The 121,896-nt window shown below is 48.6% G+C and overlaps 4 protein-coding genes and 4 long non-coding RNA genes across 12 annotated transcripts; 3 read left to right on the top strand and 5 right to left on the bottom strand.

Moving 5' to 3' along the window:
* The first annotated feature begins 8,210 nt into the window (after positions 1 to 8,210).
* On the top strand, positions 8,211 to 16,341 carry LOC148648417 (uncharacterized). 2 transcript variants are annotated; one of them, XR_015926767.1, is made up of 3 exons: positions 8,211 to 8,710; positions 8,957 to 14,840; positions 15,518 to 16,341. It is a non-coding gene; the product is annotated as an uncharacterized LOC148648417 (long non-coding RNA). The 2 variants fall into 2 exon arrangements; XR_015926766.1 differs by having other exon boundaries at positions 8,211 to 14,840.
* A 6,801-nt stretch (positions 16,342 to 23,142) lies between these two features.
* mych (myelocytomatosis oncogene homolog) lies at positions 23,143 to 27,367 on the bottom strand. 2 transcript variants are annotated; one of them, XM_088607864.1, is made up of 3 exons: positions 27,263 to 27,367; positions 24,989 to 25,563; positions 23,143 to 24,796 (listed from the first exon to the last, which is right to left on the bottom strand). In XM_088607864.1, exons 2-3 carry the CDS (start codon positions 25,539 to 25,541, stop codon positions 24,270 to 24,272), a joined length of 1,080 nt encoding a protein of 359 aa, XP_088463990.1. In that variant the 5' UTR covers positions 25,542 to 25,563; positions 27,263 to 27,367; the 3' UTR covers positions 23,143 to 24,269. The 2 variants fall into 2 exon arrangements, with proteins under 2 accessions (XP_088463990.1, XP_088463988.1); XM_088607862.1 differs by lacking the exon at positions 27,263 to 27,367 and adding an exon at positions 26,471 to 27,173.
* Positions 25,793 to 32,401, top strand: LOC148648415 (uncharacterized). 2 transcript variants are annotated; one of them, XR_015926724.1, is made up of 4 exons: positions 25,793 to 26,153; positions 28,861 to 29,307; positions 31,186 to 31,408; positions 31,812 to 32,401. It is a non-coding gene; the product is annotated as an uncharacterized LOC148648415 (long non-coding RNA). The 2 variants fall into 2 exon arrangements; XR_015926723.1 differs by having other exon boundaries at positions 28,861 to 31,408.
* LOC148648414 (uncharacterized) lies at positions 29,109 to 38,601 on the bottom strand. Its single transcript, XR_015926725.1, has 2 exons — positions 37,733 to 38,601; positions 29,109 to 32,132 (listed from the first exon to the last, which is right to left on the bottom strand). It is a non-coding gene; the product is annotated as an uncharacterized LOC148648414 (long non-coding RNA).
* Positions 38,602 to 39,678: 1,077 nt separating this feature from the next.
* On the bottom strand, positions 39,679 to 51,943 carry ergic3 (ERGIC and golgi 3). Of its 2 annotated transcripts, XM_088607860.1 has the most exons (14): positions 51,785 to 51,943; positions 51,432 to 51,502; positions 50,592 to 50,679; positions 50,167 to 50,286; positions 49,721 to 49,814; positions 48,880 to 49,045; positions 48,395 to 48,452; positions 46,507 to 46,521; positions 45,879 to 45,910; positions 45,677 to 45,773; positions 43,064 to 43,128; positions 41,984 to 42,120; positions 41,516 to 41,571; positions 39,679 to 41,111 (listed from the first exon to the last, which is right to left on the bottom strand). In XM_088607860.1, exons 1-14 carry the CDS (start codon positions 51,873 to 51,875, stop codon positions 41,032 to 41,034), a joined length of 1,170 nt encoding a protein of 389 aa, XP_088463986.1. In that variant the 5' UTR covers positions 51,876 to 51,943; the 3' UTR covers positions 39,679 to 41,031. The 2 variants fall into 2 exon arrangements, with proteins under 2 accessions (XP_088463986.1, XP_088463987.1); XM_088607861.1 differs by lacking the exon at positions 46,507 to 46,521.
* Positions 44,011 to 45,358, top strand: romo1 (reactive oxygen species modulator 1). The gene is made up of 3 exons (XM_088607865.1): positions 44,011 to 44,179; positions 44,791 to 44,921; positions 45,142 to 45,358. Exons 2-3 carry the CDS (start codon positions 44,791 to 44,793, stop codon positions 45,248 to 45,250), a joined length of 240 nt encoding a protein of 79 aa, XP_088463991.1. The 5' UTR covers positions 44,011 to 44,179; the 3' UTR covers positions 45,251 to 45,358.
* A 1,170-nt stretch (positions 51,944 to 53,113) lies between the features above and the next one.
* cyc1 (cytochrome c-1) lies at positions 53,114 to 61,393 on the bottom strand. Its single transcript, XM_088607859.1, has 7 exons — positions 61,242 to 61,393; positions 59,789 to 59,979; positions 58,680 to 58,806; positions 56,433 to 56,590; positions 55,645 to 55,805; positions 54,465 to 54,565; positions 53,114 to 53,668 (listed from the first exon to the last, which is right to left on the bottom strand). The coding sequence occupies exons 1-7, from the start codon at positions 61,320 to 61,322 to the stop codon at positions 53,561 to 53,563; spliced, it is 927 nt and encodes a 308-aa protein (XP_088463985.1). The 5' UTR covers positions 61,323 to 61,393; the 3' UTR covers positions 53,114 to 53,560.
* Positions 61,394 to 75,397: 14,004 nt separating this feature from the next.
* On the bottom strand, positions 75,398 to 84,490 carry LOC148648410 (uncharacterized). The gene is made up of 4 exons (XR_015926722.1): positions 84,351 to 84,490; positions 82,960 to 83,634; positions 80,097 to 80,280; positions 75,398 to 77,282 (listed from the first exon to the last, which is right to left on the bottom strand). It is a non-coding gene; the product is annotated as an uncharacterized LOC148648410 (long non-coding RNA).
* Between the last annotated feature and the right edge of the window lie 37,406 nt (positions 84,491 to 121,896).

Genomic DNA, 121,896 nt, shown 5'->3' with positions numbered 1-121,896 from the left:
TCACAGAGCACCTCCTGGGACAAAGGGAAGGAAGGGATTGGCCAGACTCCAGATAGCTCATTGACAAACACCCTGGCTGTGCACAGAAGCTGTGGGAGACAGCAGAGCATTCCAGTTAACAAAACAAACACACCACTGAGGAAGGCCGGCACACATCATTCGCCTTGAACAAAGCAAGTCAGTAGTGAGCACTGTCCTCTCGCACTGACTGAGCTGTCTGCCTTCCTCAAACCACAGAATCACATTAGTCACTTGCATCTGGGAAATGGCAAAGTTTGCATGTCAGTTAGTGGATCTTCGACTGTTACACTACTGGCAGCATTTATGTAAATTATGTGTTAGGGAAACATTTCATCAAGTTTGACAGCACTTATTCAAAAGTCTATCTGTGGATCGTTTTATAAACATCGGTCAGGGCACTGGAGTTATAAAGAGGGAGATGAGGATTCATCCCAGATGTGGCACAGCTGCTGTGCCCTTGAGCAAGGCCTTGACTCAGATTGCCTCGGTCAATGCCCAGCTGCAGAAATGGGCACAAATGTAGGCCATCTTCCATAAAAGCATCAGACAAATCCATGGAATTTTTTCCTCTTCAAAGCAGACCAGGTGTGTCACAGAATGGTGGCAGGACCGCCGAACTTCAGCTGGCTCAGGGCCATGACTCTGTCCACGCTGAGCACTCCTGAACTGTGGGCACTGAACCCAGCACACTTCTTTCAAGAGAGAGCACAACATAAGGAAACGCAACCTGGGAAATTCAGAGTGCTCTTCTCGGTACATCTTCATCCGGGGCGATACTTGTTCTGTGGGTCTCAAAGGTAAGTGTCTGAAAGCTTAAAGGTGCAAAAGGCAAAGTATAGCTTCATACCTGGACTGCAACCCCGAATGCACTGGGCGTTAGAGGAGAGTGGGGTGAATGCAGCTCTGAAGTGAAAGATCCGATGTCCCGCTGCACTGTGAGCTGAGCCGAGGCAGACGAACAGCCCTGCGGACCGGTGCTGTCAGTGCAGAGCCGGGAGAGTCAGATGTGCAGAACCACACACTCACAGTCGCTGGTGAGCCGCTGGCTGTGGCCATTTGTCCTGATTACACGCTTGTTTTTTTTAGCACAGCTGCTGTGCCATTCTTCAGCTCACTTCATGATGTGTTGCTTTAGTAACGCTTCCCGCACCATCTGACCTCTGACCTCTGACCTCCGCTACACAGGCCCCGCTGCTTGCTGCTCCAGCTGTTGGTGCTGTGTCACAGGATGCCAGACCCCCGAGGGCGGGGCTTCCAGCACCCTCTCACAGAGCAACACACCTACAGCGTCGCGGAGAGCATGTCAGGATAGGGAGTGTGTTAAGAGCATGCAGTCACAATGAATCTCAATTTTAAGTAGTCCAATCACAATGCCACAGCAAAAACATGTTTATAAAGTTAATCCCAAGTGTAAAAAAAGATGGACAACACAAGACATTGACAAAGGTCTTGAGCCCATAGGTTGATTTTGCAGCAGGACAATGCAAGATCATGCAGTGGTAAGATTGAAAGGACACAACTTCACTTGTTGTGGGCTTTCTCCTAGGCAGAGTTACTCAAAATAGGAGACAAGCGTCCGGCCTTCATCAGCTGTCTGCAGCTGCACAGGAAGAATGTCAGAACATCCCACAGCAGTCTGTCCAGAGGCTGACCAGGTGTGTGTGTCAACACTGCCAGAGGTGCTCAGGGAGACCAGACCCAGTACTAACACTCAGATTGTTTACTGAGAAACAGTCATGGTTCTTCAATCTATGTTATTTTGTCTGATGTTGCTTTTTAAAATATTTAGTCAAAGCAATTGAATCTGTGTCTAATAATAAAAATAAAACCCTCGTGAGTATCAATGGGCAACAGACTGCTAGGATTAACTGTTCCTCTTGACCATAACATTTAAATATCTATTACAGATATGCAAATTTTGCCACCTGCTTTGCCTGTGCTATTCTACTGCTGTGTTCTTCTTTCTCTTTGTTTATGATTGCCTCAGGATCAGAGAAGGACTGTGCTCTCCAGTTCTACTCAAGTCTTTTCTGGTTTTTAAACTATGACTTATTATTTAGTCCTTCCCTTTCAGAGCGGCTTCCTCTGTCACCCTGAGAATGTCTGATCTGATCACTTGTTCTGGGAGAAACCGAGCCGTTCAGATGCTTTCTGTTAGTCATCACAGTGCTCTTCTAGTCACAGGCAGTTGAATTCTTCACCCAGTCAACTGAGGAAAAGAAACTCACCAGCTCTGGTCACAAGGTAGACCCTCCTGTGACACCTCCTCCCCCAGAAAAAAACGGCCTTACAGGAATTGTATTTTTAAACAAAGAGTTTTTTATGGCTTAAACAAGACCACAAAAAGACCAAGAGTGACCCTTTTGTTCTGCCACCCCACTCCCCCACTTTGGAAAGTGCCTTTAGATCTTGCGTTCATAAGAACAGTAACAAACGAGAGCTCGTTACAGTTCCCTGCAGCGTGTTTGGCAGTTAGCAAGCAGCTCCTCTGGCAGTGTCGGGAGAGAAGCCAGGGTACAGAGGACTGGAGAGCGGAGCGTGCAGACTCAGGTCTCGTGTGCCTGCCTGTTGATGGTGCCGTCAGTCACGTTGACCAGTGTCCCAAGTAAAGTGCACGATCTTCTCGTGGTTTTCACAGGACGTTGTGGTTCTGAATGCTGGGGCGTGTGCGCATGGTGGCCCTGCACACAAGCCCCCAGGGTTCGCCCCGTGGAATCACCCCAGTCGAGGCTGTTCGCTCCCCTGTCACCCCCACTGCGGGCCCAGCTGAGCGCAGGGCTGCAGTTCGCTGAGCCGTGACGACCATGAGCCCCAGGGCAGCCTCTACCTCCCAGCACAGTCAGCTCGCTGCAGGTTCGAGTTCCCCCACAGAAACAACCTCTCTTTCGCCGGTGCAACCTGCGGAGTGAGGTCACCAGCTGGAGGGACGGTATTTCCAGCCCCTTTCATGCGAACGAGAAAAACAAAAGTGCAGTGAGTCACCGCTGTCCTGGGGAAACCCTGGCAGACCCACAGTGGAAAGATGGTGACAGGTCTGTGTGCAGAGCAGCCAGCAGGACGAGCCCCGTCTCAGCAGGGCGCACACGCTGACTCAAGGTGGGGGCGTCGCACAGTGTGCCGCGTTTGTGAGCTGCATGAAGCCCCACACTCTTTATTTTACCACGGGCTTGTTTCCATTAAGCAGAAAGTAGAGATGGCATCTAGGTCAGAGAAGCATGTTACGCGAATCAGTTTCTCCCTGTTTTTCTTGTAAGACTTCAGCGCACCACTGCAGTTCTGTGAAATAGTGTTGAACGCTGCCTAAAACACTCTGACATCAATAATCTCACATCTTCGCCCATCAGCTCATTGATAAAGTTCTCACCAATTTTAGAACTTTAATAAGAGCCTTGTTTTTAACTCTTAAAAGCTTTTTTTTCCAAAGAGCGGACAGAAACAGTATAAAGAAAGAGGAGGGAAGGTAAAGAAACAGCACCAATCATGGCACGCTGACAACTTGCACTGCTGCACATTTTTTGTTTATTCCGTCCTGCATGTCTTAGATAATAAGTGAGTGTCATCTGCAGACCTGACTTCATTGAGTCAGCAGCTGGCAGTGTTTTAGCAGCAGCCAGAGCCCAGTTATTACGAACAACTGGAAAACCTGATGGTAGGCTGGTAGACCACTCAACCCCCCCTCACTTTAGCAGAAATCTAGATTTGTTTATTGGAAATATTAGAATTTGTATCTAAAACTTTGCCATAGCGTTCTTCAGATTTCAGACCTGGACAAATCAGGTCCTGTGAGACAGAGAGAGGCCGCTTTGTGACAGCCTGTCCATTGGAATGAGGCACAATTGGAACTCTGTGCAGAATGAGGCACAGCAGGTGTAATTGAATAATTACCACTCAGAGGGAGTGAAATTCCTCATGAGGGACAGGAGCTGTCAGGATAGGCTATGCATGGGAAGAGCCACGCCTCTGGGCTAATTAAGAGGCTTATAAGAACACCCAGGCAGGAAAGGGCCTCTGTCTGTGTTTAGAGGCCAGTCAGGAAGGAGAGTGTGTGTTAGAGTACCAAAGAGAAGTGCCTATTAGTAGTGGGTTGGACTGGCTGATGTATTTGTGGGGTTCAGGGAACTATAGGTTCTCGAGAAAGCAATTTAAACTGTCCTGAGGGAGTAGTCTCTGGGAAGTGAGTGAGACCTGTGAACTGACTACTATTGAGCCAGGGATGTAAGTGTTGATCATGCGGAGGTATCCCTGGCCAAACAGGATCGGTGGGGGAAGTTAATGATGGGAGACAAGTTACTGGTTGTTAGTGGAGAGTAAGAGTGATCTGTGTTTAAGTGATTGCCTTTGTGTGACATGGGGTAAGTGTAATTGAACACCTTAAAGGCTAGTTGTGATAAAGTGACTCTTGAAGATTAAGAACTGGGTGACCCAGAGTTAATGGGAGTGGGAAAACTTGAGTGCCTGGTGAGCAAAACATTTGTCAGAAGATCAAGTGATGTGAGTAGAACCGGGGAAGAGGACCGTGCAGTCCTCTCCTGAGAGAGGAGTGCAGGAAGAGCTAGGGTCCCAGAAGGGGTCAGAAAGAAGACTGGCGGTGAGGGCTCATGGGAATGTGCGCCAGCTGTCGTCACAAGGCAGCTGTGTGGTGTTCTATTGCAGGGTTCCAGTTGCAAGGGTGGGGGGTTCTGGGTTCAAATCCCTGATGGGGCTCTGCTTGCTGTTGTCTGAGAGACCTTGTTCTCAAAGGACTAGCTTTGTAAAACAAAGGATTAAGAAACATAGGCAGAGCTTGAGACTTCCTTTGCACTTTTTTTTTTTTACATTAAGTTCAGAACTGATTAAACCATTTCCCTGAAAAGAGTTGGCTTTCTGCCTTTCTTTTTTTTTTTTTAAAGGCATTGTTGATGGAATTAATGATTTCTCTATTTTAAGGACCAATGTAATTGTACAACAAAACCACAATACAAGTGGTTGTGATGTGGGTAAATGGAAATTAAAACAAGGGAATGTCTGTGAAGGTTTCTGAGGGTTGGAGAAAGTGGTTGCTTTCCTGACAGTTTGACACCTGCTGTGTGTACAGATTCTACTTGTGCATCCTGTCACATGACCCTTTCCATCTCTCCTGTCTGTGCACATCTTCCTGTCACATGGGTGTGTGCTTCTGAATGATGTCATTGTTCTTACAATCTGGCAACGCTAAGCTCTCCACAACAGCTCTGGTTGCTAAGCCCTGGTGCAGAGCACGGCTGCCACACAGACTGACCGAAGGACTGGCTCGGCCCTGCTGAAAGAGGAAAGCTGGGGCTGATTCAGCAAGCTCCTGTTAGGAGAACAACAGTTTGAGGAGTGCTGAGAGAGATTAGGTTGGTGTGGGTTTAAGTCCTAGGTGGGGACGCTTCTGTTGTACCTTTGCACAAAGCACTTGACACAGATTGATATAGAAAAACACAGCTGTGGAAATGAAGGCCATGGGCAAATACACTTGGAATCAATCATTACGAACATGCACCAGCGTCCCAAGCCTTACAAAGAGTAAAAGAGCAAAATAGTTTGTGTTATAAATCTTAAAGCACTTGGCTTAGTGGAAGCAGCACAAGAAAAGCCTGCAGACTAGCACTGAGCTATTTTGTTTTGTTTTCTCGGTGCCAGTATGTGGACTTGCATGTGTGAAACCCGCATACGTTTCTGAAGGCACGACAAGTCTGTTTTGTGTCACCCGCGGGTGGGAGAGTCATATCTGTGAAGATGAGTGGGGGGAGACGGGCGCGGAAGAGGAGAGAGCTGTGCTGGGGCTGACCGAGCTCGGGTGGGGCACACTCTGGCCAGGTCACGCCGGGCTAGGGCAGGGGCAGGAAGAGGTGGGGGTGTGGCTGAGCTGGTGGCAGCTGGAGCAGGCTGGAAGTCAGACAGAGAACCGTGATGAGTCTGGCTGGGCCAGGGGCTCCCAGTCTGAGTGTGCGCGGTGAGAGGCAGGCGAAGATGTATTCAAACTGATTCATTCCTCACCGCTGAAGAAACACCGCTGCCCGTCCAATCATCCAAAAACAGAAAGCAAGAGAAAATTCAGTTCTTAAAAAATCCCCTGCATTTCACAGTTATCGATTTATCCAGCTGTGGTGTACCAAAAGCGAAGCAGAGTGGTCTATGTGTGTTTTCTGTGGCAAGTTTAAGTACGTGCTAAGATCTTAACAAACTGTAGTTTTAATGCAATTTGTTCTCTCTGGTTTTTAGCACTTTAAACAGTTATTACTCAAGCAACATAAAGTTTTCCAGCTGAAACTGCACTATGATGACACTATTAAATATGAATTGTAATAATAGCACATTTGATGCAACAGAAAAGGAATTGCATTTTGACAGTAAAGTCCAGGTATAAAAGAATTCTCTGTAAGCATCCTGACTCAACAGGTATCCATATAAACGAGCAGTAATAGTCCTGTGCACAGCGCTATGTGGGTCGGAGTGGGCTGAGACTTGGGTACCTGCTCAGGAGAGAGTGTGACACATGCCCACCTGGAACGGCCCCCCCGAGCCTGCAGGACCTGCCTGCACAGGGGAGTCTCACCTGGCTCTCAGAGGAATACTGCCACCCTGGAATCGAGCACATTGAGAGGTTTATTGAGTGGCTTAGTCACAGTGAATTTGGCTTAAGCTGCCTGGATGAGGGCCAGCCTCTTGGCAGCAGGGCGAGGGGGCCGGGACCCCCCCTGCGGGGAGAGGAGTGACCCGGGGGCAGCTGCACAGGAGGAGATGGGGAGGAGGAGGAATAAGAGACATATGCAAGGTGGAGAAGGGGATTACGTACAGAATTGATCATTTCTGAGGAAAAGATGTCAGGAATGATTGCAAATTACCGGCAGTAGAGGCTGTCATCATCCCTCCCCAGCTTTCGTTGAAATCCTCAAAACAGCGGACAGCTGTGGCTTGGCAGAGTGTCTCGCTTGTTCTCCCCTGAATTGTGTTGTGTGAGCATGGCTGGAAAAGGCGATGTGGAAAATGGTCGATGTGTGACGTCCGCACTTCTGTTGAGTAACATCGGCACATGAAGAATCCACTCTCTTCCCACTGCTGAGTGAGATCTCCCCGTTCCGGATCGGAACATGCAGGGCTCTTTCCGGGATGCAGGCCTGCTCCCGGACGGACACAGGCAGCAGTGCTGTGGCCGGTGGGCTTGCACGGCCAGGGGGAGAGGGGTGGAAAGAGTGGACACCCTGCTCAAGGGCACGAATGCAATGTTGGCACTGGGGACTTGCGCCCGAAGACTACACCAGTAACCCACTCTGCCACCCAAGCAGAATACAGCAGTGAGCTGGTATGTTTCCAGGTGTGACACAGGCTCTGAGGATGGTGCATTCAGTTTGGGGATTTTCGCCACACACCTGCCCTCCTTTCCAGCACCGAGAAATAGGAGACCGTGACAGGAATGGGTGGGCGCAAAGTGGAAACCACATTTGTTCTCTGCTGCTTTTTCTGTGCTTCACTCACTCTGAGCACAGTGAATCATCACAGCTGCCCTGATCAAATACAGAGACTCCCACGCAACGCGTAACACCTTTTCCAGGTTGCAGGTAGTAGCGTTCACTCTCTGAGCTGTGGTTTGTGCAGCACATCAGCCTTCTAAAATTAAAGTCACTCAGCCATTTCTATGAGCTGAACACAGGAAACTAGAAATAGGTTTATAAAAAGATTGAGGTTAGGTTATAATGTTCAGCTACTCTTTGTTCTTTTAAAAATTGCTTCTCTCTCTCTCACACTTTCTTTCTCAGTTGAAAAACTTAAAAGATACTCTGTCTAGTAATTTGTAACATCAGGTAGGGTTGTGCATGGAGAAATTAAGCAAGTTTCTGTGAATGCAAAGAGAATTAAAGCACGCAGACCCTGCGACACTGAGTTTAGGAAGAAGTGATATTTAAAAAAATACTCTGGCAATGACTGGGTTGAAAGGGTTGAGGGGCTGGTGGGGTGTTGTCTATGCCACAGTTTCTGTATCAGTGTTTAAGAAGGACTGCATGAAAGTTTTATATTAATACATTTACAGAAACCAGTTGTAAGTTTTACTGGTAAAATGTAACTGACGGTTGACACTATTTGTACCAGAGGTCACACAGGGTCCCTCTAAGTGCTAGAGGCCCCTGTATAGACTACTTGAAGGATATCCTGTTGTGTTCACACTGTTTTTCACAAGAACACAACTACAGAAAGAGAACTGCTTTCATGCGCATAGTAAGTCTTATCTCGGAGTTTATGATAAACTGAAAAAGGTTTTCCTTTCTAATTTTAGGTGTTGTAATTTTGGCTCCCTGTGTTGCTTGTGGTCCAAACTGCGTTGTTAAGCAGTAAAGACATGTTTAACACCGGGGCGCTGGCTAACGGCCCCAGGACAGCGGCGCATTGCGATGGTCCGGGGGGGTTCTGGTTCCGGACGGTTGCTGTCCTGCTCGACACCTCTGGCACCGGTGCCAACATGACGCCATTGGGCTGGCCTGGGCGCATGGGCAGGCTGAACAGGAAGTGCGAGAAAACGCGGACGGACTGTAGTGCCTCACCTCCGCCCCCTGCAGGGTGGGGAGTGCGGTGCTCCGTCTACGAAGATGCGGAGAGTCTAATTCTAATAGCTGCTACGCTGCACTGACCCCCGTCTGTGTCACCTCGGCACCCTGCTTCACAGCCTGAGACTCTCGGCTTCTTCTCTTTTGTGAGTTTCGCCGAATCTGCGGGTAAATTCCAGCCTCTTGAGTGTTAAAGAGAGGTCAAAATAACTTCTGTTATTTCTCGGCTCGGGGAGCTCTAGGGTTAGTAAAGTAAACTGTAGGGTAGTAAGAGATGACTGTCTTTGATGGGACAGCCCCTGCCCTTCATAAAAATCTCTTTTAAAACAGGAATAATCTACCACAATCTAATCACCGACTCAATCGCTCTCTCTTCCTCTCCATTTCTTCAGATGCGTGGTCCAAAGTTACTGCGGAAATTCTGCAAAGCAACTAGTGTAATTTTAATACATCGTGCTCATCAGCAGTTTTTTTTTTCAGCGTAAAGGACAAAAGGATCTTGATTTCCTTATCCACCTGTGGACCTTTGTTTTTGACATTTGGGTTATTTGAATCCAGCCCCTGTCCGGAGCTCAGCGCTCCTGCGCCTGCCCTCAGCCAGGCTGAGAAACTGGCCACTGCCAGCCCCCTTGCGGTCCAACACCTGCAGGCAGCCTGGATTACAAGCCTCCCTTATATTCTAATTCACTCACTTGAGATCGCCCTGGAGGCTGCTGTCTTTCAAGCTCTGTGTTTTGGGGGGATTCGTTTGACTAATATTTCGCTGTCAAGGACTTACTTGGAAAAGAGATGAACGAGGCGTTCCAAGGATTCTTTCCCTGTTGGAGAAATAAAATCGGGTTTTCCGTTCTGGAGCTCGACCGAGCCCTGTGGACACAAAGCCGCTGTAGTCAGACGACAGAAGTCCGGCTGATGGGAGTGTAGAATGATTGAATGGCAGGGGCCGTCTTCACCTTGCTCACACAAACAGGGCTCCCTGCTGCCCCACCCTGATCATGTCCTTCCCCCCAGCTCCTCCTGAGCTCCTCCTGAGCCCCCTCCGCTCCGTGGAGGGCGTGTGGTCCCCAGACCTGCCCCTGGCTCTCGTGCCCCACCTGGGACAGCGGACTCAGGTGTCTCAGTGCGGGGGCAGCTCAGGCACAGACCCCAGGCAGCAGAGTAAGGAAGAGATGCACGTTATCGACCCTGGATGTACAGGACCCGCTCAGCAGAGCCGCAGGGAAGCGCTTGTCTCTGGGCAGAGGGGCTTTAGGGACGGTACGTAGGACAGGTAGAGGACTGGCAGCCCAGAAACAAACATTTTCACCTCAAAACTAGCTGTAAGAACAAGTCAGTCCTTTTGGTCCTTTCATCACGCATCATGACAGAGCTTAAGATGTGTCCGTCGTCTTTGCAATGCTTATTAATATTTTTGTCATCATTTTAAATATGAATTAATCCTGTATTTACAGATACTGTATATCCTGTATAACTTACTCTCCGGTTTCCAATAGGATTCATTTCGTAAGAGGCTTTCAGAAAGTTACATGATGCGTCATTTCCCTCACGGGATCAATAAAGTGTCTAGGCTGGAGAATTTTAATGTGGCTAATTGCTTATAAATGGACAAATTCCATCCTGCTGGAGAATCTGCAGCCCTCGCACTCCTCTGAAGCCAGATTTCAGGAGTGTTGGTGACAGAGCCGGGGGTAAAACTGTGGAGAATTGGGGAATTTAAGACGCCCGAGCGGCCAGCAGCCCAGGGTGTCTCCGGAGAGAGACACGCGGGCAGGAGGGTTCAGGGGTCGGCCCCGAGTGGCCAGAGGAATTCCCCACAGGCCCGTGAGAGAAGTGGAGAGGGGCAGCAGGGAAATCACTCCCGGCGGAGCTTGCCTCAGTTCCTGCAGGTAAAGTGACAGCACGCAGGCTCGCACCGTCGAAGCGCCTTACACAGGTGATCGCCCCACAGATCCCACAAGCACAGGCTGTTTTTTTAACAATTCTTAGTTCCTCTTTCATGTTCAACCACATTAACCCCTCCATTCTCATTTCATTTAAATGCAAATATTAATTCATGTTTTTGTTTTCTTTTTCAAGGCAGCATTAGAATACAATGGCTAGACAGCCTAAAACGTACACGTTTCATGTTCAGTGTGTGTTTATTGTTTCCTATCTTTATTTTTGTTGTTGTAACAAGTCTTCAGGAAGCATGATTGTAAGAACACCGTACAGTATCCGAAGAGGTTAAGCAGAAGCTGATCTGCACATATTTCTAGTGGGGGAAACGAGTGTGAGAGTGTTTATGCAAGTTGGGTGAAAACCCCTTGAATTGCCTGGAAAGGAAATACACTGTGTTCTGGGGTATTTTTAACCAGCTATTTTTGTTTACAGACCTGATAGTAAGCCACCTTAGCAGAGTGCTTGCGCTCTGTACAGTCGGGCTCATCTCCAGCAGGCCATCATCTCAGACGACCTTGAGATGATTTATGATCTGAATGAGCAGAAGAAGGACAGAAAGGGTGGTGTTCAGTAAGAGCAATAGATGGGTCTACTGTCATTGGGCTAGACATGCATGAGAATTGTTTTCAAAACAGATTTAAATGGAATGTTATGAACAGTAGTGTTTCTTCACTATTTATGAAAGGAGATTTAGGCTGCATTTCTGATAACTGTGTGAAAGCAAGGACTCCATTCAGTGTCTTTAGTTGGTATTGGTAACAGGTGGAGTGAGAGTCCCAGATAAATCCCTCTTCATTTCGTAACGCAAATGGGCCTCATGTTTCCAGGGATGTGCTCCTCTGAAAAAGGAAGTTCTCGGATTCTCTGAAGACTCCTTGACTTCCCAGGAATGCTCCCAAGCAGAGGGCCCTCTGAAGGTGTATTAAATGTGCTCTGAACTGAGAGGGGCCCGGACAGGCCTCCTCCACCAACAGGAGTGTGTGTCTGTGTGTCTCTTTTCTATGACTTAATAATAGCCCAGTGAGTTATGAACAATACTAGTAGCATACCTATCGGCAGGAGTGCAGACAACTAGTCTGATCTGGTCAGGTCTCAGAACCTACGCAAAGTTTAATGTGTACAAATTTACTGTAGGAGATGTTTGAAATTTCCAGCCGCATAAACTTGACTGCCGCTGTACTTCCTTCATGGCATGTCATCACAGGAGCTAAGTCAGGGCAGGTCGGGTCAGTACCGGGCCAGGAGACTTTGTGGGGGAGACCGTGTTGCTGCTGTCAGTGCTGTTGGTGGACCAGCGGTGCTCTTCCTGCTGGACTACGAATGTCTAAATCAATGATCTGGTGTTAAGTGAACAATATCAGACAACAGATGTTTCAAAAAAGGGCTTACAAAAATACAGAAAAAAGCAGAGTGGGTTAATCCATAATGAAAATAAATAATCATATCTCCCAAATTGTAAAGACATGCCATCACTCACCCTGTGGGCCAGCAGAGCCACTGCCTGCGCGAGACAGCGAACCAGTTTGCAAGATCCCGGGAAAGCGACCTGCCCATCTGCTGCACCTTCACGCGTGTGTACTTCATGTTTTAAGAGCTTTCTTTTTTCCAGTGAATGGAGGAGGAACGTAACTTTTGTCTAGACAAGACCTTATTGTGTTATTGTGCAGGTGAGAACTTTTCGGCCGTTATGTAAAGAAGACCAAGAAGTGCCAAGCAACTTCCCGCCCTGCCAGCTCCAGCGAGCCAGCCCAGATCAGAAGGGTCTTTTATGTGCTGAGCTCCTGACCAGGAAGGGGTTTAATGTTCACCCAAGAAAGAAGTTTTTTTGTGTTGAGAAAGGGGATACAGATGACCTCTGACCTCTGGAGGATCTGGGTTCACAGTGGGTCAGCCCGCACCCCTCCCGGCTGATCTGTCCTGGATAATTGGTCTCTGACCTGTCGTGCTCAGGACCTGACCTTGCTTCTCATCAAAGGCGGGGGGTTTGCAGAGAAGGCATTTTTCTCAGACCCACAGGTCAGATCAGTCAACCAGCATTCAAAACAAAGCCAGTTCAAAAAGGCCCTAAGTAGCTCTTTATTGGGTGTTTTTAAAAGAAAACACTGTGATGCGTTTGTGTGAGTGGAATCCTGGGAATGATCTGTGTGGAAGAACTCGCTGCCCAGATCTCCTCCCCTCTGCGCTCTGTATCTGGAGCTGACGGCACCCCGTTTGCATTCCTTCAGAGCTGCATCTAACAACAATTAGTAAGAATCTTCAGCAATTAGTCAGGCAGCAGGCACTTCTCCCCACAGCCTCTTGCAGGGACTCGCGGCAGAGCTGCAGCGACACTTTCAGTGCAGAAGAGCTGGCAGCTGAGAGAAGCTCGGATTAAGATCTCCACACCATCTCTCTGGGCAGAACCACTGCGCAGGCTCAGACATTGCAAGAAACGGAATTTCCATCTATTCTTAATTTATTAGGCAGACCCTTTAATTCAAAACAGCTTCCTTTCTAACCTGGGGGTCGCTTTTCCACATCACTGCTGGGAGCCAGAACAGCACAGCTCCCCCAGGCTGCTCTGTCCCTGGATTCGAACCCACAGCCTTCCCCCCAGAAAGCCCAGAGTCTTGCCATTTTCGTTATTCTTTATTCTTGCCTTTTTTCCCCTGGCTGTCACAAAAGAAAAATTAAAAGTAAATTGATCTTAGACAACAAATGTTGACCCATAAATCTTCATAGGATGCCCCCTGTGGTGCTCGAGAGCCACAGGGAATGTTTTGTTCCTTCTGTGTGATGAAGGGGAGCTCTAAGCATGTTTTTCAGGACTTTAAAGCAGATCTAATCTACTAGTGCCCTGGAACTGGAGAACCTCTCTTTCTTCAGAACCACATTGGATATCCATTCATCGGCTTTTAAATGATAATGCAATATTAAACAGCCTCTTCCGTGGCTCATCGGTTTGTGTTAACAGCCTGAAAATCAAAAGATCACGACTTGCCCCCCCGCGCCTGCCCCCCACCATCTCAGCTACTGTGCTGTTTGGCTCTGCGCAATTTATTTCAGCCCATTGTGTGACTGTCTCAGCGCATCTTGCTATTAAATGAGCTCTGATTAGGATCCAGCTGTGCGACTGATGTGTTCTGCAGGCACCAAGCTGAGTCATTGTCTCCCAGACTTCACTAGCACTGTTCTGAGCCCCCTTCTTCCAGAAAACACCCCCCAAACAGCCTGGGGCTCGGGGGAAGGAGAAGCAGAAATACCCTGCCACCGCATTGCACAGCACAAAGGTCAAGAATGAAGGGGTCGGATACCCAAAATAAATTCTTTAAAAGGCTCATTCTGTGACACACAGAAACGGCCTGCAGGAGAGAAGGCATTTCTCTAAATCTCTAAGCTTTCACAGGGAATCCCAGCTCCTCAGTGGCTAAAGTCCTGGGAGAAGCTGGAAAGAGGAGTCACTAAAAGCCATGTATTCACATAAAAATACGGGCCAGATGTTTATGTTAACAGTACCGTAAGAGAACCAGCCAACTGCAAACACACACGCGTTCGAAATGCATTGTTACCCCACTCTGACTTTTTCCGATTGAACTATTTTCTACAAGACCCTGCAGAACTCACAGGGGGTGTGTGTGTGTGTGTGTGTGTGTGTGTGTTTACTGTAATTTCCTCTTAAAAGAAAGGGGGGGGGTTCATTTTTCCACTGGGGGTAAAACGCTTTGAAAAGTTACAGAGCAGTGTTTTCTCGGGGCCTGGGCAGCTGTTTGAAATGCGCCAAACCTTCTTTCATGATTTAACGAGGCGAGGAGGCTGTAAAGAGCACATTCACACTCAGTCGTGGCCGCCGCGCACACAGAGTGGCCAAAGACACGGAGGGAACTCGGGCTGGTGTTTTTTAGCATCTCTTTCTGAGTTTCCAGGTGGGTAATCCACTTTAGTGTCGTATATGGCGACAGTTCCCTTGCAAGTGCACTTCGCATTGGTCTTCAAAATGATGCAAACTAAGACGTTTCCCCCACTATCCTTTCTGGAAAGGGAGGTGGACAGTCCAGCCTGTGTTGTTGGAATTCCAGCCGGCGGTGCCTGAAAGCCGGGCGGCTCGTGCCGGCGCTGGTCACCACTGTTCCGGTGGGGATGGCTGTGCCCGGGGGGGTGCAGCGTCCCAGTCCTGTGGGGAAAATGACCCCCAAGGACCCCCACGGCAAGACCCAAGAGCCCGGGACTGCGGGAGGCCTGACCATGGCTCGGGAATCTGGAGATCCAGCTCCTGACTCTTTCCCGGCTCTACTCCTCTCTGCACCTCTGTCCCTCTTCCCCTGTACCTCAGGACAGCAGAAGGAGACTGTTTTTAAGGAGGTAGATATATATCCATGCTTGCTCTTTCTTGAAAGGAACAGCTCCTCCTTGTTGGTGTTTGTTAGTCTATGCGTGGAGGAAGTCTCCTCAGCTGCAGCCTGTGAGAGGTTCGCAGTGCTGCTGAAAGGCCTAAGGATTTTAAAGTTGCTGTTCTTTCCTCGCTACCTCATCTTCTTAATCTCCTCGTACACATTTGAGTGAGTGAGTGCACTGCTCTCACGGCTGTCCTGCGCACCGTCTGCCTCCAGGACTGCTCGGTCCCTGATCGCCTGCCGGCACCTGCTCTCGTCTCGCCTGTCTGGTTCTCTGGAGACGGGGAGTGCTTCCACACTGCCTGTCCACATTACTGCCTTCTGCCTGCGCTGCTGGAACTGTGCTTGAATTTGTTAAGACACATCCTTCTGCATTTATGTGTTTATTATAACCGTGTTTTGGTCTGATTCGCATGTCCTACATTCTAAAAATTCTGTTCTCTTTTTAAGAATATATATTGTATATAGCTATATATTGTTCCTTCTCTACTGGCATTATTGCCCTAATCTTTATTGCAATTTTACTGTAATAGTAGCTTGTCTGTTGCTTCGTTTTTGTGATGGTATAGAGACACAGAAAAAGAAATGCACCAAGATAATAATAATGATATGTGAGATAGTAAAATGTGTTGGTTTCACTCACAGCCAGGTGTCATGGCTCGGTCGTGATTCCGGGCAGGGCAGCAGAGCTCGCGTGAGCTGGGTCTCTCTCTCCTCGCTGCCTGGGGAGCCCAGCTCTGAGTGTCCCCGCCAGCGGGACAGCCGTGTCCGACGCCCCAGCAGCACATGCGCAGGAGGGACCGGCTGCTGTTTCGGACCTCGCGTCCAGTTGAATTTCTTTGCAGAAGAAAGGGAATTCCTCGGCCGACAGCCGCAACAGACGAGGAAGAGAAGGGCTCCTGGAAGAGTGGATCCCTGCTCCTCGTCCACTCTCTATAGCCCAGATGCACTGGCCTGTGCTCTGCCTGGCAGTGTGCATTGCAGAAGGATCCCTCACCGTCACCAGGGACAGCGAGCCGTCTGGGACAGGTGTTGGGGGGCAGCTCTCCCAGTGCCCAGATGGGATCTCTGTCTCTCTGCAGGGGCAGCTCTCCCAGTGCCCAGATGGGATCTCTGTCTCTCTGCACGACAACACCCTGCCCACCCACTGCTCCCTGTCTGTGGAGATCTCTGCTCTAGTCTGGGGACACTTCCAGCACAGAGATACCGGCCTTTGTCTTTTATATAACCCCACAGCCAGAGGCAAATGGACACAATGGGGGGTAAACACGTCCCTCAACCAATGAACTGCTGAAATGAAATTTAAATAGTATATGCAAATGGAAAAGAACTTGGGAGGCCAGACAGGAGTGTTTTTACACTTCTTATGGCCAAAAGAAACTAATGTCTAGAGATTTGGAATTGATTGCATAAAGTAACATGTATTGCCTGCATGTATTTTAGAGCTATAAAAAGATTTATTGCAGCCAGATCAGATGTCTCTCATCATTATTATTATAATGAATATCAGTAGGACAGGGGTGGTGAACATTGGCATTTAAGTAATCCTTATTTATCACATTGATCTCCAGCCCCCCAGCTGATTAAGCAATTAAGGATCAATTCAGTAATTCAGTTATTGGAAGGTCCAAAGCTCCTGTGATGGTACCGCATGCCAAGTCTGACCTCCCCTGGGTTAAAGGAGTCGGCAGTGACATCCTGAAAAGCACAGCACAGATTCCTACGGGAGAGAACACAGGCATCTCCCTCTCCGTTTCAGGCTTCTCTGTGATGCCTGCTCTCTTTCCAGCTGTGCTTTCGCCACTCATTCACTTCCTCTTGAACACGGTGCTGCGTGCTGTCTGTCAGAGCACGGGCCTGTCGACTGCACCACTGGGGCAAAGCAAGTCCTGAGACACCCCCCTCTCTCTTAGCAGCTGGAGAGCCTGGACTGTTTCCTCCAGGACTGGCCCATCCTGATCTCAGTTTAGTTTAGTGCAGAACACTCACATGTTGCATGAACACAAAGCCAAGTCTTCATGCAGTACGGTAAGGCCTGCCATCCAAGAGCCATGCGTTCAGGGGAACTGCACTTTAGCCTCCCTCATCAGTAGGACCGTCTGTTGACTCTTCCCTTCTCTTCCCTGCGGCGGCACTCTTCCACGCTCAGCACACAAACCACAGAGTCTCCTCAGGACAGGAACCCCTCCTCTGACAGAGCCTCCAGAAGAGAGAGCAGACCCCACCTGTGTCCTGCCCCTGAACCGGACTCCCAGATCTGCCCGGTGGAGAACCTGCTGGACGGCACGGTTCCCTGGATCTCAGCTGGAGCCGGCTGGCCTGCACGAGGAGCACGTATTCCCACCGGGTGAAAGATTCCTTTTCAATCTGTGAGTTAACGAAGCCCCTAATCTTCCTTCACAGGCTACCCGTCTGTCCTCTGGAAGGGAGATGTCCTCCTGGGATGTGGAAGCACACACACTGCACACAGGTTCTCTGTCCCCTTGGCTGTCATTCTTTGTTCCTTTATAAATTAGGCATTCCAGTTGCCAATTATGGTTTACAGCTACTACAGCTCTCTAATTACAGACGTTTAACGAGCTTGCAATTGACTCTAACGAGCTTCCTAATTATCATTCAGCTTATGTTGACGGTAAAAGCCATTACAGAAACTGGAAAAGTGAAGGGTTTGGAAGTTAGAGTCAGTCCTAAATGTTTCCATAACAGAGGAGAGGGGCTTCACTCTAATTGAGGTAATTGCCCCAGATGAGACACAAAACTTCCCTTTGGACACCCACAGTGTGCGGTGCTGCACTCCCCCAGCACTGCAAACATGGTAAAAACTGTAAAGCCGGGCAAACCCAACTCTGACACGTTTAGAACATGAGACAGGTTAAGCTGGGAGGTCATTCATCCCATTTAACATATTTGGTTTTCCAGTAACTAGAATCCTATCCAGCTGTTTTTTTTCAAGATAGCAGCTTCAACAATATGGCCAGGCAACTTGTTCCAGACTCCCAGATCCCTTTGTTGAAAGAAATACCTCTTGGTCTCAGTTTTAAATACACTTCATTGTAGTTTCCACTTCTGTTAGTTCGGATTTCAAATCAGAGCTCAACAGAACCTGCTAAACATGCAAAGTAAAGGCTTGTGCTGCCCGAACCCTCACAGACCTGTTTCCTGACAAAAGATCCCAGAGACCATGAATCATCCAGTGCAGGGGACATTGAGATTCAACAATGAGACACGGATCCAGGAGCTCAGGGAGAAATGCAGAGAAAGTGTATTTGGAAATGAAAACAGGAGGCAGCTCTCTGCAGGAGTACAGGTGTCTAGAATCCTTGTGTTTGTCCAAGGCAGATCTCCTAGGACCCTTCGGGAAACGACTGTCCAGCATCCTTGGATCAATTAACTACCAGCAAAACCAAGAGCGCATGATGAAGTAACACGACCTCTTCTCATTTCTAAACTTATTGTCTGATATTATTCATTGATTTAAGAATAACTTAATATAAATAATTGTAATGATATTCTATCAGAAAAAGTATATTTATTTATAGAACTACTCATAATTTGTATACAGCAGATTTACATTTCTAGTCCAGTATTTTTTCTGCCAATAAATTTTTCATGGTTTTCCCCACCCATCTCTTTTCTAACTGCTTCATCTTCCTCATCCGATTCATGGTCGCAGTTTTTGGAATAATGTTCCAGAACATGTAAGCTGTTGGTTCAATCCCTTTCGCTCATCCCTCCCAAATCTTCCCTCACAATAAGTGTAAAACCTTTAGTCCAGTATTTGAAAACAGGCTGTTATGTAACATTCAGTCAGAGGTTCTTGGCAGAATGCATGGCCTGTTTTTTGGGAAATTCCCTAGCTGTTGCAGAAGCTATATAAAGAGCCTAATCAGAGCAAATTCTGTTCTCAGTGTTGTCAAAGGGGTTCTTTCCATTACTCAGACGAGTTTCAGGGCTGCTCTTAGTGATTTCTGTAGCTCAGGCCTGCGTCTGTAGGAAGGAGCCGCTCTGCAGTGTGAATACTGAGAAAGAGCTGTGCGCTGCAGCTCACTGGAAGCAGAGAGAGAAAGCTTGCCGGGGACTGGAGCTAGCGGGTGGCAGGGAGTGATCAGGCTGTTGAAGGCTGCACCACACTTCAAAAAACAGAAGGGCTCATTCCAAAACCTTTTGTTTGGGGGTCTGTTACAGCTTTGCTCGAGAGAAAGCTGCAAATGTTAGTACTGACACCCTGTGTCTTAAATTAAAAAAAACAATGACTAGGATATTTGTAACTATTGCTTAGTGGACAATAACCATTCAAGACATTAGTGAATGACCTTATTTTAGATACATGGTACCAATACCCTTGTATAGCCAGTGAAGCAATCTGCCTGGTATTGAAATTGGCTGTCAGGACACAAAGGCCAGGATGCTGACTCCACATCTTTGCACACACATGGTGCTCTGTCCTCCAGAGGTCATGACCTGGGGGTCCCTGGAGGGCCGGCCTCACAGGCAGAAATGAACTAGAGCTGCCCTTGAAATTAACTCTTCCTGTACAGTGCAGACACCAGCAGCAGGACACACAGAATTGCGATCAATGCTGGCGTTGAGGTGTGAGGGTGATTATTGCTGGCTGATACCCCGGCTTCTAGAAACGGCTGGATAAGCTCCTCGATTCAGCTGGCTGCTACAAACCCAAGGGGTCAGACGGGCTGAAGGCCCTCCTCTCCTCTGTAGCCTTGCCTGCGGTGTTTGTTTTAGGAATAAACTGTCAGAACCATGTGGTAGTCAGCCATGTGGCTGCCATCTGAAAGCTCTGTGAGATTACAGAAACTACCACGGCTGAACTCCCAACACGGAAAAACTTGTGGGAGGTAATAGTTCACAGATGAATGCCTTAAGTAGCACTGATCTCCTTCCATAGGGCAGAGCTTTTTTGTGCTCAAATCAGCATGGACTAATACATAATGCAAAGTGCAGAGCGAGGGGAGAGGAGAGAGCCGTTTCTTGCCATTTCCAGACAGAGGACCTTCAGGGTCGGAAGACTGGACACCAATGGGCAGGATGCATGTACATGTGCATGGTTTTATTTGTGCAACCTCACCAGCCAGTTCAGCTGTGTTCTTGCGCTAACAGAGTATGCCCATGCCCATGCCCCCTAAAGCAATCCAGAATAACTTCTTACAAGCCAAAGGGCAACAGGGTCATCTCAGAGAGCCCGGAGTATCCCTCCACTGACAGGCAGGAAGGCTCTGTGCCCGCAGTGCCAGTCCTGCCCCCGCGCCTAAGTGGCGATCGTAATCCACTGCTCTCTAATCTAACCCCATGGCGCTACGGCCGTTGTAGAGCCCAGGCCTCCTCCGCGCGTCTCGCCCCTGAGCCAGTCTTTGCCATCCTCTCACTCTCAGCTTTCGGAGTCTCTGCTCACTCCCAACCACTGCTCTGCTACTGGTAACTTTCATTCCATTTCACGACTGAATCAGTGGAAGTGTTAATACTAAAAGCCTTGGGTACTTGATGCGTTTCCTTAAGGAGGTCTGCACTACTGTTGTTTGCGAAACTGCTCCTGCAGGCGCACACCAGCAGTTGAACTCTCTACTGAAGTTTCGAGAGTGAGAGAACAGATGTAATGCCAGTTACACAGATTTCCCAGATTATTTTCTCTGTTTTTGAATGCAGACATGTTTAAATCAGACACCAGCATCTGTGACCTGCATTCCCAGTTACCTGGCCTTAATTGTTGACATGAAACTATTGTCTTTCTCCGGAGAGCTGAAGCAGAGCTTTAGAAAGCCACTTTTTTAGCTCTGTATTGCACTTGCAAACATGGCTCTTGGAAAGTCAAATATTTGGCAGACTCAAACACTTAATGTTGAGGAGCCTCTTACTGACAAGGAGGTCACAGATTGTGACCCACAAGTACAGTGAGTAATGCCGTCCTGAACCCTCAGGGTGTAGTTGAATTGTCAGTAGTCAAATCCATGCAAATGTTCAGAGATGCACAGAGAGTACCCTGGCTGTGTTTTGCATGCGCTGTTTTCTCTCCGCATTCCTTTCAAGACCATTCCTGCAGGCGGCTAACGTTCCCATTGAGATGTCAAGCGAGAGGAATGCCTAACGTCTTGAGTAACGAGCAATTAACAACAAAGCAACAGTCTTTTAACAGCCTACAGCACAGAAGCGCTTGACACCTTTTGAAATGGTTGCCTTTAAAACAACTCCTACAGAAGAATTTAGTGTATGCCCACCTTGCATGGGCAATTGAACAATATAGAAAGGAAACAAAGAGATCCTCATTAAGCTTGATATTCAACCTGAAAAGGTAGAAATATCTTCTGTGCAATTGGCTGTGCTGCGTGCAATAACATGCCAGCCAGCTCTTAGAAACGATGTATCAATTGCAGGCTGAAATACTGTACTTAACTGTAATACGTGGGAAACTCCAGACAAGCTACACAATACTGTTCAAGTTTTTTTTTAAAAGGGTATCTTGACCTATCACAGGCTGTCTCACGCCACTGAGCCAGTGCAGGCTGGGAAATCAAGGACCTGACAGCCTGTGCTCCTTTGATCAGGCGCCGCAGTCCCGTACGTAGAAGAAAGCTGATAAGCAGTGCACACACGCACCCACCTGAGAGAGGCTGCAGGTGCTTGAAGAGAGACAGACGTGGGCTCACATGGACACCAAACAAGCTGGCACACGGGTACGAACCCCAGCCGCCTCCCCGCCCACTCTCCTTGACCTCCCCTCCGCTGGGCCCCGTTTATCAGCAGGTTATCTCTGGAGCTTGTGCAATATCCACGCCCCGGCTTTGAGAGGCCGCTACCGCCAACGCTCGAAATGCACCTTGGACCACCGTAAAGTAAAAAATGGGTTTAACATTTCCTCCCGCTGAGGAATTATCCTGAGGATCTGTTAGGTTGTTCTCCGCTCAAGACGGAGTTCAGAGAAAGGGCGCACACATTAGAAACAGAAGGCATGCTCGCCAAACAACCCTCTGCTGTAGAAACACTTTGAAATGGGCACTAGATGAATTCCTTGGGCTCGTCCAGCGCTTCTCATCCCAGAGCAGGCCCGAGGCGCAGCCCAGCCGAGGGAGGAGTGAGAAAGTTCTGCACCAGCTGCTTGAAGGGGCAACCTCCAGGAGGCCAGGCTGTACAAGCCCAGAGCGAGGACACGGGGTTTAACAGCCCTAGTCCTGTAAACATGATCTTGAATGACTGAGAGATCAGTACCTCAGTTTAACATCATTCCTGTAGCCAAAGAAGGCGGTAGGGAGCAGGTGGAACAATGGAGGTAATAGAGCATAACTTTAAAAACAAACAGTTCTTCCAACATCTCGTTTCAGAATGACCCCACACATCCTGGATTGGAACCAGTCATGCACCAGCTTTCAAAGTGCCATGATTCTCGCCCCCTGGTTACCTGCCCATCACTGGGGTGAAGGTGACGGGCCCCTACCTTCAGTAACGTCACCGTCCATCTGTCCATCTTCTAACAGTTTCTTCCAATCCAGGGTTGCGGAGGAGCTGAAGCCTACGCAGCAAGCAACAGGCACGAGGCAGGCTAAGCCCTGGTCAGGACACCAGTCCATTGCAGGGCACAAAATCACACAGACATGTACATTCCCAAACCAGAGCCAGCTGTCCCAGATGCCAGTTAACCTACCTGTATGTCTTTGGAGCGTGAAACCCACACAAACACTGGCACAGCACGCAAACTCCACACAGATAGTGCCCCAGGTCCAGCACTGAATCCAGCGACACTGACCACTGCGCCACCTGTTGCGTTACAAACTTAATTTCATTCTTGCTATAGGCCAACAATCTGTCCACGAAGAGCACGGGGGCCCCTGGCACAAACTCCATAAAACTCCAAATTAGAACGTCGCCGAACCAGCCTCCCGCCCTGTCAGCTCAGCAAGAGCTCATCCATTCTACACCACAGCAGTCTGGGGCTCTTGAAAATCACCTGCCTTTAGGAAAGTCAAGGTGGTAGTTGTGGTTCAGGCTGTACTGGGGACAGAGTGCTGCTCCTTCTGGAAGCCTAGTGTTGATCACGGTCTGGACTGCTGCTCCTTCATCCCACTTGCTTCTGCACAAGCTAAAGGAATCACACAGATACACGATGGCTGCACATCACATCTGGGAGCTCTTGTCAATTAAGGACTGCAGCAACAGCTGAGCAGTGTGTGTGTGTGTGTGTGTGTGTGTGGGGGAGGGGGGTTCATACCTACAGACAGATTTCAAACTGGTCAATTATTCATCAGAAAGAAAATGTGCAAAACCAGTTTTCAATCCCTGCTCACTTTTATTAGAAATTTCCATAACAAAGTGCCACTACTAAATAACTTTATATTAGAAAAAACAAACTAAGAGAAAATAATTTAATACAATACATATGAAGTTATTGAATATGAGCCACAAATGGTCTGGAAACTGATTTAATAAGAAAATAATTCTATATATTTTAAATTGTTTACAAAATGCAGGTTGACAAACAAAACAGCCCAGATAGGGCAACAAGATGATGGCAATTTCCTTATCAAAACTGAGGTAGACTAACAGAAACTTAAACTACTGCACCATCTCGAGCAGAATGACAAGCCCCACTCCAGAACTACAGACCTCTCCCATCCACTGTCTCACAGAGTGTCTGCTTAGCAAGCACTGAGGCTCTGTACTGGAGGAAGGAGGTTAACAGTAATTAAAGAAAACAGCTCATTACAAAACACTGCCCACAGAGGGGCTCCACCTTTAAATTCTGACAGGAAAAGAACAGTCATCCTTGGACTTGGAAATTGCATCGTTAAAAAAAAAACCTTTAACTGCAAACGCACAAAACACGAGACCTCGTTGTGAAGTTAAGATAATTTACAAAATAAAATTTATAAAAGAACTGTGCAATGACTGGCAGAGATGGGGGGGGGAAAACCCTTAATTAGAATATAAACTGGGTTCCAGCCCAAACTAGCAGAAACAAAGTATAACCTTAATACAAAACATGCTGTACAAAGTTTCATAGAACTTGTGAACAGTGTGGAAGCAGTCAGGTTAAATTTCTTAAACCGGGAGTGTGGAGTCCTGCAACTTCCAGAACAGCTGAGAAGCCACACCTCTCACGTAACTGGCACCCCACCGAGTACAGGAGCCACTATGTACAAGAGTCTGAGGGGGAGAGCTGGGGGTCACAGAGGCTCCTCTCCCTCTCCACGAACAAGGCCACCTTCGGCAACGGCGTCTGGCCACGCACACCCCCCCGCGCCGAGCCGCGTCTCCGCGGAAGAGTCCTCCGGCCCGCGCCGGGGGCAGGACGTCCCGGGACCGTCCGGTCGACACACGCGCGTCCCTGGCAGAGCCCGCGGGGAGCAGGACAGGGAGGGACCCCCGGCCGGCCCCCCGCGCCCTCGCGCCCCCCTCAGGGGGCGGCCTTCCTGCGCCTCAGGCGCCCCAGGCTGTGCTGGAGCTGCTCCTGGCGCCGCCGGGCCGCGTCGCGGGCCGCCTCCAGCGCCCGGCCCTGCGCCTCCAGGCCGCGGATGTGCTCGCGGGCCTTCTTCAGGATGAGCACCTTGGAGGCCTTGTCGTTGCGCGACAGCTCGGGCACGTGGTCGCGCAGGCGCAGGAAGCAGCCCTTCAGCTCGCTGCGCCGCTGCCGCTCCATCACGTTGTGCGTGCGCCGCCGCTCCTCCTCCTCGGGGTCGCTGGCGGGGCCGGCGGCGGGGGGCCGGGGCCGGCCGGCGGCGCTGGGCGGCCGGGCGGGCTCGGCCCGGGCCCGCTTGGGCTCGGGGCGCCGGGGGGAGGGGCAGGGCGCCGCGTAGTTGTGCTGCTGCTGGATGTCCAGGTGGCGGCGCTTGGCGGCCCGCTGGCCCTCCGCGTGCCGCGCCCGCCGCCCCGCGCTCCACGCCCGCCGCCTCCTCCTCACCGTCACCACGTCGATCTCCTCCTCTGCAGGGCGACCAGAGAGGCGGGTTAGACCCCCGGGACAGCGAGCAGGAGAGACGGTCCCGACACCCCCCCCTCACACTGCCCCGGACCCCAGACCTGCCCCCCACCCCCCGGAGACGAGCCCCCAGACCTGACCGCGACTCCCCCGGTACAGTACAGCCAGCTGCCCTATCCCACGCTCATGCCACTCACCGGAGTCGCTGGAGGAGGAGGAAGAGGAGGAGGAGGAGCCGGCGGACAGCGAGCCGTCCTCGGAGGAGCAGGCGCTGCGCTCCAGGCTGTCCTGCGGCGGGCCCGCCAGCGCCGCCCCGTGGCAGTCCAGCGTGGTCGCGGCGATCTCCTCGAAGATGCGGGTGTCGATATCCGAGAGCAGCGGGCTGGCGGACAGCTTCTCCTCGGCGCACTTCTCCGACGCGCCGCGCCACAGGCAGTCCTCCGACACGGCCGGCCGCTGGTCCTTGCCGCCGGCCGGCGGGGCGGCCCCGCGGGGCGGCGAGAGCTCGCCGGGCCAGCCGAGGCTGTGCTGGATCAAGTCCGGGTCCTCCATCAGCAGCTCCGACATCAGCTCCAGCCGATCCAGCGTGGACAGCGGCTCCTCGAACCCGGGCTTGATCGGGGGCGACTGGGGCGGCGTGGGGAACATCTGGAAGTCCTTGAGCAGCACCCGGCAGAACTCCTCGTCGAACAGCAGCGGTTCCGAGCTGCCGTCCCAGTCCCGACACGGGGATAAGCAGCTTTGAGGCATGGTGCAGTCACCGCGTCGCGAACTGGCAAACAACGCAAAAAATAGTGTTTTTGTTTTAGTGAGACACGACTAGCAGCCGGATGTTGCTTGTGTTGTAGTTGTTGGTCCAGCAGCACAGCCTGTATTGTTAAAGAGCCTGCCCCGTCCGCGGTCGCCGAGCGCCCTGGCTGCGCTCACACCGGCGCGAGAAGCCGGTTTTACACATGTTTACATCGTGGCCCCGCCCCCCGGGAGGGCGGTGGGAGGGGCTGTAGTAGTAGGGGAGTGGTTATGCTAATTTAGTCTCTATGATATCATCCGAACAGCTGGAAAGTTCCAGGGTCGGTTCGGAATGTTTCGAGTTTCACCCCCAAAACACTCCAACCCGTCCAGCCCCCCCCCACCGACTGGCGACAACCGCACGCGAGTTTCCAGGGGGGCCGCGCTCCTCCTGCAGTTTGTAAGTTCACGTAACCCGAACCCCCCGGCACCGCTGCCCACGAACCCTGCGGATCTGGGGAGGGATCCGGGGAGCCTCGACCGCAGAGAGAGAAGAGAAACAGCACAGCTCTGGACCGCAGCGCAGGACCGGCCCCGCTGCGCCAGCTGACGAACAGCCCGGGTCCAGGCAGCGTGAGTCACCGCGGACACTCACGCCCGAGTCACCGGCCCCCGGGGGCTCTGCGGAGGAAGAGCACCGGACGGGCAGCGGCTGTCACCTCCCTGCGCGGCCTGACCGGCTGGCCCCCAGCCCCCAGCCCCGTCCCCTGCGTGCCCGTGTCGTGCCCGTGTCCAGCCGGCTGAAAGAAAGTTCAGGCGTGCAGAGGCGGGGGCGGGGGGGGGAACGCGCCGCGCACGCTGCACCCACGCCGAACCGCGATCCTGCCCACGAGCCGAGACAAAGCACGCGCGCTGCTGACCGGCGGCGGACACCCTCGCGCACGCCTTACCTTCTCAAAGAGGGGGGGGGCAGCGCCGGGGAGACCCAGACAGGACGTCAGAAACAGACCGAAAACACAAAGAGCGGCAGGAACGCAAGCAGTCCGTGTAGCTCAGTCTAGCCGTGCATGCAGGGAGCACGACGCCAGAGCCCCACTCGCAGAAAGGGCAGGTCTGACAGCTGTCTCCTCTCCGCTATATAGACCGCGGCACACCCCGTCTTCCTCCTCGCAGCAAAACCCGCCAAAACTGGGGGGGGCAGAAGCGGGCGCTCGGCCGCGTGCCCCGCACCCCCAAATTAACCCGGGCGGCTTGCAGTGCCGGGGCGGCCCGCCCGCGAGCCGGGCGGTCCGGGCGGTCCGGGCCTGGGGCCGGCGAGACCGCGCGCCTAGGTCCGCGGAGGAGTCCACTACGCGAGCCTGCTCCGGCATTCCTGAGAACTGCAGGCGCGTTCGTGGAATCTGCGCCCCGCGAGCCGCGCTGCGCAGGCCGGCAGGGATCTGCGCAGACGGGCGTTCCGGACCGAGACGCACACGACTGGCAGCCTAAAATGGCTGTTCTTTAAGCTCCGCGGTTCAAGCAGCGGCGCGATTTCACAGTGCATGCTGTCATTCGTGAGGAACTGTCGGCGCTGTTAGAACTGTTAGAAACTTCCTAGTGTGAAGCGCAAATGCAAACGCTGATATTTTAGGACATTACTGTTCCTCAGTCCAAATCATTCACATATACGAGCACAGTGGTGTGCTTGTTCCACCCATCTTATTTTTAATGGCTACCTGCCAGGGGTGGTTTTCTGAACTTACCGGTCCCGCGTACCTGTAAACACACAACACTCGCCAAGAGCTCAGTTCTGCCCTGCTATTCAAAGAATCCGGGGCGCTTTGTGTGCTGATGGGTGGGGGTGGGGGAATCGCTTTGCTCAAAGAAAGTAGTGCTCTCAAAGACAGGTATCCCGCACAATTCACGTGACCGAGCACTTCACGGACACGCCGCGAACGCGTGACCCGGGCAGCTGAACTCCCAGGACACGTGAACACGGGACTGATACACTGTTGCCGCCCCACTCGGGGTCTAAAGGTCTCTCTCCCGGCGAGTGCTTTTCTCCGATCGGCTCCGTTTTGTGTTTTTAACGACCCCGAGCCCTGGTCTGCTGTCCCTGCGGGGGGTGAATGCACCGAGAGGAGTGTGGAACTGGGGGGGCTCAGACCTCGTGAGGACAGGCGGTACCCCGAGGTTCCCAGCCCTGCTTTGGGGGATCCCCAACCCTGCTGGTGTTGCTTCCAGCCCAGCGCTTTACTCCCTCGGGTTAGCCGACCTCTGGATTGGACCCCTCTGCCAGTCGGGGGGAGATCTTCAGTTTCCTATGCAACACCAGGCCAGCCCCAACCTGCCCAGGAGCTGGGATAACAATCAGAGAGGACGATTAAATTTTATTAGTAGGTCAATTAAGGGCTATATTACGCAACTGGCAGCTGAGCTGGAATGACAGCAGGCAGGTGGGGGTCCCCAAGAGCTGTCTGGGAACCCCTGAGCTCACGTGTGTGATTATCATACAGGTCTGTTCTGGTGAATCTCAAAGCACAGCCACACCAGATCGCCCCTTGCGCTAATACTGCGGCACCATGGGCCGCTTGTTCCACACTCCTGCCACTCTTCGTGTAAAGGAAGTCTCTCCCACCCCCCACCCCTCCTTCTCGGTTTGAATGCACTCCCACCCGTTTCCACTGCAGCCCTCACGGTCTCGCTGTTCACCGTGAAGACGTCTGCAGGGTCCCCTCACAGTCTCCGTTCGAGGCTGGAGGGGTACAGCTACCTCGGGCTGTCAGGGTAGGACCCCGCTGCACGCCCCGGGGGTGTAGGATGACTCGAGGACCACAGCGATCCGAAGCAGCTGCTGAAACTGTAAACCATTGTGGGTGGAGGTGGTGGGGGGGGGGTGAGGTGACTTGTTTTGGGTGGCTCTTGCGGCAGCTGGGTTCTGGAGAATTTCGCTGAATCCCTGAACGAACGAATGAATGAATGAATGAACGGACGGACGAGCGAAAGGGTTTTGCTTCTGAATCGTTTTCCGCGCCGGAGTTGTCAGAGCTTTAAATTGACCCCTGTGGTATTTCCGAGCGCCGTGAGCCCTGCCCGCAGGTAGGGGAGCCCAGCCTGTCTCTCGGGGTCTGCGCTTCATGGGAGAGCGCTTGCGATCCCACAGCACGCCGGAGAGGGGGGGCAGCTTTCGACACCCGCCTGCCTCAACCTGCCAACGTGCCTTATCTCCCTACCTGTATCCTCCAGAACGGCTCACAAAGTTACAAAATGTTCTTTCTTCCGTGGGAACAGTCTGGACTGCGTGGGAACAAAGGGCGTGGTGTTTTTCTTCTTCATTTTCGGTTTGGACTCTGTTTTCCAGGCGCTGCCAGACTCTGAGCTCCCCGACTTGACGAGCTCGCTTGCTGCGCGCTCACCCTTGTCGTGACGGAGCAGCTGGGAGAGACTTTGATAGTGACCGTGTCGGGACGCTGTTCCGTGACCCAGCTCCATTACTGTAAGGGAGCTGCGTTTTAATTCCCATAAATTCCCAATGTATTACCCCATTATCAGCCGCATGAAGACTTTTGCCCAAGAAACACCGCAAAAAAAAACGGTATTAATTGCAACTTTGGAACAGGATTTTTTATTTTCTTTTTTTACATCACACAGAGTGCAAATCTTACAAAGTGAGAAAGGGCACGGCCCACAGCTAGAAGAATGCACAAACTATTTTGGATCCGAAAGGAAGGAAATGTCATATTAGTATTACTGTACTACCGTCCACCAGATGCGTTTATGATGACACACGGCGCTTGGCTTGCAGGAGGTGAGTTAATGGTCCCGTTTCATTCATAAAGTTTAGCGAAACTCCAAAGGTCATGCAAAGGTTTCCCAACTTCCGCCCGAGTTTCGCGCCACGGGCTTATCTGCAGCGAGCAGAGAGAGCCCAGGACCGCAGCTCGTTTCCACACCAGCGCGGCCCCACAGGAAACCCGTCTCGGCCACCCCTCTCTCCTGCGCCGGGTCCCCCATATTACCACAGCGCGCTGGACGAGAATAAAACCGCACCAGTGAGGTAATAATTCAGAGCTCGGGTTGCAACAGGCCGGGCGCGAAATAACACAACCCGATACTAGGTTATGAACTTGACACTTCCCTGTTCTTAAGGCACGGCTGCATTTCTGCAGGACAGGCGTGTGTTTCCCTGACTGGACTGGATGTACCATTCAAAGCATGTATGTGAACCTTAGCAAGCGGCAAAAACTTTAAATAACTTTACAAAGTTAAGCAACATATTACCCCAACAGCACAGTAAATATAATGCATTATTAAGGTCTCTTACAATAAGAAAATGCAATGTACTACAGTACATTCTGTGCATATACGTACATTGCTAGCTAAATTGAGCAGGGTAGAGGTCTTAAACTGGAAGAGCTGTATAAGTCCACTCAGAGTGGCGAGAGGCACACGGTATAAACAGCCAGGGGCGAAATGCACGGAAGGCTGTAAAAGCCTTTTGTCTGCAGAAAGGAATGCCCGCGCGGGGGGCGGGTAGCATTACAGGACACCCGCGCGGAAATGGCTTCCATATATGGGCTGCGGGGGCGCGCCTGCCTGCAGCCGCCTGCGCGCAGCTCCTGAATGGGCCTTTGTGGAGGTGAGCAGGCAGGCAGGCAGGCAGGCAGCTGGGCTGCGGGAGCTGTCTCGGCTGCGCCGGGCTCCGCGTGTCGGAAATCTGCACAAAGACCTCGGCTGCGCCAGAGTTTAGGAAAGGAGAGGGACTTCCTGCTCGGTGATCTTTGGGAATCTTAAGACTGCGGGAAGCAGATCTGAACTGATGTAACACGACATTTTTTTTTACAAAAGCCTACCGAACCGCAAATAAGGAAGCTCGAGATTCTGAATCAATATTCATGTGCTTGCTGTGTGTGAAAGTCCTGTTCTTCCTCTTGTACTTCCTCTTCGGCAAGATTCCCAGTTTGAGAATTACTAGCTCCCGCAGGCGGTCCCCGCCCCCTCCCTCCTGCACTACAGTCACAAAATAAGTTACATTTAGAACTGCGGTAAGTGTAAAACGACAAATGCCATCGAGCCTCCGTGCACGTCCTCCTGATCTCTGGGGTCAGACAGCAGTACAGTTCGAGCGCGGGGAAAGTGTCTGCCCCTCGTGCAGGTGGGTGGCGAGCTGCGCTCTGGTCACTGCGACCCCCTGGGACCACGCCACTGCACTGCAGGGAGAGCCCTGAACCTCACAACAGCCACTTCAGTGACTCACTGACTCATTGCACTGCTTTGTGTCACAGTCAATCACAATTACTTGCAGCAAAGCCTACTAAACAGTTCACAATGTTGTGTAAGTCAGTCGAGAATTTGATCACCCTTGTGGCGCCTGAGCCAGCACAAGCACTGCAGGTACCAGCGGGCTCCTGGACTTTCTGCAGGGACCCTGCTGCCTAACGGACTGCATGCCCTGAGCAGGACCGCTGCAGGCCGGCACAGGAAGTGGCAGTGACCGGCGCGGCGTTGAAATAAAATGCAATAACGTGAGGAGAGGGCTGGGAGGATGCTGGGCCCGACACGTGCTGCTGGAGAGGGCAGTGAGTCCACTCTGGGTACGAATACAAGGCAGTGCGATGGGTAGGAGCGCTCGGAACACTTACTGCTGTTCTTCTCCAGCCAAGTGTGTTTTATCCTCTATTTTTAGGCACCATTTTGCTGCTGTGCTCTGTAATAATCTGTAGCTTCCTGTCCACGCTGGGAGCACAGACCTCTGACCGCCTTCTCCTGTCCAGGGAACTGCGCACGTGGGGCAGTGGGCTTGCATTCCTTCATGCCTGCGCATCTGTGGGTCTTTGCAGCCAGTTTGAATGGGCCAGGTGAGCTCTCCCGCAGCTGGGCTCGATGGAGGAAGCAGCCAGCATTGACAGGTTTGTGCCTCCAAGTGCAAAAGACAAGCCCTGAAGTTCAGACTGAAGCCTCCAGTCCCATCAGGACGAGCCTCTCTGGGCGTCTGCAGCGGCACGTGAACTGAGAGCACGTGGCCCACCTTGGGCGGGAGAGTTACCCCTCAGGAATGCCAGTGCCCAGTTTTACAACTGGGTGGACTGGAACAAGTGGGGTGCAGTACCAGCTCAAGGTCGTGTCCCTGGCACGATACCTCAAACTCCTAGTGGGGAGTCTTGGCATGAATTCATTCTTTCATCCCCCGCTTAAGAGCAGCCCCCTGCCCAGACGAGCAGGGGAGAGTTTTAGGATTTTCGCTAGAACTTTTTTTTTTACATGGACACAAAATAAAGCGCTTGATGGGAATGTTTGATTTTGTTTTCACAGGAGAAAGAAAGGGCCCAGATTGCTGTGAGGCATCACTGCTGGAAATACAGCTTCACCAGTTACACAACTACAGGTACACAGGGAGCACAGGTGGCCCAGGGCAGCCGGACAAAGCTCACCTCCATGTGCCGAACGCGCTCCTGGCGGAGAGTGTGGGTGTTCAGGGCGGGGGCACACGGGGGCTGGCGCTCTGGGTGATAACGGCCGGCTGTAAGGGCTGGATGAGAGGATTCAATCTGGGCTGGAGACACTCAGCTTCACCGTAAGGCAAAGGCCAGACGACTCCTGGCTGAGGCATGATGTCAAGGAGCTCATCTCCAGCTTGGGAGGGGAATATCAAAGGAAAAGGCTTTTCAGGGGGTGCGGAGAAACTCTTATTATACATATGTGCTTTATATTTTAAGTGTCCTGCGAATACAATTGTATTTGAAAAATACGGCGCACTTTAACAAGGACACTTTTCCCAGTGCGTGCAGTTCATGACTGAGCTGCCTGTGAGCGGTGTTAACAGAACGGGCTGGATGGGCCACAGCGCTGAAGGCTCAGACAGCTCAGGGACCTGATTTCGATTAAAAAAATGAAATTGAAAACCAGAAATCCTGTTTTTTTTTCGAATTGCTCTGAAAAAGAGGCCGTCTCTTCCTGCTGAGGAGAAACGTGGGGAAGGGAGAGGCTGTGATGTAAGAGGCTCAGCGAGACCCCGGGGGGCTGGCGCCGCTAACCGTTGCTCTGCGGTCTGCGCTGGCCGACGGCACAGCAGCTTCCAGGAACGCGGCCCACTGGGCCAGCCTGCAGGCTTCCTGAGCAGAAGGAGCGTTGTGCTTCGTCATGGGGGTCTGCGGAGCGATTACCCCTGGGAGGGAGGGGTCTGCACAGCCCAGGCGACCCAACGGCCCTGTGATAACGTTCCGGAGCGAAAGAGGAAGGGGCAGGATCCGCCGCCGCCGCGCCCGGAGCAGGAGCAGGAGCACGCTCTGTTCCTCTCTCCGCGGCTGTGCTGCACGCGGCCCCCGGGCCAGGGCCCTCCTGATAGCGGCCCGGCTCTCAGCACAGATGCCCGTGTCCGATCCCGGCTTTTGTTGTGGAGATTACCAGACCGGTGGGCTTATCTCTGCTTCCAGTCTGTGTGGGCCTGGGCTGTTCCAGTTCTTCCTCGATTGGGAAGGGTTCTGCGAAGCAGCAGAGAGGTGGTTTTCCCTGGAAAGAGGTGTGAAGCTCTCAGTTTGATTCCTGAGTAAAGTCACACGGAGTGCCCCCTCCCCACCGTGACCCTGACCCCCCCCGGCCTCAGCGCAGGGGATCCTGTAACCGACACTCGATCCTTTAGGGTGGTGCAGCTGTGAGCTGCAGTTGGGCTCTGGCCTGTGTTCATGTGTTTTATAGCGCTGTAGAAAAATCCCACCCACTCCTCAGAACAGAAAAGATGCAGGCAGGCTTGATTTGCAGAAGCCCATTATATTCTCCTAATGAGTGTCTTCTGGTAAAACTGAGGCGTCAGCTGACTCCTAAGTCATTCTGGGGAAGCAGCAGTCCCGTGCCGAAAAACACGTCTCACAGAATCTTAACGCCCCTGGGGGCCACTGGCTCTTAACTGATGTCACTGCTGCCAGGGGGTCAGAGGTCACGGTAACCGCTCCTGTTTATCACTCAGACATGAAGAGCTATTGTCACAGATAGCCAAACTGTCTTCAGGTTGTGTCATTTAAAAAAAAAAAAGTTTAGAATTATCTGGAAGAGCAAAGAAAGCAGCTTCAGCACTTTCCACTTGCTCTCAGAAGAGCAGCTGAGCTGATAAAGTAGCTTTAGGTTCCGTGTTGCAAAAAGACACACTAACTAGAAGTGAACTGTGCCCCACCACACACTGCTGCTGCAAAAGTTTGTACAGTTCAGGCTCCTTTCTGGGTGGTCTGAAGCTCAGGATGCACCTCTTCTTCATGTGATGAAGAGTCACTCGCGCTGCACATACAGAGATTTGCAGCATGAAGGTACTGGTACTGCAGGGCACTTCCCAGCTCTTCTGGCTCTGCCCCAGTGCCACCCAGCTAACTGGGCAACCGCAGGCACCATCCCTTGCCTCCAGACAGACATCTACAGCGCTGGCCACGCAGCCCGGCACAGAGCGCCTCGCTGGAAAGTGCTTGGTTTTCGAAAGTGGTGAGTGAAGAGCTGGGCAGGTCTGAGTGGAGACTTTCACTTCCCCGTTCTCGCTGTCCATTCATGCTGTTCGCTCGTGGGAGCAATGGAGTCTGGGACCTGGAAGGTGTTTCAAAACAAACTCCCACAGATACATGAGAGATCCCCCGTTTTAAGAGAAACTGGAGTTTAATTTAGTTCTGAATCACCGAAGCAGCGGCTCTGCTGTCTTCCTCAGGGCTGAGGCTCTGATGCTGCTCCAGAGAGGCCCGGTGCCGTGTGGAGGAAGAGGGGAGAGAGTTTCTTGAATGAGTCTCATTAGCGAGAGTGCTGCCTCATCATGCTGCACAGCGCGAGTGTGTGGACACAGGCGATGCTGCACTTTAATTGCAGAGGGCTGGATGGGCTGCTGACAGGATAATTGCGCCCTGCTGCTGTCAGCGCTGAGAGATTTTCAGGCGTGGCACCTCGTAAAACAAGAGGAGGTTAACTGGGGAGCCTTCAAACCAGCTGCACCTGCTGGGACGCCAGGGCTTTTGCTGGACCCTTGTTTGCACTTGTGATTCCCTTCCTTAGACTCCTATGGGACACGCGGAAGCTTTGAAGGATTTGTTATAGCAAATCGCTGGAATGCACTGCACACACAGAAAAACACGTGCATTTGAAGGGACAGTAAATGAGATAAAAATACAGTGTGCAGTAAAACTCCAAGGCAGTCAGAGACACGAGGAGACGCCCAGCATGCAGGGTAGCTGCAGTAGTAGTAGTAACTGCAGTGAGGGGAGGCTGGAGACACAGCTGTCCTCCTGAGGCTGTGCTGTACTGAGCTACTGGGAGGGTGCAGGCTGTCTGCAAGGAGGAGGGGCAGCAGGGGCAGGGCTGACAGTGCATTGAGAGGGCAATTAATTACCCCTTCAAAGCCTCCCTGTCAAGAGTGTCGGTGTGGAACAGTGTGAGCTCAGCGCCGAAATGAGAAACAGACCCTTCTGTGATGGGGCCTCGGGCTGCTGCACAGTGCCTCCTCACCCTGCGAGCAACATCTGTTTCTGTGCACAGGGTGAATGTGGAGCCCCTTCCTCCAGCTGACTGGGAGCTATTGTAAACCGCCCCCCCCCCCACCTCTGCTGGCCCTGGCCTGGGGAGGAAACCTCCAGACTCTCGGAAGACGTGTTCTCTTTTCCAGGGCAGCATGTGCAGGCGGCACCAGTCGCATCCGCCGCTCTAGCAATACTGTATGAATCCAAACCCTGCGAACCCGCAGACACCCGAGACGCCGTATCCAGCTGGCAGGTGGAGGGACCTGTGCTAAGCCAGCCTGTCTGGCAGCGATGGGTCAGCACGCATGGCAGGTGGGAAGGAAGCTTCACGAACGGACACATCCTGACCATCCCGAGCCTGCTAGTGTTGGGGAGAATCTGCATGGAAAAGTCCGGGGCAGGCAGGCGCAGAGAACCTCACGCCGGGACTGTCCGGAGCTCCAGACAGGAGGGAGGCAGGAAGACGGAGTCACATGGAGCACGTGTTCCCCGAAGTCAGCCAGCGCTGTTTCTAGGAACTCGGAGCGGCGCGCTGAGAGCAGCGTCCCCCAGACCCTCGCGCCCGGGCGAGAGTTATTTCCAGCCGCTCGGGCCCCGTGCGCGGTGAGGCCTGTCCATATAGGGCAGGTTTCTGGCCGAGCCGACGTGCAGCTGATGTGCTCAGTTAGCAGCAGCCTGACGCCTCCCCCAGCGTCAGCACTCTGCCCGGCCGGCCGCAGCTGGACAGGGGTCAGCGCGTCCCGCCGCAGAAGACTCGGCCAGCAGCGGCTCCGGGGACAGCGCAGGACAATAACTAGTGCGTACACCACACGTCCAGATTTCTCATGGATTTCATTTGTGCGCATACAACACAACCTCATTAAGGATCAGAGAAACGTGTCTCCTTATTATGTTCTATCACAACAGAGAACTGGAGGCACTGCTCTACACAGAGTCTGGAAAAAGCCACTCAGTCACGTTGTGGAAGCTGATTACCAACACTTGTCACTCTGATCAATTGGTTGCTAAAAACCAAACAAGCCAGAGCCCCTCCTCTTCTTTTCACACATTCTTCTGATTTTGTATCAGTGGATGATCTGGAGCAGAGACTGAATGCACTCTAATGGCCTTGGCTTGTGTGGAAATCTGCTGACTCACCCCACAGGTCAATGATCTCAAGTAAAAGCGCATGACTCGGCACTTTAAACTGACTGCAAATGCTTCATCCCAAGAGCTGCTGGACACTTGAATAGTTGGGCTTAGGGCACTATTGTGCACTCTGTGACAACACTGCCTGGTGTGAGGGGATTCAGTATAAACACTTCAACCTCAGGCTGCAGCTGAAGGAGACACACTTACTGAATCCTAGGTTAAACACTTTGGAAACATAAAGATGTCCCCAAATTGACAGTAATTAATGTGTCTCTTAAGTGTCTTAAATGCTTATACTTTTGATCTGCAATACACTAGACTATATTCTGAGAAGTTCCAAACAGCATTTTTTTTCTTTTTCTTAGTTCTTTTGATGGCAATTTCCTATCTTTAACGTTTGCTGTTTGTCTTCCATTCCTCTTCCTGATCCAAGCATGACTGAGCCATAACTGGGAGTTTGGAAGGAGAGGACTCATTCAATCAGGGGGTGTTTCTGGAAACTGGGTCACCGACAATATCTGAAATAACCAGGGAAGTGATGATTCATTTTAAAATCATCCTGGTGCCCGTTGTCTACTGGGTGAGAGACAGCTCCAGCTCATCCTGTGAGGGTTATTGAAAGTTGCTGGAGGGATGTAAGTGAACATTCCTTTAGCCCAGTAGAAGGTCCCGTCTCGGAGGAAAGTGCGCTCTGGGATCCTGGGCTGACCTGACCTGATCCGGACCTCTCTGGCTCAGCGTGGTAAGAGCAGGGTACAGTGCTCTGAGGCTGCGGTGAAGCAGAAGACGTGGCAGACACTAGCGCTCCACAGCGCTGGCCTGGGGACACCAAGGGGACGCTCATGGGACTGACCGCCGCGCGGATTCCACCCGGGGAGCCTCACAGGGCGCGAGGCCATGTGACTCTTTCATGAGTGATTTCTGATTGTGCCGTACGGGCAAGAGGAACAGGGGGGCGTCTGTCTGGTGTGACTCCGAGCCCCGTGACCCCCGCATGGGCGTGACGACTGTGGCCGCCCCACCCTGCAGCCCGCCCTCGTCTCACGCGCGATACACAGCTCAATAAGCCATTTGTCCTGCTCTGGTGTCCAGTCGAAGAGCTGAATGTCATCTTTTAATGACACAGCATTCCTTCGATACCTCCCCAGGCCTCGGGCGCAGTCGCAGTGCCCTTCCTCTCTTCAGGAGAGCCCCCTCCGCCACGCTGCCCTGCCCACCTGGGGCTCCATCAGCTGCGCTTGCTGACGTTTTCCTTCGGCACGGGGGGGGGGGCACTTGGCTGGCGGGAGGCAAGCTGAGAGTAGGCCCAATCGTTTCGAGCCCTTTGGTCAAGAGCAACACTCACCACAGCCCTAAACAGAGCTGGCCTCCGGACAGAGGGAAAAAAGACCCCCGGGGTCACCGCCCAGTTCAACCAAATGAAGACAATCAGGCAGCCCAGCAAAAAGTGTGATGCTTCAGACCGACACTAGAGTCTCTGGAGGCTCCATCCGAAGAGCTTGTACAGCTTAGCAGGACGTGCTTTTAAACACACCAGATTTTAAACGTTCTTCAATTAGAGTATGTATTCTACAGTATGCAGAGTGGATCGAGTGGATCGACGTCATTTACTGGACTCACTGTCTTGAACAGTCTCCTTTGACACTCAGCCGGGTCAGTGAGGCTCACTGCAGCCCACCAGCCCAGCGCTTGCGGTTCTGTCTGCTCCGGCAGCGCAGTCGCCCTTCCCTCCTCTGGAGCTGGGGGGGCACATACCCCCGTCTTCACACGCACTGCCTGACATCTTCTTCTCCCCGAGCAGCGCGGAGACCACAGCCCGGCAGAGATCCCACCGGTCCTGCCTCCTGAGGGAGAAAAGGGCAAAATGAGAAGCAGTCACGTGAGAACCCGACCACCCACTCCCAGTCATCGGAATGAAGTCTCGTGGCCAGGACAGTGTTTCCTTCTCAGCCTGTGCACTTCCACGCTTCAGCTCAGGGGGAGAATCCTCTACTCTGACCACTAAAAATACTTTTCCCATTTCCTACGTGTACAAATTCCTCCACAGCTACTGTACCGCAGTCACTCTGCTGTCTCACTGTGCTGGTATTTTAACGAGTGCCAGTTCAACAAAGAACCAAAATCATGCCAGAATTTCTTGTTTTTTCCCCAGGATAATTGTGAGCACCTTTGAACCTCGTCTCTTTGTTTCCAGCCTGCTCTCTTGCAGTGATTCAGCGGATTACACCACGTCCTGTCGGGAGAATTCATGATTTGGCAGATTAAGGAGATGGCCTTCGTTTTGCCCACAATTGAAAACATCCGAGAATTATTATTTTTGTGTGTGTGTGTGTGTGTGTGTGGTTGCATCATGTCTGAAACAGGATGCAGGAGTCAGGGGTGCTTTTTCCAGCCAGAGTACAAGAAAGCAGGAAGAGAAACTGCAACTATGTGCTCCTGTTGCCTCCCAGAGGACAGAACAGCTTCTTTCCATTTTATTCAAAACACAACTTCTTACCAAAACCAGGACTCTTTGTGGTCTTCTCCACTCATCCTGCAAAATGTAGAAGCACAGAGAGAAAAATGCAGTCGTATGTCAGACATGTCATAAATTAACGTTTTAAAATGTTTCATTACAAAAAAATATCTGGCAAGAAAGAAACTTTCTAGAAAAGCTTCATCAGTTATACCATCCCCCCCTAGTGGCAAACCCAGGGAACCTAAAATGTGTGTTTATGATCAAATGTTTTTCTTTAAATTGACAGAGCCCGTTTTTCACACCAACAATAACCCCAACAATATTGTTCTTTCAGGCCTTTTATGAAACCTCATCTTTTGAAAGACAAAATTGAACCGCTCCTGCAATCCAGTGTTTAATTTTAACCGATGGGTTAGTTTGCAGTCCTGCTTTTAATGTCAATCATAGGTGTTTAACACAATATTAATAACAATATTAATAATAATAATAATAATAATAATAATAAACTTTATTTTATATAGCACCTTTAAAGGTGGCCTCTCGAAGCGCTTTACAGGATGACAACAACAATAAATAAGAAGACTACACAAGATAAAATACAATTACAGTATAAAGAGGAGAGCGTGGGTGGTGGAACTAAGAAGAGCAGAGGGGTGAAGAATGGAACCAGTTCAGTAAAGGCTTTTCTGAAGAAGAGGGTTTTGAGTCTGGATTTGAAGGCTCTGTGAACAAGCCTCTGAAACCAACATGCCCCTGCTCTGATTGGGTTTATCCTCGCTGCAGCTCAAGGTAACTCAGCAAGATAAAAGATGAAGGGTAATCTTGTATTTCTTTTTGAAGTCACGCGATCCTGTGGGTCTTGAGTGTTTAGACTCGGAGGAAAGCGTGCTCTCGGATCCTGCGCTCTCCTCAGTCCGTGCTGACCTGTCCTGATCCGGGCCTCTTCACCGCCACAGCGGCCCAGCCTGGCTGCAGTGTGTGGCTCTAACAGTGAAACACATGTTTTTAAAACAGCTCCTTGATTAAGAATATGAATTGTAAAACACATCTCTAGTGAGTAGGTACTCTGTATTTCTTTGATGACTGGAAATAAAAAAAAACAAACATCTTTAGATTTTTTTTTTTATTATTTGAGAAATCACATTGTTAATGGTTGAAAAAATAAATACATCTCTTGCGCGCCCTCCAGCACCCAGCCGACACAGGACCAGGCTCAGGGCTGGCGAGGCAGGATCACGGGACACAGCTTCACAGAGCCTCTCCGCTGTTTGGAGAGGGGTGGTCCCCCCCATGCAGTGCCAGCCCTGAGCCACCTTTCCTACACCTCACTCACGGCTGAAAGCTCCTTCACTCCAGCACAGAGCTCCAGGTGCTCTTAATGTGCATGTTTCATTACCCTGGACTTTTTCGAGATGTCTCCATATCATTCTTCACTGGGCTGCTGCTTGTTAATCAATTTACTGACGCAGTTCTGTCTCCTCCCAGCTGACCATGCCTTGAGAAACACAGCCCTACCCACCTCCAGCAGGCTCTGAGCGCCTTCACTGAAGTTCACGGCTCTACGGCCTGGGGAAAGATTACTGAGGTGTGAGACACAGGAAAATGGAAACTGGAGGAAATGACCGGAAAGCAAATAACTACAGCTCTGTGGACAAATGGCACAATTGTCAAATCCACCTTGCTGATATTACCGCAGTAAAGTCCAGACCTGAGGTGGTGAGGTTTAAACTCTGAACACAGAGGATTCTGGGAATAAAAACCTGAAAAGGATAGTGTTCACGGTGCACGCCCCTAGGGGGGGGGGGGGGAGGATTCATGGAGAGACGCTCCATCTCCGCACAAAAAAAAACCCTGGGAATTCGAGGCAATCGCCTCAGTTCCCAAACACCCGGCCAGCACACAGAGGGAAAGGCTCACATCCATCTAGAATCAGCTGGCTAACCCAGCAGCATCCCTGCTCCTTCCCACACACAGGGCAGCAGCAGCTTTCTTTCCATTCAAAACAGAATGAAAGCATGAAAAAAAAAAGACAGGCTTGCTCCGCCTGGAGGTACTCAGCTCATTCCCCGTTACCCGAAAACCATACAGAAACAATGGCACAAACAGTCAAGCTACGAGCAAATTAAACAAAAGAAACACGTGTCGCACAGCATATTTCTCATGTCCAGGTCAGTCCGAAGAACGAACACGATCCGCCATTCTTCCTATCTTTTATCGGTTTGGACAGTTCAGACACAGACGTCAGTCTCGCCTCAAGGTTCATACAAGGGGTCTGCCCTGAACCCGCGGCCCTGGCTCCTGCTCTGCAGAGGGGGGCGCCAGCGAGGGAGGGCGAGAGGGGACAGTGGTAGTGGTAGGGATGAGTGTGTAGTCCGTCCCCCGCGCTCAGGTGGGGTCAGGGTAGCGGGTGCGAGTGCTGTACCCCCTTTCACTCACGGCCCGCTGAACCCCGGGGGGGAAGCTAGGAGGCCTTCCCCAGCTCGACCTTCTTCTGGATGGCCCGTGCCGAGTGGTATATCAACGAGTCGATCAGCCCGGCCACTGCAACACAGAGCGCAGCACAACCGTCAGGGCTAGCAGAGCAAGGGCACACCCCCCCACACCCCCCTCGCCGAAACCCCAAAGAAACAGAACATTACAACCGAGTACAACTTTCCCTTTGTGTGGAAGAGTGCGAGAGCTGCCGCTCCAAATCCAGGATTTGCACACGATGTGGAAATCTGTCGAGATCTAAGCACCCTGCCTCTTGGATCGCTTATCTTTCTTTATGGTAAGAAAGCTCTCACCTTCCAGAAGCCCAGAGGAAACAAAACGTTTGCTACGTTATGTCAAATCAGGTCATCACATTTCAGTGAAAAGATATCAGCATCCCCTCGATTGTTTCCGAGGTCCCCATGCTTGGAGGATAACCTGTTCTGGAGAGAAGAGGCTGATGGGACTCCTACCTGTGAAGACTCCCCCGATGATGGCACAGACCCCCGTCAGGAAGTGAGTGAAGGACCTGTGAGCGCAGAGAGAGGAGGGTGCTTCATTACACACTGTCCCCTGCCCACGCTGCATTTTCAAAAGCTATGTCCGTGTCAACATGGCATAGTCGCACCGGCAGCGTACAGAGCAGAAATAAGAGTAGTATGAGGGGTACTTGGACTGTGGCTTTTTTAAGGGAAGGCGGATCAAAGCTTCCTGTTACAAGACAGTACGGACAGTCGGGCAGAAACAGACTCAGAATCTGACCTCGGCTCTAGCAGACGCATCCTGGTGGCACTGTGCGTTCGGACCTACATTCCACCGAGTCTGCACGGCGGCACAGTCTCTTGGTTAGAAACTCAAAGTGCTCTAGACCAACAATCCCAGCAGCAACGGGGCTCTGCCCCCAGGTGATTGAAACAAGGCGGGGGGGATGTGTGGCATACCTCTGCTTCTCCGTGAACTTCACCATCATGGGCGAGAGCTCGTACAGCACGAACACGCCCGGGAGGCCCTGGTCACCGATCAGCCCGTTGGCCACCTTCTCGTGCCGCGTCACCGAGAACTGGTTCGTCTTCACCACCTGCGCGGACACACGGGCACGCTCAGGGGGCGGTTCCCAGCACGCAAGAAAGGGGGCGCAGCCGGAGACCCCCTTTCCCTGGCGCCGGTGCATCAGAGGATAGGGGGCGCTCCTGACTGCAAACATCCATCCACTTCCTAACTGCACTGTCCAAATCGGGGTCGCAGGGGAGCCGAAGCCTATCCCAGCATGCACCAGGCACCAGGCAGGTCCATCACAGGGCACGCGCACAGACGCGCACAACCTCCCACCAGGGCCAACTTGCCCAGAAGTCCAATAACCTACTAGTGTGTCTTTGCACTTTGGGAGGAGACCGGAGTGCCCAGAGGAAAGCCACGCGAACAAGGGGAGAACATGGAAACTCCACGCAAAGGGTACTCCAGGTCTGGAATTGAGCCCAGGGCCTCAGTGCTGAGAGGCAGCAATGCTGACCACTGCGCTACTGTGCCGCCCCAGCAAAAACATGGTATCGTTTCTTTCAGTTAAGGTTCGACGCGAATACAGTTTTCAGCGCGGGGAGGTGAACAACAGCTGCACCAGTTTTTGTTCGTCAGCCTCGAAAGGGGAAGAGGCCCCTGCGGGCGCAGGGGAAGCAGAAGGCAGTCAGCTCTTATCTTTCACCATGGTTGTCATTTTGATCTTCCTATGAATCAAGCCATTTGCTCAATGGGAAGTTAATTTAATCACATCACTGAACTAATAACCGAACATGAATTTGGCATTCAACAGCTTATTTAATAACCTGCAATTAAATAAAAGTCAAACTCTTCCCTGGCTTGATATTCTTATTGAAATCATATATTGGCACACAGTGTACACATGGCTTGAGCGGCTGTCTACAGCCAAGCACCGTGGTGTGGACTTCAGAGTGCCCTCAGCAGTGTGCGTCTCCCTGGGGAACACGATTCACAGTAGAGTCCTCCCACAGTGCTCTTCAACTCACCTCACCATCTCCTTTCACATAGATAGTGGGGACGATCTTCACGAAGTACTGGTACATCATAGACGCTGAAATGACATGAAGAGCATTGTTTTTCTGCAGTCAGGCCTGCGTTTTAATAATACAGCAGGACAGTTGTTCTCAGTCCTGGCCCTTGTTAATCATGGCCTTTTCTTGTTTTTGCTGCAGTTAAATTCATAATCCCAAGCAAATCTAATCAAATTTTCTATTTGAGGCCTGTTTCTAGAGAGTTTCAGGATAGCCTGCAGAAAGGGTTGCTGGCTTGCAAACTGAAACTTAATCCACTGGTGAGAAGCAGAAGGAAAACCACCGCCTCACAGTGGCCAGGTTTAACAGTGTCTAACATGTCTATTCTTCAATTAATCACCCTTTAAGGGCTGTCTCGGCAGAAATAAGGGAGCAAATTCTTAATCAGCAAGTTGAGGAGAGACCACATAAAGTGTTGAAGGTGTTGTAAATAATACAGGTAAACCTGAGTATTTAGAAACCAAGGCCTGGGTATAGAAAGAAGTATAAGCAAGCAGATGAGTTACAGGCACCAGTAAGCACTGGTGATTAATTGCAGGTAGAAGAAAATCCATCTGAAAAAGGGGCACTTAAGGACCACTGCCTTATGTCTGATATTTTGAGTGGCGAATGTATAAAAACACAAATTATATTTTGTAAGCTAGCCCCTAAAGAATCAAATACCCTTGACAGTACGATAGCAAGGATCTATAGCAGTATTCCTGAAGATCCCATAGCGCTATATAAGTGTAAGCAATTATTATTATTATTATCCTTCGGGTTTTCCGAGTTTAGTCACTGACTAAAAACACCAGGTTATGAGTCACTGATTGATTCCGTTCAGAATAAAGCTGTGAAACCGCCAGGCTGCCCGGAACACCACGCTAGGGGGCGCTATCACCCTTAGCGAGAGGCTTTCACATCACGTGTCATCACATCATCAGGCCTCTACTTCCTGTCGCGTCTAGGAAACATGGAATCCTGCTGATAGGCTGGTCGGAGCGAGAGAAGAAATAAGTTTAAAAAAAAAAAGACCTGCTTTTAACACGAGCAGGGGACGCAGAGTTATTTGGAATTTTTTCAGAACAAACGGTAAGGCGCTTTTATATCGGTGGAAACTATATCTAGTACTGTGATGGCATCTACGTGTGAATGTGTACGTGTGTTCAAGGCCAGGGCGAGGTGACATTGCTGGCACCGCGCTGTACAAGCCGTTTGTAAAGAAATGGCCAAACCCAGCTCAGACAATAACCCGCTGTGCTTTTCGGAAGAAAACGGCTCCGTTTGCGTGACAAATCTCGCTTCTCTGCCGCTTAAATGTCTTTTTCGCATACCCCAAGCTTCGTGCCTGTGCGTCTCATGGAGAGCAAGCTGGGGTAGGCGAAAAGACAAATTCCTAATACGATAAACTGTATATGGCCAATAAAGTGATCTTAAATGACCAAACTGCGTTTAAGTAGTACGTGTTGGTGCATTACGTAGAGCTGCTCCTCTGCAGACTGAGTCATCTGTTACAGCTGGTATAAATCTTTATAAGCCAGCCTCCTAACCTCATTATCACCGCTTGTGACTCCTGCCTGGGTGTGAAGTTTATAGCGGCCGGAAGTCTCCCGAGTGTTCGCGTGTGAGCTCGGACACGCCAGGCAGAGCTGCTGGGAGGTGCGCCCCGTGATTCCATCTGTCCCATTTCTGATCCCGCCCAGATGCCGGTAGCTGTTGGACCGTACGGGCAGTCACAGCCCAACTGCTTCGACAGGGTGAAGATGGGCTTCATGATGGGCTTCGCTGTAGGAATGGCCGCCGGAGCAATGTTCGGCACCTTCTCCTGTCTCAGGTAGGGCATCCTGGCCGAGCTCTCGGCCCCACTGCACCAGTGGACAGCACGAGAGCCGCGCCATGTTTTCACAGCAGGGAGCACACATGAAACTCGAGATCTCTGGCGTGAGCTCAGTGCTCCCACTGGACTCGCACCCTTTAGTAGAGACTTCTTGGCGTTGGGGTGGAGGTTAAAAAGAAAGCTGTCAACATTGACACGGTTTTCTCGCTTTCTGCAGGATAGGGATGAGAGGGAGAGAGCTCATGGGAGGAGTGGGCAAGACCATGTTACAGAGTGGAGGGACTTTCGGCACTTTCATGGCTATTGGAATGGGCATCCGCTGCTGAACCCTCCCCCTCCCTGGGTACACCACTGTCCGATTTAGGAATCCCGTGTTCTGTCTTCTCTGTAAATAATTTTGAGTAAAAAAGGCAAATAAAAGTTCCACTAATAAATGGTGTCTGAGTGCTTTATGGAAAATGCTGCGTCACTGAAGGTCTGAAAACGAATTCTGACTTGTGCGTTTCTTTCACAGGGATTCATTTGAACCTTGACTGATCTTGCAACAGTGAAGAACTTGTAGTGTGTGGACACAGAATTGTTTACCTTGAACATGAACAACACCCAAAATAAAACCCAAAAACTGTTTTTTTGGTTTCATTTTCAGTGTGGAATTAACCTTTTCTTGTACAGTGCAGCCCCTCACCTCAAACATATGAATGTGAAATAAAATTGCTGGATCTCGAGATTTAAAAAGCGTGACCAGAGCTAACCTTGTGGGGCTTCAACATCGGTCCCGTCCAGGGGGTTCACGAGGCCAGGGTAGTCCTTTCCAAAGGAGAGGTGCTTGATGTGGTGAGTCATGTTTATCTGCAGGAAAGGAGGACAGATGCAAGTTAAATGTTTTAATTCTTCGACAGTTACAGATGAGGGGGGAAAAAAAATCAACCCCAGGAGAGAGGGGGAGTTACTTACATTGTCAAGTCCGAAGCTCTGTAGGTCATGAACTGTAAAGGCAAAAGTAAGTGTTAAAGAAAAAAAAACAGACTATCTTACAGATATCTAAAAGAGACATGCACAGTACCTCACAAAGTACTAAAGATCTGGTCTTGTAAGAAGGGGGGTATGTTTGTGTACATGATGAATGGCTTTGCATTTTCTGGCTTTCACTACGTGCTCTGAAACAGAAGCTGCAGGCAGTGTAGTCGATACAACAGGAGTTCTGTGGGCTGCTGATTTACGTTTGTTAAGAATACTGAAGAAATCTGGCATAGAGGTGGCACTTTGACACACAAAGGTTATTTGCAAAGGAAAAATTGAAAGCAACAATTAAAAAGAAAAAGCTCTGAAGAATGCCTTATTCCCAGTTAAGTAACAGGGTAAGTGCTGACCAGTGCATTGATCCGCTGGTCTGTATTCATGAGGTTTAAGAATTAGAGACTTAAATAGAGAACGCCCTGGCAGTAAAGGGCAGATTATTAATCTAACTGGTATGTTTTACTTTTTTTTTTTTACTTCACAGAACAAACTGCTTCATTGGTTCGGTCTGACCTTGTGCAGGTGCAGTGTTAAGAGAAGAAAAACAAAACAAGGATCAACTTACTTTCCACAGCGTGCACTGTAGAAAGAAGAAGAAAAAAAAAGTCACTACATGATGTGATCACCTAAGGGGCAGACGGGACTCCAGCTCTGCAGCAGTGGGAGCCACCCCAGGGTTTACAGTCAGCTGCCGTACAGCAGACCCTGGAGGCAGAAAGAGCCCAGTAAATCCAGGAGTGGCCTGTATCTGCAGGGGTGATGCTGGGGTCCCGGGCCCTATCCCTGCATCTAATGAGCAAACTATTACCCAGGTCTGCCACAGTGCTTGATTTCAGGACAGCCAAGCAGCAGCTGGAAGAGGCACGGCCCTCCCTCGCTGCTGTGACATGCACTAGAGACCATACTGGGAAACGTGACGAGAACAGAGCTGAGCAGGCAAGCCTGCTGCTTGTGTCAAGGCAGGTGAACTCGTGTCAACATGAATTAGCCCTTACTGGGGCACCTGTCCTAGGCCTCGTCTACCATGTTACTTAATCTTGACAAGAGTTAGGAGAGACTCAAGTTTGCGTTTTTGGGGGCGTATTTGCAGCACACCTGTAATGGAAAATACAATCACATAGTCTGTTCATATCCTAAATGGATTTGCGTTTGCTGAAGGGGGTGGTAGCAGTAGCTTTTAGGTCCAGACAGCAAGGCAACTGCTGGCGGAGTTGAGCCACTTGCAGTAAAGAACAGGTTGCTGCAAACAGCAGATCTCAGCAGGGGTTAATCAGCCACGGATCAACAATAGCACTGGTACTTCTGAAGTCATTACAGCATTGCTGCTACTGTAAGCTGGTAAATGTGTGTGAAGTTCAACAATATTAACTATTGGGTGCTTGTAACTTACAAACCTGACTGTCTACAAACTGCCCAAAGAACATGAGGATACAGAATGCCAATTCTGAACCAGCAGTTGTGTTATTTCTGTACTAGAAATGAACACAGTTGGCCTAACGGATTGTTAATGACTCCCAAGTACCAATTGAGGAAAAATGTTTTATCAGATTATAAGCCAAGAACAAAGCAATCACTGTACATCTGTGTACAGGTAGAGAGTTAGTGCCAACTGCCAAACAAGGCAATTCCAAGAGGTAAAATCAGGAAAACAAATAGCAAAGAAAAAGATAGCAGGCTTTTCATTAAGGTCTAGCTTTCAGAAAGAACAGAAAAAACAAAAGATTGCAACAGACTGGCAACAAAGCCAGCAGGCACTTGGGGAGAAAGGTCATGCTCTGTAAAGACGGGGGGATAGCCCTCTGTCCTCGCTGCTTGGAAATGGGAAAACTTGCACTTTGAGGAACAGAGCACCAGACGCGCTCAAACACGGCATTCCCCTTGTGTTTGTGCGGGAGCAGAGTCCAGGGAGTGGGGTCATGGACTTACCAGGCCAGGCTGCGACCCAGTCAGCCCAGGCTGCATGCAGGACAGCCGGGAGCAGGCACAAGGGTCCTGTACGCTCCCCGGATCTAGGATTCGATTCCTCTCGGATTGCAGCCGGACAATGTTATTGACCGAGTTGGGATCCGCGTCTCCACCGCGGATAGCTGTTAAGTGCTCTTCCTGCTTTCTTTCCATCTTTTAGCATAAGGATACAAATCTGCTGCTACATTTCCCAGTTTTGACAAGCTGGGCCTCTGATGGTTACAAGAACACCCCCTGTCAAGCCTCTCTACAGCACAGCACTTTAACCCACTGCAGGACGCAGTAAATCTCCCGTCCACCAGTTACTGGAAGGGATGTTTATCTGCACAGGGTGCGACTTTGCCACCTGCACTTATTGCTGGATTGCAGGGGAGGTTGGGTGGACCCCAGAAAACTGCAGTGAGAAAGGGGCACTGGCAGCCCTGGCACGGACTCGCTCTGCCCCTCTGTTGGGGGGGGAGCCCCGACGTGGTGCAGGCCAGTCTTACCGTGCACGTGGGACTGCTGGAAACTCTTGCCAGGAGCGAAGTGAAAGTTGCCGGCCACCTGCAGAGATCGGATGACAAAAGCAGAAGATCAGGAAGGGCAAGAAACTGTTTTGGAAGCCCTCTTGTTACTTCAAAGCGCGTGAAACAGGTCTGGTTTCCCAGGGGTCCTTGTATTGTTACACAGTTCTGCAAGATTCTGTTTCATTGTTAAGCAATTCTGCAAGACTACAAACAGGGGCTATCGATGATATTCACCACCCTTTGACTTTTTCACATTTTACTGTGTTACAATATGGAATCATAATGCATTGAATTTGATTTTTTTTTTTTGATTGATGCAATATACTCTATGATGTCAGGCTGGAACAAGCTACCCAGCAGCAGTTAATTCAAGGGTTTAGTGAGCAGTCTCATCTCAGATACAGAGTGCCACTACTTGGTACCCACTCCTGCGTATACAGTCTGCGCTGGCAGAGAGCAGTCACCTTGTTGACTTCCAGGAAACCGTACACCTGGCAGCCCTCATTCTTCTGCTCCTGCATCTTCTGGCTGAAGCCCTCCCTCTTGCACTGCTCGATCGTGTCGGGGTTCTTAAACGCCCAGCCCCTCCTCCTGTAGGCCTCCCGCACATCGTCGCAGCTGTTACAGCACCTGAGCGAACCGACAGGGAGTCAGACACTGCAGGTCAGCTCCACGGCCTGACTTGACAGAAAGGGTGTCACCTTTCATACGTCAGCTCGATTCAGGGTCTGACACAAGGGGAATGACTGGACATAAATACACGTCTTAATAAGAGGAGGCCTTTTGGCCCATCAAGCTTGGTTTGCTTGCTACTAGTTGAGCGATCCGAGGATCTTGTCCACCTCGGGAGATTTTGAGTACTTGAATCAAATCCCCTTATTGTCCTCTCTATTCCAGACTAGTTTCTGTTGCCCATCAATGCAGGACATTCCTTTCAGTCTGGTTTGTTATCTGGTTGCTCTTCTATGGATTGAGATCCAAAAAAAGCAAGCAGATGCCATGATGGGGTAATCAAAATCATGCATTACATATCTTAATGAGGTTTACTGCAACTGCAGGTAGCAGTGGTAGCATGTGGTACTACTATAACTCAGCATCCCATCCAAAAGTATATTTCCCATTCAGCTGGGCAACCACGTAATCCAACCTTTTCAGCACATTTTATCTTTTTTTTTTTTAACTCCTGTAAACCTTTTTTATGTTCTGAAGACACACTACAAGCCGGATTTCTCATTCTTTCCCTCATCTCCCGATCTGTGGCTGCAGTGCCCCCTGTTGTCCGGGTCCCTGCAGGGCAGCACTCACTTCAGGTCTTCAGTCTCGGCTCCGTAACAGCTCTCGCAGCGATCGGGGTCCAGCTTGCTGGGGTCAAACGCCTCCCCCTCCTCCTTTCCGAGTTCTGGGAAACGGGAAGGCCAGAGAGGGGTCCTGAAAGCACTAAATAACTATAGAAGGACATCTCACTGCTTAACTGTGTGCTTAAATTTTTTTTAAAAGAAGGCAGAAAAAAACTGCACAAACCCACAGCCCATTTTCTCCCTCCTCAAGAGTGCTGTAAGCAGGACAGTGTCTGCACCTTAGGAGACCAGTGATATCGGCGAAGGGGTTTCAAAAAGCAGATATCAGCCCAGAACCCCCTTCCCTGCTCATCTTCCAGGCTGCTCAGCTCTCTGCCAGTTTGCCCCTTGTGAGATGCCCCTGTACCAACCACTGACTTTACCCCTCTGCCTCACACACGCCCCAGTACTGACCGTGCCTCTCCGCCTCCGGGGTGACTGGTCGGCCCTCCTTGTCCAGCCGCTGCTTGAACAGGTTGTGCTCCACGTCCAGCTGCTGCTCGCCCGCGACGTCCATGGCGTCGATGCTCAGGTCTGAAGGAGGAAGCACGTTCAGAAACAGCTTTGCAAGCTCATGCAACCTCAGACTCGGCAGGAGTCAGAAACCCCAGCAGCGTCTCTACCGGGCCGTGAACCAGTTCGCACATCATTGATGGCTCGGTGACCTCAAGCTCAGCCCGACACCCTGCAGCCAGCGGGTCTGCAGACTCACATCAGGCAGCTTTTTTAAAATACAAAACCTATATACTGTACTGCCTCCCTTTTCCAGCGGGTGTTTAAACTGCTGGCAATAGGGAATCACTCAGTGTTCTGAAAAACATTTGAAGTGATTTACTAACAGGCACAGGGCATGTGGGGGAAGATCACGTCAACGTTGATTTTCAGTTTGTCTCCTCGCGTCGTGTCCACATACAACTCTGGATGCACCTGGAAAAACACACAGGTGGGATACAGCATTAGGAGCCACCTTCACACAATACAGACCAGCAGCCAGGAGTTCCACAGGGACCTCAGGACTCGGTAATTCCACTGGGAGTTTACTGTACGCCTCAAAAGACATCACAGAAACTTGGGAGCTCCAAGGCTTTAGCCATTTTTAGCTGAACAGAAAACATCCTACTTACAATTTAATTCCATAACATTCTAGAAAAAAAAGCCTCTTCCATAACAAGGACAATATTCTAGCAATTCAGTTTTAGAAATTGGCCTTAGTTTATATATTCTTCTGAAAATGCTTAAGCAGATTGTCAAAATAATGTTTGAATAAATTAAGTACATTTACACACACAGCAAGTAATAAAAATCTCCACAGTCACGTGTTAAAATATGAGATTTTATTACTTCCAGCAAAGTAGTTCAGTGTACACTGGCGATGTTCACAGTATCGCAGAAAGCATTTTCACCCACAACATTGCACTAATATAATTGTATCTGTAACATGGCTTTCGTTTCCTGAATTGATTAAACTGATCTGGACCAGAGAGTGGTCCCCAGAACCAGGCACGTTAACCCCAGTGAACATTCCCTTTCCTCCAAGCTCTCTGAGCCACTGAAGTCCAGGTGTTATTTTACCTGCATACAGAAATACTTCTGTCGACACCAGACCAGACCACGCTAAGGTAGCAGGAGCTACAATCTCTCTGCTTAGAGCCACCGAGACAGAACAGGCACGAACCCACCTCCTTGGTCAGGTAGTACTGGAGCTCGGAGAAGAACAGGATCAACATGATCAGCCCGCTGATGATGGTAACTGCGAAGGCAAAAAGACGCAGAGAGAGGGAGCGCATTACAGCGTTATCACCACCTCACGTTGTCAACTAACGGACAGCAGCGCCTCCCACACAGGTGTACCCCCTGGGTTAAGGAAACTAACCTGAATAGAACTGTTGAAGACAATTCACATTACAAAGCACGGCGGCTCTTCTCAGTGCAGGGACACTACAAACCTGCCCTAGTGTGCATGACCTTTGCGTTAACTGCTCGCTGCAGCTGGAGAGACAGAAACGGACACAACACATCTCCGGTGACTCACCTGTTGCTCCGCCGCATGTTTTAATCCTGAAATCCTCGAGGGTTTTAGGATAAGCGTCAAACTGCTTCAGTTTATGCAGCGCCTCCATCATTCAACCCTACCAACGCAACCCGGAAACATCGCAGGCTCAAAGGCACCACACTTCCGGGATGATCGTTGACGTTGCACGTTTTGATTGGCTCAGTCACAGACCCCGCCCTCCCTTCACGCTATTAGTGCATCCTGGGAGTTGACGTTCATTGGGCTCGTAGGGAACGTGTTCTTCCCAGAAGCGCGATACTACGGTGGCCCAGAAGTGCAAAACACAACAAAATGGAGTACGGTCAGTACCGATGATAGGCACATACACATATTGGAGCATACTGTCCATACAAATAAGCATTAGTCGACGGGATAGAGCTTGGTTTGACAGATAATTTCTGTGGAGACGGGGGCCTGAAAGAGTTCGCCAATGACTAAACTCGTGCTCATGCATTTATTTATTTTTTAACCGATTTTCATGTTTTTATTTAGTTTTCCACCCCCATCTTCTCTTTTTTTGGGGGTGGGGGCGTTATTTCCCTCCAAATGTGAGACGCACGCCCCAAAATATTGCAATATTTTCCGCACCATCAGAAGAATACTGTTTACAAACTGGGCAGACGTCTGTTGCTTATGTAAAGCCAGTTTGTAAAAAAAAATCGGATCTAAAATGGTCTTTTTGTTACATTTAATCGACGTTGATCTTTTTCATTATTTTCTCATTCACGTTTTTAGCTCTGCTCAAATAAGCTCTTTATGTTCAATTATATGAAAATTACATCTGCTACCCCAGAAGACGACTCCATTTTACTGATTTATTTCCATTATAGTTGTACATGCATATTAAATTCCCTAAAAGCACCAAGTAACCTGAGCATGAAACTGAGACCCAACCCATTTATAGCAGTGCAATAATGGCCTAGATAAAGGATTTGGGAAGAACAACATTAATTTCAACACAAAATACTGCCCTCCCACATCATCGCTTGGAAATAAAGAGTTGTACTACATTGACAACTAAACATTGATGCTGAGCATTGATATTTTATCGGAGTTAGCAGTGCCTCTACATCAAAAGGCTGACATAGTATAGCACTGGGCTTGAAATTACTAGCCTGTGAACTTGAGCGTGAGGCTCCACTACCTGTTATAGAAGACAGAAACACGTGTTCACTCATTCAAAGGGTCTCTTGCCTGTATTTAAATAGACTGTCGATAAAGCTTAGCAACAGGGTTGCTATACATTTAGATTCAGCCAACGCCAGGAAAGAGACGACTCCAATTTCTATGTAAAAAAAACTCTGCACATTTGCTTTAAGGTTAATTTATTATTCAGACCAGAACATTTAAACATTTACAGAAATGTGCCAGTAAATATCCATGTGTGGAGGCGACAACTCAATGTTTCTAAGCCCACGAACACGAGAGTCACCAATGATGTCGCTTCCCATAATCCAGGAGCCTAAAGGCAAAGAATGCAAAAACACATAATACCAAGGATTTAAAGTTTCTCTTTCGATTATTTTATTTGATCTTTTTACAGTAAAACAATCTTTAACCAAGTGTTGAGTGTATTTGTCGAGTCCATTATAAAGAAGTTAAGGGTGTGTGGGCAGGTGAACTCCACTGACACCTGAGGCAAGGTAGCCCTAACTTCATCAGTTTTGACGTACTGGCATACGTGACGAAGACTTAAAACAATCTTAGTCCAAACACAGCTGGAGCATCGAGGGAAGGCAGAACGATGGGCACACTTTAATGTTTCGGGGGTCTGTAGGCGATCTTTCTGCTCTTCAGCACAGACCACTTGTGCCTCTTCAGGTAGTAGATCAGGGGAATGAGGACAGCGGAGCCCATGAGCAGCTGGAAAAGGCAAAAAAATAACAACATTTATTCAGAGTACGATTCCAGAGCTGAGTCAATTCGAGATCTTTAACTGAGGTTGAACATCTGCAGTTCTGTGCTGGTGAAATACAGTTTTTGGTGAGCAAGGATCCTGTAGCCTCCTGCTGTTCCCAAAATCTGTACTTCTGCTTAATTCATTGCTGTGCCAAGAGAAGCCCTCTCTGGGATTCCAGGAGCTGGGCACTGAAAGGTGCCATTGAAACAAACTCCAACAGCACTGCAGATCTGAACAAAATCTGTCCTACTATGCCTCCGTGTGGCTATTAAAAATCAACAGTACATTACACATTCATTTCAGATTAGCTGTCAAGATACAGACTGGGTTACTGGATTTAAAATAATATCTTAATGCCAACCTGCTCATATTTCAACTAGGTATGTACATATTAATTTAGGTTGGTAGCTGCGTCAGCATGCGTAGGCTACAAAGGAACGAGTAAAAGGTTTATTCCACGCTGAAAAGAGAAGAAAGAAAGCACAACATTTTGGCCATGGAGCCTTCTTCAGGTGTCACACGTCTGACACCTGAAGAAGGCTCCACGGCCAAAATGTGTTTTCTTTCTGCTCTTTTCAGCATTGAATAAACCTATTACTTGCTCATGTACATATTAATACACATGCAGTACATGCACATATATTCAACAATCACACGTCTCTCTGTGGGTCACTGGAGGAAAGTGTGTTGCTACTGGGTCACTGGGCAGGAAAGCGCAGTTCCTGTGGCGCCATCTGGTGGAGGTAAGTGGCCACTCACCTTCAGACCCATACGCTTGCGCTGGTCGTGCTCTGGCTCGGCGGCCCAGCGCAGGAAGGTGCACACATCCTTTGCGACCTGGCTCATAGTGGCTGGAGTCCCTGAGGATGCAAGAGAGGAGAATCAGTTCTTACTGAGACATGTCTGTGATGCTGTGAAAGGCTATCTTTCACAGCATCACGCCAGCAGCCATATCACCCTGCAACTCACAACTGGCAACCCACTGAAGCTCAGCAGGTGTGAGCCTGGACAGTACCTGGATGTGAGACCTCCTGGGAAAAACTAAGGTTGCTGCTGGAAGAGGTGTTAGTAGGGCCAGCAGGGGGCGCTCACCCTGCGGTCCATGTGGGTCCTAATGCCCCAGTATAGTGACGGGGACACTATACTGTAAAAACAGGCGCCGTCCTTCGGATGAGACGTAAAACCGAGATCCTGACTCTCTGTGGTCATTAAAAAATCCCAGGGCGTTTCTCGAAAAGAGTAGGGGTGTTACCCCGGCGTCCTGGCCAAATTTCCCATTGCCCCTTACCAATCATGGCCTCCTAATAATCCCCCTTTATGAATTGGCTACAGTACTCTGCTCTCCTCCCCACTGATAGCTGATGTGTGGTGAGCGTTCTGGCGCACTATGGCTGCCGTCGCATCATCCAGGTGGGGCTGCACACTGGTGGTGGTGGAGGGGAGTCCACATTACCTGTAAAGCGCTTTGAGTGGAGTGTCCAGAAAAGCGCTATATAAGTGTAAGCAATTATTATTATTATTATTATTATTATTATTATCTGGAATCATCCGTCACACACAGCACAAGGGAAAGGGGTTTTCATGCAAATCCCTCAGGCATTTCAGAAAGTGCAGAAGACATTAGCATTCTTTCAATGTAATGATTCCCTTAGCTCTTCTATCGTCCCGTCTAACACTCTATAAAAATATAAATTTACAATTGTTGAAAGAATAAAGAAGATGAAGTAAAAGGCCCTTCTTAAAAGATAAAAATAAAAACTTGATAAAAATGAAAAAAGGTTTAGCAGAAAAATAAAAGTGGGAAAAGGTTACAGATAAAAGGCAGCCTTTGGGTCCAACAGTGACAAACTGCAACACCCACCACTAACAGCTGATCTCGACAAACGAAACACCAGTAATTAATAAGTAAGCCTCACTCCTGGACAGCACTGTGGCTTACCATCATCGTACTCCAGGACCTCATTGTAGATTGGGGGAGCCATGGCGACGGCCTGGCCAGGGAAGTAGGGGTTGTAATAGAGCCCTTCTCTCATTGTGACGCCCGCTGGGGGGTCACAGTAACCCGTCAGCAGCGAAAACACATAGTCCTCTCCACCATGCCTGCAGGACAGAGAGAGGACAGACGGGCAGCAGTCAGTCCAGGGACAAAGAGAGAGGGAGGACAGACGGGCAGCAGTCAGTCCAGGGACAAAGAGAGAGAGAGGACAGACGGGCAGCAGTCAGTCCAGGGAGAGAGAGAGGACAGACGGGCAGCAGTCAGTCCAGGGAGAGAGAGAGGACAGACGGGCAGCAGTCAGTCCAGGGACAAAGAGAGAGGGAGGACAGACGGGCAGCAGTCAGTCCAGGGACAAAGAGAGAGAGAGGACAGACGGGCAGCAGTCAGTCCAGGAAGAGAGAGAGGACAGACGGGCAGCAGTCAGTCCAGGGAGAGAGAGAGGACAGACGGGCAGCAGTCAGTCCAGGGACAAAGAGAGAGGGAGGACAGACGGGCAGCAGTCAGTCCAGGGACAAAGAGAGAGGGAGGACAGACGGGCAGCAGTCAGTCCAGGGAGAGAGAGGGCAGACAGAGGTCAACGAATATTATTAACTGAAGAACATTTGGCTGCAGCTCTTAAACCCTTAAAATTGAAAAAACGGGAGCTCAACGGGAATCTTATTTTCATGCTTGCACGGCGTCTCTACGTGAACACGGGCTACCCATCCCACCCTTGAACCTGCAGACGGCACCTGGCATTGACGATGTAGCTGAGGTCGGGGGGCAGGGCTCCGTTGTTGGCCGCCCGGGCAGCCTCGGGGTTGGAGTAGGGCTTGGGGAAGTAATCGGACAGCTTCCCCGGACGGGTGAACATCTCACCATTCTCGTCGGGGCCGTCCACCACCTCGATCTGCAGGGGGCACAACACATCACTCTGAGCACGTGGAGAACAAAACCTGTACCTGAGCAAAGGGGCACACTGGCGGTTCCCCCTCCCCGGCCCCCCGACCCTGAGCTGGGAGAGGTGGTCAGGAAAAGAGAGGATGGTCACCTGAAAACATCCGGCAGAGAAAAACTTTAGGAAACTCAAACGCTTTTCTTGTTTTAGAAACACGTTAGAAACATGAAAACCTGGGTCAAAGACCTTCGCACGTCTGGCACAATGTTTAACGAGCAGCACGTTCCCGATAACCCTACATCCATGTTACGCCAAATAATGTCTTGTGGATTAAGTGACGTACAATGAATTGGGTAACTTGATTTACACTACTTGTGTAGCAGTCAGGGCTTTGGACTTGAGACTGGAAGGTTGTGGGTTCGAATCCCAGGTGAGACACTGCTGTGGTGCCCCAGTACAAGGTCCCTCACTTGAACGGTTTCAGTAAAATACCCAGCTGTATAAATACACCTGTATAAATGTGTGTGAATAGAAGATACTTTGAGAAAAGGTGACGGCCAAACAAATTAAAATTAAACATTTAGACCTAGTATTTTTAAAAATGGCATTTTGTCATCAAACGCTCTGCTGAGCCCCGATGGTAATACCCCCGCTCATCGCACAGTCCTCTCCCACCCCACCCGTCACGTCACGTTTGCGCCGTGTCAGACAGAAATGTTTTCCAAGGGGATGCATCTCTCCGTTACAACACACAATCTATGGGAATATCCCAGGAACAGATCCCGGACATCGATCTCGAAGACTTGCGCTACTGGATTTTTTCTCCACTCAACAAACCCAAACAGAAGCTGACTGGAAAGAGCTGTATTTAAACCAGGAGACTAGGGTTGCGGGAGTCTGGAACAGGAGTCACTAACTAACATGAGCTAAGCCTGAATGTCCTCTTGTCGTGTGCAACCTGTCTGCTCTGTTCCTGCATGCTGGGATAGGCGCCGACTCCCCCGCAACCCCGCACTGCAAGTAGCGTTGAGGAAGCAGATGGAAGAATGTTCTTTCACTTAGCAAGCATCTGTCTTGCCTTCGTCACTGCCTGCAGCCAGGCTGTGGTGGAGAGACAGTCCCTGGCAGATGCATGGCTGAAATCACTCCGATTACAGGCAAAAAGCAAAACTGAATTAAAGAAGTGAACTTTCCCCATTAGACAGATTAAAAGTTTGGTCCAGCCTTGAATCCAGTCACCGCAGGGAGAGGCTTTTTATTCGTGAACCTGACTGTATCCACTGCCAGCTCACAACTCCACAGGCTATTGGCAGGTATCAGAAAAGATACATTTATTCAATTACCGCCAAGTTGGCTGCAAAATTACAGCAGATAAACTCCTGCTTAATTTAACGCAGATCTGTATGTGCTTAAGGCATTAATTGTATTTTCAGATGACTGCCAAGGTTATAAAGATCAAAGCACATCCCGCTGCTAAATTTAAAAAAATCTTTCCCACCAGTTTCAAAGCACAGAAGAAAAGGTTTTCAGCCCAGTTTCATTGCACACTGGCCACATTCTCTCAGGACACGGACAGCACTGTGTCTCATCTCTTCACACAGCTTTTTCAGCTTGGACACAAACACTCAGAACTGGTTAATATATACCGAATGCCTTATTATTTTAATGAGGAGTGTTTCTAGATCAACAAGTTCCTGCTATTAATGCTGATCACCCTCAGCAACAATACACTAACAAGCAGTGTAAATCACCGCAGCTGTCCTATATACAAAAAGAAGCAAAGACTTAAGACAGACTAACGTGAGAACACAGATCTGGATCAGTTCATTGTGTAATTATGCGCTTGGAGGAAGAGACTAACAGTTTTTACCAGCTTGCAAACTCCAACATGACAGGCAGAAGACAGAAAAAGCTGAATGCTTCACAATTTTTACCTTACGTGCAGTATACATAGACAAGAAAACAAAACAAAAAAATAAACAGAATGCATTTCATCACTTCTCAATGAATTAAAACGGAACAAAAGCTGATAAACCCCGAAACGGATCACATTGTTTCGCAATGGTGAACAGTTTCCTTACAACAGAAACCGGCCACTCACCTCCTCAGCCAGGGTCTTGACCTCGGCCTCCGTGTGCGAGATGCCCACCAGGTTGCGGAAGGCCAGGTACTCCATGCTGTGACAGGCGGCACACACCTGCTTGTACACCTGGTAGCCACGCCGGATACTGAGGAGCAACACAGAACAGAGAGGGAGCTCAGCACCGTCGACCGATAAAGCGCTCGCAGGTACGGCTCTGGGGAGGCAGGGACTCATATTTGGTTGACTGGAAGGAGACGTACTTCTCGTGACCTGAGCGCTAATTAGCAGGTTGTTGTACAGCAGCTGTGCAATCAGTTCAGTATCTGAAATAAGGCAATTTGCTCAATAAACAGTACTGCAGAACAAAGTTATTCTTCAATTCTTTACTGAACATGCAATTAATGTATTTTTGGCTGCTGTATCCAAATCCTAATTCTAACAAAGGCCACTCGTCATCACTGGACTCCAATGATTATGAGTAATAATAAATCATTTTATACAGCACCTTTTAAGGTAACATCTCAAAGTGCAAAAAAGTGAAACGGACGGAAAATTACAAAGTACATATAAGAAAGACAGTTGGTTAAAGGGGCAGCAGAAGTTAGAAAACAGCAGATACAGACACTAATTAGGTAAAAGCCTTTCTGAAAAAGTAGAAGAAAAAGAAGTGAAAATCAGGGGAGCTACAATGCTCAGGTATGTGGTGTGGAGTTTACAGTTTTTTTTTTGTCCTACCCAGACAGATGTACTCGGCTGTGCCGAGAGTCTAACACACAAAAAAAATGACTTTACAGGCAATCAGGACTGGAAAATGACAAAAAACAACAACACTAGAAGCAACTGAGCCAATGGGACAGTAACACTGTGATTTGTGGCTGAGAAGGTATCGCCATTCCAGATAACTAAAGTACAAGGACAGGTATATATTTAATCAAAGCTGGAAAAATACACCTGCATGATCCTTGCAGGCATCTGTCAGCCACAGTGGTACCTCCTTGGGGTTTCTGGAATTGATGCCTTGAGATTGCTCTCTATGGAAAGGCACTGTATGGGAATGAAGCTGACCGATTGATTGATTGATTGATTGATTGATTGATTGATTGATTGACCGAGCACGTGGGCAGCACCTGGCATGGTCTAGCGAAGACAGCGGGCCGTTGTGGCTCCAGGGATAGGAAGGAGGGTGCAGCTCCAGCTCGGACGCCTTCACCGACTGGTTCAGAGCCAGCGCCAGGCCAGCGCCTCCTGCTGTCAGAAGGCCCAGCGTCGACAGCGCCATCTTCTTCCCCCGGGAAAGGCTGGCGAACGACATGTTGGCCTGTGCAGGGGGGGGGAATGAGGACATGAAAACCATCGACCGTAAAAGCAACAAGCCAGTGATGCACAGTGATCCCACCGCCCACACCACTGAGCAGACAAGCCCAGCACAAAAAGGAGAGCTTGTAACTGAGGGCGGCAGACAAACACCCTTCCAAGAATGGTATCAAAACATTGACTTTTTTAACGATATTCAGTTTATTCATCCCAGCAAACATGATTTTCTGCAACACGTGGAGCCCTGTCTCCACTGCAGATTAGACACAAGACAGCAGGGGAGGGGAATGGGGGAGAGACGGGACATTTCACTCATTCCCACAAGGTGGGAAGGGATTATTTCATACCTGCCTAAATGACGAGCATTGCTTTTTATTTCTATGAATAGAAATAAAAAGCAATGCTTGTCATATTGTTTTGTGCACATAATGCTGAGCTGTTTGCAACTTGGCATCGGGTTTGCATCAAAGTAATAACACTGAAATGCTTTTACACCCTAATATTTAAGTCAATTAGAAAGACTAGCCAAACATTTTATTTAGTTCATAGTAAGACTATATAGTAGAGGTATGCCTTATGTCACGTAAACAATACTTTTCATGGACTGTCACAATGGAATGTTGGTTTTCACCAGAAATTTAGTTTTAACGTGTCTGGTGGTGCAAATTTATAGCTCAGATCCTTGTTCGTTAGAAACCGCACGAATAATTACAAGTGATTTTATTTTTTTCAAGGCACCTAATAAAAGCTTCAGCCCAGTTTGCAGTGATGTAACGCCTACAGCCGCCGATTCAACTTTCTGCAGATGAGGATCCAAACCAAGATAAACGTGAAAAATCTGATGCAAACACTCGCGTATGACGGATATGGATCCAATTCTAGCAGATTTGTCTATATGGAAAAAAAAAACTATACCAAAAACTGCACAACGCCAAGCAAGTCAACGTCTGAAGCATACCTGTGATCGATTAACCTACGGAGCCTATTTTACACTTTAATTCCATGATGTTGAACCAATCGCGCAACGTAGCGAACCAGTCTAATAGTTATCCGGAGGCTGAGGGTGCCGAGTCAAACAGCAGCCGGTACCTGTGCGCTGAGACCCCTTGGCCAGGACAGCCTCAGCCCACATGAATGACCTTGTCTGTTCCGACACCACCGCTTACATACAACCCATCCCACACTGGGTATTACAGCAAGGGCACCCCGGACACCCCCCAAAAGAGGTGTGCCCTAGCTTTCCGGTGGCTGTCGACGGCTGCTTACCCGGGGAGCGTGAAGGGTCTTCGGGGCGTTCAGAAGAGCCCTCCCGGTCCCGGCCGACACCACCACTCGCAGAGCCGCCATGTTCACTCTCTGCCACAGCGGACGTCCGCCGGCTCTGTCCCCGCCTCCCCAGCGCCCCTGCCAAGCCCGCTTACACAACGCCTACACAACGCTGGTCACCGGGGCAAAAATTTTTTCAAACTGCTGGGGAATTCGAAACGCATTTTAAAGCTGCCTTTAAAAAAAAAAAAAAAAAAAAAAATAATAATGATCTTGAATTAGTCATGTTTTCATAACGGGCGGACAAAAGGAACAGCCCGCCGGATGTGCTCACAGCGCCCCCACACGGTGGGGAGGACTTAATGTCTCGTCATCCTCCTTGCACTTCAGAGCTGCGACTGGACAGAGCTGTGTCAAGTGTCGACGGGCTGGGTTAGCGCCGCTGCCGCACAGCTGTTGGCTCTGGGTTTAATTCCGGACTGGGTGGCGTCTGCACGCTGCATGCTTTTCGCTCCCATCCTGGTGCTCTGAGCACTTGCCAGCTTGGCTGGTCTCTAGCACATCCAAAGATGTACTCTTAGCGTTTTAGGGTGTTTCGCTCCCTGTGCTTTCAGGGTAGGCTCTGGGATGCTGCGATCATTCCCAGGAACGCTCAGCGGTGTGACGACGGGCCTGTATCCTGAATCCTTGAGGCTCAAGCTGAGAACGTCTCGCCTCTCGATGCTCGTCAGCCTGTAGCATCAGGTGGGGCAGGCACAGGCCTGCGGACGTAAATTCGGTTTCACTTCAGAAGTGTCCTCTCACCATCAATAGGACAGAACGAGCACAAGTCCACTGGGGGACATGTAACGGATAGGCTGTATATTTGGGGGTCTCATAACACCAACACATGAAGAAATACAATCTCCATGGATTAACCCCTGCGGGACCGGACATGAGCCTCCGCGATCACCGTGTCTGTGTCTGGTTCTGCCTGAGTGAGGGCTCAGAGGTGCTGTGGCCGTCAGCACAGCTTCAGGTTCACAGCTGTCCATATGGAGCTCGCATGGTATCCCAGTTTTGGGGTGAGGCTTCACCAGGCACTCTGGTGTCCACTCCCACTTGCCTGGCCCCTCTGAAACGACCCGGCCCCCTCCGCCACTTCACGGGCACAAGCGTCGGCTCCCGTGGAAAAAGAGGGCTGGTCTCTCCATCCTGGTGCCCACGCGTGAGCGAAGAGGCTCTGGGCACACAGGCCAGACCTTCAGGGAGTTAGACACTCCACGACGTTCCAGCACATAACCTGTAAAAATATTGGTGTGCAAAGGAAATTGAGGAACACTTCAAGCTGTCTGCAGACTGGCGCCGCTGAGCTACTGCCTCCGTCTGGCTCTGCCTTTGCCTTCTGCAGCTTTGTATGAGTGATGGCATTGTACATCACACCAGTCAAATGGCTTCATAACCGGCAATATAATATGCACACTGGATCTGCATCTAAGAGGATATAAATATAATATACAGCACAGCCCACTGGCAGCTGTGACAGGAAGACGCATAGTTATCATGAGGCTTTTGTAAAAAATGACTTTGTTGGCCCAAGTACTGAGACAAGCACAATTTAAAGGGAGGCCTTTTTCCCAGTTTAGTCATTAAATTATTAATTATCTTTGATCAGTAAATGTGAGTCTGGGCTAGAAACAGCCCCCAGAGCACTTAAAGTCTTTACACCTTTCAAGCGCCTGCTTTTAAGCTGACCTGCTTTTTAAAAAGAAAGAACTGACAGTGACCTGTAGAGCATTCTGATGTTAAAAATCTTAAAATATGCTGCTTCCTGCCGTGTAGTCAAATTAAGCAAAAGACCAATTAGTTTCAATGCATGGACTTGTATCAAAACATGCAAAAAAAAAAACATGCATCTGTCCGGGTCTCTACAGAACAGGTCAGCTTTCTAAAAGGGAATTTCAAACAGGCCACAGGCAGATTTTCAAAATCCCACCATCCACAGACTTGTCTTATTGCTGGTCCTGTTTGGGCAGTCTAGACTGTGGGCTCAGGACCATATCCGAGACGATGGTTCAAACAAAGGTTTCGACCGTTTCATACACCCCACCTACCAGGTGCCACACTACAGATGCTGTTGGGTTTGTGGCTGCTCCATTTTATGCCTGGGGTTTTGGCTGCTCATTTTAGAGTGTCAGGACCTTTTTTTTATATGCGTTGGGATGGACGGTGTACATCCGAGCAACCCATTCAAGCATGAATCTTCAGAATGCACGCAACACGGCAACACAGCATCTGCAAAAGGAGAGTTCTTTTAAAGACTGATTTAGTCAGTTTATTCTCATCCCAAGTTTCCTAGGGAAACCTTTTTAGTCCATCAAGTTACTTTTGCCCCTCAAAGGTGCAGCCTGTGAATATCGCAGAGGCTAAAAGCGATCTCCTTAAGAGTCCTGTCCTCCTCCACACAGACTCACAGCAGTTTGATTCCCAGCATAAACAGTGGCTGGTGGAGCCACTCGAGGAGCACAGGAGCACCAGTTTCACTGTACAATCCGCGCCCACACGTGCAACACCACCCCTCAACCACTGACAAGCCCCATCTGGTTCAAAACAAGAACAAAATCGATAACCTCCCAGTGGAGGTAATGCACAGGGAAAATCCCTACATCAATGTGCCCTGGCCCCCACAGGCTTTCAAAGTGTATTTCAGCTAGGCAGTCCTCACTCTCGATGGCCTCCTAACTAGCGAGCGGAGAGCGGTCCTGTCTATTAGCAGGGAATACACTGCACACTGGGAAATTAAACACTGTGCAGCCTCACCTGGAACTGCACTACAAAACAGAGGAGCTGAGCTGGAATCACCACTGTCTGTCCCCGTCTGTCGGAAAGTCGGCCTTTATTCTGCTCCCTGCCGTGTATTTTGCGTTTCAATTCGTGCAAAGGTTTGGGTTGGCAGAGCACAGGGAAAATAAAGAAATTGAGCTACAGACCATGGTACCAAAAACCTACAGTGGTAAGAAAATACCACCAATTTAACACAGACAAATTAACACCACCACTCCCCCCATTAAAGACAGCAAGCAGACTGGTCAGAGAACGAAGGGTAATAAAGTCAAGACCTGCACATAGAGCTACTGAAATACTTCAGGTCTTTAGTGTGTCAATAACACTAAAAAATGTAAAATTACTCTGGCTTTAATATGTTCTAGCAAGCAACAGATTCCAGCTTTTAAAGGGCTACAAAATGTCCTTCTGCCCTCTCTCTCACGCAACCCAGCTTTGCGGGCTCCGAGTGGGATGAATCCTCCCTGATTCTGGATGGACCCAAGCCCACAGTCTCCTTGTCTGCGGACATCACTCTGTCCCAGGAGTAAGAAGACCCACTTTCTTGCTCCAACTTGCCCTTCAACAGCTCTGGCTGTTTTAATACATATGCTGTCCTTATAGTATCCCCCTCCCTGTACTGGGAGACAGGCTCCCACAGGGCAGGTGTGCGGAGGGCGTACTGAGCCAGCTGTGATTGTGCCGCGTTGAAACCCAGCATGAAAAAGGAGAGTGGCATTAAAATAATTGTGTAAATACCAAATATTCATTGAGAATTAAAATGATTAACTGTTCTCTTTGGACCATACTGTTTATGTTTGTGTTGTGAGGATCTTTCTACACGCACGTCTGTACAGAACATTTACTTAGAATAATCGAGGGAAAGGTGTGCAGGCAGCTCTGGAATTAAACAGTTGAGACTAAGACATCTGGGCAGATTTACGAGGCTTTGCACAGAAGAAAAGCTTGCTCTACTCTTTACATTCTCAGGGGAATCGAATTCTGCTGATCTGTAAGAACAGGGCACAAACGGCTTTAAAATATTAATTACAGAGTTCTCCAAAAGGCCTGAGTTATTCAGACCCCAGAATGCCGCGCCATCAGCTCTAAATTCATTTCTTTTTTTTCTAATAAAATTGAAACAGATGGAATTTCGCTTGGTGGAGAGCTGAACGAGGACGACTACATCATCTATACTCATTTCTTCAGCGTCGCCCAGGGCGTGACTGCGTGACTGGGATGGAGGCGCCGCAACCCACGGGCTCGAGACAAGGGGCCGTGCCCACGGTCACTCCTTCAGCTCGTCACGACCGTCGCGTCTTTACCGCAGCAAGGCCGTCTCGTGCGCGAATCCGACGCCCGGAGCTTTGCAACGTGGCGATCAAAACTCGACGCCTGAAAGAATTTGCTGTTATAAATACATGTAATTTCTACGCATAGATTACTTGTCTCGCAAAAGCAGACGCGAACTGTAAATGCCCCACCACCACCAATGTTCTGCAAGCTTTTCCAAAACCATTGGAGGAGTAAAATCCACAGAAATGCCAAGATTTCCAATATAGGGCAAGAGCACGGGAGGAAAAGAATACATTTAAAAGTAAGGTTTAGTACTTTTAGAGTTGGAATAAATGCTTTGTTCGGGTTTGGAATAGATTCCAGCGTAGCTGTATTCATATGCCTTCACGAGAAAAACATTTGATTTCACAAAAACAGCTATTTATTTCCAGAACAGAACTTACCCTCTCCGCCGAAAGTCTCACACACTAGATTTCACATAAATGAATAAGGGACCAGCCCCACTATCCACCGGCCCGTTTCAACACGATACCGAGAGTAGGAGCAGTGTAGTAACACTGCAGTAGTAGAGTAGGAATAGACATGCATTCTTTCGCGTACATTTCTCCACAACACCGGGGAAACTGTTTTACAGTCGAGGGTTTTATTAAAAAAAAATCACGATTTCAAGCCATCCCGTGCTCTGCGATTCTGGAAAATCGGGGAAGCGTCTTCTTGGAACTGACGTCATACTTTGCTTCGCGTGGAACGGCTGGTCTTTTCCGGAATGCGCGTGTTCGAGGCCTCAGGTGCACTACACCATCCGCACAGCAGGTGGCAGCCTGAGCCCGGACGCGCAGCTCTTTGGCTGATCCTATGTGTGATATCAGACATGCCCCTGCGCGGCAAGCAGGCGGGGTAAAGAGGGAAGCAACAGTGCTAATGAGCCCTGAGCCTGTTCGCTGCCCCCACTCCTCACACACGTCCTGCTGGGGAGCTGCTGATGGTCTGAGCTCACACTCACTCGCCTCTCATGCCTGTACCTGTGTGCTTACAGCAGGCAGACTGGCCGGCGCTGGGCCTGCCCGCAGGTTAAGGAGAGAGGCGAAGAGACCTGCAGAGAGCCTGCTGTGCTTGTTTAAAGAGCTCTCCTTCCCCCAGAGAGACCAAAGCCCCGTGCAACACAGGACCTGAAAGAACACAGAACTACACCTCCAACTCCCCTATTTCTGTTCAACTGGAAACACCTGCACACCTGCACCCCTCCTGGCGATGAGCCAGCAGCCTGTTCCACTCAGAGGTACAGTCCCAGCCAGGGGAGTCTCAGGGCTCAAGTACGGACGTGGCCCGGACCCCATCTCCTGTTACACTTGTACCTTTCAACTTTTCCAATCCCTTAAAAAAAAACGTCAGGGCGTTTTGCCCTAGTTGGGTTGAAAACAGCTTGGTGCTGCTCTCGGCTTGATTTGAGAAGACGAGTGTCCTACCCATTGGTCCATACAGACGAACAGCCAATGAAGTCTTGCAGATAGGATTTTTAAAATGTGCATTACGTTGCATTGCAGCAGACAGTACATATCTGTGTAAAAAATGAGTAATAAATATTGCAGTAATAAAAATCAAGACCTGATTTTCTATCCGAGTTTTCCCAATAAGACAAGTGCTTACAAAACAACCTGGAACACTCGTCCAGCGCCTGGAGCAGGTGTTCCCCCTCTCTCACTTCAATAAGAGAACCGAGATTCATACATAAAAATAGTAGTGGTACTAGATACATGAATATCAAATAAGAACAAATGCAAAGAAAAATCAGAAACAATGAGAAAAAAATCAATATTACACATCCTTGGGTTCCTAATACATTTTTTAAAATCCACCCAGCACAAACATGAGCTGTTTATTGCAGAAACGGCCCGGGTCCCCTCGGGAGTGCAGTTCCTGTCTGCTGCTGCACGGAGCTGAAGTGTTCGTCTGCAAATGATGAATCTTGTTCGATAAATGTAAATAACATGAAAAATCCATTACACATTTCGCAGATAAAGGGGGCAAAAAAATCCTGATTGTTTTAGCAAGAGAAACAGAAATCCTTCTAGAGGTAATGTATTTACGTGAATGCCATTAAATTTTAAAGCAGACACGAGTTCTCTCATTCCCTGAAGAGCTTATTTTGCCACATCTCCTCCAGTGCTCTCACTGAACCATCCTCCATGCAGAGAACAATCTGTATCCAAGAACATAGACTTCGCTTTACTAATCACCTTCTGTGGAATGTACTTAGAATTAAAGCATCCCTGGTGAGTCGCTAAAGTCGTGCATGACGTTTCAAATGTTGTCCAGGAGATGCGGAGAACAGTTATTTTAAGATGAGCAGTGCTGGCGTAGAATGATACAACTGTGACAAAGCACTGAGCACAAAGTGGAGCAGGCACAAACCCACCCAGTCATATATTTGGACGCCTGGGCTAAGGCAACATGCAGGGCCTGATGCAGACAGCCATACATAATACATTTTTATGCAGTATGAAAGTAGGTTAGGAAAACTAGACAGCTGCACTATTTCAGTGTCTGTGGCTCTAATGGGCTGTACTGCTCTACAGAAAGGTTTATGTGGAGTGAAGGCAGCCCAGGTTTGATTGAACTCACAGGAATCAAATCACGCCTTTAATGAGACCAGATGTGGGCTGTTTTTTGAGCAGCAGGTTTGTAGAGTGTCTTTAACTGCTCTGGAAGACACTAACTGTATATTTTTAAAAATGTCCTTAAGGACTTGTCTCTAAGCCCAGGAAGATGAACAGCAGCGCACAGTTATGCAGATTTTTAACTTTTTAACTAACTTCTAAGAGGATTTACAGTTCTTCTAAAAGAGAGCTGCACCTGAGCGTAATTAAGGCTCTGTTCAGATGAAGGAGAATATTGCGTGAAAAGAGGGCTGAGAAAGAAGAAGATAACAAGGTCTGGAACAGCAGAAAGCAGGGTCACTGTCATTGCAGCTCACTGTGACAACATTGACCTGCCCCTGCCTAACACAGCGGGAACTTTCAATTTAAATGAACATCACACCTATAATTTAAAAACCCAATGCAATAAGAAACAGATACTAAATAGCTTTTGTTTACTCATCTCAGGGAAGTTTGCCAAGGCTTGAATTATGCATGGATGTTTTTATACCCCGTCGAAATCCTTCTTAAAGGAGAAAATTATTGATTTATTTATTTCCTCTCCTTCAGTTGGGGCTCCTCCTCTCCAAAAACAGCTGAGCCTGGAATGATGGCTTTCTCTGGCCGGGACCGTCCTGCAAACAAGATTGTGCAAAAACCAGAATAAACCTGCAGGCACGAAAACAGAGTGATGGCACTTCAGTCTACCAAAAATCTCTTAGACAGGAGCAGGATGAAAGACAGATTTCATGATTTCGTTTACATTTATTTATGCATGCAGGTCTGTGCGATTTTTTTTTAATTTGAAAATGAAAGGAGTCAACTAGATTGGCCTTTGCTTTTTTGGAGTTCATCCGAAGGAAAATCAAAACAGGTACAGGAGGGAAATCGATACATTATTGATTTTAATGAATGATCATTGTATGTGGACATGAACCCTCGGAGAAGCAAAACAGACATCAGCTGTAGGGAAGATACTGCCAACAATTTGGTGCTTACATTTTTACATAAAGGTTATTCAAAATTTCTAAGAAACCAGATTCAGCATAACTTGCCTCGAGTCCTGTGCTACAAAGACAGTCTTGGGACTCTGGACTGGTAGTGTTTGCTTTCATCAAACAGCTAGGCAAAGACAATATGAGAACATAAGAAAGGTTAAAATGAGAGGACACCTTTTGGCAGCCCACTTGGTAATTAGTAGTTAATTGTTACAAGAATCTCATGCAGCCATTTCTTGAAAGAAGCCAGAGTACCGGCTTCAACAACATGACTAGGTAGCTTGTTCCATACTCCCACAACCCTTTGTGTACAGAAGTGGTATTCTGCTGTCAGTTTTAAAAGCACTTCTATGTAGTTCTGGCTTCTGCTTATAGCAAAGTAATAATGAAATAAATCTGACTGAGACATTCAAACACAGACACTTTGCTTTGGACATTACAGACAAAAAAATGATCCGCCCGGAAGAGAGATGTGTCTGACTCTCCGGCTGTCTGGTCTACAGAGCCTAATCTCCCAGCTAGACACGACAATATTAAGTGACCTGAGCTGGCCAGGGAGCAAGGGCTTTGTGTGTTGGAGGTAGACACTGTCTTATTGCTGGTACAATATTAGACGACCTTCACAGTCCTTGACCTCTGCCTTAATAAGACCGCTGTCTTGCTGGGTCCCCCTGGAGCTGTGGATTCGACTTCCAAGCGAAAAGCCCCAAGCGTTTCTGTCTGCGGCCAGCCAGCAGTCAAAACATTGAAGGCAGCTGCACAAGGCTCTGTAGATTAGAAACAAAAGCCTTGTAAGGAAGGGGCAGCGGCAGGAGCAGGCTATTGTCATGAGAAACATGCTTCATAAACCCACACACCACCCTCTCTGCTGCTCAGACCCACTGAATATTTCAAGAAGCGTTCGCCTGGTGTGCACAAGGCAGTTGTCCTCCTTAAGTGAGGCCAGGAAAAATGGGAAAACTGTGCTGTTGTTGGCTTTCTGAAGTGTCTTGTGAATGTGCAGCAGAGAAAGCCTTTTTTAAAAAGTCAGGGAAGTCAATAAGAACCTGCAGCTCCTTCACGACTTCATCTCTTTTATATGATGACCACCTGCCCTCAGGGAGCTGGGAAAGAGATGCTGAACGTCCACTGGCTGGGTATCGATTTCCACTTCCTGTCCCCGAGATTCCCAGGCATCTGTGAGAGCACTGCTTGCTTTCAGACAGCCCGGCGTTTAATTATCTCATGGCTGGTTTGATTATAGCTGCCTATTGATCCTGAACAAATTGATGTAATAAGGTATAAATGAACCGTCACCAGGGGAGGGAGACACTCGCACAGAGATGGAAAGGAAGGGGGAAAGGGCTGATCCCTTGCTCTTGATTCTGCACACTGCTCCCTGGGGCTTGTTATCCAGCCTGGGAGGGCTGGGAGAGAGGCAGTTGTATCCCTGCAGCCTAGATGGACCTGCAGAAGCCGTCCCGAGCGCCGGCCTTTATTTAGGAGACCAGCCCGTCTCTAAAGCTCAGGGCGCTGATTTATCTAAAGGGCAAAGCACTGATCCGAGATCACACATCAGACAGACAGGAGGTGTGCTTGAGCCTTTTTCTGATGGATCCCAGTCTCGTGTTTCCTGCTGCCTGCAACCAGTCCGGCAGATGGAACGAGTGCTGAGTTAGTGAAGTTAGAGATGTGTGGCAACCCTGGTCCTGTTCCTGACAATACGAACCCCCAGTGTCCCTCCCGGGACTCCACACACAGCCTGTATAACGCAAACGACCCACAGAACCCCATGGATTGAAGCCCCTGTGCCATTTCTGTTTCTTCTGTTGGACACCCACAGCCTGTGGATGTTCCCGAAGAGTTTGGCTGTGCTACATTCACGTTCTATTTTATTTGCTGTTTCTATTCAAGTAAAAACATTCCACCACCAGGATTGGATTCAGCGTTTCTCAATCGCTTCTGCTTCATTCCTCGCTATTTACATACATCTGCACTGACATTGAGCCCACACAAGCTTGCTTTTAGCTAACGTCTTGTATGGCACCACAGCCACGCCGCCTGGTTCCCAGCAGGGGTTCATGGAGCTCTCCTTCGTCAGGATTCATCTCTTCTTCAAGAAATCCGTTCTGTTTATGTTAAAGGGCTCAAGGGGACGCTGCTCTTCAATGTATTTTGAAATGTAAAGCCTTTCCAGGTGACTACTCATCGAGGGCATGAAGCAGTATTTGGGTTTTGGCACTTGGAGCTGTGCAACAGTGGTCACTGAGGCAATAACTCCAGCGGTTTCCATGGCAGCTGTGTCCACCCTTGACCACAAGGTTAATCCTTTGTGCCCACTGCCAAGGCCGGGCTCCTGGCATCACTACTAAATTCGTTTTCCTGCTGCATTTACAGAAACTGACCTCTCTCATCCTAATGCACACACCGTGTGGATTTTCCATCTCATACAATATTCCTTTATTTTTCCAATTGAGAACTAATAGTCATTGACAGTGACAGTGTGGAGACCCATAGATCTCAGCTGGGTGGTGTGAAGAGCAATAACAGGGCCTCACCTGGGATAGGAACTCCCAGCCCTGCAGTCGGCAGTCCTGAGCCCTGACCACAGCTCCACTCTCCTGCCCTGCTCACTCCCTGGAGACACGGTCCCATTTCACAGCACAGCACAGCGCTCTCCAGTTCAGGCTCTGGCAAGAGGTAAGAATCATATTGAAGATGCAGGCAGATGGGTCTGGGGACTGTAGTTTATTAAACAATGGCAGCATCAGGATCTTAATATTTTATTTAAGGTCACTTCTGAACATGCTGCCCCCAGTGACTACACACAGAAATGTACTTGATTAGGTTGTTAGACAGCACACCTGTGAATTGAGTTACCAACACCAGGGACATGAGTGCTGAATAAACTCACAAACAATATCATTGTCAAGCAATTGCAGCTGAAGAAACCATTAATAAGACTGGATACATTCTAGAGTAACACCGTTGGAGATGATACCTGTGTCTACGAATATGTTCACTGGAAATGTTTCTGTCAGGTTGCAGAAATCCATACGTTCTGGAAGAGAGCTGCTGTCTGAACGAGGCTACATGCCAAATCTGAAGAAACACAACTGTCTTCCCAAACACAGCAGAGTCTAATTTCCATAATGACAAGTACTTCCAAGCACCACTCAGAGATAGCAACTGCAGGGCAGGAGCCAGACTCGCAGAAAATAAGTCTATTATCCTGTGCAAATTATGTACCATAATTATACCCATAATGAAGATTCCATTAAGGAGGGATTTTGTTTCATTTCAATGCTTTTGTTGTTTTAAGATATTTTTTAACACACAATAGGTATTGTCGTCATCAGTAAGGTGTAGTCGACCTTCCCTGTTGCGGACACGAGGAGCGGTAGCACGCCAGACCGCCCTGGACAGGTTTATTCTCCCCCAGCTGGAGATCCTCAGATCGTGGGGGAGAGCTGCTTACTCTGAGCCTTTATTAAGGCACTGCTGAATGGGTGCATGATCCTTAATCAAAACTGTGGAGTGTCTTTCAGACATTGGCTCACAGTGTGTTTTAAATAGACAGACTTGTATCGCAGGGGGGAGATCGAATCCAGAATGCCCTATTTTGGTCTCTTGTAGGTTGCAGAGGTTTGTAACCACAAATATCCCTTTCTTTCCAAGGGACTGTGATCCTTTTGAATGGATCTATTGTAGAGCACGGGAAAGCCATGGGAAAAAGTGTGCAGATCTTGTAGACTTTGGAAAAATGTCTGATACTGTAAGAAGCGAAGCAGTCACTTGCTGAAACAAGTCAGGTTTGCTGGAGAAGTGCTGGCCGGGGTTTCTGGGTCTGTGCAGCTGGGTGCAGGAGGAGTCAGGATTCCTGGGCCTGAGGCAGCGGAGGTATCGAGGGCTCGAGGCGGAGCAGAACAGCAGCCTCGAATCTCGCCAGCGCGCCTGTGAGCCCGCAGCCTCGCCAGGCTAACTCTGCTGTGGGCGCGAGGACGAATGGGGCTTGATTTATTTAAACAAGCAGCCCCCAGAATGCAGGTCTGTGGCCTCAGCCTCAGCTCCGCTTTCCGCCTCCAGCCACTCTAAGGCTGCCAGATTGAGCTCCTACAGCTGCACAACCGTCTCATGTCCACAGCAATCACCCTGCCCGGGCCAGCCGGAGATCCAGGGTGCTGGTGCTGTCCAGCTCGTTCCCGTCCCTCAGACAACGCGATCAGAGAGACCGAGCGGAAGATCACTGGTTCGTCACACAGTAATTGCTTTCCACCCTCAACAAGGGAAACAAAAGCCTTGAATGAGAAATCTTCTGTATTTCTGATGCATCATTTATGAACAGCCGAGTTAGATTTCGACACTCTAAGTGAATATTAAATGTATTTCTTTTTTAGCTAATTAGCATCTCCTCACCAGCAGAGACTCTCTTATTTTCAGGATAATTGATAAATTAAAACCAAATTGCCTACGTGGGCAGGATTTTAATGAGGATTTTTATCCCACTGCAGCTCGGAAGGGCTTCATCTCCACAAACCTGAGGTTAATGAATGTTGCTTCCCGAAGAACTGTGTGGCCGTCTTGTGCGCCATATGGTTTTCCATGTTGTGCAATTAATTTAAAAAAAAACTTACGGAGTGAAAAACATCCCAAACATGCACACAAAACAAATTCTACCAAAGGTGAGGGGTGCTCATTGTGTAGCATGAAGTGGGTTATTTCATATGGCTCATAAAGACATTTCCCATTATGTTTGTAATAGGATTCACAGGCAGATACAGTTACAGTGAGCACATTTTCTGCAAGGTTTAAACCCATTTTAATGATGTAAAGGTCAGCAGAGGGAACTTGTTTGCTGATGAGAGGTGCTGAAACACTGCATCATTCCCAGTGATTTCCCGGTGGGCTACACTGTAAAAATGGGTTTATTCTTTACAGGAAATTAGCTGCTGCACTAAAGGCCTTTGCCGTCTGAGCTCCTGCGGGGAGATTGGAAACTTTAGCGATGTTAATCCCTTTTTTTGGAAGTTACGGCCAGCTTGGCATCACCTGCTGCCTTGTTCTGTAGGTGCGAGCCCGCTCTGGCCGGGGAAAGTCGGCGGATTAAAAAGTGAGCCTGGCGGATGACTGGCGGATGCCGGCCCACGCGCCAGGCCAGAGATCGCTCCTCATCCATCACGGCTGACACGCAGGCAGGCTCCGACACAGGACAGAGGGAGAGCAGGAAATGAGACTCTCGTTCTCACCCTCGCCAGCCGGGGGGGAATAAGGCTCTGGATAGGGAGCTGCTCCAGCTAAATCACTCTGATAAAAACAGGCTTTGTTTTAACACAAATACCCTTTCTCTCCTGATATACGGGCAGAGGCGGGGATCGTTTTGTTTTTACAAAATTCCTATCTAAGCAGGAAGGCTTTTGGTGCGTGTGCTGGATATGCCGATTAAGTGCTCGATGGATTTGCAGCACCCGTTCGCTTGGCTGGACTCCTGACGCAGACGGCAGACACCTGGGCTCCACAGCAGGAGAATCCAAGGGGAAGCAATCCCGCCCCGAGGAGCGTCCCTCCTGGCGCGATGATGCCACCCGCCCGGTGATTCAGTGTGGTTGATTCATCCCACCTGCGCGCCTGTGTGAGGTCACTGCAGACCGCGGGCTGGCCCCGAGCCCCATCTGACAGAACCCCTCCGCTGCATCTACGCACGTTCCCCTGTGGCTGCAATGACAGACCCCTCGCCCGGCCCAGGCCCGTGCGCGCTCTTAAATCCACGCCTCGGCCTGGCGTCTGCGGTGCCGGAGCGAGGCCATGTGCTGGGTGGGAGGCTGCGCCCGGCCCTGCCTGTGTCCTCAGTGGGTACAGCTATGCTGCAGGCGCAGAGGCAGGGGGGGGGCAGCCAGCGAGCTGAGGGTACAGTTTTGGATGTTTTATTTCTTCTACGCTGCTGGTGCTGATTACCTGTTGCTGCTGCAGATCATTGTTGTCTGCGGCTGTGTGTTGGCAGCACTGTAATGGAGCCCTGTGAGTGGAGCTGATTGGGTCAGCAGAGGCTGGGCAGGACAGGATCGTCTCACTGCTGCCCAGTCCGTACTGTTCCCTCCCTCAGCTCTGTGGCTCTGTCCCACAGGGACTGACGGACAGGGAAGGGTTAGGGATGGAGGGAGGCAGAGAGGAGGGAGGAGTGGGAAAATGAGGGAGGAAGAGAGAGAGTGGACGAGGGCGAGGTGAGAGCTCGCCTGTCTGTTGAATCTGACTCTGTCCGCCATGTCATTTCAACCCCAGCACTTCTGAGTGTGTGTGTGAGAGCGCGCGAGAGACACACAGGGACTCTGAGGGAATGAGGAGGAACAGGAGGAACGCTTGGATGAAAAGGCCACGAGAACAATAGGGCTCAGATGACGGCCGATCACACAGCGTACAACGAAGGAGTGGGAGCAGAACCAAGACACTCTTCCTCGCCCGGGTCTCTCCTCTGCCTCCCTGCGGCACCTCTGTCCCACTCCTCCCCTGGAGCTCTGGCGAGGAGGCAGGGGTGGTGGTTGCTGGGGGTTAGCAAATAACAAGAATAAAAACACATTTTCTCATTGACTGGTTCCCCCTGGGGTCTCCTCGTTTTCACATCGTGACACACTTATGGAGAACGAGTGAAGGGGAAAGGGGGGAGGGGACACTGGATTCCACTCACAGGGATTTGTTTTACAGTTGAAAAAGAATAGAATAGAAAAATAAATACCATGTTCGGTCCTCCCCGCAACAGGACACCAGCTGCCTGGAGGACCAACAGTGCCGCCCCAGAGATCAGCTGCGTCCAGTTCTGAGGTCAGGCTGTCTCCTGCTATTCTTTCTTACCCTCCCTTCCACCCTAAAACAGAAGCAGAGGAGGAAAGAAAGGTTCTCGGCGATTCTAGCAAGGCAAAACGGCTAAATAATTTAGAGCAGCCTCACTAATCCAGAGCCTCCCGAGCTGGAGTCTGAGTGCAGGTCGATGAGCAGCAGACACCCAGAGGAGAAACCGGCAGCCTTTTCACACGTCTGAGGAGGGGGGACGGCGAAGCCCGCTTTCAACTGCTGCAGATCCGCGGCAGACGCCGACGAGTCGGCACCACGTCCTGTCCGGGCGGTTAACGAGCCTCCCGAGTTGGAGACGCGCTCTCTCCCGGACCCCGTCAGAGATATTTGCCAAGAAAATAACAGGCCTTTTCTTTAAAGCCAGAACTGGATTCTCTGGCTTTCATTGAATTCACCCACCTCCGCCCTCATAACTCCACCCCGTGGTTGCATTTTCTACAGGCCCCCGAATCCGGGTGTCCGTGCTCCCGCTGCCTCACGCGTACCAGAGAGCCCTCTCCTGCTCTGCTCCGAGGAGGACCTCGGCGGATTTGCATCCAGCTGAGGGTTTGAAAACCAGGAGCGTTCTGCACGTCGCCCAGGGCTACATTCCGCTCATTTTCGCAGACGCTTCTGAGCGCCAGAAATCTAATATTTGTTGAAATGACTGATTCAGCTCCACATCCAATACCGCGGGCAGGAGCCGCCGCCTTCTCAGTCACCCCGCCGGGGGGCAGCGCCTGCTGCCGCCTGTGGTCTTTATTCTCTCATTTACATTGTTTTCCGTCACAAATCTGGAATATAGGATTTACTATCATTTCCCTCTGAGACACCTATAATGCGATAAGAACCCACATTGAGATGAATTTCTATCTCATAATAAGATGGCATTATGCAGCAAAAAATGTGCAAAGCCTTGAAGTGATTTTGTTCTGTGGACTGCAGAATGTACCTGAAGCTGAAGGTCTTTTTGAAATCCCGGGGTAAAAAAAATGTCATTTGCACACACTGTGCATCTTATCTGATTAATAAATAAATTCCATCTAAGCCCTTATTCTTCTCTGTTCGGAGTGTAGTGGCTTGTTATCACTGTTTCTGAGGTTCGTTTTACTAATGCACATTCCGAGGAATGAATTGTGTACATACCCATGGCAGAGAAGCTGGAAATCTGGGACAAGCAAACTGTTCCTTCATTTAATGAAATCCGAAGATCCTACCTGTGCCCCATGCTTGTAGAGGGACAGGGTTACTTTCCAGAAGTGTTGCAGAAATGACTCACTCACTATGGCAAGGAAATTGAGAAGCCAATCACTCTCGGAGGACGTGGTGCCACAGTTTCACAGAGAAAAACGAGTCCTGACCTCTCTATAGGATGTATTTCCCCAGGCTGTGAAGCAGGTCTTTTTGCATACTTGGGTTGGATCCTACAGTCTGGGCTCTGCAGCCTGCGCAGCTGTAGGTCCGCCTCAAACTGGCTGGGACTCAAGGTCTTCATGCATAAATGCAACCTGTTTTTGAAACATAAAATATTAAGAAAATAGAAAAAAGTCATCAGTTGCAGGAAACTGTATATTGCATTGAATGAATACATGGAGCCTGAATAAAAAAAATCATTGATCTTTACATCTCAAAATCTATTTTAACAAGGACTGAGGTAGATAATTGAAATTCTTGAGTCAGATCACTTTTAGGATATAAAATATGCACTCTAAATTAAATTCCCTTCACAAAAAATTAAATGCTCACGCTTGCATTTTCTATGATGATGTACTTAGCTTTTGGTGTTTTGAATCGAAAGATTTACTAGCCTTGGAAATTCTTTTCAAGTTTTAGTGATATAAAAGAATATAAATCTAACTGACTGGATCAATAGGTTTTATCTAAAAAGAAAAAACAAGATATCTGACTTCCATATAAGAGCAGGAGGAAGATCTCTGAGGTTTTGAGTCAATTGCATGTAAAATCGAGGCATGCTGTAACCAAGGTTGCCTGCTAATGAAAGGACCTCAGTAATTAAGTATTTATGAAGAGTTTTTGAGGCTCCAAGAGAGCAAAGAGAAAAGCAGATCTAGAATTTATTTCCTTTCTGAGAGATTAGATTAGAAACATTGTGAAAAAATGCAAATATTTTACATATGCTTCTAAATTGGGTGCAGCAACGCCTCCATTATATTCTGATTATATTATATTCTGCTTTCGTCACATGTCAGGAGCCAAGCAAGGTTGGGCCTGGTCAGTATTGGGACAGGAGACCTCTGAGGAAAAACCAGATCACTGCTGCGAGTGGTGTTGGCTGACCAGTAGGTGGCGCTTTTCTGTCTGTACGAGGATTTCCAAACCAGAAAAGTGTAGGTGTGTTAACCCTGGCGTCCTGGTAAAATTCCACTCTCGCCTTGCACAATCTGGTCGCTTCAATTCACCCGGTGAAGCAGGGGGGCTGCTGAGCATCAGCTGGGGGGGTGGCGGGTGGGGCTATGCTTCAGAGGTGTGTATTGTAATTGTAATTGTTTTCGTCTCCTTTCATCACCTCCTAAAAAGAATTTGCTGTGAAATCAGAAATGCATGGGGCTGCTGTGCAATGGGATTCTTAAGTCCATCCTTTATTCCCAGAATCGAACGTGTCTGAATTCCAGTCATTTGCCCTCCACAGTTGAAGGGCGGTGCAGAGAGAGGCACTATCTCACAAGGCCTGGCTGTGCCTATTGCAGACCAGTAAGTGAGCCGGAACCATTTAAAAGAGCCCATGTCCCTGCCAGGACGCTCCATTCAAAACACTTCTCTCACGGATCAGAAAGTGCTGCTACAGTAGCACAACTGAGGTGTAGCCACAGCATGCACGCACCTCACCTGTGTTACAGGAGCCCCACTTTATTCATCCATCTATGTTCCAACTGCTTTATCCAATTCGGGGTCACGGGGCAGTAGGAGCCTGTCCCAGCATGCAACAGGTGCAAGGCAGGGTACGCCCTGGACAGGGCGCCAGTCCATCGCAGGGCACACACAATTGGCTAAAGGCCAATTAGCCTGCCAGCGTGTCTTTGGACTGCAAGAGGAAATCAGAGCACCTGGAGGAAACTCATGCGAACACGGGGAGAACACCCCAGGTCTGGGATTGACAAAGCCTTCCTGCATCAGTCTATGAATTCCATAATAATTCAGACAGGCTATAAGTTAAACAGGTTATAGGTATAAGTAAACTCTTCATACTGCTTAAGCTATTTCAGGAGCTAACGCCTCCTCGCTCTGTATACTGAGACATGCAGTTTTTATGGGATCCCTTTATTGTATTTTTTCTATATTGGATTTTAGATAGACTCATCTCTCGTCTTAAAACCTGTAGATATGTCATGTCGTCAATTTTTGAATGACCCGCTCCAAGCGCTTTGAAACCGCTTCCCATCAATTATTTAGAGACACTCTAAACAGCACTGCTTCCTCCACAGAACAGGAAATATCCTGCTTAGGAGAACAGGTGTCTGCGGGAGCTAGATAATACGATTTTAATACTGTCCTGGAAATAATGCCCAAACCTCAAGTGCAACAGTTTGCAGTAGAAGTGATTATCTCTGCCCATGAATTCTTCCTGGCACAAAATCTGAAAGAAAATGAACCAATCCTTTTCACTTGCTCTTTTGTGAAAGACAGCTAATGGATTGTACGCTAGAAAGTGTTATTTTCTTCAGGTATCTATCGACAGATCTCTAAGGCACTCTTAACAGACCGTGACCAGTAAGTTCATTAGACAATTTAAACAAACGTTCAAGTTCGTGTAGACTGATACTTGCCAAGCTGGAAGCTATTAGTTCTCACAGCTCTAATGTGGAAGTGACCGGTTTTTACAGAATTAGGAGAACACATTGATGCCTGAAGGTAGTGTCTGTGGCTTTTACAAGTTGCCACTGAGCGCTTGTTAACATCGCTGACGCTGCAGTGCTGCCCCTAGGGACACTCAGGTCTAGACACTTGCCACACAAGTTTGGATTCATTTCTAAGAGTTTAACTGCCTGGAGCTCTAAATTTTGAACATCAAAATGCTGTCTCATTGTCTTGTTGTATCGGCTTATGTCTTGGTATACTCCCCTTCTCTTCAAGATTTCTTTTTGATTCATTTCTTCTTTACTGCAGTATTTTTGGTGTGAAATAATGAGAATGAAGCATTGTACGCACTAAAAATGAGGAATAAGTTCTATACAGAGTAAGCATTCTTCTCCATGGCCGGGTCTGTCTTGCAGTATCTCTGCACGTGGCCTAAGGATTCTTTCTGAATCCTTTCATTCATTTTTTATGAGTATCTGCTTTTGTGGTGAATCGCTCCGTCCCACCTGCAGTGCTAGAAGACAAGGATGAGCTCAGTCCTGCAGCTCTTGGAAGCTGTGAAGATGTCAGGGGGTCAAAAGGGGGTCAGGCTCTTTTCTTCTGACACAAGGGTCAAGTTCAATTATTTTCCTCGCTGACCCCACAGCACTATTCACAAAGTAGCTTCACAAGGTAAAGGTTGATTCCACGCTGCAAGGAAAAGAGAAGAGACACAAAGCTTTGGCTGTGGAGCCACCTGTTTACCTGTTTCATTGTTATACTCTGATGAGCGTCACAAATACATCATATGTGCACGGCCAACACACACAAACATCACAGCTCACTTCGATACTTCACATTTCTAGAACAGCCGCTAGATAGAGTACAATTATTGATTTGGAGCACCTAGAGTCGATCGCAAGCAGGTTGTTTCAGCTCGTTTTTCATTACTCACTCGTGTTTCCCTCCTTCGCAGGCCCTAAGCTCTGTGCCTACAGTGCCTCATGGGAAATCCGGCACCGCACGGAGCACGTTCCGGCTAGTGCCATATCTTTCTTTAAAAAAGTTTGAGGAGTTATCGAGATTATTTCATGCCACTCCGGCCTCTCTTTACTTGTGCTCTGCTGACAGGTTCATCGAGGTTTTTGCTCTGGAATGTGGTAATCCCCAATTTAGGTCCCTTTTTGGTGTGAATAGGAAATGAGGTCTTTTTATGTTCTAAAACTAGCAACTTTCATCCCTGCCTTTGAAGTTTTTAAATTAGCATTATATTCCACTAAGATGCATTTTTTGCCTCCTGTTCGCAAGATTTCAGAAAGAGCAGGGCACAGGCAGCGCATCAGCAAGAAGGAGCAAATGAACAAGAACACTTTTTTCCTCTTTCATGGATTCTGTCTTTATGCATATAAAGTAAAGCAGAACCGAAAGACATTCATTCATTAACCAGCTTGTTATGAATAAGAAATGAACAAACAGCGAGGGCTGTTTCCAAGCTCATGAGCATCAGCTGGGCTGACTTGATGTTACTTTGGTGGTGGTGGCTGTAGCTGTTAAGGAGCTGTGATTAGTGAAGACCCCGAGTTTCACCAGAAAGCAGCTTTCAGACCCTCTGCTTAACGATCACTAGATCATCCCCACTCATCCTCCTCATTAGAATCCAAGAACAGCACAGCGAAGTCAGGTTTCTAGAGTCCGGTCCAGCACAATTCACATCGCCCTTAAGCTACAGGACAGGAGCTGGGTGATGGCACAAGCAGACCTCAGATTACATCGATGCAGAGGATTTCACACCTCTTAATCAATCAATGTCTCGGCAGCGTTGCTGTGTGGCTTAAAACCGCAAAGCGAAAATAACGACAGCGTGCTACAGCCCATCCATAGGATTTCAATGGACTGATATAGAAACCTGATGATTCCTTCAGCACCTCTGCCACTTCCTAGTTATCCAGAACCACCCACTTGTGAGTGAGCAGTAAGGAACACCCGTTACACGTCTATAAATGTAGCCCGCAGCGTGGAGGACCGGCGAGGGCTCCGGGGTCAAAACTAGAAGGTTGCGGGTTCAGACGCTGCTGTTAGTGAACAAGGACTTGGCTCAGACCCCTCCAGTAAATGATCCAGCAGGATAAATGGAAATGAATGTAAACCAGTCTGGACAAAAGCAGCCAAACTGCTTGATAATGAACAAGTTAAATTTAAAGGGGAAAAGCTGTAGATGAGTTATACAGCCTGTGTATATGTCTGAAGAGTATTAACAGAGTATCCTTAGCCCACTTGTAACTGGATGGTCAACTGCATGAATGATTATTAATATAAAGGTTGGTTTTACATGAACAGATTTTATAAACAAGACGAAAAGCTAATGAGCAATGCATTGTGCATTTTTAAGTGTCAGTTGTAACCCTGTGAACTGAAGTGTTACCATTCAGAATCCAGGAAGAAAATATGAACAGTTATTTAAAGAACAACACAATCTAGAACTGGGGCAGGCAGTGGTGCTAGGAACAGAGACACTATGTATGGAGACCAGGTCTGCATGCATCAGCGGTCTGCAAGGAAATTCCAGGGCTATGTTGGAGAACATTGTCCTCCTCCGAATTTATTTCATTAGGGATAATAAAAGAACAATCAGACAGATCACACAGAAGTCCCAAGACACAGCTGCCTGCTACCAGCACAAGACAAAGGAGAGATTCACTGATGCTGCTGTGTATTGGCAAGAAACACAGACATTTTTTTAAATATAAAAAAATACTGCTTAACAAAAGCTATCATTCTTTTGACATAAAAGAGAAATTGCCTCTTTTCTCCAATTCGCTCCTCGGCTGCTTTTCTTCAAGGCATTGTTAACAATGAAAGGGTAATATATTCAAGGGAGAAGTCATAAAGACCTCAAAAACATTATTTTGCACATAAAAGGTTCTTTGTTGTACCCTTCTGGTGTCGGCTGTTTGCTACGTCTTTCAACTTGTGCTTCGTGTCAAGAAGCGAGCTTTTGAGCAGTCAGTACAACTTTGTTAAACTTCATGAAAACGAATGCCTCAACACGCAGATGACACTTTTCCCAGATTTGTTCTCCTGCTCAAAGGAAATTGCAAGACGAGGGAAGCGGTTCGGGTCTTGTCGTGGCTTCGCTCACACGCAATAACGCCTGAGCCGTGACACACCGAGATCAAGTTTGTTTTCCAGCTCTCTGCTGTGAAGACAGCGATCCTCTTAGTTTTATGTGTCTATAAATAAACAATGAAAATAAAGAAATCTTAGCCCTTTCAAGAAAAACAAAAAACAAGTAGCGTTTCCTCGTGTTCCAACCTGACTGCTTTTCCTGGCCCCGAAGTTTGTCTTCGCTACACAGACCGGCAAAACCACTTTCATAAAAACGTTATTTACCTTTAGAGACGTGTCGTTTCAGGCAGCGCAAGCGAGAAAAGGTGGTTCATCACAATGAACCAAAACACTCAAAAGCATAAATAAGTGCCCACGTAAACGGAGCCAGATTGGCGGTCCGCTTCCTCTCAGCACGGGTCATTTGTAAGGTCTGCGCACAGCGCTCCGGATATCCCCCGAGGCTAGCGAGCCTTCTCCCGGGAGGAGACAGTCTCTCCTGCGGTGACAGCTGAGGACATCGCCGCCAGAGCACTGCGGCGCCTCGGAACTTAAGGGCAATGCGCGCAAACCGAATGACACTCCGGTGTCCTCCGGGGGGTATTAGGAGTTTCGTCGACAGCCATGAGTAGAAAAATTAGGTATTGGAAGCCTGAGGCTCAAGGGCCCGCAATTCAGCCCGTCGAAACCCGACAGTGTCTGAGAGCACCTGTCCGTCCCGGGACAACTCCAACAGCACCCAAACTCCCAGTCCCTCAGCTCTCCTACTTACCCGATCAGTTGCACAGGTGCAATGTTTCCTAATTCATGTTAAAAGAGCGCAGCGGGTTCGGTCAAGTCAAGCATCTGGAAACAAACTCAGAAACGTGTGGAAATGAGCGTGTGATGAGATTGCTCTGGGGCAGGTTCTGGGCACGAAATTGCAGGGACTGGTACGGCTGCGAAGGCCCCAAGCAGCACCTGAGAATAAAAGACAGGACTCGTGAATTAAACTTCTGTGTTCGCTGACTCAGGTAGCGCCTCTCCTAATACGAGTGAATCAGCGCTTCAGCGGAACCCTGGCACAAGAATAACGAATTGTTCATTAGATACACGCAATTTCTCCAAGAAGAAACAAACTTTGCAATAACCAAACAAAAATGCCTACGTAATGACTTTCAAACTGTTTTCATTAACTGAGTCCTTTTCCTCTCTTTGTTAGTGCCAAAAGCACACCTCCTAATTTCTATTACTGCACGGGTGCAAAAAGAACGACATGCGATGAATTCTACCTACTCTCTCTCTCTCTTCTTCTTGAGAGATCTGTATGTTTTTTAGCTTGCTCAGATTTATTTACTTTTTTTTTTGCTCTGAAGAGAAAAGTCTTGGAGATGCAAGGTGTTATCCGAGAACTTTTAAACGCGACGGAGGAGGAACCTGAAGAAACCAGACGAGACAAACCAAGAGCGACACATGCAATCGGCGGTGGGCGATCGCGCAACCGCGTCCTTAATCGCCTCTCGCCGCGGAGCGCGGCCGTGAGACAGCAGGGTACACGCCGCACCGCCAGCGCACCAGCAAGAGCAGTGATTAAGACACCTTCAGAGTCAATTTCATCCGGCCCGCAGGGTCAGGCCGCCAGGGGCACTGGCAATGTATCGCCCAGTCTACTGAGGGTCTATAATCCTGCGGCTCACCTGGGGCGGAAGGAGAGCTGTCAGACACGGGGAACTCGCACAAGGCCTGATAGCTCCCGCGTTTGCTTTGCAATTGAAAGACGTACTTTAGCTCCCAAAACGTCTGAAAGCCATTAAAGTATCCTATTGATCTGCCTGCACAAAGGGCAATGTCCAGCATTTCTGGGCTGGTCCCTGCCAGCGCCCATTCAAACCGCGCCTGTGTGCGCCTGCTCACTGCCGCCGTGACGCGGGGCGGCTCCGGGGTCTCGGGCTCGTCACAGCTTTCGGTCTTATTTTCGTGTTTTTGTATCTGTTGGGTCTGATGCCGGATGACAAGGCAACTAACAGCTAAAGCCATGTTTGGAAAGTTATCCTCCTCTGGGATATAAGACAAGAGTCTCTTCATATTACTTCAAAATGCCTCAAGTGCGCATTTCCTTTAAAATTGTGCATCCTTTTTTTCTCGAACATTTACAGAACAGACTACTGCATTTTCTTCTAAAACCCCTCTCTATTATTTTTTATGTTTTAAACGCTTCCCTCTTTCTTGGCGTTTATTTCTGAGCATGAATAATACATGGCCTTTGCCTACAGGTAGAATTCACGTTACTGAACTGTAGCTGTTTATAAATAGATGGGTTTAAGTGGAGCAGCACCGCGGATCCGACAGGTGTTCCTGACTGTGAAAGAAACTGGCTTCTTCCAACCTTTGATTTCCCTTCACTAAACAGTCTAATATCTGTTACCGCAGAACTGCGGGCTCTCTCTTCTCTCCCTTTGAGCTAATCAGCACCGCTCTTAATGAATTCACCTTCACTGGAGAAGCCGTCGTTCACGCACAGGTTCACACACAGATGCAAAAGAAAAGCACAGCGGCCAGTGCTGCTTCCCTTACGTTTCTGGAAGTGGCTCTGAGGTCATGCCGGCAGCCACATCACCCTGCAGCTCCCAGCCAGCAGCCTGGCCAGTACCTGCAGGGGAGACCTCCTGGGAAAAGCTCAGGTTGCTGCTGGAAGGCTTGTTAGTGAGGCCAGTAGGGGGCGCTCACCCTGCAGTCTGTGTGGGTCCTAATGCCCCAGTATAGTGACGGGGACACCATACTGTAGAAAAGATGCCATCCTTTAGTTGAGATGTAAAACTGAGGTCCAGACACCTTGTGGTTATTAAAAATCCCAGGGTGTTTCTTGGAAAGAGTGGGGGTGTTACCCCGGCACCCTGGCCTTTACAAATAATGTCCTCTTAATAATCCCTATCTCTGCACTGGCTTCATCACTGTGCTCTCCTCCCCACTGGTGTGTGGAGAGCGTACTGGTGCACTCTGACTGCCATCGCACCGTCCAGACTCCACAACTTTCCGAGTGATGAAGTGGGATGCGAAGAGGAAGGCTGAGTAAATAAACTGAATTTCCTCGCCGTGTTTCTCCTGATAAAGTCGCAACTGCAAAGTCTCTTCCTCTTCGTTTGCACTTGTGAATTCCTAATAATCAGGACGTACCGCTCAGCGCGGGACAGACTGTGAGCTACTGTACCTGCCTTATGATCGAATGCCCTGTACATCGTACACAGTTGTCCCAGTAGTCCCAGTAGTACTGAACAGCTCCTAGCGGCTCTCAGCTGGGGTGGGGTCATCACTGCACCTGATGTCAGACCGTGCTGCACACCGACCCACAGCTACGGTGACACAGGAACGGAAAGGAGTGGTTTACTCTGTTTGACCTCGCAGATGTAAATGTTTAACACAGTGCCACAGGGGCTCACAAGGACAAGTAGTAAATCGAGTGCTGAGAAGGAGAAAGCAGTACAATCACCCTCTGCTGATTTCTGTCAAATTAAAAAGTAGGACTAGGTGCTGTGAACAGATGTCCAATGAGGCTGCTGGGACTGGGAGGAGGAAAAAAATGCAATAATCTCACTTCCTGGGTGACGCTTGGCGAATGACCTGAAACGCAGCTGCGTCTGACCTCCTCTCTTTCCTCCCCGGTTGAGCTGTCTGGTGCCGCAGCTCCTGGAGGAGCAGGGCTGCCCTGACCCTCACAGGCGTGCGGCTCGTTTGCTGTTTTTCTTTTCTAATCTTCTCCAAGCAGACAGGTATATATCACCAGCGCCGGCTTGGGATCGCGAGGTCATTCCGCCCGGAGAGACTTTGCCTTTTGAAATGGGCATCGTTAATTCTCCTGACATGTCGAATACGTCGTCCTGCAGGCTTCCGCGGAGCAGTCACTCAGGGAAACACGCTTAGCCTGCGGCCGGACGCTAATTGTTTCTTGAACGATCCCAGGGCTCAGGGTGAAGCTCCACTCAGTGGTTGTTCCATGTGTGAGGAGCAAGGTCACTAAATCCAGTGGAGAACAGGGGACGCTTCTGTCCAAATATCCTGATGGTCGTGTCAGCAGAGAGGGGTTTCTAATTAGCACCAAATGAAAAAGCATTTTTGACAGGAGAGTCAGGGAAATGCACAAATAACATTTTATTTTTAACGAGATCATTAGCCCCAAGGAGGTGATCTCATCCCAAGCAATTACTGACTTCGTTAAGCGATGCAGAATAGGATTGAGCTGCTAAAATCATAGTAAACAACGGTAAGATTTCCTATCATGGGTCTCATTTAAACCTAGAGAAAGAAAGTAAACATCATCATTTTTGGCTATTTTGTCACTCCTAACGTATTAATGAGCTTTCTCTAATCCCATTGGCTGTGATAACAGACGACTTTCATGTATCTGCTGCCCGGTGCCTGATCTGAAGGCCCTGGGGTTGAGGTTCAGAAGCAGGGAGGGGCTGAGGACGAGGTAGGTGGGAGTTGACAGCTGTCTTTAGAAATCACTTTCTCTTTCCCTGGCTGCTCCAGTGTTGTTCCGAATGTCTCTTCTTTTATCAGGATGTGTTTTCCTGACTCAGTGTGCTGTGCTCTCCTCTCACTACGTACAGGATATCATGTTAAAAAGTAGTTATAGTTAGAAACATATTACTTTATCATCACAGCTAATAGAAACTTGATCGTATATTTATTATTTGACAAATAAAGGTGGATAATGTGCTTAACAGCAGAGGAAATGTAAACTATAGAAAGCACCTGTGACCTACTCGTCTGTCCCTTCTGGTAGGTGTTGGAGTCCAACACTTTTGCACGATGTGGATGTGAGGTCTTCAGAACTAGGACTCCTGCAACAAAGATGCAAGGAATGAGCGGAACAGCTGACAAATGACAGATTTCCCTTTTCTGAGGCTGTGACGCTGTCTGTGGTCTAAGGAACGTTGTAGCCAAGTTCTCCTCAACTGCTCTGGGAACGAGAGGATTAATGACGATTCAGCAGGTTATTGGGGTGCTGAAATCCAGGGATGGGGGATTCTCGGGAGGTTTCCCAGAGCTTTGTGTGTTCAAGTCTCAGAGGCAGAAGAGCTTGGAGTGGATTAACGAGCTCTCGTCACAGACAGCAGGGCAACTGGCAGGCCATTACTGTCCCTTGCGAACAGGGGTTTTACAAGTTTTTTTTGGTTCTATTTGCTGTATTATATATCTTTTTTTTTATCATGCAATCCTATACAATGACACAGTTCCTACATTCTGCTAAAAATGATAATTGTACTCTGTGATGCACAGACTGAGGACCTTACCTGCCGCCACCAGCAGAGGGCGAGCTTGGCAAACAGCCAGCTGGGCAGGCCGAGTTATTATCTCAGACAGGTAAACAAAACAATCTATAAACTATTATGCAAGGCTCATAAAGCGGAACAAAAGGCAGTGCGTCAGCTGATATGCAAGCAAAATGAATGGCTTGTTAATGGAAGCAATTCATTTCATTTGAAAAAAATCAATGAAGCCCAACGTAATGACAGGGTGCTGACATGAGTGACATGAAAATAGACTCCTTAGGTGGGTTGTGGAGGTCAGCTGATGTGTCAGGGCGTGCACTGCTACACTGCTACACTGCTACACTGCAGCCGGACCGCTGGGGAGTCGGAGGCATGACCGTCACATCAGGAATTCCACCCAGCTGCCGCTCAGAGACGACAGATCGGCAGGGTTCCACTAGGTGGAAGTGACAGGCCGTCAGCGGGGAACGAGGTTATTAATTTGTGAGTGCCATGTAAGTCAAAGACCAGGCTTCATGTGAACAATGGTGCCGGTCTTGGCACAGGTGTCAAAACCCAACGACACCCTGACTTCTTTTGAGTCCCCCAGATCTCTTACCAGCAGCCTGATGAAGAGCACGGATCAGATGGCGCGCTCCTGTTTGTAACCTTGCTGTTCTTACATCAGGGTTGGTCTGAGGGAGAGGGCTGGCTCTGTGGAGTTCTGGAGCCTCGAACCATGAGCCAGCCAGTGTCACCAGAGGCCCAGTACCTTGGCCTGCCCAGCCCTGGGGTCACGAGCTCGCAGTGACTAAGATCAGCGAGGTCCTTCTGCTGTGATTGCAGGCTGGGGCTGACCAGGGCTGGGCTGGGACAGCTGCTGTACTGGGGAGAGGAGGAAATCTGAGTAAAAGAGGGATCAGCGTGGATCTGGAGATCTCGCAAGATTTCACGGCTCATCAGAGGCCCGAGGATGAGACAACCTCTCAGTCTAATTGTGGGTTATTGATATACGGCAAGCGGCTTATTATATCTTCCTAATTCTGAGTTTAATTTGATTGCAAATGCTGCAGCTTGACTGCAAATGCCACAGGAGGGCAATAAACTGGTAGCTAATACAGCAAATAATGAACTTCTCTTTAGAGCGCAGGAGAAATAAATCCAGTTTAGTTTCCAAGGAGTTCATTTTTTTAATTATTATTATCCGAGAAACAGATCTGGGAAGATTAACCAAATGGCGTGCCTGTTGTGTTCCCTCACTGATGCAGGCAGGCTTGAAACATCTTTCTGTGTCAACGTACACATTGGCAGACCGTAGGCATGTACCACTCATCAAGCACTGGCACGACGGGCACACATCATCGCTTCGCCCGCAGTGCCCAGACCCAGTGCGCGGCGCACACACTGCGCCCGCAGTGCCCAGACCCAGTGCGCGGCGCACACACTGCGCCCGCAGTGCCCAGACCCAGTGTGCGGCGCACACACTGCGCCCGCAGTGCCCAGGCCAAAATCAATCCCTCTGTCCCTCGCGCTCCTGAAGAAGTGTGGCAATGACTGCAGCGCTCTAACACACACTCCTGAAGCTGCGCTCTGCGGGTTGCAGGGCTCCTGCATGCGGTTTCTTCAGGCAGGACACCACTCGTCTGCCCTCATCTGTAAAGGAAATAAAATCGTTTGTCAGCAAACCCACTCCTGGTAAACTAACAATCAGTCTCATCACTTCCGGTGGAAGACCAATGTTCCCTGCATTTCATAAATCCAATCGAGGCACAAATTAGGAATTGATTAGCACTTCTGTTCTGAGCCAATTCCAAATTCCTAATGAGTCCCCAATGGGGCTGAAATGGAGGTATCAATCTCCTGGCTCTGACAGGCAACACATTATTAGAAATCCCCTTCAATAGGAGCTTGCGTGACAGAGCGCAGGGGAGATCCATTTTTAAACATTCATCGATTCAAATGAGAGAAACAACAACAGCAGAGAGAGATCATTCATCTCCCAGTTGCTATTTTTATACTTTCATCACAAAATTAGTTTCACCAAAGTTATTGCGCTGACTCAATGGCCTCAATAAATCAACGACACAGGAGGGTCTTCACCGTGTCCCTCGGGGGACAGGAGGAGGGTCTTCGCCGTGTCCCCCGGGGGACAGGAGGAGGGTCTTCACCGTGTCCCTCGGGGGACAGGAGGAGGGTCTTCGCCGTGTCCCCCGGGGAACAGGAGGAGGGTCTTCGCCATGTCCCCAGGGGGACAGGAGGAGGGTCAAGCTCAGAATCGATGTGTTGTGTTCATGTGTCAACATGCTGACAGAGGAAGCAGGAAGGAATCAATTAAATTCTTATTGGATTGTCATGAAGAATCTAATTTCTTAAGTTTAAAAGGCCCAAAGTCATCAGAATACTTTTCAAATGACTTTAAAACACACATGTATGATACATTACAGAAATGGATGTTTACTGTTTCTCAGCCTTCATTCTTGCTGATGTAGTTTTATATGTCATGCCTGTCTCTGTTCATTTATTCCTGTCTTTATAGACAGCCACCCAAAACCTCTTCATGGTTCTCCTTCCTCATGCTGCACAGGTTAAACATATTTGACGGAGCTCAGATTTCTTTTCCCTGATCAGGTAGATCAGAGAGAAGACAGACGCCAGCTGTCAGTGACCTCTGCCCGGGACGGCTGGTGTTCAGAGTGACCAGCGGTCAGTGAGTTCTAGGTCACTGCTATGAGGCGCTACTCTATAAAGCCATTGAAAGCCAAACTGCCACCAAGAGGATTTAGGCAGGTAAGTCATTTTTACTGCATTAAGCAATGGCAGTGAAAACAGATCTTTAGTGGTCGTCTGATTTCCTTGCTGTGTGGCAGCTCCTGTCCTGCCTCAGCTCAGCTCAGCTCAGCCCTCAACCCCAGCCCATGGGCTCAGCCCTCCTCCACCCGCACTCACTGAGAAAGAAGCAAGTGTGCCGGAGCTGAGGAGCATGAGCTCCTTCCTTTAGGAACGGGCATGTGTGACTGGATTTCTTGAAGCATGACCAAAAACGGCACAGAGTTTCTAAAAACAAGCTGCTAATGAGCTCCTTTCCCCTGAATGGATTTCTCTCCCATTCGCAGAACTGTACAGTAAGGACATGCACTAAATGTAAGGCACTCAGAGCCTTGCTGCAAAAGTGCAGTAGTTAATGCACCTTTCTTTTGAAGTGTACAAGAGTAACATCAAGTGCCAACATCACATCAGTGTGTTGCAATAAATTGTGGAAAATGTAACACATAATGTACATTGCTGTTTCGCTCATAATCCATTTTTGCTGTTGTTGTTAGAACATAAAAAATGTAACAAATGAGAGGAGGCTGCCTTGCACTCCAGTTGTTAGAAGGCTTTATAAAAGGCTGCTGTTCAGGCTTGTAATGGTTTGTAATAGCCCCACTGTGTGCTGTATGGGGGCGATTACTGTCACAGTTCTCCTTGTACAATTTTCCTGTTGGGTGCAATAAGAGGACACTCTTAAAAAGCAACAAAATAAGAACAACACAGTTATTCTTTCTGGACTTACTGATACAAATATGCTGTTTGGAAGATGAGATCATCCTTCAATATTCTGGTTCCTAACACTAATTTATGGAAGTATCACTAAATTAAATCAAGGCATGCATTCCTGCACGCTAGCATTCCTGTTTTGAATAAGTGATTATTTTGAAATACCTGTGATGTGCTCATGCAACGTAAACACTCCAGTAAATAACCTGATTGCTGCTGCGATGTCAATTAAAAGACGGCGTCTCTGTGAGTAAAAGTGCGGGAGGAGAGCCGTTGAAAGGAATGGATCAGGGACGAGCCCTGCTCCTGGATTACAGGGGAGAGTCTTTCCTGGGGGTCAGGGAGGCCCTCCACCTGCAGCCTGTCCGTGCATTTCCTTGTGTCCTCAAAATCAGAGTAACACCCCTCGCTGCTCCTGCACCTGGGGGATCCTGTGAAAATTCTCTGCTCCTCTCCACCGATGTCCCAGTCGCTGCCCTGCACACCACCTGTGCCTCTCGCTCCCCACCACCCAGTTGCAGGAGCCGGCGAGGTCGGAGGTCATGGCTGTGACCTTTCTTTTCACAGACCCTTCACCAGGGCCTGCCTGCTCTCTCACAGCCCCAGTCCTGCTCACCTGCTCCCTCTGTGTCCCCGAGTCTCCTTGAGTCTCCTCCCTCCTTCCTCTCCCTGGTAGACTTTTCCTCCGCAGCTTCAGAAGAGGCGATCTGGACGGATGGCCACTGACCACGCTGTGCACCTCCTGGGGAGGCTCTGGCGTCAGACCTCAGCACGAGCCCTTTCCAGCTCAGCCCAAGCCGCCGTTTGCGTGGGTTTGGAAGTTAGGAGAAGAGTCCCTGTTTCTAGAGCTTCCTGACATAAATCAATCACCCCTTCTCCAGAGCTTTTATTTTTTGCGGTCATAATTTATCCAAGGAGAGCAGCAGCCACATTAAACTTTGAGACACAGATGCACATTTGAATTATACTTTTAAAGTCTGTCAAACACGAGCAAATGAATGTTGTCACGGGGAAGGAACGAGCTGCGATGGCTTGTGACAAGTGGATGGAGATCCAGATTAATTGAGTACTCCTGTGTGCGCTGAGCTATTTCTGTGCGCCTGCGCTCTCTGTCGCAAGCTGTGACCTGCGAGACACTGAGGAGTCATGGTTAACAAACTAGCTCTCCTCTGAAGTGAGTGTCAGAATCCTTCATCTCGGCAGACGAGGCGACAGCGTGCTCTTCCTGCAGGCCCCAGGCACTGACAGATAGCAGCGAGCTGCCTGCAAGTCAGGTAACCTCTGCCAAAGACTCCGCATCTTCCTGATTTTGGGAGGAATCTGCTCAAACAACCTCTGACCTCCATATATTCACCACTTTTCTCCAAAGTGCCGACAGAAATCACAAGATAAAGCTGGACAGGCAGTAAGCTGGCAGGCACCCAGACTCTTTCATACCTGAAAGCTGAATATATTACTCACAGTGGTTGCAGGACAGCAGTGCTCTGAGTATTGACCTCACTGAACAAACAGCTTTCCTGCAAACCAAACCTGTCCCAGTAGCAAGATGACCCTGCTCAGAGCAGGAGGGACATGTGCACACTGGTCTTTTGTAATTCAGTTTCATTACTGAGGTGCAGTGCCAGCGAGGAGCCATTGAAATCTCTACCCTGCACCCTGATGGCAAATTAACGACCTGGGAGCTGCGTTTATCACAGCAAGAAGCTCTTTCCATCTAGGTGCCTCCTCCTTTGCAGAAACATAATTAAAGCCAGCTCATTAGGTGCGCATTCACGTGCACTACTGCGCTGGAGGGAAGAAAAACTCTGTGGATAATTCGGCTGATTAAAAGATGATTTATAATGCCAATGATAAGAGTAAAAATTTATGCTTTTTAAAGAAACAATTGCTAAGCACTGAGAACAGGCTGAAGAAACACATTCATAAATGCAGGTGGACACTGGGGTTCTTCTGCTCCTGTCCAGTATAAAGATGATACAAGAGACTAAATAGGGTGCGAACTGCACACTTCTACACTTAAACCTTCAGACACTCAAGAAGTGAAGAAATGCCAGCGGCTGCTGGGGGCCGTGCAAGTCTGGGGAACTGAAATCTCCCCCCTCAGAGACAACAGGCGGACACTGCGGCACACAGAGGACTTGCCACCGGGTGGCGCTGTCCAGCAGCATCAGTGGAAATGACACAGGTAGAGTGAGGCGGGCGGCCAGGCGCGAAGTGACCCCTTGCTCTTCCCTGTGGGAGGGCAGCAGACTTCACTGGAGGCAGCTCCTCTCCTGACGGTCAAGTGAGAGTGCGGCCCTGCCTCTCCCGATAGAACTCCTCTACATGATATCTGACTGAATTAAAACCGGTACCATCTGAGGAGCTGTAGAGGTGTATACATAGTTTAAAAAACTGTAACACAGTTGTTAACATCACAAATGGTCTCTTGGCTTGCTGTACTTAGAGAGGCTCTGAAGGATATGTGTGTCGGGTGATTGAGGACCGTGATTTGTTTCAGTGAAGACAACTGCACTTTCCTCAGGAACTGACCTTTTCAAATCTCGGGCTGCGTCTCGTGCATCAAGGATTAACTTCATAATCAATCGGTCTCCTCTAAAACCCCCCGTGAGATGCTCTCGAGCACAAACTTTGTTGTTTTTAATCAAGGCGCTCCAAGGAAAGCTGCAAGCACTCCAGAGCACAGGCGCCCTCTCCCCTTCCTCGAGCTTCACAAGCTGCCTCATTCTCACAAGCGGGGCTAAAACAAATTCCAGACTCCCAAACTGCTGTTTGAAATCTTTTTTTTAATCTCTCCCCGAATGCATCTGCTGGTCAGCTGTAAATTTAGCTGGTTTTCTTTTAAAGCCAGCTGAAGCCTGACAGTCTATTTAGTGCTTTTGGGACACAGGAAATTAAGTCTTTGGAATTAGTTTTCCAGCTTCAGGCCACTGCAGCACAGAGCCCAGGTCCCACACTGCGTCCAGTGAGCTGCCGATCGTGTCTACATGACCTCTGTGACCTTCACGCGGGCTGAGATACTGGAGCAGGAGAGGGGAGCTCACTGCAGTCCATCCCTGTCATTGCGGATCTCTAGTGGAGTTATAGACAGGGCAGGAGGGGCTTGCACGCTCACAAACACTGCTCACCACTGGCTCAGTGCTCCCCATTACGGCACTCGCGGGTGAGGGTTCCAGGTTCTTCAGCCCAAGAGGACAGAAACGTACCGACGAAGGAGGAGTGGTCAGTGTGGAAGGGAGGATAAAGGAAGTCCGAGAGAGAGGGTAGCCCTTCTGTTCTCAACCATATCCCACTTTCAGATGATCTGACTTTGAGTTCAGCACCTTACGATCTGGAAAAGAAGTGTGCCGGAACTACTAAAGTGACAGTTCAAACACATAATTAGTTGTATTAAGTATACATATCCGTATACTTATATGGATATACAACATCTATACCTATATGGATATTCAATATCTAGACCTACAGGTATATGGATATACAATATCTATACCTATATGGATGTTCAATATCTATACCTATGTGGATATACGATCTGCCTCCAGCTGTTGCAGACGCAGACCAGTAATTGCTCTATCAGGCCAGCTGGCCACAAGGGGACGTCGCTGTAGGTGACCTGGAATTTCAGCTTGACTTGTCTTCTCCTCCTTCACTTTCGAATCCCTGCTCTGTTCTTCCGCTCTCTCTCTGAGCGCGTCTCCTTGTCACTTTCTGGCTGGGGGGCTCCGCGACAGCACTCAATTATAATCAGCCCGTCCGCGTTCGCCGCCGCTTCGCTCCCGTTTCCGCTTTGTGAACTTGCTCCGTCAGGCTGTACTCCACAGCCGGTCCTCCATAAGCATTCCAGTCACTCGTCTCGGCTTCCGAGCAAACCGCCCGCACGGAACTGATGTGGAAAATATTGGGCTCCGCGACGCCTTCTGGAAAGGTGCGCCGCAGTTCTCCTTCATCGCTCACGGAAGCTTCAATTCCCGAAACACGGGGTTTGATCACCGCAGATCTCGACAATGTCCTGTTCATCCTAGCAGTTAAGTTATTCGAGTTTAAGGTAGACATTTGACGAAGAGACGGAGTGAGAAACAAGCAGAATCAAGTTTGCATGCTGGGAGAAACAATCGCCTGGCTATTTTACAGCAAGCGACCGGACTAGAAGTGGGGTCATCCTGAGCTCAGCTCTGCGGCACAAAAATAGCACTGAGCACGAAACCAGAACGGGCTCTCTGCACAGCGCAAGTTGTTAAGCAATGGGTTCCTAAGACAGCTGGTGCAATTAATATTTAAATCAAATCCTACTGCTTTTGGTCCAGTAACTGTGCGTCTGTTGGCACGGTGCCGATCACACACACAAGGAATACTGTATGTATCCCGGACACGTATCAATATCCCAGAGAGTGAAGAGATAAATTCACTTCTGCCGTTGTGCTGGTTAGTTAGAACACAGTGCACAGGCCAGGAGTCGTGGATTCCACTATGCACCTAGTCTTGCTCTTCCCTAAGTTAGTAAAGCTGACTAATCACTCACCTACCTGATCACCGTTGATGTTAACCTGGTGGTGGACACCAGACACCTATAGTATAAAACCTGCAAGATCCCGTTTCCATCAAGCCCACTTAAAGGCTGGAGATGCCTTGAAGGACCAGGTTGTGCAGCCTGGCAGCTTCTGTCTTATTCTGTGCGAGCGGGGTGGCACCACACCAGTCTGACACTGTACACGCTGTATGGTATGTTATCAGTTCTTGTCTGAGACAGACCTATGGTGTTCAATTCTCTGTTCTGTATCGTTTTCTACAAGTGCAGTGCATGCTATGGGGCTGATTTCCGCACAATATAACACTGAGGAGGGTAAAATGGGTCCTACACCAGCAGGACGAGTGCTTTGGTGACGGTGTATTTTTTGTGCGCATTTGTAATGTATTGTAATGTTGGTTTGATATATACAGTATATATACATCAGACAGGGCAAAACACAACAAAATGAGAAGAAAAACACCGCTCATGAATCTCATTATTTTCACCTTTCCATTTTCTATATTGCTTTTGGTTTGCTATTAACTTGTTGTTTTTCCAGTCGGTGTTTTGACACAGAAAATCTAAACCCTTTGGGTAGTAATTACACTAGAGGAGCTGGGGTATTGGTCTTACAGACGCAAAGCCTGTGGGAAGGATTGTAGAGTCGTAATAAAGAGTTCCTACAGCGAATTAATTTTTAACAACAAGTGACGAGTTTCTGCAACCCCAGTGCTGGACTCTTCTGTTGAAGCTCATATAATTGTGGTTCACGGAAGTTTAACGTTGCCTAACTTTTCCATTTATCACTTCTAACTGTTCCCTGACAAAATAACGATTAGCATAAACATCAGGCAACTGAGCTTGTTAATATTTGTCTTAAAAACATCAAAGACAACATGGATTAAAAAAAACGTAAGGGTAAATTGTCGCATTAATTATGCTTTAATGGAGAGGCTCTTGTGTGCCTTTAGCCCTCTGTGTTTATTACTGACAAAGTTAACCTTGTAGATTTTCTCCGGCGATTTTCTAGAGAAAATGTACATTTCTGCGCCCTGTTCTGTTCAAGCTCCTCCTGACACGCTGCCTGGGGTCCTGAGCTGCTGGGTGCACGCGCGTCGCGAGCTGTTTGACGATCACACAGGTGCTCCAGCGAGCTCTCCCGCAGCGTGGCTGTACGGCAGCCGCCCGTGCCTTCTCATCAAGAAGAGGGGTGTCTTCATGTGGTGTGGTGGAACAGACTGTACAAATCAAGTGGTGGACAAAAGAAAAGGCAGAGGCTGACCCTACATGTGACAGACAGGTAAGGAACAGTATTTTGCCAGCGTGTGGCGTTGACGTGAGCTCGATCTGGACTCCGCAGGCCTGACGGGCCCGGATCCTGCCCCAGCTTGGAGTGGCAGCCCATCCGGATCCCAGCGCAGGACGCAATCGGCAGCCCCTCCTCTCCTCTCCCACACCGGCGCACGGCGTTCCTCCTGCGCATCATTTCACCAGCGGGAACAGCCCCAGCCCGGTCTGCACGCCTGGCACGTCTCCCGGGATGACAGGCAGCGGCTGGGCGTTCTGCCTGGTGTTCAATTAACGCGACGCGTCCAGCTCCGCGCGGGCGGGACTGCGCCGGGACACGGGGCTGTGTTTGTTTCAGACATGAAAATCGGAGAGATAAACGCTTGTTTTAGAGCGACAATCCTGGTTATGAAGAAGAACGAGTCCCTCTCCTCTTCCTGTGTCAATCTACCGGACACGTTTTGTGCTGTACGACAGTTAGACTGGGGCTCCATGCACTAGCACCGCGTGTGTTAAAGACAGGAGGCTGAGTCACTGCCGTGTAGGCTCTATGAATGAGAAAGAATGGGTGTCTAATGCATTTTCTATCGACAACTACTGTGAAGCTCAGCGAGCAAAGAAGTCATTAATATCATGTCTGGTAATTCAAACAACATCTGAAGTCTCCAGTGACTCATGATTGATAGCAAGTGCTCATCTTGCAGTGATCATCACTGGACATTTGTGCAGTTAACAGGTTTTCTTTATTCTACAAAACATTCATACTTGAATGTTATATACAGTAGCTTTAAGTGATGATTTTGTAATGCAACAAGATCCTATATCTCTGCTGTTTTTACGTTACTTTACAACTGGAAATGCACTGTAGCAGTAGTCTTACATTTTATCTGTACATCGTTTACTTCCTAAAACAAACCCTTTGGTGTCTAAATGCAGCTATTGACCACGTGTCTCAGACATTCTCCAAGTGAGAGTGACTGAAGGAATAAAATAAATACCCCACATTTATTCTCCCATTTTAAGTGTTGGCTGATTTCCAATCTTAAAGAGAGCAAGCTGCAAGAGAAGCCGGGGGAAGAGGAAAGAAAAACCTACCAGTTTCTGTCTGCTCATTATCTGGTGGGTCCTCAAATAAACCAACATAATTAATCGTGATGGTGCATGCACATCGCTTAAATCCCATAATGAGCATCGAGCTTCAGTTCTGTTATCAACCACAGAAGAGTGGTGTTGTAACACACTGGGAAAAGCAATGAGAAAGACACACAGAGTGAGAGAAGACCATCGGAGGGGCTATGAGTTAGAGAAGGCCATGTGTCATGCAGGTAGACAATGGTGCTCCCTTGCGTTTCACCCTCTGCAAACTCTACGGGAATGACATTGTCACATGCAAAGCAAAACAGGTTTGAACGGCAACCCTAATGTGTTAGCGCTGGGGTACCACGGTAGAAGAAGAGGAAAGTCCCAAAAAGACATTCTGCAGCAGAGACTCAACAGCACCTCATGCTGTAAAAGGCTGATGTAAAAGCACCAGACTCACAGTGTAAAAGACAGAGAGTACTGTAGTAATCTCTCATGACCTGCTTTTCTTTTTCTTTGTTGGCAATTTTAGCTCCAGATTGCTGTAGGCCAGGGGTTCAGGGAGAGCACAGTCTCCTGCCTTTCGGTCTCCTAAAGTACAAACTCCACACCTCCAGCCTGTCCTTTCTGCATTAGCCTGTCTGCCGAGGAGATTACAGGTGTTGCCCTGTCTACTCTAGAGTTAACCAATTTCCAGCAAAACACATCCCCAATCTGCCGTATTCAATCACAGCGTACTTTCAGATAGAGGGCAAAGAGGCAATCTGCAGAGTGTAATTTTCATAAGAATCACAGCTTTTACAGGAGAATTGCTATGTTGAGTGCTTGTCAAACAGCTATAGGCATCTTCTTCACCTGCTTTCAGGTAGTTGTTTCCTGTTTTGTAAAATATCTGGGAGCCACTCCTCCCAGCTGAATGAAGTGTCTTCTCCTAGCTGTTACTGTATAATATTATTCTATTTCTCACTTTCTGGGGTGTTGGCTGGGACACAGCAGGGAGAGCTGTATAGCTTCATGCCCCTGATGTATCCTATAAACACTACTTTAGCTTTTTTCACAACCCTGTTCTCTGAGGCTTTTAAAAAAGAGAAGACCAGGAAAACATTAATTGACCTTTTAATTAAATAAGGGACTTGAAGATAGTAACACTTGGGTTTAAACTATAGACTTTGAAAAGAACCCAGGAACAAATAAATTGTAGGCAATATTGCTTATATTTAAACACAATATGAAAGCAAGAATCATACCAGTAATGCATTATTGACAAATCTGAAGCAATTTGTCTTACAAATCCACGCTATTCACTGTCAAGCTGAAGTGAAGGCTCTTCTTGGGGAAAATACTGAAGTACATTGATAAATATAATAACATTTTAAAGTATGCTAACAGAAGACAAACTGTGTTCATTTTCTTGCGCTTACAGGAAATACTCAGATTGTAATACTCCCCCGTAGCTAATGGATTTCAGTGAGCTTAATAAACAGGCGTTTGGAAGCTTTTCTGCAGTGATAATAGTCTCGTACACCCATGTTTGCAGTTTCCCGCCTTCAGTGGTCTCAGTGGATACACACAACGTGTTACTGTCGAATGTGTGAAAGGATCTATCAAAACCAGGATTCACACTTTGCTTCTAAACTGTCAATCTGTGTTTCACGACATTCCCTCAGGGTAGCTCAGTGCCAACATACACTCACCCTTTATTTTACCCTACAGTTGTGCTGCATTCAAATCCCTTTTCATGACAACAGAAGCCCTTTCCTTTTCTGCTCATGGCTGCACTGTGCACTTGCCCTGCAGAAGTTACAGGGAGGTGCTGACCGGCCAGTTGGCATCGTCTGGTGTGCCCTGGGCTCTTCACCAGGCTCCTCTGATCACCAGCTTCCGTGTTGGATGGCCAGCTGCTATAAAGATCCAAGTGCACCATTTAAACACAGAGGTTATCTGGGCAGAGCTGGAAGACACTATTAATCTGATTTAGGACAGCAAGAGCCTCAAACAAAAAATAACAAATGTGCACACAAACTCTGAATGAAGCAACCTACAGTAGGCAGTGCGTCAACAGGGAACAGGCAGTCGGGTCCTTCTGGAGCTCAGACATGGAACCAACTCTGATGCCCCTTCCTCATTGACAGACAACCAATTTTAAAGGGACAGGGACCAAAACACCCACACCGAGAAGTCAGAGACTGCATATATAAACATGAACTGATATTCAGTCAAACATTTTCTAAACGCTTCATCCAATACAGGGTCGCTGGGGAGCCAAAGCATATCCCGGCAAGGATATATATATTTATTTTTAGCATTACTAACATGGATGCCTGTTTTTTACTTACTGTATGGGAAAGAGTATGGATATCACACTGGTGTGTATAAATGTGGGGAGATCAGCATCTCTCCTAACTGCTAGATGACTCCCTGATTGAAAGTGTTTAAGGGACCTAACCTTAGAGGAAAGCACGGATGCCCTATGTAAGAAGAGCCAACAATGACTGTTGCAATGACTCCTAAGAAAACTCTGCTCATTTAATGTGTGTAATACAATGATGACTTTGTTCTACAGAAAGTTGAATCTGTCCTGATATTTACTGCAGTAGCCTGGTTTGGTGATCTTAATACACACAATTAAAACACTGTGCAGGACAGCCGGCAAAATTACTGTGTACAACCGATACAGCTGCCAGACATCTATGTCAATCAAATAGCCCAGAAGGCCAGTATAATAACTGGCTGTCAAGACCACCCCTTGCACAGGGAAGCTGAGCTCCTTCTGTCTGTGCTGTGATTTAGACAACCCAGATTCAAATGCAATAGAACTGAATTACATTTTATTTCCATGGCTATTTTTCTGCTTAATTAGAACAATCGGTTGTATATTTTACTTTATTTATATGTTTATTTATTTTTCTTTCTCATCATACATGTATGTCTCTTATTTGTGAATGGGTTCATGTTGTGTAAGATGTACAGTGAGTATAGTGTACTTTGTTATGTCTGTCACCTGCCTGCAAAGCAAATTTCCCACATGGGACAATGAAAGGAGTAAGTAAGCAACAGAGTGACCTGCTACTGTTCCTTTAACTTTAAAAATCACCTCTGACCTAAGCCCTAACCCTAGGTTTTCACAGCTTCCTGTTCTTCCTACATGAAACGAAACCCATATGCAAACACAGTAACAGACATCTTCACAAACGTGCTGTTCCTCTCTGTATGGGAAAGTTTTGGTGTTTGAGTCTGCTGCAGTCTCATGGCTAAGCCTGTATGAGCAGTGGAGCTGACAATGAGCCCTGTGTGTAATCTCACATGCTCTCGTGCTCCATACGGGATGCTGCCCGAGCAGTGTGTTCCTCGCGCTTCTCAGAGTTGCGCTGGGATGGATTTTCAACATGCCTGTGCTGTGTTTTTGTTTGCGGGGGAACACTGGGACTGCTACTGAGAGGTGTGTTTTCAGGGCAAATGCTGTTGGCCTGGAGCACTCCAGCACGCTGGGGGGAATGGAGGGCAAATCAAGGGCTGGAGAGCACGCACAGAGCAGCCGAGAGGAGCTACCTCAGAAATCAATACCCGCGTTAGCTGTTCCGACAGCCAGCCGGGCCCCTCCAGCCAGGATCAGACTCTCCACATGGCCTGTATTTTTAAACGCTGCTCCAAGGCCATCACGATTAGACACATCACAGAGAAAGCAGCTCATGAAAGTATTTCTGAAAAAAAACAAATCTCAGAACTTCAATCATGTGGTTCAAGATTGTAAACAGCTTCAGGCCAGTAAAATGTGTTCATCAAGCCTTGTGTGTGGCACAAAATAAACTTTGAAGGGTGGTAACAATGTTAATGGCTCAGAAAAACAGAAACAGGGCATTAATATAGTAGGGATGGAAACAAGGCTATATTGCTTAGAGGTCATAATCATTGCAGATTTATGAGCTGCAGTCTCTTGTCTTGTACTCATTAAGCAGAAAAGTGAAAATTGTCTTTGCCCTTCATATTATTTTAACAGCACGTCTGTCTATGCGGATGAACTCATAATGAGAGGAGAATCCTGAGCCAGCAGGCAGGTGTAGGAGGCACTACGAGTCCTGAGACCTGGCAACGCTGTCAAAGGGAGTTACTCCCTCTGCCTGGTCTTGTGGTTTGAGGTGGGAGTGGAGGAATTATTACAAACATTTACTGGCAACATCCTGCGCTTGGGAAGTCACAGAAGCCTATGGAGGAGGATTGGAGGTAAATGTGTACAATAAGGGCCCAGGCTTTCTCTCCAGTGTGTATCCCATCTATCGCCTGTTGCTGCTGAGATTAACTCCAGTTCCCCTGCGACCCTGCACTGGATAGATCAGTTAGGAAATAACAGGATGGCTGGATGATGGCCGATGTTCCATGATGAGAACCAATATTAAAATTAACGATACACAGAAAAGACAGGCAGGGAGAACAGAAGGGGGGGCAAATACATGCTTCAAATGAGAAAAACGGAAGCAAGAGGCTATTAGCAGTGTAGGATCTGTAGGGGTTAACCTGGAGAAAATAAATTCTAGGGGCAACAGGTGTGGCTAATGTGCTGTAATCAGCCTATTGTATGATGAGATCAGGAAGGCATGTAACAAAGGTGACATGACATTACTAGGAGATTTCAATTTCCTACATATAGAGCATACAGAAATTGAAATTGAAAAGGTTGAAATGATTGCTTCTTAACCCAATTTGTTAAAGCATTTACTAGGGCAGATGGTTTTATTGACCTAGTCTTTTCAAACAGACAGAATATAATTAAGGGGGTAGATGTGAGAGGACCACATTGACACTGTGCCTGTAATATGGTACCTGTTAATGTGCACTTTAAATTTCTAAGGCTTGAGTGTAAAATTAGGATTTATAAGTTTAGAGAATTTAGTGAAGGAATGAGACAAGCTTACAAGTTGTAAACTGTCAACACGTGGGGTTGGAGTGAATAGGGTGCCCTTTCTTCAGAAACAACGCAGAATCAAAATAAATTCACAGCTTAAGCAAGCAAGTCCAAGCCTGAGAAAACACAGCTACAGGTAACGGTTTGGTGGAGAAATGAAGTACGAAATCGGGGAAGAAGGGAGCGCTCCACAAGAGGAGGACACAGCTACAGACACAGCTGTAAAAGAACTGCCAAGAGAGACAGGAGAGAATATTGCAACAGAGGCAGAAAATAATGCAAAGCACTGTTTTCTGCACAACAGCAGGAAAATTGCAAAGGCTGTAGTAAACAGCTGTGGGACAGTAAGGGATATTATATAATCTCCAATTAACAATAGAAGGTGAAAAAAAATAGAAACATGCTAAATTCATATTTCACATGGATTTTTACAAAAGACTGCAATAACGTGCCTCATTTTATTGAAAGAGCACAGTGGACTGCCAGGCTCAATAGGGGCTTGAGGGACTTCAGGCCGATAAATCACCAGAGCTGGTGGAATTTCTCACGGATAAAGCTTCTCCAGCCGTGGTCTCGGCTTCTTTCTCAAAAACAGCTGAGTGAGACCAATTAGCTACTACTGTAGCTACCAAGCAGGGCAGTTGATCCTGAATCACCTTCTCTCATGCTGAACTGTTCTGACTTTCCAAGGAAACCTCAAGCCAGGACATCACAGCGCTCACTCGGGACTGGAAATGTATCACCAGTTGATAGTAAAAGCATGTGGCATGATGAACGGTATTTGGATTTATAAGAAGCTCGATGTGGTTTTATAGGTTCTCAAATTAAAAGACAGAAACTTAAGGTAACGTCTGCACATGGTTTGAGAGCTGGTTAGCGCACAAGAAACATTAACATGAAGGGCACAGAGTGTAACTATGAAAACAAAGTGATAGTAGGAAACATGGAAACAGCAGCAGGGGAATTGCAAAAATGAACTGAATGTAAGGAGCATACAGTAAAGTGATCCAGAGGGGTAGGCTTCACGTGCCAGAGAGGTGAGAGCGATGTTCCCTCTGATCTGTGTGCGTGCACTCGCAGGGGCATTCCTGCACCACGGACCCAAAACCACCACCAGAAGCCAGCCTTCTTCTCGGGGGCTTAATGGATTCTAGCAGTTTGAATAACCTTGCCTGTATGCTTAGCAGAGCAAATATTGTGTGAATTATGAATAAAAACCAATCATCCAGGCCAACGTCTTAGGTCTGCCCTTATTACAGCTTCCCTGTCCTGGTTACTCAGCACAGCTCGTCAGCCATTTAAATTCTGCAGGCACGCTCTGATGTGCCACCTGATTGCTTCTTCTCTACCTGCTTTGAAAATTTAATAACTGGCCTGTCTACATGTATTATTTCTGACACATTCACATGGATCCTCATCAGCTCCACCAGCTCCTCACTCGCTGTCACCAGTCGTATAGGATCTCCACCCATCACTTTCTCTTATGCAATGGGTCTGCCAGGATGAACACAGGATGAAGAAACGAATCATATAGTGTACATTCTTTCTTTCTAGATGCAGGTGACATGCAAAATAAAAATATGGATGTATGTGAATTAATGAGATACATGTGCCCCAGTATTGTTGGATTATCTTTAAGGTATGTCTTGCATATGATGTTTTTTTCAGATTTGTATGCTGCTTTCCAAGATGTTCACAGCAACAGGTGTCACACCGGCCCTGACCCCTGACCCCACCTGTGTGCTGCCACATGATGTCCCCCTGACCACACCCACACAGCACACCACACACAGTCCACAGGTCGAGATGCGAACCATCTCCTGCAGGGTGAAATGTTACCAAAACAAGTGCCTTTCCATAAAATAAAGCAGGAATGAAGTGCAATCAGTTTTCTGTAAGTATTATCACCATCACCAACAACGTCATGACAGCTGGGCTCAACCTTTCTTGATTTCCAGCAGGATGAAGACCCGTCCATGTTTCTTCCCTAAACACTTGCAGGGGTGTCTGAATGATTCCCTGGGGGACTTGTGGGTTTATGTAGGGTTTTTTCCAAGGTAAATTTCGGAACTGGAGACTGGTAAAGAGAATGGCACTCACTTGCTGATACTACCATTTAAATATTGGACGAGAGGATATGGGACACAGACCTCTCACCTCTCTGCCTCTGCAGTCAGGCGGTGCTGGTCTGTCCGAAACGAAATGACAAAGTGCTGTCTGGCGCTCTGCTGACTGCAAACTCCCCTGATCTCATGGAAGAGCAGCGGTGGGGGCACAGAGCCGACCGACAATCTCCATGAACAATCACCGCGAACCTGATGTCTCCTCCCCCTACTGGAGGCTTGAACTAAATTGTTCAGTAACATCCCTGTGTTGTAACTGCCGTATCTAATGTTTTCACACGGCACTGTTTTCTGGGAAATACTGCAAGATTGTTTCTGGAAGAGTGCGTTGGAGGGCCACAGGCAGGTTGAAGTCTGCCTGTGGGACATGCTGGAGTGCACACACACAATCTGGAGCTGTGGATCTGTGTTCTAACACAAAGAGATGAAAACACATAAGAAATGACAAGCATCCATCATGAAGCAATTCAGCATGTCATACAATGCTGAAGACTTCACCTAACTCTTGTGGTTATGAATATTAATTAGTTCTTCATTCAATCACAATAATACAGGAGATAGAACTGTCTTTTGAGTTTTCATCCTACCTTTTTGTCAAAAGTTAGTTAGAAGGCATGATTTATTTATTACCGCTGTTTCTCTTGACTCCCACCCTAACCTAGAAGAGTGTACGTTGTAATTCCATTGATCATATTGTGGGGAATGTGCATACTGGCCCATCTTAATTCTCTACACAGCAGGTAGTTTTACTTACCGAGAAAAAAGGACATGAATACTCTTCTAGAACATGGAAGATAAAATCACAATACAGATAAACAGGTCAGAGCCCTTAACACTGCACTGTACAACTGGGAATACCATCTCTGACAGAAGTTAAAGTCGCAGTTCATTTCCACCTGCAGGCTCAGAGCTCAGAGTTGCGCCAGGAAGTGGGGGCATCAGACTTCAGCTCATCGATACACACTACCACACGTGTGGCATGAATCATACACTCACGTCGTAGGATGTGTGCATGCTTTCACACCTGTGCTTTTTAATTAATAATAATTACTTACACTTACTTAGCGCTTTTCTGGACACTCCACTCAAAGCGCTATACAGGTAATGGGTACTGGGTACTGGGTACTGGGGAATTTTTCTTTTTCAAAACCTAGTTTTCCACAAACTTCCAAGAGAAAGAAGAGGACATGTCATCCTGCGTGTGCCCTGTTTTCAGAAACATATTGTGAAATGCAATCCCCTCACGCTTTTATTTTTCAGCCACAGGAATCACTGCAAAGAGAGCCAAAGGTGTTTTATTCTTCCCCGCCAAGCTCACACGGCAGGTGGCCTCTCTAGGACAGGCGTCTGAGCGGCTCCATTGAAGTGCATTGCTGAAGCAGATCCAGGGCGGCGCTGCCTCCGGCCGCGAGCTCTGAAGGGTCCTCCTCGGGCTCTCGGGCTCTCGGAAGGCGGTAGTGCTGGCTCAAGGGCCCTCCACAGCGCCTGACTGCTGCACTTCATACTGATCTCGCTTTCATCCCCAGCGCTGACCCACACCAAGCCAATTACAGACAGGCCTCTCACCACCCACGAGCTGGAGCGCGGCTTCCTCCGACGTGTCGCTTCCCGCGAGCACAAGAGACACAAGATTGCAAATGCATCCCCCTCCCCACACACAAAAAACACACCCGCGCGCAGCTAACAAAAAAAAAACACTAAAAAGAGAAATAACAAAGTCCCGTCTAGAGGCCAAGAAAGACACACAAACAGAAGGCTCATTTGATGAGCTCTGCTGTGCCACTGGCCGCATGCAATCATGCGTCTTCATTTCCCCCTGCCACTTCATGCTGAATATTTCAGCCAGGAGGAACCGACTGACATGAAAGGGTCTGGATTTCAAGGTCCTTCAGAAGCAGGCAGCAGCGGGGGGAACTCGGAGACCCTCAGGTGTGCTGGGGCTGCTCCCCTTGCAGACCGCCTGCGAGCGAGCGCCTCCGAAGCCAAGCCCAGTCGCGTGCTGGGGCTCTGAGCTCCGGCGCCTCTGATATGCATCAAGGAGCTCCTGTGTTTGCAGCAGACATGAGGGATCATCGTCGCGATGCCATGGCAGATCCACGCAGATACGGCACATTTGATCTGCACAACAAAGCATCAGCGAACGGGGATGGCATGTTTCATCTTCGTCACTGTGATCTACCGCGCCAGAGAGAAAGCAAGGGGAAAAAAAAAACCTGCAAGGAAACATTTGATCAGAACGAGGAGGCTTTGCAGCTCAGGTTCTCTCTGTCTCTGGAAACCGGAGAGCTCTGGGATTGCGGTCCGAGCCCGAAGAGCAGCTCACACACCAGCGCCCCGTGCACGCCCACATGACCTGGAAACTGAACCGGAGGACATTCCAGCTCAACTGTGCGTGGCGGCCCTGGAGAGCCTTCACTCTCACATCTGACTTGAAAGCCGGAGTTTTCTCACCAGAGGACGAAGGGAGAGGGAGAGAGAGGGAGGTGTGGGCCGCCAGCGCGAAAAGAGCCGCAGAGCTGCTGTGAGTGCGAGGACAGCGCCTGCCCAGCACGACGGTTCTCGGCGACACGAGACGACACGTGTTTTATTGCCCCTGTGTGAGAAAAACACACATAAAAATGAGGAAAAAGAAATAAAATCAATTCTAATGCCCCGTCAATAACAAGGATGTGCTAACCCCGTCTCTCTCGACTCCCAGCAGCACCTGCAGTGTTCATCTAACACTTCTGACAAAGGTGAGATCACACCTGTGCAGAGTGGAATAAAAATAACTCCCTTACAAGCTACTGTTAACAGCCTCGCCACTTGTTAAACATTTGACACTGTCAAAAGGCCCATGGTTTTCAGAAGTCATCTGCGTTAATATCTTTCGACAAAATTCCTACAGAAGTGTCCGTGCGTTTCCCCGATTCCTCCCAATGGAAGCCCATCCCTGGATGGTCACGCATAGAGGCAGGGGTCGCAGGACCTGGAGCGCAGGGCAGTGTGGGCTGTGCTCTGACTTTGTGGAAGTTAGATGAGGGCAACTGAAAACCTTACAGGCTTACATGACTTATTCCACTGAAGCGACAGAGCCAGTCGCTCCGCACTGCGGAAGCTTTAAGCTCTTTATCAAGGCTAAGCTCTTTAAGCATTTGCACTCCACACACAGAGACCCCCCACACGCGCACACGCAGATGGGCTCTCACTTGACAAGAGCTCAGGGACAGGCCCAGCCCTGACAGAGGAGCACGCACAGGCTGCCCCGAGCATGGCGGAGCGACGGTCCCCGCTGTCAGGCCTAACAGGATTGACTCGGAGAAACAACCGAGACGGCAAGAAAGAGAGAGAGTCTGCGTGAAAGACCGCCGGATCGCGAGAGGGGGTGAGGAAGCGAGGGAGAGACAGAGCGACAAGAGAGGAGGAGAGATGAGAGTGTGTGAGAGAGACCAGGGGCTCAGCAGAAATGTTTTTACCACGCAGCTCACTTTGCTATTGATTTCCCATTCAGTAAACCTCTGTGATAACAATTTGCATTAAATAAAATGCAGTGCAGAGTAATTAACACATCATTGCTGTATTAAAGAACTGCTATGTTGCTCCATTAATGTGCAGTAAGGTGCAATTAGACTTCCAAGACCAGACATTTTCTCACTGCGATGTGTCAAAGTGCTGCATCCTGGTGTGCATTGAGACATTGTACGCGTGTGACCTTTGCAATAAAACTAGATAAAGACATGAATAACGAAGGTGTCTGTGAATACAAGTTTTCTAAGTTTCATATTTGTTCTGAAAGGTTTGCTTTGCCTTTAGCTTCAGATGGTTTATAGGATTCCTGGTTCCTGTTAACACAAAGCATTATTTCCAGCACATACTGTACATGTGACTGCTGACTGATCCAGACTGACCTTGGATTGCCCTGGGAGGCTGTGAAAATAAAGGGATAGGTTTGTGCCAAGTTTCTTCTTTGCTCCTTCTGTGAAAGCTGTGCCTTCGCATGGCAGATGCTCCTGATTTCTTTCAGTAAAGTACAGAGCAAGTGGGAACACCTGACCAGCAAGAAGTGACACCTATTCAAGTCCCTCATGCCCTGGTGTTTGTGTAGCCAGTCCTCTGGCCTGTGCGTCATGCCCTTCTGAAAGTTTAGCACGGTGGCAATGTTTTTTATTTTCAGTTTTTCACGCTTGTACCTTGCATTTACAGTAGCTGTGTGAAAGAGTTTTGCACACTGCATCATGATTTAAAATATCTGCCTCAGCCTCGCTCTGCTTTAACTGTACTCGGCTCTCACTGCAGCAGGGCCTGTCCCTGTAGGAGCTGTCTCCACAGGACGGCTGGCCCAGTGTGGGAGTGGACTGCGGAAGCTCTCTGGACGCTCTGACTTCAGCGCTTGCTGGACTCAGAGGAACGTTGACTTGACAGCTTCCCGCCCAGACAACAGCACCGCGTGTTCCGAACGCGATCTTCCACTATGGCCTGAGAGCCCGCGCCGGCGTGTTGCCGGTGTGCTGAAAGACCAACAAAGGCCACAAACAACAGGCCGGATCATCGCGGCTCAGAAGTTCCGCCAGTGGGAATTCTGCCACCTGCACATCTTCAGCACAGGGGATGCACCTCCAGTTCGAGCCACAGCTCGGGATGCAGGAGGAGCCACAGCCCAGAGGAGCACCAACCCTCCTTCTACTCCTGGAGCCCATAACTAAAATACAGGCATCACACCCTGATCACCATGTGTCACCGCCCCCGCCCCATGAAGATACTGCCATCGCTCCTTGGCTTGCTCCACCTAGGGGCGTACTGCTGACCCCATCTTTAAGACCGGACTGTCTTTCCCTCAGCCAGGTGTGGGTTAGACCGTTCTCCCTCAGCACCAAGTGAGCCTGAAGCTCCAGGAAAGCTCCTGAGATTGCTGGCTGGGAGTGGCATCACTGTCATTACACATCTGCATCACACACTCTGTCCTGTTACAAGTTCGTGTCTGCAGACAGACTGCTGTCACTGGACGCTCAGCAATCAGGCTTAACGCACAGCCTGCTGTTCCAGGGGAAGAATGGAGGTGAAGCCTGGGCAAAATAATTTCGAATAAAAAACAACTTGCCAGTAAAATAAACCCTAAATGCTTAAAACGCCATAAAAATTCAATTATTAATATGTAAAATTTAAAATATGCAAACAACTGGCTGGTATAGTCAATTCGTTATGGTACATAAATTAATGTTCTGTCAGCAGCGGCTGAAGGAGGATTAGATTTACTGACTGTAAATCAAGCGACACGATTCTAGTGTTGAGTCAATTCCATCTTTAATTGGCCGGCTGGTGTAATTAAACAAGTAAAATATGGCAAAAGAGCTCCTTCACTTGGAGTACCTATATAGTGCCACACACCAAATTGTACAGGACGCGGATTTCACCACTGAGAGAGAGTTGGGATCAGGCAGGCACTGGTTACATGATTTGTCAAGTAACCAGCTTCATGTCAGATGATTTACGCAAGCAGGCTGAGAGCAGCTCTACAGCTCAACTTTTTCACGTTGTCTTTCACTTGGGAAGATCTGATGAGGGAGCTCCCCCCTGCCTCAGCAGGTCAGAGTGTTTCTTACAGTGCAGGTTGAGTCCTTGTTTGTGGAATGAGGTTTTGAGCTCTGCAGTGCCCTTACTTGCATGACAGCTGAGTTCAGAGATCTGGCTCCAGTGGAGTCTGCAGTGCTCCGGCATGTCACAGAGGTCATAGTTTCACATAGACACATTCATACCAATGCCATGTGCCATGTGGGCAGCAGCTCATAAACAGTCTTTGTCAGGCTTCGCTGTTACTCTAGCGTGCCTACAATTGCTGACATCATTCACCACAACCTCATTTTTCTGTTTACCTCAGGTCTCCTGAGCAGGTAAGTCCTGTAGTGCATGAAACAATTGAATTTAAAAAAAAAATATTTAAACCACATTCTTATTCTCGTGCCCTCCCTGATTTTCTCTTTCGTTCCGATCTGCTGTGGAGAAACCTCCCGGCACCTGTAGCGCCTCTCAGAGGCCGGTTTGGGCAGCGCGCCCTGCAGTGCGGAGACCGGAGTGCCTCTGCTTGCTCTCCTCACCACAGGCCCTTCGTCAGCATGACCCTGAGCTAGTCTAATGAATCTTGTTCATTGGCATAAATGTCACAGCTGCATCGAGTTTATTAATTATGCCTTACGCTCTGACTTTGTCCTTTCATGTAGTGGGATATTCAATCTGAGCTGCTCTCAGTAAATGAATTATCAATATTGAGCCCGGCAGCTTCAAACACACTTCCTCACCTTTCCTCCTCTAGATTAGTAAAGATGCTGGAGGAGGCCGAGTCTGGATAGATACTTTGTTCTATCAACCACTTAACCAGATCCCCCACCCCCCCCTCAGTCAGATATATTCCAACAGACAGCGTGTCGACACCGCTGACCTTTCAGGCACTTATCTGCTGTGTCTGTTCCAACAGAGGACTGCGAAGGCACTGGCAGGAAAATGAAATGAAAAAAAAAATCGAACGACGAGAAACTGTTCTGTGGGTCTGGAACAGAGAAGAAGAGGACTGTCCTTGTGGCTGGAGTCCATCCGCCATTCCTGGGCTGAGCCCAGATCCCAGGAAGGAAGAGGACTGTGGATTGCGGAATTCCTGGGACGGTGCACGACATTGCTGGGGTGGCTGGGAAATTCTCCGCATGAGCCCATTAACCTCATTGGTTATTCGTGTACCTCTACAAACACACAGTGCCATGGGAGCTCATTACCTTATTGATGGGATCTGCCAGGGGCAGAGGTGCAGGCGGCTGTTGACTTGATTCAGGGCTTCAGACTTCGTTTCTGCCGAGGCTCTGCGCTCTCTTCTTTTCACATTGACGTGGTCGCGCAGGACTTGCGTCTCCTGCGATTTAAATAGGAAAAATCTATGGACCCTGGCAGGGCAACGTATATGTCTTCATTAACCCTGCCTCCGGGCCCTCCAGCTGCAGCACCGCGGAGCTGCTCCTCTCAACAGGAAGCACGTGTCCTGATGGGGCAGTGGTGCCATGCCGGCCCCTTCTCTGCTGCATCACAGTTCCTGATCCATCCCTGCCAGGAATCAGATCCGGAGAGGGATGATCTGGAAGACAGCAGGGACTTGCACTGCAGGATCTCATTCTGAGGCGATCTGAGGCGCTCTGAAGGAGCTTCTGACGAGGGTTTGAGAGGGAGGACAGCAGGCAAGTTCAATCAGCCTCAGCTGTCGGCAGTTCGTGATCATTCCTGATCTCATTTCCTCAAATAGAACCCCCTCTCCCCCCATCTCCTCCTGGGCAGCTGCCCCTCGGTCACTCCTCACTCTGGTCCAGTGGCCAGAAGGATAAACCAAATTCACTGTGACCAAAAACACTGAATAAACCTTTTAACACACCTGATTCGTAAGTGTGGTTATTCCTAGTGAAATCTGTTCTGGGCTATTTCTCAGGGGTTTCGCCCTGCTGCGCCGCGCCATGTGGTAACAACTTTACCGGGCTGTCTCACAGTTGGCATCACGCTGTCAGGTGGCTTTGATTTATCATGCTTTTCCCAGGATACCACGGATCTGTTTACCATGCTTTACTCTGCTTTTATCGTGCTGCACCGCAGTATGGTTTTCCAAGAGTTTCCAAGAGTGTTAAGTCCCACTCAGACACAAAGCTCTTTATTTCCCCTGTAGGCAAACTGGAGGCAAATTTCTCACTTGACGATAAATTATGCGCAATTCGCCCACCATTTGCCTGCTGGGAAAATTGGGTCCAAAGCCTCTTATTTAACCAGGGGTTTGATTTTGTAAGCAGTAGAGACAACAAAAGGAAATTCATTTAGAAAAAGACAAACAGGATAAAAGACTGTGAAGAGTGGGGCTGCTCTTGGGGAGCGCCACAATATGGAGATGTCAGTTCAATAAGAACCTGAGAGCATCTGGATGGAGACTCAGAAAATCTGCATTTGAAATCTCACAATGTTGTGTCTAAACACATTGTTTTATAATTCCAGGTAACGACAAACAAAGAAAACAACAAACAGGATTCCTTGTTAGGATTAGGGAGTCCCTAAACAGACCCAAGAGGGTAAATTCCTGCAGACAAGCAGTGCCTTCCTGGAACCACTAACTGCACAAATCCCTGCAACCTGGAGCTCTGCCAGAGGTCACGTCACTGTGGCCTCGACTCCGTGGAGAGAGAGTTGCCCTGCAGGACAGTGCCCTGTGCTGGCCTCCCTGGCACAAAGCCCACTGCAGTGCCAATACCAGCTTGCCCATAGGTCACTGTCAGCAGGCCTGGTTAGCTTTGCGGCCCTGTCCTTCTCTGCAGGGTCTGGGAGTAACAGGCCCTGTCAGTTCTCTCAGTCTGCCCGGCTCACACAGCGAGCTTCATTCACTGCAACACTGAGCCAATTAACAGAAGGAAAGACAGAATCTTGCCTGGGCGCCATCCTCTTGAAACCCAGAGTGATATGATGTGATTACCAGATATATCATCCTCTGACCACATGCATCTTCCCCCTGCTGCAAACAATTCGGTGGTTGTTTTTAAAGATTTTTTTTTCATTCTTCAGTTTATCATTCTGGCTTTATTTTTTATTTATTCTCTATACTGTACTTCAATTGCTTGGGAAGGCTGCTACCCCATTAAATAAAAGTAAGAGAAATAATTTAACTGCAACAGCGGCGATGACTACTCTGAATTCTTAATGGATTTGAATATATCATTAGAAGCTAGAGGCTGATGATCAATGCAGAGCCTTCTGTGGGGTGAATATCTGACAGATTTTTATGGAGTGTAGTTCAATAAAAACGAATCCACCGCAAATTCAAAAGCTCTGCGTTTACTCGCTACTTTATTCATAACCATTTCTGTAAAAGGCCATTTGCTCACTCGAACGTTTTAATTCCTTCCGTGATGTGCTTTCTTTCTGAACTGCGGTGCTTCGTCTGAGAACCCTCATAATGTGAGCTCTCAGAGCCATAGAAAGCTGAACTTTGAGACATGCGCTTGGAAGTGAATACAGTCCTCAGTGTAAGTCCTTCAAAGCGATCATTAAGCAAATAAAGACAGATATAATTGAATAACGTAAGATAACATGAGGTGAGATCAGATCAAATTGAAAGAGATTGAAAAAGTTCACAATCATTCAAGGAAACAGACTTCTTGCTCTTTTTTACTGGTCGCACCGAACACAGACAGAATACAATGACTTCTAGACAAAACTGTAGGAGGAGCATCCGTCAACTTACATTATTAATCAGTATTCTTGTCACGCCCCCTCCAGTAATTAGTAATTACTTCCTCTGTAATTAAGGAACTGAGGCTACGATTCAGAATCTCCTATCTTGAACAAATAGACACAAGTGTCTCTGGAGAGGACTGCAGACAGTATTCTCACTTACCCTCCACTTTAACAGGTGAAGAAATCAGTAGTGAAAGGCACTGTAATTTACGTTTTTTGCATTATTATTATTTACCTATAAACTATATTTCAGGGCCCTTATATTTGCAGATTTCAAAGTTCGTTTCTAAACTCCAAAGTAAACGCGAACAGTGACGCCCAATCGTCCGGCGGTGCTGCAGGTTGTACTTCCAGTCCTGGCGGCTGTTTCCTCGGCAGTGAATCTGACAGGCTGGGTGTCTTACAGCTCAGACTCGCCCTCGGCATCCAGCTCCGGGTCCCGCGTGTCGCCCCAGGACCCGGCAGCACAACGACCGCATCGCAACAGGACCGTTACTGAGTTTAACACAGACCCATCCAAACACGGGCCGCCATTGAGCCTTGATGAAAACAGGGGCATCTGAACGTCATCTGATCGGAAGAAGGAAACACTCCTGTCAACGTTATCACGTTGAAGTTCAAAAGTTTTTAAAAAACCAGGGAGGCAGACGGAGGGATGCTTGAAGAGAGAGCAGAGAGAAAGCCCAGAATTTACAAAGCTTATCCCGGCCTTATTAACAACATGTCTCTGCGATACCCCTGTGCCCTCTCTCACCGCGGGGCTGGGGGAGAAGCTGCACCCGAAGAGAGGGGCTGGCGATAGTGCCGGCCCTCATCTCCATGGCCGAGCAGCCGACCCAGTGAGGGCCGTGCAGGAGCTGTCACCCGGATGACTGCCGAGGAGCCGGGCTGTCTCCGAGCTTTTTAACTCCACGAAACTTCAAGCACCAAATGCGCTTCCCCAGAGAGTGAATATGCTCCGTTCGTATGACAGAATTAGAAACAATCGCGGTTTTTTTCCCCTTTCGTGAAGGGTGTGGGTAAAATACATGTGTGAACAGCTTTGATGAATTCCAGCAAACGGGTCCTGATTTACCTCTGACGAGTAGCAAGCAGCTTGCTTGACATTTGGAAATGACTTTTCTTTTAGGGCATTATGAAAAAAGACTGTATTCATTATTTACATGACTAATTAGCTTTGAACACCACAAATGAAAAGTATTTCGCTTCTGTTAAATGCCTACCGTGCACTGTATGAGTATCACTTATTAGACATGTAGAACTAAGTGGTGCTGCTTGGTAATTAAGAAATAATGCATGCCTTTTCTGTTCACCTAAACAAAGCATGTCCTCTCTCTTGTCCCCTTTCAGCACTCCAGAAAACTGCAATGACCTGTGCTGTGCTGCCTGTTGGACGGACAGAACTGGCAGGACGCGGGGAAGTCAGGGTCAAGGTCAAGGGTCAGAGGTCAAGCACAACCACCTGTGACCACATTTTTGTGATCAGCTGTTAAAGGGGTTGGGTTTTAGTTAATGGCTAGATACTTATTTAAAAAATTATCAGAGGTAAAAAAAATACAGATCCTTATTCTGACCTCTCAAGTGTTGAAAAAACCAAATGTCCAAACATTTGTCGCTGTAGTAATAAGTCACTGTTTTTATGAGTTTTCCTTAACAATAATGGTAGACAAATCATGTGTTTACGTAGACACATTCACCGTTTGCACTCCCGTCTTTCTGGGGAATGATCATTGACTGTTTTATGTTGTTATTCAATTATTTCTAATCCAAACACAATTCAAATGTGATGAAAAGAGGAACTGAATGTCTCATATTTTTAAAGGCGCGCCATTTAGTTTACATAAGGCAGTCTGTGCTTTACTTCAAGCGTAGTGAGTTCAGAAACATTTTTCTGCAATGCAGCAATTCGGCGATGAACGTTAAGCAATGTAAAGTATTGAAGTCTACCGAGTAACTACAGAAAAGCTATAGCTGTAGCAGACAGCGGGTGAGCTCCACGGTCTATTCTCATATTCGACACTTACACCGTGACAAAAACACGAGTACTTCAATAATAATGAAACGCTTAATTCCGAAATGAGTACAGTAACAATGATTATTTTCGGCTAGTTGTACCAACAGATTTACTAAAGTACTTTTAAAAGTAACGTTGACAGAGCAGGCGTGGAGTGTCAGCAGATCTGGACAAATTTCTCTGTTGGAACAAAGGAGATCCTTTCACACCACGATGCATCTCTCAGCAGTTCAGCATCTCAGCCTGAAGAGGCAGGTTCCCTCACAGTCTTTAGGCCTGAGAGCAGTCACCTCTTCTTTACACAAAGGAAAGCAGGTGTCTGGAAAATGCTGCCCCCTCCGGCATGTTATTTTTAGGACATTTCCAGAGCTCAGACTCCTTAAAATCCAACCCTTTCCCTCTTTTCATTCATGAGAAAGAGATGGCAAACCAGAAAAACTGCTACTTAGCAACACATTTTGAAGGAAAGTGACTTCCTTCACGCAAATAAAACTCCCAGCGTGCAGTCTGTTAAAGAATGAGATTTTAAATTACCCCTTGAGGAAGTGCAGGAATCGATATCCAACTGGGGGAGTCACACCACGCAACAGCCTCTGCTTCTCATCAACGTGAAGGGATTGATTCGAAGGGGATGATGGCTTTATTGGGGAAACTTAGGGGAGGAGGCTCAGATCAATGTATTGAATTCATTTTTTTGACAGCCGTGTCGCTGATACGGGTTGGAGCTGAGGCCGTGGCCGGGATGTGAGGGAACGGCGCCGTGCGATTTAAATTCACATCACTTGACGAGCATCCGTGCTCAGGAGTGCAGCAGGAGAGAAGTGGAGGCCAGATCCACTGGCAGGAAAAGCAAACTTCAGATTTTGCATATGTTAAAGAAAGAGCAGCGCTGTGCTCTGAAAACACTGATTGGTGAGAAATAATCTCATTAACTTCTGGCTTTGAAGCTTCTCTTTCTCTCATGGTCTTAACAGTCTTTGCAAAACTTTAATAGAAAAGGTGTGAATTAATTTAGATCTGTTAGCTTTTCTCAGTTTTCTCCTCTCATTACAAGGACCCTTGAAGTGGATTGTTAAACACACCAGCACAAGAAGAAAACAAGTGAAGGTTTCTGTCCCAGAAACACACTCATAGTAGCCTTATACTGACACACTTCTGGCCTTGAATTACATGAAAAATCAGGCTTTAAGATGTGCTTTTGAGGCCATCTGATGAAATCTAAATCTTTTTAACAGTTAGTGAGTGGATACAGGGTAGAATCATAGTCATAGAGGCATCATAGAAATCTTATCCTTTTACCAAGAATTTGACCCTTTACTGTGTTTTTCTGTGATTCTTCACTTGAGCTCTCTACACTGATCAATGAATAAACAATGATATGTTCGACCAAACATCCTTTAAAAAGAAGTATTCCTGTTGTCCAGTGTGTAGAAGCACAGAAACCGCAGAAAAACCTAAGAGAGGACTTGACAGAAGTGTTTAGTGACTTGAATAGTATTAACATACTTAATCTAGCTGATGGCTTCAGGAACAGTGAAACAAGGAGCCAGGGACACATGTGGAAGTTTGGAACAGGCTGCCCCCTCCGCCATGTTCCTAATGTGGATCCTATCAGCTCTTATATGAAGCAAATGGACGATCCTCTGATCATTTAGCTCCTAGTAACTTGGCAAGCTAGAAGCAGGATTCCCTCTTCTCTTTTGTAACTGTCCTCATGTTCCTATTTTCACAAGTGAATTCAAAAGCATGAAAGTGCCACGGAGAGTTCACCATGGCAGACGCAGTATGATGTTTAGAATATTTGGTGAGAAAAGTTTGGCTTAACCCCCATGGTTAACGGGCAGCCTCCTGGCCACAGGATGAGGAGACTCGAACCCCAGTCAGAGAGGAGTGACCCCAGGGGCAGCTGCAGGGTGCAGATGAGGAGGAGGGAAGCTGGAGATGAAAGCGAAGGGAGGCGTGTGAGTTCAGTTATACAGCGAATATTGAAATGATGGGGATTCAGTACAGCTGTGCGAGATTGACTTGTTGTTGCTATCCCTCCTGAACGTCAGTCAATAACTGCCATGTAAAATGAAATTCCAGGTATTTAAAGAACATTCACTAATATCCTGCTTCTCTGCGGCAATGTCTTGAAGTCAGAAACAGGAGTGTGGTTTCTGGGTGGCTTGAAGCTCTCTTTGAGAGAGAGAAAAGGAACCCAGCAGTAAGAGTGTGGGTTTTTGAAGAGCATGCTATATATCATTTCCACACCCTTCTTCATGAAGCTTTCAGCCTTGCAGGGTTAATGATGAAGAATAGGATCTTCAGGGCACCGTCTTTGATAACATTTTATCCCACGATAACTCCCAAACATGTGCTGGAATGTCAGGCACGGTAATGAGCTCAGGGGGCTCTTTTATTGCCACCCTTGCTTCTTCCGGACACACTCTTCGATCTTCCTCTCTCCCTCTGCTGGGCTCGTGTCTGTCTCCTCTGCGGTCCGGATCTTCCTCTTTCCAATCTGCCCGCTCCCTCCCCCCCCCGTGCAGCAGGAATGCTGGAGGAAGCCGCTTGTCATAGCGGCATTTGTACAGGACGTATCCCCCTTTATTTATTTGCTATCAGAAGCGGGCCGGGGGCCGGGGGAGGGTGACGAGGAGCCCTCCCGCTGGCTGCGGCCCCCTGAAGGGCCAGGCGTACAGCCGAGGGAGGGCAGGCAGCAGGCAGGAAGCCATGGCAGATGGATGGCCTGTGCTTTAACTGACAATTGCCTGTCAGGCCTCCGTGTCGAAGTGATTTATTTCACGATCCAGCCTGCTCGCTGGGGTCTTGGTCCTGCAGCGGCTCCGACACGTTCCATGCAGAGGATGAGTGTGTATGAGCTTTGCAGCCGATTCCACAGCTTCTCCCCCATGTCTACCGCTCGCGCTGGAAATGCCCAGTGGTATCGAACCCGAGCAGCTGCCGGCGCTGATGCGTAACCAAAGTCACTCGCGCTTGAGTTGAGCGGGGAAAAAAAGTGCTGACTGGTCAGGCTGGCCTGCAGTCTGTGACACAAGTGAAGGAGCTTTGGTGCCAGCTGGAGGACAGGCAGAGAACAGGCTGAGAGAGACAGTGAGACTCGCAGGCAGACACCACACGGACATCGCTACAGAGTGAGGCGGTGCCACCCTTTCCCTGCCCGAGCTGCTTCTCTGTCGGCGTCTCCAGCACTCAGGGCCACGCTGCCAGCGAAGCAGCTTGGAGCTGGCTTTTAAACTATTTACGAATGAATGTGTTTGACTGATTCAGGGTCGAGTTTCCTAGATCAGAGCTTGTGAAGACTGCTCTGTCCAAAGCTGGCACTGCTGCTTGTGTGCTCCTGGATTCTGGCTCGCTTATTCCAGGCTGCTGCTGAGTCTTTTCTCCCTGAATGTTTCCTGCTGTCATTTCCAATAAAGGCCATCAAAGAGGTAATGTGTGTACCAGTGATTTGCACTGTTTCTTCACACAGCCTGCATCATTTTGCAGGAATATTAGTGAAGACAATTCAATGGAATGCTGTGTTTGAAATGGGGGAGAAACAAAACACAATCTCCTAGCACACGTGCTCAGCCTTGGCCTTTCTCGTACGCTGCGTTTTCTTTCTTCGATAACCATATTGTTTAAGGAAACATGTTTTGCGGCAAATTGCTGTTCAGAGAAAGGAGAGTAGAATAAGAAAATAGTGCCACAGTGGTCAATCCTGATTAACAGCACTCACAAAAGCAGCACTTCTCCTTTAATTTGTCCTTTGTGCTTCTAAATCTGTCACCTCACGTAAGTTCTCTGGCTTGTGCGCCTGTTGCCTAGTTACAGCCGGGGTTCTTAAAGGGACAGACTGGTCTCCTTCGCACCTCTGCGACTGGCGAGCAGTCAAGCTGCCGGGTTTTCTGTGTTTGTAGAAGTGGCTGTGTGTATATCTGTGTAACAGAAAGCTTTCGTCTTTACAGCCTTATCCTGTCATGTATCTTGCAGGCTACAGCTCCCATCAAGCGCAGTGAAGAACACAAGAATCGTTCCAATCGACCGGAGGCCACCGGGCCCATTCAGCCTGTGTGGTAGGCAGTCGCTAATTGATCCCAGGGTCTTGTCCAGCGGAACAGCTTCCACACCATGGCTGGGCGGTTTGTTCCACACTCCCACAACAGTCTGGGCAAAGAAGTGCCTCCTTCAATCAGTTGCAAATGGACTTCTCCGGCAGTCTCTTTTAATGCTCAGACCACTTTACATACTTTTAATGAACCAGTGTTGGCTCAATCTCTATAAACACTTCGCGTGCTGTGTTAGAGGAACCCTTTCCCCCATCCTGCGTCGGCGTGACCTTATTTAGAAGAGAGAAAAGGAATCCCTTGACCTCGTAAGGCAGGTAACAGAGCTGCTGGCCCAGAGGTCCAGGGTCCTGGATCAGATTCTGGACGGCGGACCCTTATGTGTGGAGCTTGCATGGTCTCCCTTTGTTCACAAGGATTTCCTCCAAGTGCTCAGGTGGTCTCCCACCTTCCAAAGACACGCCTGTTGGGTTCACTGGTGTGTCTAACTTGAGTGTGTCCTGCGGTGGATCAGCACGGTGTCCAGGCTGCTGTCCTCTCCGGTACCCTGTATTGGCAAGGGGTGGATGCCTGAGAATGATGGTGGATTGTTTAAGAATTCAATTAGAAAAAAGAATTGGTTCTTTTTTTTTCCATGAAGAAAATCACGCATCACACATTTTATACAGAAAAACAAAGAAAAACACAGATGTAAGCTTAATGTGCTGTTAAGCCTCTAATGAATATGTTGCCTTGTCTCTCAGATGAGGCAAAGTGTTCTGTGTGCCTGCAGGGAATATGTAAAAGTCAAACACGGGAAATATATCATTCCTGGATTAGCAGCTTTGCATTCACTGTGTGAGCCAGGAACGGTGACACCGGTAACACAGGCTAGCATGAGCTCTCGATCACGTGACCAAGTTCTCTAATCTGTTGGACATGCAGGTGATCTTCATCAGTCCCTTCTTTTTTCATAGGATGGCGGCTCTACCTCAGGCAGCCTTACTGCATTGAAGCAAGGGTTCGAATCCCGCTTTAACACCTTGGACTCTAAGGTCGCGGTGTGGGTTGGTGACTCCAGACTCCAAACCAGAGGGTCATGGGTATAAACTGTGAGTGGGTGACGGTTCACTGGTGCTTCTACAGCAGTAGGGGCGCCCTCCGGACGGTCACAGTACGATAGTGAGCCAATCCCGTTGAGTACAGTTCTGTTCAATTAAGTATTTAAAAAATATTTACTCGAAAATAAAATAAAAAACAACTGCTCGAAATCTTGGCTGGCAGCTC

The sequence above is a fragment of the Lepisosteus platostomus genome, chromosome 15 (assembly GCF_059453375.1).
Source record: "Lepisosteus platostomus isolate fLepPlt1 chromosome 15, fLepPlt1.hap1, whole genome shotgun sequence".
Taxonomy (NCBI): domain Eukaryota; kingdom Metazoa; phylum Chordata; class Actinopteri; order Semionotiformes; family Lepisosteidae; genus Lepisosteus; species Lepisosteus platostomus.
Note: the sequence above shows the minus strand (reverse complement) of the source record. Positions and strands in the feature narration are given on the sequence as shown.

What these genes read in the sequence shown, in the direction of transcription:
- ergic3 (XM_088607860.1), bottom strand. Translation starts at nt 51,875, where the DNA reads ATGATGGAGGCGCTGCATAAACTGAAGCAGTTTGACGCTTATCCTAAA. An exon ending in CCCCCACATGCCCTGTGCCT is followed by an intron (nt 50,287 to 50,591) that starts GTTAGTAAATCA and finishes TTCCTCCTTCAG; the next exon opens with ACCTGAGCATCGACGCCATG. An exon ending in AGAGCTTCGGACTTGACAAT is followed by an intron (nt 45,774 to 45,878) that starts GTAAGTAACTCC and finishes CCTTTCCTGCAG; the next exon opens with ATAAACATGACTCACCACAT.
- cyc1 (XM_088607859.1), bottom strand. Translation starts at nt 61,322, where the DNA reads ATGGCGGCTCTGCGAGTGGTGGTGTCGGCCGGGACCGGGAGGGCTCTT. An exon ending in TCTTCGCTAGACCATGCCAG is followed by an intron (nt 58,807 to 59,788) that starts GTGCTGCCCACG and finishes GTTGCTCCTCAG; the next exon opens with TATCCGGCGTGGCTACCAGG. An exon ending in GCAAGCGTATGGGTCTGAAG is followed by an intron (nt 53,669 to 54,464) that starts GTGAGTGGCCAC and finishes TGCCTTTTCCAG; the next exon opens with CTGCTCATGGGCTCCGCTGT.
- mych (XM_088607864.1), bottom strand. Translation starts at nt 25,541, where the DNA reads ATGCCTCAAAGCTGCTTATCCCCGTGTCGGGACTGGGACGGCAGCTCG. An exon ending in CTCCTCCTCCAGCGACTCCG is followed by an intron (nt 24,797 to 24,988) that starts GTGAGTGGCATG and finishes GTCGCCCTGCAG; the next exon opens with AGGAGGAGATCGACGTGGTG.
- romo1 (XM_088607865.1), top strand. Translation starts at nt 44,791, where the DNA reads ATGCCGGTAGCTGTTGGACCGTACGGGCAGTCACAGCCCAACTGCTTC. An exon ending in GGCACCTTCTCCTGTCTCAG is followed by an intron (nt 44,922 to 45,141) that starts GTAGGGCATCCT and finishes CGCTTTCTGCAG; the next exon opens with GATAGGGATGAGAGGGAGAG.